At 41.6% G+C, this 121,896-nt stretch overlaps 3 protein-coding genes and 1 long non-coding RNA gene across 9 annotated transcripts in view; 3 read left to right on the top strand and 1 right to left on the bottom strand.

Moving 5' to 3' along the window:
* The first annotated feature begins 2,718 nt into the window (after window positions 1–2,718).
* On the top strand, window positions 2,719–4,842 carry LOC107377437 (myb/SANT-like DNA-binding domain-containing protein 7). The gene is made up of 3 exons (XM_015947004.3): window positions 2,719–3,199; window positions 3,333–3,455; window positions 3,541–4,842. The coding sequence occupies exons 1-3, from the start codon at window positions 2,830–2,832 to the stop codon at window positions 3,864–3,866; spliced, it is 819 nt and encodes a 272-aa protein (XP_015802490.3). The 5' UTR covers window positions 2,719–2,829; the 3' UTR covers window positions 3,867–4,842.
* Window positions 4,843–5,788: 946 nt separating this feature from the next.
* LOC107377438 (uncharacterized) lies at window positions 5,789–12,075 on the bottom strand. Its single transcript, XR_008564624.2, has 6 exons — window positions 11,989–12,075; window positions 10,571–10,705; window positions 7,780–7,863; window positions 7,530–7,614; window positions 6,254–6,358; window positions 5,789–6,128 (listed from the first exon to the last, which is right to left on the bottom strand). It is a non-coding gene; the product is annotated as an uncharacterized lncRNA (long non-coding RNA).
* dhx15 (DEAH (Asp-Glu-Ala-His) box helicase 15) lies at window positions 12,002–68,282 on the top strand. Its single transcript, XM_015947005.3, has 14 exons — window positions 12,002–12,177; window positions 18,284–18,596; window positions 20,591–20,784; window positions 20,983–21,142; window positions 22,089–22,307; window positions 30,537–30,704; window positions 47,226–47,312; window positions 47,659–47,808; window positions 51,312–51,420; window positions 63,263–63,454; window positions 65,244–65,366; window positions 65,449–65,639; window positions 66,297–66,466; window positions 67,795–68,282. Exons 1-14 carry the CDS (start codon window positions 12,173–12,175, stop codon window positions 67,910–67,912), a joined length of 2,199 nt encoding a protein of 732 aa, XP_015802491.1. The 5' UTR covers window positions 12,002–12,172; the 3' UTR covers window positions 67,913–68,282.
* A 10,124-nt stretch (window positions 68,283–78,406) lies between these two features.
* The window catches only part of ppargc1a (peroxisome proliferator-activated receptor gamma, coactivator 1 alpha), a 533,637-nt gene continuing 490,147 nt past the window's right edge, over window positions 78,407–121,896 (top strand). For all 6 annotated transcript variants that reach the window (XR_011517762.1, XR_011517756.1, XM_070547830.1 and 3 more), the window contains exon 1: window positions 78,407–78,703. Coding sequence is in view for 4 of the 6 variants with exons in the window: in XM_070547830.1 (XP_070403931.1) it covers window positions 78,623–78,703 (81 nt within the window). In the remaining 2 variants the exon portion in view is untranslated. The remainder of the gene's footprint in view (window positions 78,704–121,896) is intronic.

The raw sequence follows: 121,896 nt of genomic DNA, 5'->3' as shown, positions 1-121,896 counted from the left end.
AATAACTCTGTAAAGAGAAGGACAAAATTACTGCATGGTGATGGAGGTTATTTTTGTCTGACATTGAAATTTGTTTTTGATATGAAACATTTTAAACATTACTAAAAACACAAGAAAGTGGTAAAAAACATTTTTCTGTAGATACCAGACATTTTCTAGTATTTATAGAAGTAAATAGATGCACAAACCACCGCACTGCCTTGTGGCTGAAGTCCAAACCCCAGTGTGTATTAAAAATCAGTGATGAGGGTTAGTTTTCCTACATGCAGGTGACAGCTGGCCTCTCCAGGCAAACGCAGCATCAAAGCCAGAATGCATGAACTGCTTACTCTGCAGAAGGCTTCTTGCTATTTTCAATCCCTCACACAAAGCAGAAGAGAAGAAAAAAAGGAATTCAAGTTTTGGATCCATGGTGCATGCCCATTGTCGGCCCTGTGCCAGGCAGCTGATTTGGCAAATAGTCCCAAGCTTTTTATTTTGTTCCAAGTTTAAGTTTGTAAACCAGATGGAAGCCGAACTAATGAATTCGCAAGATGATAGCAGCTTGTCATTGTACTCGTTCTAAAGCTATTGGCCAGTTTTTGATTGTTTTCATGCATGTGAATAAAGAGGAAAAACTCGTTTGCATGTGGAAGATTATTTGGGAACTGCACTGTTATTGTGGATGGGAGCCCATAATTTGAGTCCTTGTAAGACAGACACGTTATTTGGTATGGAAAATACTTTTTTTGATCTGCTGTGCTTCTAAAAGTTTTAGAAATACAAAAGATTTCTTTTCTTTTTTTTTTTCAAAAATAAATGAGTGCTGAAAATCTATTTAGATAGATCACAAAACACTGCAGTCTGCTTCCAGCACATTTCCTGCATATTTTAGATCATTAACACAGCTGATTTGTTTAATTTAGTGATGAACCACTCCTGCAGAAATGAAAGAAGCCTGGGGAGACATTTCAGTTTGAACAAGGTGTTAAAAAGACGAACACACAGCGAGAAGATAAGTTTTGCTTTTGGTTCTACTAAACAAACACTAGGGTGTGCTAAAAGCAAGCAAAACAACCAAGTGTGCCTTTAAAACATCAAGATATAATGCAGCATTTCTGGGTCTGTACCAGGGTATCTTCTCAGTAGGGCATGCTGGGGAAACCTCCAATCAGAAGCACTTAACTTATTTTATCAAGGAGGAGTAGCTCTTTTCTGATGGAGCTCCAGTGTGTTTACATACGCTTCAGATAACCAAACTTTTGTCTTAAATTGAGTGAAGTTGGTTTTCTGAAATGCGTTAGTCTAGTAGCTGATGGCAAACTGGTTTTAATTGGATTGAAGCGCGCAGATAATGCATTAGGAATCCAACTTCATTCCCCATGTAAGTGCGTCATTTGAGCTGACACAGGTTGGAACATAGACATGAAAACACCCTATCGGGCGCTGGAGAGGGTAACAGTATCGCCGTCATATTGGATGGGTTCCTCACTCTCCAAAACTCAAGTGGAGTCTAAGCAGAGTGAGCAACTATAAGTGTGTTTCCATTGCCGGAACTTCTGGGTAAATTCTGGGAGGGGGAAATTGAACAGGAGATACAATGTCCTGATCCTCTCAGCTGTTGTGTCTCCATTCAAATTCAGCCCTTCAGGACTTTGCACAGACATCAGCAAATCGCAACTGCTTTTGCAGTGAGTGATGTCATTGATAAGTGCCAAAAAGCATCCACAGTAACATTAATGACATCAAAAGCATTTGTTGTGTCGAGGCATATCATATTTTAATCCATTCAGAGGACGAGAGCAGCTGTGTGATGTAAAATATGGTGTTCAGTGACAAGAAGAAGCTCAGTTTTTTACGGCACTCTGTGAGACAACTCAGTTCACCTCGTGGGGGAATTTTTCCGTATTTTTAGGAGTTTAAAAAAACAGCTGTGGGGGAATTCTGCCATGTTTTTTAGTGTCTGAGTTCAATTTTAAGTGCCATCGGTGCCTACTGTCTTTCCCTTCCATTCTGCTTCACCATCAAGTCTTCTAATTTTCTAATGCTGGTTGTTTTGGACACCGTCTCATGTCATTTCCTACTGAGTTATAACCAATCAGCGTGAGTTAACCAATGTTCCACTCAGCTACTCCTCCGTGTCATTTTGAGTATCTACCCCCGATCAGCTACTCAGACGTTTCCTGAAAATGGCCTGGAGAACAGCCATTTGCCTGGCCCAGTCAAGTGAAGACCTGCCCATGTTGGGAAGTTCACAAAAAATTTACCGTGAAGTTCTGATCATGGAAACGCACCTGATGCCTGTTTGTACAGCCTATGGTTGCAACAGCCGGTGCACTGTTGTAAACAAATCACGTGTGACTTTTCTGGGACATTTCTAGGCTACCTGTTTGGATTAAGTATTAGAATTTTCTTTTTATTATTTTATGTAATTATATTTATATTTTAACTATGTCATAACATGTATCTGATTTAGTAAAAAAATTAAATTAAATAAAATAAATAAAAAACTGATCAAATATGTTTTTGTAGTTTGGTAAATCTCTGTTTGGATTAAGTATTAGAATTTTCTTTTTGTTATTTTATGTAATTATATTTTAACTATGTCATAACATGTATCTGATTTAGTTAAAAAATAAATTAATTAAATAAAATAAATAAAAAACTGATCAAATATGTTTTTGTAGTTGGGTAAATCGAGACCCATCCAAGATGGCGGCCCGTCACTACGATAACTTCTTGGGACTGGGCGTCTGGTTGGGTTAAACCAATGCTCCCCCTCCGGAAGTGACGAAGATGCTCATGCGATCGCGGAAGCGGGATTACAAACAAACAAGTCAGTAGAGGAAGATGGCTGGAAAAACTAGTGCTCGATCTCAACATTTTTGGACCGACGAGGAAACCGAATTCATGCTTAATCAACTCAAGGAGTTGAACATATTTAAATTCATGGATGGGAGAAAAACCCGCAATGGCGAACTTTTTAAAACAGTGCAGGAACAGATGGCCAGCGCCGGCTACACGAGGACACCAGAGCAAATTCGCGTCCGCTGGAAGCACGTGAAACACGCGTTTTTAAATGCAAGAAAAAACAATAGTACGAGTGTTCATGCACCTGTGACATCATCTTTTTCTGCTGCGCTGGAGGAGCTACTTGAACACCGGTCTATGACACAAGCCGGCGAACACGGGGTGGACGTTGGGTTTGCTCCAGTCTCAGGTGAGTTGCACCAGATTTATGATAATCTGTGGAGATGAGCAGCATGCTACGTAAACATTTAAGTAAACTGTGAGTGTAAGCACACAGTGACGTGCACCCACACCAAGCTTACACGTTTTGTGCTATTTTGAAGAGAGTACGTCTGAGAGAGACCTCGTTGACGGAACAATGGAGGAAGCCACACCATCCAGCTCAGGCTCTTCGGAGCAAAAAAGGCCGACCAGCCCCGCTTTACAGCACCGCACTAGCACTCCTGGTGAGTCTCCCATTGTTCTTATTTTTATTCATTTGACTGTTGCACACATGCACCTGATTTATAATTATTCACAATGTCTATGTAGCAAGGAGGAGTGGGAGGAGGGGCCAAAGGCGTGTTGCACCAGAAGTGGGAGAGTTTCTGGATCGACTTGAAGACATGCAGAAGGGTTGGATGGAGGCCATCAGAGAAAGCCAGGATCGAGAGGAGCGTCTGGTGAACAGCATAATTGAGAGCAATGCTGCGGTTGTGGCCTCACTAATGGAAGGAATACGCAGCTTCAGGTGTTACACCAAATCCGCCAACCCTTCACATTTTGTGACTCCAGGGGCCAGTGTTGAGCCCTCTTGCGTCTGTACACCCCAAACTGGCATAAAAGAAGAAGAAGAGGATGATACGTTAAAACCGTAAGCTACGTATGCTGACTTTGAGGAAGCTGTGCGGCTTGGGCCGTGGGTATTAAGTAAAATAGTAAATGACTTGTATTTGTTGGCGCCTTGTTGTTCTACAACCTACCAAGGCGTTTCCCAACACCATAACTTAGTCATCTACCCATTCATGCACACACTGGTGATAAGCTACAATGTAGCCACAGCTGCCCTGGGGCGCACTGACAGAGACTGCCCAACCTCTGAGCCACTGGTCCCTCCCGCTGTGACCTGCAGGCAAGGCGGGTTAGGTGGCTTGCCCAAGGACACAACAGCAGCATTCTCTGGCGAGAGCCAGGATCAAACCTACAAACTTCTGGTAACTGAAGAACCCGCTCTACCTCCTGAGCTACTGCTGTAACAAAGTGTTTATTATATATTGCAGACAAACGTGACATTAAATGCAGCGATAATCAGGGCTTTGATGAGAAATGTTTGCTAATGAACAAAGTGACTTTACAACATGTCTGCAGGTAAAATGTTTAGAACTTCCTTTTACTGAGATATCTACTGGTAGGAGCCGCATCTTCAGTTTAATGAAGCCACCATGAAAGATGATCTCGTTTTACTACGTATTTTTTCTGTTATTCTCAATGCCACTCGTATGTACTGGTGGAGATAATAGTGAAATAAAAGGAAAAGACAAAGCATCGTTTATTGCCTTTTGTAAAAATAAAACATTATTCAATTTTCTTTTTTCATGAAATAAACTTTAATTCTACAGTTATATGCTAGCACAAGTAGCATTAGCAGGTAGCTGTAGCACTTTCTGTGCAGCCATTTCCAGCAAACACTTCATAATACTTCAGCTGTAATAAATGTGTAATGTCAAATTGACGGTGGCACAAAGAAAGATTTTGCATGAACTGCAGTAAATTTTGAGATTAGAGTTTGGCTCATCGACATATAAACTGGACAATTTGTTTCCATAGGCTCCAATTATAAGTTTTTGTGCCAAAATGGGAGGTTCCCAACACCGCCATTGTGACCGTGTCAAAGGTTCTGTAAAGCCCAGACAATTCCATAAAAGGGAAAAGAGGTGGAGCTGAGGGTGGGGCTGTAAGGCTGGGATCAATTGATGACACCCGTCGAACTGAAGGGATGTAGCTACAAGCTAACCCAAAGCTAACATGGAGGTGGGAGCTAATCTAACGGAGGTCGCTACCTAGCTACAACCGGAGCTAACTGCACAACACCGGAGCTTCTGAGTCAGAGATGCGCCAGGATGACCGCTGGGGAGAACCGGGTGGAACACAGAGGTCTCCCAAGAGCTCCACATGCCGGCGGCAGCCCTCGCAGCAGACAGGTGCCGCTGCAGTCAGAGATGTGCCGAGCTGCCGCTGAGGGGAGGGAGGCCATACCGATAGTCAGAACCCAGCTCCACCAACATGTCACATTTTAAAAAATTCAGCGTTATGTTAAATGCACTCGGTTTTACCCTATTACATTTAAATTTCATGGTCAAACAGTACATGTTAAAATCTAAGCTCAGCTAGTGCAAGAGCGGCAGTTACCTAAAATCATCGACATAAATATAATTTTACTTACCGAAAAAGATGAAGTGGAGACTCCTTGGACGCTCTATTAGTGCAATTAATACCACAGCAAGTCATTTTGTCCAACAGTTTCACAAATAATATCCAAAAAGAATACACAAACTGCACAACTAATGGTCTAAGTTGAGAGACTGAAAATCTCGGAACAGTCTTCAGGCGAGGCCGAGGCTGAGGCCTTTCCCCGGAGCTAGCTCTGCTGTCACGTGGGTCTGATGCTCATTAATTATACAGAATTTTAGGGCACTAAATACACTTAAACAGAGGAGTGACAAAAAACATCCCCCCCCCCCCCCCCCCCCCAGAGTTGTCATGAGTATAAACTAGATCTATTAAACCTAAAACATGTTTATTTCTGCTGTGAAATTGGTATTTTCTGTCATGGCTTGTGGAAGGCGTTTAACCCAAGACATGCAGAATCAGCTCAGGAGTCAGGAGGTAAGAAATTAAAGTCTTTATTTAAACAAACGGGAACTGAAGTAGCACTGAAATCCAGTGAATGATGCCGAGGGCGATTGCTCAGAGTTCTTAGCTCAGCGAGCTGCGGGGTGCCAAGGAGACGAGTGTAGTAAACCAGCCGTACGGGAGGTGAGGAAGCAGAGAGGAGAAATGCAGGAGCGGTGGAGGAGGATGAGACGTGAATGAGGATCCGTGGTTCCTAGCAGAATTTGGTGAAGGTTGGGGTGGTAATCCTAGGAGGGCAAACAAACGGAGCTTCAGGAGCAAGTTCAAAGCCGTAATCCAATAAACAGTCCAAGGTCAAAATCCAAGTAATCCAAACATGCGAGGTCAAACAAGTACGAGTGGCAGGCGTTACCAATACTGGAGTAATCATCCGGCTTCGAGTAGTGTCTCCATCCTCCTTTTAAACCCGAGCTCCAAATGAGTAACTCAGAACAGCTGGTACTTCTCCGCTCCTCACCTGTGGAACACAGAACCCCAAAGATTGTTAGTTGAGGAGGAGGACTCACCTAGACCCGAGAACGATGACATTTTTAACATGGGAGTCAATGAGGATTTGCTCACTTCTGACACCAACCCCTAGCGGATGAGGGTGAACAGCAAATTTTGTCACTTCCTGTTTTGCTTCATATCCAGACCCGAATGATGGGGGCTTGGTTAGCACGCATGACTCTCACCTGGGAGTCTGAGGATCAAATCCCGCCCGGTCCCTCGTTTCTCCACCTTGCCACACAGTTATGAAAAACTGGACCGCACTGGGACCTGACGTGATCCACGCCTACTGGCTTAAGAAGTTCACTGCACTCCATGAGCCCCTGGCAGTACAAATGAAACAGCTGCTAAAGGATGGGACTCACCCTGAAGGGCACATAATCCTGATCCCGAAGGACCGCTCAAAGCTTACAGTCCCATCCAACTATCGGCCAATTACCTGTCTCTCCACAACATGGAAGTTCATGTCAGGCATCATAGCAGCTAAGCTGCTCCAAAAGGTTGTTGTCCTTCACAGTCCCCGTGAACTGTCTGGTGATCTGTTCTTCAGCTCTAATGGCCAGAAGCTTCCGCATCTCTGCATCACTCCGGTGTGCGAAAAGCGAAACTGACTGCCCGTGTATCCTTGCGTTTTCAAAAACTTAGCTGGTCGAGGCTTGGCGGACATTACACAAATGACTGTAATAACACCTTCTCATGTGCGAAGGTGTGTTCTTCATTCACAAGTCTGGTGTTGCAATTATATTACTATCAAGATGGAATACTTGAATGCAGCAATGTTCCCGCTTCGCCATGCCACAACTGCACTTTCATAAGACACACCATGTCAGATGTCTTCAACCTTAGATACAGTTTCAACGTATCCCAGGCTGGAGTGGTTAAAGTCACCGTCTGGCCACAGATAAATGCTCAACACCTCTAATAAGTCTGAACAAGAGATCAGGGAGCTGATGGATATAAGAGTTTGACATCCCATCATATATTGACTCCTCTTGAGGTTTGGAAGAAGGCATTGGTGTGTTGTAATTTCCAAGCCAACCACTTAGCAAGGTTAATTACTGCACCAACCAGGTGCTCCCTACTTGTAGTGATCAACGCCTTGCATGCTCCACTCACTCACCTTACTTTATCACGCTTACCTGAGTTTTATGTCATGTAGCACCTCTGGGACATCTAGAGTCATGAAGCTTTGCCCTCTCTGCTCTGCTGCTGACAAAATATTACCTGAAATAGACAGAAGAAGATGTCTACTTCCTTATTCTTACGTGTTTCTTGCAGTTTTTTACATAGGCAACAATGTGTAAAGTGATAGACATTTTTTGCCTCATTAGCTAGCAAACTGCTTACAATCACAGCATTCCTCATTTGGGAAATTAACTGCCCACCTACCAAGGGTTTAGCATGAACTCTCTGCTCCCTTCTGTTCTCTCTTCCCTGCAGTTTACTTCTTATTTCTGCATTTCCTCATCCCTGCTGTGAAGCAAGGGAGACAAATTCACACAACATTGGTCAAGCAAGGGGTTGGGGCTAACTGATAGTCAGAACAACCACACTAGGGGTCAGCATGCATAGCCACACCATACAGTCAGATCTCAATTAAGATTGGAGATGGTGGGTCAGTGTGATAAGAGCTGACAAGACGTGTCAATGTGATATCAGTGAGGGGGCAGGAGCTAAACATGCTACAACCTCCCAGCTAGCTGAGAAAACTTGGTTGGCCTGGACTGGTTTTGGATGTTTGGAAAAGAAGGGAGTTCCTAATTGTGATGCCAGAAACGTAGAGGTATGGGAACTTTTATGACATTTAAGCATCACTCCACACAGACTTACATAGATTTCCTTTCAGTAAGAGGTTCAACTGTTCTCAAGGTTTAAACTTTGAAGTGCTATTTCAGATGTGTTTTTCGTGGCAAGGTTATGAATCTATTTCTAAATTGCTTGTTGTAGATAGCTTTTGAAAGCCCTTTGTTTGCAACAGGGAAGCCTCAACTTCCTTCTCTTCAGCTACTCCTGTCACCTTCCATGGTGGGATTCCAAGGCCGTCCCAGACATAAAATCCCTCCAGCATGTCCTGCATGGGGTATCCTTCTGGAAGGACATGCCTTAAGCATCAGCGGCATTCTGACCACACATCTGAAACTCACTAATCTGGTTCGTTTTGACACAGAGGACCAGCGGTCCTTTAGAGTCCTTCTTGGATGTCGAGCTGCTCAACTCATCAAAGGCTAATAATGGAAGTTGTAATCCAAAAGGGTTCAAATGAAGGCAACTGGACTTCTTTGGTTACTTGTAGATGTTTTGCTTCTCATCCGAGGAGCTTTGTCATTTCTAACTGGAACTAACATTATAGGTAATGGAAAGGTGCAGCTTTGAATCTCATTCTTAAGCAGTTTCAGTAGGTCACACCTTCCTGCATCTAATCAACACAACAACTCCCTCTCAATAGAGGCCAACAACTTGTCAGGGGGTAGAGAAGCGGGGTACCCAGAGTAGTTTCTGCTCGTTAAATAACAACAGACAGTCACAGCTTATAAACTTGACTCTCCCATGTTTCAGTCAGAATTGACAAAGCTCCTCGAATGAGAAACAAAACGTCTTCAAGAAACCGAAGAAGTCCATTTGCCTTCATTTGAACCTTTTGGATTACCATGACCTGGATGACTGAGAATGTTCAACAGCATAATGGAAGTTGTAATTGCTTATTAAAGAGTGTTTGCATGAACAGGTATGGCATTTTTGAGATTGGCGTTATCTTAAAGCATCAGTGATTTCATCTTGGTTGACTTTGTGTGACTAGCTGGAAGTTCTTCAACCCCTTCAGAATGAAGCTATTTCTTTCAATTGGGGTGATCCAAAAAGCTGCCCACACCAAATAGCATAGTGGTTCATAAACTTTCTATAAAACCACTTAATTTCAATTTCTAATGTGTAAAAATAAAAATTTTACCAGCATCCAAATTAACCAATAACGTTTGAAGGTAGGGATGTTCAATGGCTTTTTTATCTACATTCAGTGCACGCATGTAGTCTAACTCTTATTTTCTGATATTGATACCAATATATGCTAGGTCCCCCTGTATTAGATGCCCTCTATCATGCATTAAGCATTATCTGCAAAATATGATTCAATACCAGTTGTGCCAAACTTCATCAGGTAAAACAGTTCATTATTGTCCAACAATCTGACAATCTTTCTGCCAGGAAAATAAATCCCTCAAGACATCACTTTTTCCAAATACTTCAATTATCACACTATATTAAACCATAGATCAAGTGAAAGGTACACATTTGAACTTTTCAGTGTTCCCTGGAGCACAACTGTGGAACTGAAGTTTGAAGCATCCTAACTCTTGAGTCTGCTGTCAGGGCCCAGCATGCCAAAGGAGAGAAAAATGGGACTCTTGAGTAAAAGAAATAAGACACCCTGCTCCACGGTTATCATAACTTTTGAAAAACTGTGTATGGACTCAGATCAAAGCATTCTCTTTAGAACCGCTGTTCTAAATGTTTTTATCCATTTTGTAAAAAAAACTTTAAAAGTATCCAAAAAGACAAAAAGCATTTAAAATGAATCACCTCCAGTCCACGTTTGATGTTTAAACGCATCAAAACATTTGTAAATGAAACTCATGTTCTTTGCATCTTTGTATTGAATTTCTCTATTTATTTTGCCAGCCTGAGTCATTTTGTCACTTTCCTGTGGCTCAGCCTTTGCATTTGGATGAAATGTTACCACTGTATATCTGATGCAATGGAAAATGTCAACAGAAACAAATATTAGATTGTACGAGCTGGCTCGGAAGAAAAATCACATCCCTGCCTGAACTCTGTGACTTCTCATCAAGAAATGTTAACATTTCTCTAAATTGTTCCAATCTAGAGGCCTCATGACCAGCTGAACCCTTCGCTGGAGCGCCCGTTTATCCGTCTGCTCTTTCAATATTTCATGAAATTAGTCTGTTATAGGGGCATCCCCTCCGTGTTATAGTTTCTGCTTTGGATGGGTGTGAGGTGTAAGGCATCTCTCCATTGTAGCAACAGCTGAGAACAAACAGTTGATAATGGAAAATCTGGGGGATGCCATGGACAAGTCATCAGTCCACCACAGGGACGCACAGAGACAACCAGACACACACTCACTCACAGTTAGGGACAGTTTAGGGTTGCCATTTATACTTACTTGAATGTTTTTGGTCTGTGGGAGGAAACCGAAGAATTCAAACACAGTTCCACACATGCCGTGGGAGAACCTAACCCCGCACAGAAAGGCTGCAGCTGGTTTTGGTGTTAAAAATGGTCTTACCAAGACCCCTGGCTGACCAGAACAGGGAGAGACAGAAACAATCACACTGAGTAGACAGTTTGCTCTAACTCCATTATTCACATGGGGTGTAGCAAGCCTTTCAAAATTGTGGGGGATGTTGACATTATATACACACACACACACACACACACACACACACACACACACACACACACACACACACACACACACACACACACACACACACACACACAATTGTCAAAATGTTTTCATTACTAATTACTACTTTCGGTTTAAATACGATTTCTTATCTCATTGATTTAACCAAATCTTTTATTTATTTATGTTTTTATTATTTTATTTTTTGTTGCTTGTCTTGCATGAAGCTGGAGTTGCTTCCCTATTTTTGTGTCTAATTCGAACAGAAATGTTCATACAAATTTTTCCACTCCCTGAGCATCTTTGAACTGCTATAATGATAAAACGGAACACGTTTCAGTTGTAAACAAATATGTTGATAACATGATAATATAAACTCACAATAGAAAAGTGGAGAAAGTAGCCTTTTTTAACTTTCACTAATCAACTAAATGTTTCACAAATTAACTCCTGTCTTTCAGAGTTTGAAGAGTAATCATTCATGAGCTAGGATAACAACAGTATTGGGAATAATTAGATTTTTTTTATCGTATCTGATGAAAGCCAAACGTATTCTGAAATTCTTCCAATCCTACCCTGTGAAGATTCCTCAAGAAAAATCATTAGAACTGGCAAGAATTTTTTGTTGTAAATATTATGATAAAAAAATTATTGGATATGTGATTTAAAGAGTTACTGGTATAATTGGGCAGTGTAAATAATTTAATTCAGTTTAAATTTAAGTTTCAGTTCTAAATTATCACAAAGGCAGTTATCACTCTCTTTTGTTACAACTGTGCCCTTATATATTTTTTCATTATGAATAATTTCCACTTTATTTTCTTTTATTTCTTGAGACGTTTTATAAAATACTCATTCATTACTTTTATTTATGACCTTTGTGATCTGTGACCAAATCTGTCAATATTTTTATGTGCAGTTACAAAGGGGAGCAGAACTAACCCCTGTATTTGTGTGTGTGAGTGTGTGTGCGTGCGCGCGCGCGTGTGTGTTCTTGCATTTAGTACATAATGAGGACCATCATGAGGTCATTTTTCAATGTGAGGACTTTGACTAGAAGGCATAATACAGTCACAAAAATGAATGGAAGTCAATAGATGGTCCTCACTAAGATAGAAAAAGACGTGTTTGTGTGTGTGTGTGTGTGTGTGTGTGTGTGTGTGCGCGCGTGCTACCATCATCCAGTCTCCAACGTGACCTCCTGCATCAGCATCCTCCTCCTCATCCCAGAACTACTGCGTTGCATCTCCACTCTCATACTCTACATTCATGGACAACGTCGCTTGTAGGAAGAATTAAACTCCACGGACGAATCTCAGTATAAATAACGACTTTCGAGTATTTTCCCTAAAGATAACGATGAGGTAAGGAGCTTCTGGTGGTCATTTTCCCGTTGTTTTGATTTAAGATTTTTTTCACTGCTGTTTAGAAGAACCTCTTTATCAAAATGCGTCCAAGCGACAGTTTAGATTAAGAAGATGATTGTTTATTTAATAAAACGACATCACCTGATGGATGTGTGGCATTAGCTCCACCACAATGTGTGGCTAGCCATGCTAACATGTAGCCGGTATGTTAGAGCTAGCTTGAATAAACACATTTAGTATTTGTTATGTCCCGAATCCGTCTATATTTGCTACTATTAGAGATGCACAGTTATATTTTCCAGCAGGTTAGCCGAAAATCACATGCAAATCATTATTATACATTGATGTGTGCTAAACCTGGCTATAACCTTACAAGCTAATTGGTGCTAGGCTAGCTGAAGATCACGAAAGGTTATCCTCATCACAGACTGTACATGTCCGAATAACGTTATAAAAATAAGGTCGTTGTATTTAAAGGTAACCTGGCGAATGTGTGCGTCTTCTATTAGTCCCAGCGTAGGTTATTTTACGTGCTTGTGAAAGTATCAGTAAATGCAGGGTTATTTCTCTGCCTAGTTATTAACTTTCACTACTTGAGATGCAGAGGAACGCAGGTCACGTGATCATTTTAGGACAGTGCAGGAGATGCATACATGCGTCCTAAAATGCAGATTTTAAACTGGATAAAGTGCACAGTTCACAACGAGGCATTATTTTCTATCATATTCTCTGTTAATGTGCATCTGTAGGAATATCTCATAATAATAATAACACAGATAACACTACTGCCATTGGGAGCCTAAAAAAGTCTTCTCCCATTCCAGTCGACTCATGGGTCCCCTGAACAAAAAAAAAAAAGAAAAAAAAAGAAAAAGAAAGAAAAAAGAATGTGAATGGAGCTATTAAAGTAATTTTCTGGTCTACTTCGCCTTACACCTTGACTCACACATGTATTAAGTTTTCAAAATAACTGAAAAATAATTATGTGTGTTTTAACTATGTTTGTCGCGTAATTAGAGATTTGTCAGCTTATAAACAATTGTAATAAAAAATATCTTGTAAATTTCAAAATAAAAGACAAATTCAGACTTGCAAATCCTTAAAAAGCAGGTTCACTAAGAAACAATGAAGGTGAAAATAGTTTTATACCCCTATCTTTTGTAATATCTTCTGATAGAAAATAAACAGTGAAACTCTAGGATTTGTGAATACTGAGATATCTATGTCACAATAGCTATGTTTAGAATGAATGCCCTATCAGCAGCGTGCAATTTAGTGGGGGGGATGTTTTATTTATTTATTTATATTTATGTTTCTTTATATAGGAGGCCCTTTTGTGACATCCAGTTCATCTGTACCAGGACTTTTTCCAGGTTATGATGAGTATCGGTAGTTTTTCCGGTCATTTATTGGTTGAAATCTCTGAGATTTCAAAAAAAAAAAAAAAAAACATCTGCCCATCTCCAAGTAAATACCAGCCATCCACGGTCCCCCCAGCGCGCTGTCCTGCCCCTCCTGAACAGGCCCATTTTGTGCATTATAAAGCTACGGTGGGGTCATACAAACAAACACTTCACACCAACAGATTGTCTCCGAACTCTTTATTCAGTCCCTCGGACGCTCCTCGATCCACAGGTCCAGCCTAATTCATGTGGAAAAAGACACCTCCTCTGTGCCTGTTACCTGATTATGTTAGAAGGGGAGGACGTCTGATTATTGATGCGCTTCACCTGCTGTTGCACTCCTGCTGACACTTCTGCTCTCTGCTACCTGGCAGACACGCTCCTCCCGGGGCAGCACCACAGACGCGTTCTCTCTGCACAAAAAGTGCACAGCACTGCTGTGATGCATGCCGCACATACACACCGTCAGTTCAGACAAGAGGAAAGAATAAAAAGAGACAAAGCAAATCGGACTGACGTTTTCCGTCATCCCAGAGCTCATACGGGCTTTAATAAATTGAATTTTTTCTCCAATAAGTTTCTTTCTAAACCCCCTCCTGTCTTTGGATGATAAAGTGATTATATATCTGGGATTTTGTATGTAAACTTTCTTAGAAGTGTACTCTTGATAGCAGGCCGTATTGGGTCTGTTTTCGCCACCCAGCCACTCATGCATGCACACAAAGATGAAAGGATGTCAACATATCTCACCTTTTTTGTTTTTTTCTCCCCTCAGGTTCATAAGGGGACACCCATGTACAAAATACCCTGCAATCAACATACAAAAGCATGTTGTAATTTTCATAGATAAAAAGTGAAAAAATATCCCTTCCTTTTCACAAATCGCACACTGCCTATCAGATCAAAAAATCTTCATGTAAACATGTTAATCGGAATATTCTGATCTGATACGGCCCGATCTGAATGAAATTCCATTCCGATTGAGAGAGGTGGTTTTGTCCAATCATCTTTCAGATTAACATCCATGTACACACTCATTTGGATTGTAGGAGTAAAATAATGCCCACTGCGCACGTGTGCAACTTCTGCGTGACGTCTTTGCGCCTTTGCAGCTGAGGATAAGTTGAGAAAATGGCGGAAGGTAAACGGAAGTTATCCTGCTTTCCTCTCCTGTGGTAGGGGAGCAGAAGCATTATGTAATGCAGAGCCTGTAGCTTAGTTAAAGCGATCAGTGAAAACCAAAAGAATACAGGTAAAAATGAGAAGAAGGGCCATAACGACGGAAAAAAAAGTAAGTCAACAGATAAAGCTAGAGAATAAGAAAATATAACGCGAGGGGAAAGATGTCCGGACAAGATGATGTTTGTTTACAATTTTCTTTTCTGGGAAAGACAACTCTGCACACGCTGATGTAACGTGATGAACCTATTTAGTCTGACTGAATGCTTGGTGCATGTATACTCACGGCATGATCCGATCATTTCAGTTAGTGTCCATTTAAACAGTGATTTAGGATTTCCAATCAACCAAGATTTGAATCGGATTAGGGAAGTTTGGTGCATGTAAACATAGCTATTGTCACTAAACATTCATGGACTTACCCAGCTTGACTCATGATGGGGCTGTTGTTGTTGTAGTGTCCAGGAAACAGTAGAGAACATCTCGACTAGTAGAAGCTAATCATTAGCATTAGCAACTCCACCACACAGCAGAACTCCTCCAGGCTTGTGTTTAGAGATGGACAATATATCAACATCAAAATCAGTATTGGCCGATGTTAGTAATTTTTTAACATCTCAGGGTTTCCCTTACATAGGCGTAGCCGTGGCGGCCCGCCACGGCAGAAATCCCACCGCCACGCCTACAACATCCCAAGTTTTATTGATGTTTTTTTTTTTGCGCCGTTTCCCGAAGAAGCAGCAGGAACTACTGTGTTGTTGCTTGTGATCAAAGCCGGCAGGTAGCAAGGAGGAGGAGGCAGGGCAGGGTGGAGCTATGAGCGTACGGATAAAGCATTTTTGACAAATACGAGCATGAAACGAGTGTAAAACTCGTAAATAACTGTAATCGTGCTGAATGAAATCCTCATTGGGTAACTGACTGTCTTCACGCTCTGTGATTGGCCAGTCAGATAGAGCGCCCGCCCCTCCCTACACACAAAACTGCAGCCGGGAGCTCCGTCAGCTCGGCCCAGGCATCAACGCACACACACAGACAGTAAAGCCGGGCAGACACTGTGTGACTTTTTCACTTTTTTGAGCAGATTTTCCACTCGTGTGAGAATCCACAAGATCGGGGCGAGTTTTGCGCTGAGCGTCGTGTAGTGTACGGGGGTTGCGAGAGGCGATTAACACCACGTGACCAGCTACCGATCAGCAATCATGAGCTCGGACGGACTTCTGGAGTGTTTGATATTTATCTCGTTCCTCATGAGGGTTGAAGCGGCGCAGCAAGCGGCTGCGACCCAAAAAGTACCAGAACCGCTCACGGCGCATTCGCAATCCTGCATCAACTCCGCTCACCCGCTATTTACCTAATAACACACGTTGTTCGTTTTTATTTCTACACGTTTTTTTACTCACAATGATTGTCAAGAAATTGTGTTTGTCGTGTTCATGTCAAATTAAACTGATCACAAAACACAGATTTACTTTCTTTATTTCGTTTTCCTCATCCAACCCCCATAAATCCCTGTGTGTCCTCCTGCAGCACTCCCGAAGGACACCAGGCAAAACAAGACAAAAAAGTCTGACGTGTTGTGTAAAAACTGCTATTTTTAGCATATTTTAGGTCCGACGTGTTGCTACCAGACGTACAGTGAGCACATGACTCGTGAGATCTGCCCTGCGCTGAAGTCGTACAGTTTGAGCTGAAGCTGTGTTACGAGTGAAAAAGTCGCAGTGTCCGCCCAGCTTATTATAATGTTCACTGTAATGCATCTTGATGTTCTTAACAAATAAATTAAATAAAAAATATTGGTCAGTAATGCCAAATATGTAAATTTGTGTTTCAGTCATTTTTATACTGGCTTAAAAATACTTCATTAAGTCTACTAAGCAGGGGTGTAGAACGTTTTTATTAGGGCCAGCCCAGTAATGATCTTGGACCAAAATAAAGGGGGCAGAAAGTCAAACAAAGGGGGAAAAAGAAGATGTTTTTCCAGACGCCAAGAAAAATTAAATGCCAAATCCACCCTGCAAAGTGTGTCTCTGAGAGTTTAAAACAGAAATTATTCTTGTGCAAATATTGGTGTACTCACCTTTAATACTAGTTATTACAATGCAGCAGTCGCTGGATTGGTGCAGTTCAAAGTGGAGTGCATCAAATAAAACAATATTAACATAAAGGTGAGACGTGTCATTCCCCCCCGCCAACACCACCTCCACCACAGCTGGAAAAATTCCTAGGGGAAACACTGCATCTCGATATCGGTTAATAGATAAAACCGAGCCGATGTTAACAACGAATATTTTTTCCATCTCGCCACCATTTGTTTGCCTATTTCAGAGGGTGAGGGGGGCGATGTGTATCTGTCTATTCATGTGAACAGTGAGTGAAATCGTCTCAGAACCGTAAATGTGTGTGTTGTCTGTACATAATAACGTAAATTCAGCTTTAATAATTCTCATTCCATACAAAATCTGCTGATTTTAGAAGCATTATTTTCAGTATATCGGTATCGGCAAATATCGGTTATCGGTCATTACAGTGATCTTAATATCGGTATCGGCCCAGAAAATTTCATATCGGTGCATTACTACCTGTGTTATTTGTAGAGATAAAACATAAACTTTTCAGAGCTAACACAGTCAGGGGTAGAGTCATATTGCTGTTATCCAATCAGAGGTGAGATGTCCAAATATCAGGAAATAAGACTCCAAATCCTGCCGTCTGGAGCAACTTTCTTCTCCAGCCCTTCCAACAGGTTTCATCTGAGCTTTGTTTTCATTTATAGGGAACAACTTACAAGGCATTCATTTCTACTGGAGAACACTGCAGGATTTTATGACATCACACTTCCTTTTTACAAAGACAACACTCAAAAGGAAAAGGCATGGGCCAAAATAACACAACATGCAGAAACAAAAAGTTCACAAAAAGCCTAAAACATCATCTTGTGAGTCTAACCACACAGAGGGTGGCACAACCACGTCGCGTCTACCACGCTTACAGAGGGGATTGACGCATGATGGAGGTCATGACGTAACCGCATTGCTGTGGTAATGCACTGAGTGTAAATTAGAGTTAATACGTCGACTTTGTGATATTTTAAATAGTCATCAATTAAACAGTCTGTAATCAGGCAGCATTAACATTAGTTTTTGGTTGCAGTGCATATCATTTTAAATTTAATGCTAAATAAATTATTTCACTAATGTGAGAATATAAATAGGCCACATTATGGTGTGAAACCGATAAATTCATCTTTCTGTGAAGGGAAATAAAATACAACAAGCATTTAGTTTATTCTTGACCTTTGCCGGCCGTACTCGATTAGGCTGCCGTTTGCTACGGTGGAAACGAATGTGCTGTTACCTTTTAATGGGATTTCTGGAAAAGACCTTGACGTGGGTAAACATTTGTGCCTTCTGTTCCTTCTCCATATTTATGTTGCATTGTTGGCCTAATATAAAACTAGTGTATTTGTTGATCTTGCAGTGCTTTACGACATTATAACTTCGTCAATCCCTCTCTCCAAGGCGGGATAGGGACCGCAATCAGAACAGGGACCGGGACCGGGATCGAGATCGTTACCGGGATCGAAACAAGGACAAGGATGTGAAGTCCTTTGAGGGGCCAGCTGCTGCCAGTATGAGCTTCCTCAGTCGCGCCCCCATCCAGCAGCAGATAAACGCCTTCACTGGCCTGCCCCACACGCCGCGCTACCACGGGATCCTGAAGAAACGGCTGCAGCTGCCTGTCTGGGAGTACAGAGAGACCTTCTCTGACATCCTGATGAGGAACCAGTCTTTTGTCCTTGTGGGAGAAACGGGCTCTGGAAAGACCACGCAGGTGCAAAATCCTTTTTTTTATTGCAATTGCACCAAGAAACATTTTAGAGAAATCACAGCTTCAACTTCAGTGTTTAAATTGATTTAATGTTATCATTAGAAGAAACACGGGGTGGGATGAAGGTTTCATGTATTTTAAATGGGCTGTTTGGGGAGCTCCCTCACTGTAAGAGAAACTGAGCTGTTTATGATAAGTTCTGGAAGAAGTACGCTTGTCTGGGTTTTAAATTTGCAACAGAAGATTAGAGTAAATGACCAGCTGAGTTTGCCTCCTCCTGAGGCGATACGAACCCTCCAAACACTTCAACAAGCAAAGGAGTCAAAACATGTCAGTGCTTTAAAAACTAGTTTTTATTAGTAGTTTTTGCTTTTATAGTGGCAGTGTGCAGTTTCCTAGTGATATAGGGGGCAGTACATTTTCAGGGTAGTTTTACACCATATCACCGTGACTCAGTGACGTCTCTGGCATGGTGAGTTAGGTGGGGTACAACAACTCAATAGCACGCACAAATGTGTGCGTGTGTGTGTGTGTGTGTGTGTGTGTTAAATGAGCCACATAAAATAGCAAAAGCCAGTAAACACTACATTACAAATAAAGTCACTCACCAGTGTTGTTCAGTTCTTCAATGTTTATCTTTCCTCTTGAGGAATATTTCAATAACTCCTCAGTCTAATCCAACGATCCCCAACTGGTGTAATCCTTCCAGCAAAGCAACCACCCATCTGCCGGTGCTCCCCTCACCTCTCAGCCACCCCGGTCCAACCGCGACAGCCTCCTCTCTCTATTTTCAGTGCCAACGTTTCACTTTGATAATATTCATTAAAGTCCTCTGGTTTAATCTCTAACTTTTCTTCAAGTGGCAAAGTTCTCTTCAGTATTTCTGTTGTTAGGTAATAGCTAGCATAAGCAACATGGCTGCTGCTGTTCCACGGAACAGAAACATAAGCTCATGTGGGCTTTTCTTATCTATTGATTGGATGATCTGAGCTTTATGACGGAGTCTCTGGGCCCTACGGATTTCCACTGAGAATCGGTTTAGCTTTCGCACTGTGATGTCAGATCATCCTCGTTTAAAATGGACGCTGACGGGCCAGCACAAAAATGGCTCCTTCTCGGGTTTTCCGAGATGATTTAATCCACTGAGCTTGATAGTATCCTGGTCAAATCTTAGATTTAAACACACACGTTTTTAAGAGAATCTTCTTGGTGACAGAATGGGTCTTTACACAGTATTGCTCTAAAACAAACCATTCTGTTCCACTGAATATTTTAAGCATAGAGCTCTACAGCGCCATCTGGTGGGGCCCGGCCCCACTGGCCCCTAATGCAGAGACGTCACTGCCGTGACTGTCGCTAGTTTATAAAAAGGCGTTCCCTAGCCAGCCGAGAGATATTGTCCCTTCAGCGTGTCCTGGGTCTTCCTTTAGGGCTTCTCCTGGTTGGATGTGCCCGGAAAACCTCACCAGTTTAGGATGCCTCGTCCAGGAGGCATCCTAATCAGATGCCTGAGCCACCTCAACTGGCTCCTCTCGATGTGGAGGAGCAGCAGGTCTACTCCGAGCCCCTTACAGATGACCAAGCTTCTCACCCTGTTTCTAAGGGAGGGCCTAGATACCCTGCAGAGAAAATTAATTTCAGCCACTTGTATCCGCGATCTTGTTCTTTTGGTCACTACTCAAAGCTCATACCCATAGGTGAGGGTTAGAAATGTTTTGCTAAGAGACAGGTTGACTCTGAGTGTGTGATGGGGAGTGCGTTGATTCGTTATTGTACTTAAGTTTTGCTCAGTATCTCTGTGTCTGAGTTATAGCCATTTTCTGTATGCTATCAGTCACCACCATTGTGAATTGGACTGACTAAGAGTTAATCAGCTCTAAATACAATGATTAGTTTGAGTTCCATCAAAGTCCATTCTAATTTTGAACAGCCCTTACTACATTTCAGACTTTTGCTTTTGAAGTAAAGAAGAAACAAACTTGCCTTCTTCCTCCCAGATCCCTCAGTGGTGCGTCGACATGGTGCGATCGATGCCAGGACCTAAGAGGGCGGTGGCCTGCACCCAGCCCAGGAGGGTAGCTGCCATGAGCGTCGCCCAGAGGGTGGCAGATGAGATGGATGTCATGCTGGGCCAAGAGGTGGGATACTCCATCAGATTTGAGGACTGCAGCTCTGCCAAGACTGTTCTCAAGTGAGAAGCATATGTTTGGTATCGTAAAAGTTCCCTACCTGTTAAAGGTTAATGGTATGTTAGACCTATCAGTTTATGTGTTTCCTGGAATAAACGCTTTATAGTGCTTCATAGTGGAGTTGGAGAATACAGTCACACATGGTGACGAAGCCTTGATGTGTTGTGTAATCAGTGTTGGCTGCATCTCTTTGTGTCTAGGTATATGACAGATGGAATGCTGCTTCGGGAGGCTATGAACGACCCCCTGCTGGAGCGTTATGGCGTCATCATTCTGGATGAGGCTCACGAACGCACTTTAGCAACAGACATCCTCATGGGCGTTCTCAAGGAGGTAGTCCGCCAAAGGCCTGATCTTAAGGTAGAAAACTGCTCTTAGAAATCTCCAGTTCCTTCAGGTTTTGAGGAAACAATTTTAGAACCAGATTTCTTAGGTATGGCTAGGGTTAGGGTTGATGCACCAGTATGAAAATTTGAGCAATGATGTGTTAAAACATCGACGATACTAAAGTCTGACTGGGTCCCTTTGTTTGTATTGTTGTTCAACCAATAAACACACGTTTCTTGTGTAAATCCATCAGCCGGGAGGGACAACAGCAACCGCTGGTGTCGACGGGCTGACGGTAAAAGCTGGCAGGAGTTTTAGAGGCCAGAGTGTGCCAGATATAACTTTCATAAAACAGATGGATAATGACTAGTTGTTTGTCAGCGTGGACTCAAAGGTTAGATTGTTGTTCGCTGTTTAATGAGGTTGAGGTTATTGGGAAATGATCCTCCACCCACCCACACCGCTTTATCTCCTTCATCCCTATCGCCTACCAAATTTGAAAGTTTAATTTGCCTTGATTAAGAGCAATTATGATGCCTCGTAGAGCGTAAAGCGAAATGCAGAGATGCTGGCCCCAGAAAATATCAGAGATAGAAAAATGTGAGATGCGTTTCCCACCAGAATCCTAATGCCCATCGTCTAATGGCTCTGTGAGAGAACACAGTGTACCCAGCATCAGGAACGAGGACTGTCATAGATCTTTGTAGGTCACTTTCTTGGATTGCAACGCCAGCTTTTGCATTATAGACAGCAAGCTTTGATTTGTGCCGACATTTTCACCCTAAATAGTAATTCTTAAAGCTGTTTAGTCTCATGGATTAATTTATCAAGTGTTTATTTCCACCCTTGATGTTTGTCCTTATCAGTAATAATCTCTAAAATGTAAAATGTAATCAGATTTCTCCTCCTTGAGGGCTCACATCCAGATTTACTGCAGTGCATCTTTTTAGATGAGTTTAGTTTACCCTTTCCCATTCAGGTCATCGTCATGAGCGCCACGCTCGATGCGGGAAAGTTCCAAGTGTATTTTGACAACTGCCCGCTGCTAACCATCCCCGGACGCACACACCCCGTGGAGATTTTCTACACACCAGAACCGGAGCGAGACTACCTGGAAGCAGCTATCCGCACTGTGATCCAGATCCACATGTGTGAGGGAGATGAGGGGGACATTCTGCTCTTTCTCACGGGACAAGAGGTATGACTCATACATGTAATGCTAACAGCAGAACATTGCTAGGCCAACCTCCTGCTAGTGTACTTGTTGGATGACAGAAAAAGAAACAAAAAGAGGAGATGGTGATACGCCAACCCCTTATGGAGCCAAGCACCCTTCTTTGTCTTCATCATGAGGTTGTGCTTGGCCATTAATCAGGACTCCGAGGTCATTGTAAGCTTCAACAAAGTTTCGTATGCTCTAGAGAAGCTCAAAGAACAGTTTACAATAGTAACCCCTCCTACACAGTGGAGGCATCAGCCGCGCGGAAAGGTTTACTCGCTAGTTATGTCAGTATACACGGGGAGAACCTCAGATGCTCAGCAGCTTCACCGCGCTCCTCGCTGGAATTGCGAGATCGCAAAAGCTCTAGAGACTTCAAAGTTCATGTTTTTGTAATATCACCTTCCATTAAACATTCATGTTTAATTCATGACCTACCAAGCTCTACCAGAACAAGGGCGTTCTTGTCGATTTTCAAGAAACTCCTGAAGACTCAGCTCTGCAGAGAGCATCTTCTAAACTAGGACCCTCCCTGCCCCCGTCCCCCACTCTACTGCCCACTCCTTGTTCACTTCCCTTTATGATTGATTATGCCACCTTACTTCCACCTAGGATTGACTGATTGGTGTTTTTGTTAGCCTCATGGGCAACCTGATGACTTCATTATCACTTGTAAGTTGCTTTGGACAAAAGCGTAAGAAAGAAGGAAATCATGTTTGAAATTGCTGCCTCCTCCTTCCTCTCCACGATACTGGGTAAATAGGCTGTTAGGTCACTTGTATAGACGTAACCTACATAGATGTGAAATAGCATCGCTGCAATAGTCTTTTATTTAGAAAATTACTAGGGACTTTACACTGTGTGTTTTCCAGTCTAGCCCTGTGTTAACTGTTGAAAGCGTCTTGTGGCAAAAATAGAACCCGATCCTCTCTTTAGCTAGCCTGACCTGGGTCTAGGAACTCTCCTATTCAAATAACCACCCCATGAGAATTCAAACCAAGCCAATCAGCGTTGAGCAGCATACATCACACACCACGATGTTGAGTTTCTCATAAACATGGCGACCGAAGCGGAGTTCGCTACAGCTCTTTCCACCGTTTCTAAATGACTTGGACATGTCTTTAAAACCGCAAGAAGAAGCGCTAAAAGCCTTCCTCCTAAATAAAGACGTATGCGCTGTCGCCAGACACCATGTTAGACTACAGCTAAAATAATTACAGCGTCACGTGGTACAGTCGGCATTTCCTCCTTTTTTCTGACGTGATATTTTTGAGCTGGCTAGTCCCGCCCCTCATGCGTCTCTCTGCCTGTGAGTAACCAGACTAGTTCTCTGTGTTGAACAAGAGGACGAGTTTGGCAGGCTAGGCTAATCTTTAGCGGTGCGACATGCAGCTTCTGGGACACGCCTGAAATTTCCACTTCGCAGCTGGTTTGAATCACCTCCACAGGCTATAATGGATTCTATTTGGTGCAGTGACGTTCTGTGCCGCTGATGCTTTCAGTGTGAAGCGGGGTTAGAGAAATATGTTCTAGGTCCCCTATAACAAGTGTGAAACCAGAGCTAGCTTAGCAGCAGCCCTTTTTGTTGCTAATCTTTTGTCTCTAATTCAGATGAAAACTCCTATCTCAGCACCAACTCTCTATTGGGTCAGAGAACAGAACTGCTTTCTTTAGGAGCTGGAGACAGACCTAAATGTTTAGTGTTGGAAAAAGTTGTTCAAGGAGGGAATGTTTTTTATTTATTTTTTAAAAGCAATTCAAAGGACCTACCCCTTTTCCTAAGTTTCCCCCCAAGGGTTACAGAATCTGATGGTCACAGAAAATGTCAGAACACCAGAAGCAAAATATACTGTCAACCATTAAAACATGACTTCACCCTGTTGTTGGAACTTTTTCTGCCATAATTCCTTAAATTACTCACCTACATAATCGTATAACAGTTGAGTATGCTAACATAGATAAACTGTCTCTCTGCACTGCGATGATTTCCATAAACTCAAAACGCAGCAGCAGGAGGAGCTTACGGGTAAAAAGACAAGTTAAGATGTCATAAATGGGAGTTTTTATCTGTTTCCTGTCACAAGACAAACTTGTGCATCATGGCAGATAGGAGCTTGATGTTTGGTGGTAAAATTGTTTTAATTCTATCATGATAGAATAAAACATGAGTATTTTAATGGGTTATTTCAGGAGTCTGTTCTCAGTAGTGATCCTTCGAAGTTCTTGAAGAAGCAGCGTTGTCTGGTTTTTAAATTTGCAAAAGAAGATGAGAGTAAATCACTGGCTGAGTACGCCTCCTCCTGGGGTGAATTTAAACTATCCTCCAGTGAGCACGCTAGCAGGGAAGTCTAAAGTCATCAGTGCTCCGAGCTGTTCTGATTCCAGAAAACATGTTTTTCCTGTTAGTGAAGTCAGCAGGAGAAGCAGGAGAAGCCTTGTACATCAGCTGTAAGCTATTAGTGTTTCTGGTTTAAAACACTTTCCTCCACTTTCACAGAGTTATCAGAAATCTTGACTTAAGTCACTATTTGATGAGCATATGTCTCTAAAGCCACAACATGGAAATAATGAATGTGCTTCCTGATTTAGCTGTGTAAAATTAGCTGCAACCTTATGCAATTGAATAATTAAAATAAACCCAAACGAGCAGTAATTAAATTTCACGTGTTGCCAGAAGGTAAAGAGTGGGCGATAATATTTTTGCACATCTCCAAGTAAGTAAAGTTTATTTGTTCAGCCCCTTTCACAGATTAAAATTAATAAGTGTTTCACAAAACACAAGATCAGAGATTATAACATGTTGAAGAGATAACATTTTTTTTTGATAATTAAAACCAAGCTGCTTTTTTTTTAAAGAGTCCAGATGGTCGATTCAGGTGCAACAGACGTAAAAAAAAGCGATCCTCTCGAGTTTTGTATCCGGTTTTTAGAACTTATTAGATGGTTTCCTGAGGGCGTTATGTGTATTTGCAAAATACATCTTAATCCACTTGGATGGATTTTAATGAAACTCTCAGGAAGTAATTATTGTATAATTGCTTGCAAATGAATACTTTTTGGAGTCAGTCCAATTCAAGATGGCCACCACAGCTAATTGACATAATCAAACACAGAAATGGTCGTAACTCAGGTTTATAGATGCTGAGGTAAAATTAGATATGTTTGTAGCTGAGAGACATACCCACCTTTTGGGAGTCATGTAGTAATTCATTGTCTGATAAATTGTTTATATTTGCCAATTAATACGTGTGTCATTCTCAACAGTTTAAGCCACGTTTTTGCTCTGAGCAGAAACTGATCTGTGTTTCAGACTCTGCCATTAGAGTCACGTCAACCCTGTTAGTCCTTTAATAAAATATTCCATGAACTACAAGGTGGGTTTTAATGACAAGTAACCATTGGATGTGCATCCTCAACTGATAATCTATTGGAGTCAGTCAGCCCAAACATCCAGTGGCGGTTTTACCATTAGGCATAGGTTGGCAGCCGCCTGGGGCCCCCAACATAAGGGGGCCCCCTCGCCCTGACTGTCGGCACCCCTCTGTTAATCCCACAATGGACTATTCCTTTAAGACACCGATGCACAAACGTGAAGCGACTGGTAGTCATTCCACTCCAGTCCAGTTGGTGGCAGTAATGCACCAAATTGTTGTTTGCCAAGTGCCATAAGACCACAAAAAAAAAATAAGAAGAAGAAGAAGAAAAAGCAGAAGAAGAAGAAAAGAGGCAGGAGCGTTTGTAACAAACTCGAAGCGGTAGTCAAAACATTAAGCATGACATGGAGTTATCCTAGTGGCTCCAATAAGAGAAAGAAGCAGCTTGCTTCAAAAAAGCTTTTATCTTCACTTCTAAAAGTGACGTCGTTTTTCAATGTAAACATCAAAAGGAAGCAGAAAGGAAAGACAAAGGAAAATGTTTAAAGGGAGGAAAACATAGGCCAAAATGGAAAATAGAAAAAAAAGAAAGGCAAAAGCACAGGAGCCCTGACAGAAAGAAGAAAGCACTCAAAGGAAGGGAAAGACAGGAAAAAAGAGGAGGGCTAATAAATGGGGAAAATAACTCATGTCAGAAGAGGGTAGAGCTTCGCAAATCCAGTCAAAGGTAAGATTGTCGAAAATTTAGTGTAAGGGGGCCCCATGTCTGTGTTCGCCTTGGGCCCCCAAATTGCTAAATCCGCCACTGGAAACATCGTCGCCACAGCTAATCAACCTTGGAATACAGAAAAATGGCCACAAGTCAGTTTTTCAAGATACTGATAGTGTTAGTGACTTACCCTGGATTTCCAACCGATACATGTCTGTGCAATACGTTGCTAATAATTGCCGTAGTGGTCGATGGGTGTGTTTTCACCGGCTGCAAAGCGGTGTCTTGTGCACATCTCAGAAGCACAGTGTCACGTCGCTTTGTTAAATTTGCATTTCGAGTCAAACCGTGTCAAATTCAGCAGTTCTGAATGAGTCAGACCCAAAATCAAACACTGGAGCGACGTGCAAATTTCCAGTTGCCTAATTAGAAAAACATTCGTCATTACCTGTGACACCTTCATGGTCGAGGTAAATAGGAAATAAAATAAACCACAGAACAATTTTGAATACATGCTGTCGTTTTCCTCTTTGCTTGTGAACTGTCGAAATCACGCGTGATCTTGAAATTCTCCGGTGACCAGCAGTGTGGAATGCTTTTGCTGCTGATTCACAACTAAAATGCTTCTGGCTGGAAGGGACGCGCCGCTGAGGTCGCGGGGAACCTCTTAACTTTGGGAACGTTACAAATTTGCTTATACATCCTTTGGAAATCTGGGATTACAAACTTTCAGTCATTCTGCAATTGTGCTTAAGAAGACGTATTTTCCTGATTTGCCCTCTGAATTGAATCGCCACCATTTTACAACTTAGAATGATGTTACTTTAAAACTCTGAAAGGTGGCAGACATAGAGCATTTTTTTAAACTACGGATGACCTTTAATAATCTGTAAATTATTAGCTGATTCTGTCATCTATTTGGGATTATTTGTGTGAATGGAGAAAAAATGACAAGTGACCCAGATTCTGCAATTTCTACAAATCTGTAAAATTAAGTAATTACCCCTCACCCCTGCACCTGCATCCACTGATGTGCGATGGAGGGTGGAGTCCATGCCCAAAGTGATGAATATGGTCACAGCTGAGTGGACGGACACACACACACACACACACACACACACACACACACACACACACACACACACACACACACACACACACACACACACACACGCTTGGTAAAGCACCAACAAATGTCTCAATCTCCTGATCAGCAGAGAGTAGTCATCTGTTAGATCCAGCAGCGGGTGCACCGCCGTGATTAGTGTCCCAGCTCTTTGACAAAATGATATTGGCGACCATTTGATCACCACCGGTTGTGTAGAAAAGTGTCACGAGTGAAGGTAGAATTGACACGTTTGGCTTCATTTTGCCATTCAAGACTGTCCTCCTTGTTTATTACCCGTGATTATTTAGCATTTGTCACCAGTTGTAAAACATCCACCGCGTCAGTTTAATTTGTCAAAGCAGCATCGATTTGCAGCTTGTTGCAAACAGGATGAAGTCACCGAGCGGCTTGGTGCTTGAAGAGGTCTCCTTTGAGGATCGCTAATTGATTTTAGAATAAGTGGTGTCCCAGCTGTTGGGAAGGCCAGAAAACATCGATCGCCGCCTCCCACAACCGTCTAGAAACATCTGAGATATTCGCAGGCGGCGTGTTTAAGATATTTCTGCAGTTAGATGTAATTTGTTGATTTATATTCCACCGCCCCATGCTGTGTCAAGCTAAGGCATCACTGAGAGCACTCCCACGGTGGGTTCATTATCACCCCCTCCTAATTGGGTTAAAGAAGTTAAAGTGTTGTAGCTCTGGCAGAGATGGCTGTTCAAAGGGTGCAGCAGCGTGCCCCTCAAGCGCTTCTTAACCTCTTCAGTCTCCCAGCAAACTTTGATGTAGACTAATGATTCGCAGGCAAAGCCACAGCTTCGTTTTATCTGACTGTTTAGTTTTCATCAGAGGAAAAGCAACTGCTCAGGACCACGTTGCTCTTCTCCAAGAGATATTTGGCTTCAACAAACAAACAGAACCCAAGCTACGAATGAGAAAGTTGGAAGTTATCACAGCTGTCGAGCAAAGATAAGTCCTAATATTTAAGCTTGCCCCTCAGCTGCTAACATCAAAACAGGAGGGTTGGTGGGGGAGGGGCTGTTTGTTAGTCAAGTGTTTTATCTGGACTAGTTAGGTTTTTGCTCCTGGGGTCACAGGCAGGGTTGGTGGACCGATTCCCAACACTGGACGAATGCCCTTCTACATTCACACGTGTACACACATGCATTTACGCACACACACTTTGTCCCCGTGTCCCCTGGGGGCAGACAGCCAGCTTGCTTCCAACGCTTTGGCAAAGAGGGGTTTTCATTTTTGTGTTTTGTTTTTTTGTGGCAGCTGCTGCCTCCAGAAGCTTGATGGGCTATTAATAATTGGGCTAATTTTACCAATCCATTCAGATTTACCGTTTTCCACTTGTCAGCTTGCTGATTAAGAGGCACATGGCCATCAGAGAGGCTCGACTTAATGCGATGAACATGAGGACAAACCAGTCTAATGACCTATTTGCAGGCCAGACGGAGAACAGGAAGCCTCACAGCAGTGCTTTCTCACGTCTCACTTATTTTGATTCTAACGTTTCAGAGAAAAAAGGGGAAAAATTAGATGATTTCTGGGTCAAAATTAGTCAAAAACACAATGTATATGTACATAGGAAGGGATGAGATAATGCTGAAATTAGCCTGCTTGTATTTAGGTGCTTTTATTGTGATGTTCTGGGACAGTTTCTGCATTGCCGCCTTGGGCCTGCAGGTGGTGCAACAGCACAGGCAGTAGAGGGACTTTTATAGGAGCTGCAGCTTCCTGAAGATTGAATGTTTTGTGTTTGGAACATAATAAAATCGGTTCTAAAAGTGAGAGCTGCTTAGAAAACAAAACTGTTTAGGTTCCGTGTAAAACTTGTAGTTTTTGTGAAGGAAAAGGAAAAGGTTTAAAACAAGTAACGACAAACAGGAAGCCTACAGTTCAGTCTAGTGCTTCTCACTGGGGTGGTACCCTCAACGATACTGTTCTCTTCCCCTCAGCTGTGGGTACTTGATAGTACCCTTGTAGTTTTAGGGCTCAGTCTTGTACCTGTGGTGGCTTCCTGTCCCTGGACCTCACATTACCAGAACAAATAGGGACAACTTCTAAGAGAATGACCAAGAAAGTGATTGGTATTGTCTTAAAATGTAAATGAAATTATCCTGGTTCCCAACATCTGACACGTTACTCCAGATGACACAATGTCAGTCAGGGTGTACTGAGGTTATCCAGACAGGGATTTGAACCCTTTACCTTCCAGTCCGAAGGCAAGTGATTCCATCTGTATTTCCTCCTTTCTTCACTTCCTTACTTCTCTTGTCAAACACAGATCGTCTTTCAAAGCCTCAAAAAGGAACACAGTTATCTTGACGTGTGGTGTTTAACCTGATAGGTCACAAACGTCCAAATGGTACCCCGAGGGTATACAGGTGTTCTCCTGTACCCTTATTTTGACTGTGTAGCTGATACTTAGCTGGTGTTTTCCTTATTTTATTACAGCAGAAATGTGGAGATTAGGTTCCGATCTCGTGTTTAGGATCATGCCTTCTCATTCCTGGCGCGACTCTCGGCTTCTCTCTGCCAACCCACCGGCTCCAGAACGTTCAGCTTCACTAAACTGATATGCCATGATTTGCCGCTGGTTATGCATCAATGCTGCAGCGCCCCTCCCCCACCCACACCCAATACAGCACTGTGGAATAATGAACCCCGTTTGAGCGAGCCTGGCTCCGCGTGCCTCTGCCTTGCGTTTGTGTTCTCCGTGTTTGCTGCATTTGACAACAGAGCCACGGGGAGCTCAGCAAAGCATACTGCAGTCCAAGTTTAATTTCCTCCATCAGATGGAACGATAGTTAGAACAAATGTTGTGTAGCGGGGAACCACTGTTTCCCCGGCTGCTGCCTTTCTCCCCCCCCCCCCCCACTCCCTTCCCCTCCTCCCTCCCCCATCACCTCAATCCATTGTTTATCCAGGTGTTGCTCAGAACTTGTTTGATTTGGGTGTTTGCATACACCAGCGACTCAGGGATTAATTGCCGCGCTTTCATCTTTCAGGAAATTGACGAAGCCTGCAAGCGAATCAAGCGGGAGGTCGACGACCTGGGGCCTCAAGTCGGTGATATGAAAACTATCCCCCTGTACTCCACTCTGCCTCCACAGCAGCAGCAGAGGATCTTCGAGCCGCCCCCACCCAATAAACCAAACGGCGCCATCGGAAGGAAGGTAAAGTCGACGCATTGGCATGAAACGAGAGCGGAAAGGCCAGATGGGGAGTTGGGTGAATAAAGTAAAAGAGCTGGAAGGTGGAAACTTTTCCGCTTTGTTTCAGCTTTAGCTCAGAACTGACTCACACAGAATATGCTGCTTTTGTCAGCACGTGATTCCCTGCTCTAAATTTATAACCGGAGTATTGCTCACAGCCTGTGAGCTGGAAAAGGGCGCCGCATTCTTGGTCATTTACACTTAGACCCCACTCTTTACTGATACTATAGAGTTTCTGTCTTTTTTTGAGAGAGTTTCCACTCAGGCTGGCTCGTCACCAGCATCATAGTATCAGCTCCAACTGCTCCGTCACTGTGTTGGCTCGGGATCTGAGAGAGCACCAGAGCGCCGTCGCTGCCAGCGCATGAGCAAACGTTCACCCCCAACAGCTGATAGAAGACGGTGTTGATGAATGACTCATTGCTACAACCCAGCTAATTGTGTCAGATCAGGCTGACACAAGCAGCGAAGGCATTTATGGGCTGTCACAGGCTAGCCCATTGTGCTAAATCAGAAACACCCAGCTCTACCTGGATTTTAGGAGTCATTCTGCTCATAACAAATTAGGCATTCAGCAGATAATTAACTTTGAAGCTTCAGGCAGGCGTGTCGTCGAGTTTGCTTCTTTTGAGTTTTGAAAAAGAAAGTTTTTACTCATAAATTTGAATAGAGATGGATGTTTTTTCTGCTGTACTGTTGTACGTGTTTCCTCGACAGAATAATGCAGTGTAATCTGGTGATATATGTCACAATAAAGGTGAGATGATACAATATTTGCAATACTAAAACCCAAACGAGAGTTGCTATTTATGAGAGTGAATTAAATTAGAAAACTCAGGCCAAACACTTTCTAGACACATCCAGCTTTATCGCCGTTCCTTCAGAATAAAGTCGGTAAAAACTGCTGCCAACTAGAGGGCGGAGTTTGAATTGCACCGCACAAAAGAAAAAAGTAAGTTTTTGTTGTTAAACTCTTAAAAAAAATTGATACATTGTTTTGAAATATTGATTCAGTATAAGAACAACAAATACAGCATTATTGTTTTTAAAAGTACGTGACTTTTCAATGTGTCAGTATTTTCTTACATCCCATTGTGTTAGTAATTTCAGTGTTTTGGCTGCAGCTAATTTGGATGAACTATTAGTAAGAATTGCTTTAACACATCCATCCATCCATTTTCATCCGCTTATCCGGAGTTCGGTTGCGGGAGCAGTAGCCTAATTCGAGAGGCCCAGACTTCCCTCTCCCCAGCCACTTGGGCCAGCTCCTCCGGGGGAATTCCAAGGTGTTCCCTGGCCAGGTGAGAGACATAGTCCCTCCACCATGTCCTGGGTCTACCTTTAGGTCTCCTCCCAGTTGGACGTGCCCGGAAAACCTCACCAGGGAGGCGTCCAAGAGGCATCCTGACCAGATGCCTGAGCCACCTCAACTGGCTCCTCTTGAGGTGGAGGAGCAGCGGGTCTACTCCGAGCCCCTCCCGGATGACTGAGCTTCTCATCCTATCTCTAAGGGAGTGCCCAGCCACTCTTCGAAGAAAACTCATTTCGGCCGCTTGTATCCACAATCTCCAAAGCTCATGACCATAGGTGAGGGTAGGAACGTAGATCGACTGGTAAATCGAGAGCTTCGCCTTCTGACTCAGCTCTCTCTTCACCACGACAGACCGGTACAACGCCCTCATCACCGCAGATGCAGCACCAATCCGCCTATCGATCTCACGCTCCAGCTTTCCCTCACTCATGAACAAGACCCCGAGATACTTAAACTCCTCCACTTGGGGCAGGACCTCGTCCCTGACCTGGAGAAGGCATTCCACCCTTTTCCGTATCAAGACCATGCTGCTTTGGCCTCCAGCTGAATTCTCTGTGCTGAAACAGGAGCACCAGAGCTTTTTCCCCCCTGAGTACAAATTACGTTTGAAATACTGAAATATTGCTTTTTTAAAAAATAATATGTTTAAGTGTAACCATATTTTCTTGCATCCCTATATGATTGTGTTTTCAGTATTTTGGCTGCAGCTAATTTGGTATAACTAGAAGTAGGGCTGGTCGATACGGCCTAAAAATAAAATCTCCGATTATATTTTTTTATTTGATTTACGATATTTTTCCTATTCTCGCTCCCCCTCAATTATTAAGAATAGCAATAAGTCCAAATGGAAAACACCTTAAATCCAATTTTGTTTTTTATTTAATCACAAGCAAGACAAATGTAACACCCCCATTTCTGAGATGATAATGAATAATGAATAAATGAACACCCTCTTGGAATAAAAGTGCCACACTCCACGTCCGTCACAGCAAACCCTAACCAGCTCCATAGAGCGGAGGATTTAAGTCCTTTGTTAGGAACAAACTTCCCACTCACACTGGTGGCCATGGAGTCGCTTGCTGTTGCTGTTTTGTGTGCGTGCTGTGACGTTATTGTCGTGGTTATGTGAAACTAACGCTACGGACGCTCTGGGGGGCCAAAAAGGTTCTATTACATAAAAAGTAGATTTTTCTTTAAATCAACAAAAAATTCTAATTAATGAATTAAATCGATTTATCGCCCAGGCCTAACTAGAAGGAATTGCTGTAACACAAAAAACTAATGATTTTTGTCCATGACTGAAAACCACTCTTGGAGTACCAGGAACCACTAGAGCATTTTTTTTAGTTGATTGTCACAGAAATCTGGTCATTTTGTCAAGAAAATAAAAGACATTTCTAATGGTAACATGCTAAGTTGATGAGTAGCAGAATAATACAGCAACAGAGGTCATTTTGAAGTGAGAACCCTCTATTCACCAAAGATCCAGATATGAGGGAAAAGATGGTGAGTTTTGTGAAAAAAGCAGATAACGAAACAAGCCTAACGAGGAATAAAGGCTGAAGGACAGCGAGTCGTTACAAAAAAAAAATTAAAACGGAACCAGACTTAACTGGATAAGTATCTCTTTTTTCCAGCTAACAAGATTTTAGTTGAAATGTCACCCAGCTGCAAAGACCGTAGTAAAGTAAGGTTTTTGGCTGATAAATTAAGAAAAGGACATAAATAATTAAAGAACAAAACTCAAAGGACAATTTGCATTTGTTCTCCCTTTTTCATCATATTTTAATGCATCAAGTGAAGTATGAAGTATGGCATCGGCACTCGGTATTACCAGATACCCGTAAAATACTTGCAGTCTGACTTGGGAGCAAAATAAAATGTGATTTGGACACCCCTAATAATAATAATAATTTATCACCAATAATAATACGTTTAGACAGCAGGATTAATTAATAAGGCTCCACTGTTTATGCTATAAATTTAGGTTGTAGAAATATTTTCCCATTTTCAATACATTTTTCGCACACCAATATAATATCGATAACCGTGATACATTTTTCCACAATAATCACCATACAACGTTTTATATCACTACTTCCTGTGTTTATGCAGAGAATACAGCGAAACACCACAAATAAAGTCTGGACTGTATACCAAGCAAGCACTTTGAGCTTCACAAAGGCTCAGTTTATGTTCCTCGTTCCTCCTCCCAACATCAATTTGTCAAGTTCTCGTTGAATTGGCGAGGTGGCATCTAAAGTTGCCGTCCTTGAAGTAAATGTGCTTCTCTTCAGTGACTGACTGAGCAACTCATCAAGTGAAAAATGTAGAGATGTCATCCGTGCCAGCCCAAGAGGAAGTAGTGAAAAAGAATTAAGGTTTGCCACATCTGCTGCCACGCATGCTAACGACTGCATTAGGCAACCCTCAATTAACATAAAGTACCGGCTCGTCATCGCTCTATTTCTCTGGGAAAGCTACCCATCTTCCATTTTTGAACAGTTTAATCGTTTAACACCGAGGCAGGAATTGACTAATTGCGAGCAAAGACTGTTCAGGAGTGTGTTCTCTAATAAATCAGCTGATGCTGGTGTAAATATTTTTCACACTGTCGCATTTTAAATGCTTCCCTAGATGTCACTTAAGATTGCAGCAGGTATCATTTAGAATGAGCTTTCAGTGTGAGTGCATCAGCGCTGCTGTGGGCACGTTGTTCCCCTCTCTAGTCGGTGGAAGGCTTTATTTGTCAACAAGGCTGTGCTTTCCCAGCAGGGGAACGTGAAAGATGGCCCTTTTTAGCTCTAGTGCTCACTCTCCTGCAGGTAATAACCCAGAAATAACATGCAGAGATGATGCTGTAATGATATTACTGATGAAGAAGCCAGGTTTATCCGGCACAGCAACAGACTGGAAGGAGCCGGGCTTGCGTTTGGCGTAATGGTCCTAGTCTGGATAATCCTTCAGAATCAATGCAGTCAATGAGGCCACCCGTATGATCATGAAATGTGAGGGGGTGTCACGCGCCACATCTGCTGAAGCGCCGACTGTGACCCGGTATGCAAGTCGGAGGCAGCCGCCCCAAGTCCATTTTTTTAACCTGACTTTGAAGCATTCTGTGCTCTGGTTTCATTGCTGGTATGTAGCATCATTCTCAAGTCTGATCTATACTGCTGTCAGGTTATTTGTTAAATATCCCATTTGCAAGAGGCAAATGCTGTTGGAAGGCCTTAACTAAATCACACGAAGGGAATAAACAAAAAGGAGTTGCAGTCATTTTCCTGGTGATGTGATGAGTTATTGAGCTGTTTGAGGGCTCAGTTTACAGCCTCTGAGTTTACGTTTAAGGAGCATGTTTGTGGCGAAAAAGCAACTAGACAGAATTACACCAATAGGAATGTGTCTGTGAAAGTTGGCTGGAGATTCCAGATGTGTTTTGTGAATCTGGGGAAGACTGTGTACCTTGAGGCTCTCTTTAAAACCAAAGCAAGAGCTTCATCCACATCCTAAACACAACATGAAGCTTCTTCCCAGTGCAAGATTTTCTTCTAGGCATGTATTTTGGGGCGACAGTGGCACAGGAGTTAAATGATCGCCCCGTAATCGGAAGGTTGCAGATTCGAGCCCCGCACAGTCTATCGCTGTCGTTATGTCCCTGGGCAAGACACTTAACCCACGTTGCCTGCTGGTAGTGGTCGGAGGTACTGGTGGCGCCAGTGCTCGGCAGCCTCGCCTCTGTCAGTGCGCCCCAGGGCAGCTGTGGCTACATCGTAGCTCATCCCCACCAGTGTGTGAATGTGTGTGTGAATGGGTGAATGACTGATTGTGTTATAAAGCGCCTTGAGTGGTTCCAGGACTCTAGAAGGCGCTATATCAAATACAGGCCATTTACCATTTCCAATGTTGGAGAAAAATCACATGGTATTTTTTCAAACCCTGTAATAGATATTGCAATATTAAAAACGATACAGGAATTTTCAAAAGATGACTTGAATGGCACTTTTAGATATGCAGTTAACTCGTTGGCCTTTTGCATAATGTGGGAGGTAAATTTTATTCTTCCTTATCATCATTACTCATCAGAAATCATAACGGTACACTACAGTAGACGCTTTTGTTGAAACTCAGACATGTAAAATAATGTCTAGCTCACTCTTCAAAGCCTAATATCACTGACAGAATAGAGCCATCACAAACAAAAATGGTCTTTTTATGTCCACAAGTGTCCGTTTAATGTACTTCAATAAAATAGTCTTACTTCTCCAAACCAACATAACATACAGCTAAAACTTTTGACATGTATCTTTCTAACAGTTTTCCCCTTGACCTACGTTCATATTCTTATATTAGCTTCAAACTTTAGATCGACATTGTACCTGATCCACTAAGGGAAAGTTTACACCCCTCTCCTACTATAAGCTAGAAGTACCTCCCCCATTTCTCAGGTGTGTAAATCAAACTAATGGCAGCTCAATGTATTGTTGATTGGTGCATCAAAAAGCCAATAAAATTCATAAAATAACAAAATCTCACGTGTTTCATTTCACAACACAACCCTTCATCGTCTGCTTCTGTAAAACAAGTAAGGAATATAATGATTGGTGGATTGCTGCATGCAGTGGGCTTCTAGAAGAGAACATGCGATTTGTCTATTATGAATGTGATCAGTGCAGTGTCAATGCTCAAATGTTATATCGCCTTCAGCCTTGCTTTCCAATCTTGTTTGTAGTATTCCAGGACAGGATCTAAAGGCATAGATAAAAGGTGAAGAGCTCCATCATCTGGGGGTTTCTCAGACTCCACTAATGTTGTAGCTCGGGCATCTCATTGGGATGTCTTGGCCACCTCGTATTTGAGGATTTCCTGGAGCTTCCCACTGGGATGAGACCCCAGGGAAGACCCACAACTCACTAGAGCTTGGGAATGCTTTGGGATCCCACTGGCAGCGCTAATTATTCTTCCCTGGGGGAGAGGTGATTGGGTTCTTCTCTTGGATCTGTTGCCTCCAACAACCAAACTATCATGCTGAGGGTTGGAGAAGGAGGAGTAGGACCCAAAATGCACATACCCAGAATGACTCAGAGCAGGAGAGGATGTAAAATTAGACATCTTTATTAAGATGATGAGTCCAAGAAAACCAAATGGGGCACAAAGCCAAAAATTCCTCAAAGGGCAGAGCCAACAAAAACCTGGTAGGGCAGAAGCCAAAAATCCTAGCGACCTAAGAGGGGGGAGGACAAAACAACGCTGACACGAAACAATGGACCAACACCATACTGAGACGCAGACAGGGTTTTATACACTGGGGCAGGATGATTGGGGAATGAGCTGCAGGTGCGTGGGGAGAGAAACCTGGTGAAATCAATTAAACAATGGGGAGAGGAAACTAAGCTGAGAGGGACAAATAGAACATGACCTATGAATAACAAAGCCTAAGGACTAGAAAGACAAATAACTAAAGATCTAAGGAGAAAAGGAGAACTAATAAACCAGAGAGAAGGACCAAGGAGGAACCTAGAAGAAAAAACCTGAACCTAAGAAAACTACAGAGAAAGACAAGCTAGATGATACAAGGAATAACAAGAATAAGTAAACCTGGCAAACCTGGTGGGAGCTGGAGGCCAGAAGGGGCACAGGAAGCTGGGTACACGTGAGGGGGGATTCTAGAGAGACACCTGAAGGGGTTGGAGAACTAAAGGGGCCAGAACCTGGGGGGATACCTAGATGGAGAACATAGAAGAGGCTGCAGACAAGGAGACACATGAGGACACAAAGAGGCACATAAGGGAAACCTAGAGAAGGACGGAGAACACAGGGAGACACGTGAGGGAGACGCAGGACGCAGACCATGACACAAACTTTTATTAGCAGCAAAAAAAACAAAAAAAAAAAACAGGATGGATGAAAGTTGGCTTCTGAACCTTATAGCTGGTGCTTTTATTCAGTAGCTAGTTTTATTCTCCCAGTTAACAGACTTTACTGTTTCGTGATGAAAAGTAGTCGCAGCTTTTCCAGAACTATAAAAGCCAGACCATTTTTCCTGTCTGATAAGTTTCTTACTAGCAGTCATTTCCATCTCTTCATTCCTCAGCCTGAATACTAAATGGGGACGTTCCTGTCGACAGGTGAATTACTGGAGGTCAGAGGCAGAATGAGGGGAGGAAAGGCCCGCTCTGGCATTAATAACTAAACAGTCAGGCATTCTCAGGCAGCAGAGAAATCCTCACTTAAAAGGTAGGATTTAAAAGTCTCAGAGACACGCTGCTTGAAGACAGCTGAAGGGGCACGGCAACAAAGGAAGTATGTCAAGTGTTCAGGATTGGTCCTGTGGACGTCTGTCTTCAAGGACCACAAGTTGCTATTTGGTTTTTGTGTTCGCCATTTCATCATGAATATGTGGAGTCAGACCTTGAATGAGCACTTAGGTCAGCTTGTTTCCACCGTGAGCAAATAGAGTCTTATCCCAGTTCTTGTATTAAAGTCCAACATCAGCGCTGCACATTTCATTAAGTTTTTACATGACTTCTCTCCTAAGTCTGAGGCATCTTGAAGAGTTTTTTTTTTAATTATTTCTAGTGTTATTTAAGGAGAACTTTGCCTCACAGCAGTGTGTGTGTGTGTGTGTGTGTGTGTGTGTGTGTGTGTGTGTGTGTGTGTGTGTGTGTGTGAGAGAGCAACTGAAATCCTCGTCTCTTCCTTCCTCCATCTTTATGCGCATGCTGACAGCAAATCTTCTCCGGCAAATGTGACTCATTAGATAATTTAGCTTTGATTCATCTGCCATTGCTCGTAGACATCTTTGCTGTAAGGGATGATGCTGGATCTGAGGCTGCAGCATTGGTGCAGGTTCACTTTTTCCCTCACTGGTCCACAAAACCAAGCAGCTTTTCACTCACCTTGTTTTTCTTTCCTGCTTTCTTTTGCCTTCTCACATTTTTTTCTCTCCACAAAGACAGCTTGGGGATATTGATTGAGCACAGCACACCACTCAGGACCACTAGTTTGACTAAATAATATGTGAAAAGGTTTTGTATATAGATCATCTAATCTAAGATAAATAGCATTTTCTGTTCCCAATTCACACAATCTACAGTTAATTAACATCAACAAACATAAAATTTGCCATAAAGTCACTCAGTTTTACAGCTAATTGGGTTTGATGGGTTAGTAGCTGAGTGTGACCTCCAACACTTCAAGGGCTGGGAATTTAGAAAGTATTGATACACCTTGTTATTGTACTAAAACAATATTAATCTGTGTGTCAATATACATTTTACATGCAAACATTTCTGGCCTGAGTTTTTCTATAAAATTCAGTCTAAAAATGCAAATATCATCTGGTTTAGAGTATTCCAATATAACATACCATTTCCCCTGTATTCTGATAAATATCGCATTGCCAGATTTTTGCCAATAAACACACACCTATCAAACACCAACAAATCATGCAAGATCTTTGAGTAAATCTTTGAATTAACTGTTGGAGTAAGCCCTGTTTTGCTATTAGCAAAATATCTAATGAATTACTGGATGGAGTTTAAAGAGCCGTTTCACTGAAAAACCATTTTTACTTATAATTTTTGAAAATAATTAGTCGCCCTCAGTTTAACACGCAGAACATGAAAATTGTCTTCTATACCTATCTTCTGCATTAGCTTCTATTAGAAAATAGTCTGAAAAATGCTCAGTTCAGAAAAGCCTGATAGATCTACGTCACACTGTCACTTAACAATTATGGACTCACCTATCTTGGCTTGCGACAGGGAAAGCTGTTGTCCAGAAAACAGTGGAAAATGTCTAGGCTATTAGAAGCTAGCCATTAGCATTAGCAACTTCACTAGATGGCAGATAAAACATCAACTTTGCAGAGCAAACTGAGTCAGTGGCAAAATAGCTTTGCTCTTAGCCAATCAGAGGAGAGATGTCCAAATATCAGGAAATAAGACCAGATCTTGTCATACGAAGTTACTTTCTCTTTGGTTGGCTTCTATGTTCACCACTCCCCCCCCCCCCCCCCCCCCCCCCCGAGAACGCAAGGCATTCATTCCTATTAGACACCTTTAAAAATGTATTAAAAATATGAGTAAAGTTTACCTTTAATGACGATTTCATGGAAGAATCATTGGTTGTACATCTACAACAGGTCAACCAAATTCAAAATGTCCACTACCACGAACTGACCTTAGAAAACACAAAAAGTGGCTACGACTGAGTTAGTATAGAGTTTTGGAGCTAAACTTTTTATATGGCAGTCATCTCCAGCATGTATGAGAAGTGCTAACAGATTGAGAAGATCTAATATTGTGCGGATTGAGCGTAACAGTATTGTAAAGATTTAATAGTCATCTTAAGCGCCTTGTGATTTTTATCTTGAGAGGCGCTATAGAAATGATATTTTCTTCTTTTTCTTCTTCTTAACCAAATTGCTACGACTTCATCATTATAGTCTAACACTTAGGCATGAAAGGTAGTGGGGTGATGCACATTACTTTAAGAAATGCAAGGTCTTTAATTCTTCATGTTGAACTTAGGGAAATATGTCTGAATTATAGAGGTAGTCGTGGTGTTGGTGTCAGGTTTCCTGCTCATTGGCCTTGGAGACTACCTGGCTTACCGGAAAATTAACGAGCTGTCGAGGAATATTGGCCTGATCCCGGAGCTCAGAGATGTTTGCACCACGCTGTGAATTCACAGACTCAAATAGTTGTCGAGATGAATCATAAGCTTGCGACTTTGGCAGAGATTCATTCTTTGGCACAAAAGATGGATGCCATCAAGGAAAGAGTGGACAAATCAGCGCGGAGTGGGATAGATTAACGTCCATTATTGGGATTTTGAGAGGTTGAGGACCAACAAACTGTAAGACAGAGAGGAAATTATCTCTGTCTGGCCCCAAAACAATTTCTAAACGGAATCGGGCGTCCCTGAGCCTGCAAGGCTCCAACGAAAACTCCCCCCTCAGAAGAAATGTGGAATGTGCCGTTGCTTTGGCAGCTCAGCTCTGTCTCCTTTCCCAGCCTGGGCGGGACTGCGGGAAGACCGCTGAAGCGTCCAGAGTCACTGCAACCCTCCAACCCTCAATGCTCCTCCCCCATCCACACTGAGGTGACATGCGCTGCTTCATCGTGGCTGCAGGAACTGAAGTGAGGATAGTCCCAACCCACCACCCCACCTAGTGGACACATGTTGTGTTGTCTGAAGTCTGTTGCATACCTGTCTGGGGTGTTTTTTTGCAGAGCAAAGCTGCCCTCCTGGTGGGAGGGTATCTCTGAAGTGCCTTTTTTGTCATGTTTGGGGGAAGGAGCCTAACCCAAGACATGCAGAACACAGCACAGACCAAGGATGGGGGGTAAAAAATAAAATAGTTTATTTACAAAATAAGAAACTGAAGATGCACTGAAGTGACAGTGGCTGGTGCAGATAACGGGAGCTCTGCGTCTGGAGGAGGGAGAACACTAGTGAGCATGTATTTAGTTCCTGAGGTCCATTTATGTCAGAGGTTACAGTGTTTCCCCTAGGAATTTTTCAAGCTGTGGTGGTGGGTGGGGGGGGTGACACGTCTCACCTTTATGTTAATATTGTTTTATTTGATGCACTCCACTTTGAACTGCACCAATCCAGCGACTGCTGCATTGTAATAACTAGTATTAAAGGTGAGTACACCAATATTTGCACAAGAATAATTTCTGTTTTAAACTCTCAGTGACACACTTTGCAGGGTGGATTTGGCATTAAATTTTTCTTGGCATCTGGAAAAACATCTTCTTTTTCCCCCTTTATTTGACTCTCTGCCCCCTTTATTTTGATCCAAGATCATTACTGGGCTGGCCTTATTAAAAACGTTCTACACCCCTGCTTAGTAGACTTAATGAAGTATTTTTAAGCCAGTATAAAAATGACTGAAACACAAATTTACATATTTGGCTTTACTGACCAATATTTTTTATTTAATTTATTTGTTAAGAACATCAAGATGCATTACAGTGAACATTATAATAAGCTGGGCGGACACTGCGACTTTTTCACTCATAACACAGCTTCAGCTCAAACTGTACGACTTCAGCGCAGGGTAGATCTCAGGAGTCATGTGCTCACTGTACGTCTGGTAGCAACACGTCGGACCTAAAAATATGTTAAAAATAGCAGTTTTTACTCAACACGTCAGACTTTTTTGTCTTGTTTTGCCTGTTGTTCTTCAGGAGTGCTGCAGAAGGACACACAGGGATTTATGGGGGTTGGATGAGGAAAACGAAATAAAGAAAGTAAATCTGTGTTTTGTGATCAGTTTAATTTGACATGAACATGACAAACACGCTTTCTTGACAATCATTGTGAGTAAAAAAAACGCGTAGAAATAAAAACGAACAACGTGTGTTATATGGGAAATAGCGGGTGAGCGGAGTTGATGCAGGATGGCGAATGCGCCGTGAGCGGTTCTGGTACTTTTTGGGTCGCAGCCGCTTGCTGCGCCGCTTCAACCCTCATGAGGAACGAGATAAATATCAAACACTCCAGAAGTCCGTGCGAGCTCACGTTTGCTGATCGGTAGCTGGTCACGTGGTGTTAATCGCCTCTCGTAACCCCCGTACACTACACGACGCTCAGCGCAAAACTCGCCCCGATCTTTTGGATTCTCGCACGAGTGGAAAATCGGCTCAAAAAAGTGAAAAAGTCGCACAGTGTACACCTGGCTTTACTGTCTGTGTGTGTGCGTTGATGCCTGGGCCGAGCTGACGGAGCTCCCGGCTGCAGTTTTGTGTGTAGGGAGGGGCGGGCGCTCTATCTGACTGGCCAATCACAGAGCGTGAAGATAGTCAGTTACCCAATGAGGATTTCATTCAGCACGATTACAGATATTTACGACTTTTACACTCGTTTCATGCTCGTATTCGTCAAAAATGCTTTATCCGTACGCTCATAGCTGTAACCACCCTGCCCTGCCTCCTCCTCCTTGCTACCTGCCGGCTGTGATCGCAAGCAACAACACAGTAGTTCCCGCTGCTTCTTCGGGAAACGGCGCAAAAAAAAAAACATCAATAAAACTTGGGATGTTGTAGGCGTGGCGGTGGGATTTCAGCCGTGGCGGGCTGGTGGATGGGTGACACTGAGCCAAAATGTCGGGAGAGTAGTTATGGAGAGCGATGAAAGGGTCCTGGAGGTTCTGAGTTTCCAAACCCAGGAGTCCTGAGGTAAGTATCCAAAGCTCAGCGACCAGAGAACAAACACAGGAATCCTGAAGGGGAGAATAAATCCTGAGTCAGCTCCTGGAGGTAGTAAAATTCTATAGTTCAAAAATACCTAGAGCAAAAACACTACTAGCAAAAGTAATCCTAGAGATCCTAGAGAAAACACGAGTGGCTGGGTACTACCAAGCTGAGGTAATCTTCCGGTCTTGAATTGTGTCCTCCATCCACCTTAAGTAGGAAACACCCCTCTGATTGCTGATCAGGAGAAGCTGGGCACTCCCTCTCCTAGCAAGAGACTCAAAGATGTCAAGGTGAATGAGGAGTACTCACCCTGGCTCATGACATTTTTTTCCCTCCACCTGAACCAATCCTCATGTAACCCCTCTTATCTCTATTAAGGTAGCGCGACTCAGGGTTGCGAATGACCACAGTCATCAGTTCTTGTCATGTGTCTTGCCCATGTATGTCTGATCTCTGAATTGTGTGTACTGAAACTCTAATTTCCCTCTGGGATTAATAAAGTATCTTTGATTTGATTGATTGATTGATTGATTGATTTGAGACTTAGTTGTGATGAAGTTATTCATCCATCCATCCATTTTCTGAACCCGCTTGTCCACGCAGGGTCGCGCTGGGGTGGGGTGGGGGGTGGGGGGTGGGGGGGGGGGGGGGGTGGGGGGGGTGGGAGAACCCACGCATGCACAGGGAGGACATGCAAACTCCATGCAGAAAGATCCCAGGCCAGGAAGCGAACCCAGGACCTTCTTGCTGCAAGGCAACAGCTCTAACCACTGCGCAGCCATGAAGTTATTCAATTTAGCTTATTTATTTATTAACGTAAGGCTGACCAAAACTGTAAATAATGTCAATTTTCTAAAAAAAATGAGCCACTGACTCGTCATTGGCTTAAAGTGGCAGTGTGCAGTTTCCTGGCACTAGGGGGCAGTACATACATACATTTCAGGGTAGTTTTACACCATATCGCTGTGACTGTCGCTAGTTTAAAAAACATTATGGTAAATGTTGTTACCTGTGAGCGTGCAACCTCAACATGACTGCTCAGACTTTGATTCCATCGAGAGAATGCAATATCGATTGTAGTTTTTTGGCGCAGGAGTTTCCAGATCTGCTCGGGGTCCTGCGCCTGCCGACGACATCATCATACTATGGCAAAATGGTTGGGCCTTAATATGTTGCATCTTGTCACTGATTCTGTTCTTACACATGTTTTGGAAAGAGTTTAGCAGTTTTGTTATTGAATTTGTGTTTCTTACATCCTAAATGTTTTCGAAAGTGGTAACGCATGGTCCGTAAGTCCAGCCAATCATCTAGTGTGACATCATCGACAAGCGCAGGCCCACTAGAAGGAAACATGGCGTCTAGTATAGCGTTCCCCAAAGAAGCTAGACTTGCGCCCTATGTATTTTAGACCCAATTTTTATGGTTACCGTAAATCCTCCAATACAGGCCGGTATTCAATTAAAGGACGGGTCTCCAATTTTGGCCGGTGTCGGAGTCAGTGGAGGTAAATTAAGGCCGGTCTCTTATTGTGGCCGGATGGAATGTGGTAACAAGCAAGTACAAGCGTCCCAGCGGCAGGGTTATAGTCCCCAAATCAACCAGCAGGGGGCAGTAGGGGTTCGCGCAGACCTTTATTAGGCTTTGTCTTAAACGCTTTGTAACGCTACAGTCACGATCCTCTATCACGCTCCTACCACACAGAGTCACGGTGTCAGTTAACCATGCTAATTCAACCCGCTCCACAGAACACACATCACCTTCCCTGTGGCTTACATAACACTCACACAACACGCAAATCAGCACATAGGAACTAGCAGAACGATAGGAAACACATATAACACAATACCCAGAATGCACCTGGCTTACAACCCCAGCCAGGTCATTACACTATCAAGTTCAAAGAGAACGTGCTGATTATGCTGCAGAACACTCTGGAGAGCAGCAGTAGGGGGTGTATGAACTACAGTAATCCCTCGTTTATCGCGGTAGATGCGTTCCAGACCTGGCCGCGATAGGTGAAAATCCGCGAAGTAGGGACTCCCAGCATGCCCCTCGCGGGGATTCCCTCCACGGCGCACCTACGTCACAAACCGCAGCTATAAACGGAAGTCGCCTTTCCAGCTCAGTCATCGTTTCTTCAGATTCATGATCAGAGTTTCCAACCTACCGATCAATCCAACGAACTATCAGCTCATAGTAGGTTATCTTACTTACTTCTGGAAAGCCCGGCATTTCCGTGTCACTTCGTTGACGCTCGAACGCTCGGGGGTTTCCTAGAGCAGCCGGCGTTTCACCGACGCTATCACTTCCGCGTCTGTGAAACCACGCTCCCTATTGAATTATCGTATGATCACATTCTCTGTGACCAGCAACGCGCTGTGCCAGACCGTAGGTACTGACACGCGATCGTTCATGTCGGTTCATTTCCTTTAATGTTTTCTGTCTTTTATTTGCGCCTGATGTGTATCGCTGCTGTGGAGCGGGGCGCATCAACTTGTCCTCTGACGCACAGATCACTGATGCGACCGGTGTTCTGATAAAGTAGGGTAGGACGGTTTACGGGGTAGGAGAAATTCCCGGAACACCGGCAAGCAGGGAGCGCTCAGCTGTTTTCGCGGTCGGTAGATCTGCCTCCTGAGCACGGCCACAGTAACAATCAGGTGTCGCCACCTCAAAAACTAATTTAACATGCGATCGTTCATGTCAGTTCATTTCTTTTAATGTTTTCTGTCTTTTATTTGCGCCTGATGCGTTTCGCTGCATGCTGTGGAGCGGGGCGCTGCGGGCATCACCTTGTCCTCCAACGCACTGATCACTGATACGGCCGCCAAACAGCAAGCGCTCCCCTGTTTTAGCGGTCGGTAGATCTTTTAGAACTGCAGTTCAAAGGTAACTCATAAGGTGAATATATATGAACCCAGGTAGCAGTTTCTCTTTAGGATTGAGAGGAGATGCAGGAAGATAATAAACAGGCAGGACAGAAAAATAGTCAAATAAAAACAAGTTAGTTTTTGTACCTGCTGTTGGAACAAACAGACACCATTGAAGGTAATCAGAAGTGAGGAACAGAAAAATGAAATAATTATTTTAATGTTTAGAGCAGCAGGAACTTTGAGAGGCTGCAGGCGCATCAGTGAGTTTGCAGCCGTTGCGCAGGGGGAGGGGGGGGAGGGCTGAAGCAGGAACTACCGTTGTTAAAAGAAATGTGTTTAACTTTGAAAATGTGGGCGCAAATTTAATTGTCAAAAACTCCAGCGAACCGTTAGTTCATTTTGCTCAAATAGAAATAGAGGCCTGCCTCTAATACTGGCCCTCCTTCCAATAAAGGCCTGGAGCTTGATGAGCTTGAGTCAAATACAGGCCCGGGCCTGTATTAGAGGATTTACGGTATATAGTAAAAAGCTGCCAACATTATGACTGGACATCATTTTATTCATTTTCAACATTTCGATGGATATTTTCAGATATTAATGGTAAAAACTACTGATAGTCTCTTTAAGGAGGGAGCAGTGCACATTAGGCTTAAGTTTTACGAACAATCTAATATAAAAATAATGATTGATTTATCAATAATACACTACTTTAAAAAAAAGAAAATAAAGTAAATTTCTATTTTAAGTTCAGCACAAACCTTTGCCTTTGCTTGTGTTTGAGGCAGACTGTAGTCGTAGTTTAACATGAGTAGCATGCAGTGTTGTGTTTCATCTGCTTAAGAAGCTGGCCACCAAACTGGAGCCAGTGATGGAGTACTCTCTGGTATGAAAAGAAAACTCAGTTCAGTATGAAGGAATGTTTTTGTTAATCATCAGATTTCTTTATTCAGATTAAAACACAACTCCGTCCTGATTAACCTGCGAACATACACAACATTGATTAGAAGTATCTCAATGTGAGGTCGAGCTCCAAAGCCTTGCCGGTCCCTCCGAGTGGATCACTCTGAGTCACGTGCCTTCTCGTCCGCAGGTCGTCGTGTCAACAAACATTGCCGAGACGTCCCTGACCATCGACGGAGTGGTGTTTGTAATTGATCCTGGATTTGCCAAGCAAAAGGTTAGCTTCCCCTCCCCCCCACAAGTCTTTATCTGCCACGATCATCTGCGTCTGTTGCCTGAGAATCCCCAGATAAACAGCAGTTCACAGCTGACAGCAGGCGAAGATGGAAAAGCCTGTTACTCATTCCTCTGACATTTCACTAGCCTGGAGCCAAGTCATACACACGGCACAAAAAGGGATTATAAATGCACTACGGTGGATCGGCTGTGCGTGCCACTCTGCAGCTTGTAGATTGGAGCATGTTGATATTAGCTTAACTTCATTTTTTTTTTAAATCTCTATATTTTATTTCCTTTTAGCTTCTCTAAAGTGTAACTGAGCTTTGTCTTTCTCTTCCTCTCAGGTGTATAATCCACGCATCAGAGTGGAATCGCTCTTAGTCACAGCCATCAGCAAAGCCTCCGCTCAGCAGAGAGCAGGTCGCGCTGGACGAACACGCCCAGGAAAATGTTTCCGCCTTTACACAGAGAAAGCGTACAAAACAGAAATGCAGGTAAAAAAAAAGGAGTAGTTTGAAAACTGCTGGAATTATTTAAAACGTAAACTCATAATTGATTTTTTTTTAAAGAATCACATTCTGCAGAGCCTAAAGCATCTTGTATTTGCCTCCAAGCAGCCTTCTAGCTAGTCTCTACGGTCTTGCAGAATTTACTCCTATGACGCTTTAGATTTTAGACCCTTGTGAAAACTCTTTCCTGCTCTTCCTCTTAAGGGAAATCTTTTTTCCTGAAATTTGTTTCTGTGTAAATGTTTAAATAGTTACCAGCTTACGAACTGATGAGCTAACGAATAGTCTGAGTGCAGCCAAAACCAAAGGGGATCAGGGAGTTCAGCTTTCTACGTTAACAGGCTCAGTGTTTCCCCTAGGAATTTTTCCAGGTGTGTATTAAAGGTGAATACACCAATATTTGCACAAGAATAATTTTTGTTTTAAACTCTCAGTGACACACTTTGCAGGGGGGGGGGGTTGGCATTTAATTTTTCTTGGCATCTGGAAAAACATCTCCTTCTGCCCCCTTTATTTGACTTTCTAACCCCTTTATTTTGGTCCAAGATCATTACTGGGCTGGCCCTATTAAAAACATTCTACACCCCTGTTTAGTAGACTTAAGCCGGGCGTACACTGTGCGACTTTTTCACTTTTTTGAGCCGATTTTCCAGTCGTGCGAGAATCCACGACATCGGGGTGAGTTTTGCGCCGAGCGGTCGTGTAGTGTACAGGGGGTTACGAGAGGCGATTAACACCACGTGACCAGCTGCCGATCAGCAGTCGTGAGGTCGCACGGACTTCTGGCGTTTTTAATATTTCGCTCGTCCCTCGTGAGGGTATCGCACTGTTGAAGCGGCGCTGCGAGCAGCTGCGACCCAAAAAGTATCAGAACCGCTCACGGCGCATGCGCGATCCTGCATCAACGCCGCTCGGTCGCTATTTCCCTAATAACACACGTTGTTCGTTTTAATTTCTACACGTTTTTTACTCACAAAGATTGTCAAGAAAGCGTGTTTGTCGTGTTCATGTCAAATTAAACTGATCACAAAACACAGATTTACTTTCTTTATTTCGTTTTCGTAATCCAAACCCCATAAATCGCTGCGTGTCCTCCTGCAGCACTCCCGAAGGACAACAGGCAAAACAAGACCAAAAAGTGTTGCGTAAAAACTGCTATTTTTAGCATATTTTTAGGGCCGACGTGTTGCTACCAGACGTAAAGTGTGAGCAGTCAGGCAACATCCGAGAACTGGGTCGTACAGTGTGAGCGCCTGGCTCGTGAGATCTGCTCTGCGAGGAAGTCGTACAGTTTGAGCTGAATCTGAGTGCTACGAGTGAAAAAGTCGCACAGTGTACGCCCGGCTTTAATGAAGTATTTTTAAGCCAGTATAAAAATGACTGAAACACAAATTTACATATTCGGCATTATTGACCAATATCTTTGATTTAATTTATTGTTAAGAACATCAAGATGCATTACAGTGAACTTTATAATAAAGTACATTTTTCTAGTGCAGAGAGGAGACAACCCATAGAAGCATTGATTTGATCTCATTTCAGAGAAAAATAGAACAGGTCAGATGCATCTAATAAATCAAATTACTAACATAAACTCAGGAATCTGTTTTTTAGCTTCATTGTTCTGGTGCTGAAAATATCACTAATGCAGATCAAAGGAGATACACAGATGAATGCACCTCTTATTTATTATTTGGAAATGAGTGGGTGTGGTTTACATCAATACATAATTTTAAATCTGAAATTAATATGGATTGATCAGAAGTTGCTATGTGCATTGTTTATTTGAAAACTATTTACAGAGCAGCCTCAGAACTGAGATTAAATATTTTTGATCACAATAGTAAAGGAACTATTACAGAACAAGTTTTTCAATAAATTCAGAACATTAATATTTAAGTGCCTGAATTAATGCATCTGAACTCATGCAGTAGGAACTAGGAAATATGAAATACTAAAAACATTTTATTTTAATTTGATTAAACAGATTTTTTCCTAACATTGTTGGCATTTTTCCCACACACAGTTAAACAAAACACTGTTGATTAAGGTGTGTGTGAGAGAGAGATAGAGAGGGAGAGAGTTAAAATAATTTTAAAAAACCCGACCGGAGCGGAGGCAGTGACCGACGCATGCACGAGCCGTTTTTAGCTGTCTTGTCAAATGCACCACGTACGTTACGAAAAAAGTAACTTTAAATATTCAACCGAAAAAGAGGCGAGCTGAAGAAAACGTAGGGAGTTCTGAAGAAATGTGAGAGACAGTGAAGAGCTCCGTTACTGCCTGTGTGTGCGCGTGGATGCCTGGGCCGAACTGACTGAGCTCCCGAGTGTAGAGTTTTGTGTGTAGAGAGGGGCGGGCGCTCTATGTGACTGGCCAATCACAGAGCGTGAAGACAGTCAGTTACCCAGTGAGGATTTTCCTTCAGCACAATTACAGATATTTACGAGTTTTACTCGTTTCATGCTCGTATTCGTCAAAAATGCTTTATCCGTACGCTCATACCTAGCTGTAACCACCCTGCCCTGCCTCCTCCTCCTTGCTGCCTGCCGGCTGTGATCACAAGCAACAATACAGTAGTTCCCGCTGCTTCTTCGGGAAATGGCGCAAAAAAACAAAACAAAAAAAAAAAACAATCAATAAAACTTGGGATCTTGTTGGCGTGGCGGTGGGATTTCAGCCGTGGCGGGCCGCCACGGCTACGCCTATGTAAGGGAAGCACTGAGGCTAAAGCCTAGCTTTTACTTCTCCATCAGCGGGGCTGCAGAGACAGGCTATGCTTTCATCCGTTGATGCAAGCGGGCATGAGGAGGGTGATGGAGACATGTTTAATTTTTAGATGTCCATCAAAAGCTACAGAGAACACAAGCCTGTGATTGGTCAGCACATTACTTCCTTTAAATTCAGCAACAGCAACAGTAAAATAAAAGAGTACTGAAGGCATCTGGCAGCAGACATGGAGCAGGTTGTAAAACGTCTTGCAGGAAAAAGTTTGACGATATCAAGACTTATACAACCCTTCGCTGAAGGAGTATGTGCAGCACCCTTAATTTGTTGAAGGAAATTACCCGATTTTATAGTCTCTGAAATATATAAACACAATATAAATACACAATAGGAAACTACGCTGAACAGAGACATGTCTGCATTGATGGTTTAACCCCCCCACCCCCACCCCCACACCCCACGCTCAAGGCACCACGCTCCCTGTTGTCACGGTGGGTGGTGGGTACTCGCTGTGCAACACTCCCCAGACAACGGAGAAGTTTGAAAAAAAAACATCTCGACGATGTGTGCTTGTGTCCTCCACACCTCCTGACTGAGATGTATAAACTAGGCTTAATTCTTCCACACCACTCTTAGTTTTAGATTTTTTAAACTCCTTCAAATGCCTTAGACTTCCTGTTTTTGATCCAGCTTACAGATGAGTGGTTCAGGACTAGATCATGAGCATTGTGACTGATTCATTTTCATTTGCAATGACACAGGACAACACATATCCAGAAATCCTGAGGTCTAATCTTGGCTCTGTGGTACTGCAGCTGAAGAAACTGGGTATTGATGACCTGGTACACTTTGACTTCATGGATCCACCAGGTTAGTTTCAACTCAACCCTCTGTTGTTATGGTTTTAATGGTTAAAATAGAGTATTGCTTTTTTATTTCTCTTCTCTTTCAACCAAAATCTGATACAAGCATTCCTTTTGGTTTTCGAGGGCACCAACAGCTCTTCCAGTAAATCTTTAATCCTCCTTGTCTTGTATTCTGTGTTTCTGTTGAGGATCACAAAGCAACAGGTCATAGTTTGTCTCCAGCAAACCAACTTGTTTTATAAATGCTGTTTTAAACAACAGTCAGTGTTTGTGAATGCTCTTTATTAACCTCCATGTCAGTCTCTGTTGCCAGTGGGAGTTACACAATGTTTCAAGCAGGATTTATAAACATCAGCTGGTCATATGAGCCATCAATATTTGTAAATGATGTTTCAAACAGTGTTTATAAATTCTGCAGAAAACAGAGGTGTGAAGACGGCTCTGTTTTGTTGGGATCTGCTTTAACTACTTGGCCGGTGATTAAGTAAACACACAAACCGCAGGGCAAGGAGAGACACTGAGCTCATGTCATTCCAAAGTTACTTACTTAATTTTCCAAGTGATAAAGTGACATCCTTTTTCTTAAACTAAGCAGAGTGAACGTGAAAGCAACTTAAAGACTTTACATCTGGTGATCACATCGTTATTATTTGTTGGTCTTTTTGGACCCGCTTCCTGCTGCTGATAAATTCAGCGTTTTCCTTTGGTTCAACAATGACTTGGTACTGAAAAAGCAACAGTTTTTTCACTTTTTAGTGCCATTTAACCCTGGAACCTGTTGGGTTTATTTAAAAATAAATGCATGTGATACACTGTCACAAGCAGAGTTTACCAAAAACAATATGAGACCTGCAGGAAATGAGTCAGTAACAAAAGTATCTCATTTGAGATTAAGTAGGGTTATTTGGATTTAAAAAAGAAAGAAAGATAGCTTCAATAATGTCATCAATAGCTGTGTTTTTAAAATGGTAAATGGCCTGTATTTGATATAGAGCCTTCTACAGTCTTGGAACCCCCCAAGGAGCTTTACAACACAATCAGTCATTCACCCGTTCACACACATTCACACCCTGGTGGTGATGAGTTACATTGTAGCCACAGCTGCCCTGGGACACACTGACAGAGGCAAGTCTGCCGTACACCGGCGCCACCGGTCCCTCCGATCACCACCAGCTGGCAAGGTGGGTTAAGTGTCTTGCTCAAGGAAACAACAGCAGTGACAGACTGAGCGGGGCTCGAACCTGCAACCATCCGATTACGGGGCGAGCACTTAACTCCTGTACCGCCATCGCCCATTTATTCAAATAAAAATATAGAATTCTTGCTTGCAAAAAAATGTGTGAATACAATGCAAGTATTTTTTATTTCTGAGAAAACAAACACTGCTAGCCTGCCAACAGAGCTAAAACACATAGTTGTACAATTATTATTCTCATGTTATGTTTATATATATATATATATATATATATATATATATATATATATATACATGTATATATGTATATATATATATATATATATATATATATATATATATACAGGTGCTGGCCAGTAAATTAGAATATCATCAAAAGGTTGAAAATATTTCAGTAATTCCATTCAAAACGTGAAACTTGTACATTATATTCATGCAATGCACACAGACCAATGTATTTCCAATGTTCATTACATTTAAATTTGATATTCATAAGTGACAACTAATGAAAACTCCAAATTTGGTATCTCAAAAAATTAGAATATTCTGAAAAGGCTGAATATAGAAGACACCTGCTGCCACTCTAATCAGCTGATTTACTCAAAACACCTGCAAAGGCCTTTAAAAGGTCCCTCAGTCTTGTTTTGAAGGCACCACAATCATGGGGAAGACTTCTGACTTAACAGCTGTCCAAAAGACAATCATTGACACCTTGCACAAGGAGGGCAAGACACAAAAGGTGATTGCTAAAGAAGCTGGCTGTTCGCAGAGCTCTGTGTCCAAGCACATTAACAGACAGGCGAAGGGACGGAAAAAATGTGGTAGAAAAAAGTGTACAAGCTCTAGGGATAACCGCACCCTGCAGAGAATTGTGACGACAAACCCATTCAAAAATGTGGGGGAGATCCACAAAGAGTGGACTGCAGCTGGAGTCAGCGCTTCAAGAACCACCACGAGGAGACTCATGAAAGACATGGGATTCAGGTGTCGCATTCCGTGTGTCAAGCCACTCTTGAACAAGAAACAGCGCAAGAAGCGTCTCGCCTGGGCCAAGGACAAAAAGGACTGGACTGATGCTGAGTGGTCCAAAGTTATGTTTTCTGATGAAAGCAAGTTCTGCATTTCCTTTGGAAATCAAGGACCCAGAGTCTGGAGGAAGAGCGGAGAAGCACAGAATCCACGTTGCATGAGGTCCAGTGTAAAGTTTCCACCGTCAGTGATGGTGTGGGGTGCCATGTCATCTGCCGGTGTTGGCCCACTCTGTTTCCTGAGGTCCAGGGTCAATGCAGCCGTCTACCAGGAAGTTTTAGAGCACTTCATGCTTCCTGCTGCTGACCAACTTTATGGGGATGCAGACTTCACCTTTCAACAGGACTTGGCACCTGCACACAGTGCCAAAACCACCAGCACCTGGTTCAAGGACCATGGTATCCCTGTCCTTGATTGGCCAGCAAACTCGCCTGACCTTAACCCCATAGAAAATCTATGGGGTATTGTGAAGCGGAGGATGCAATACGCTAGACCCAACAATGCAGAGGAGCTGAAGACGACTATCAGAGCAACCTGGGCTCTCATAACACCTGAGCAGTGCCACAGACTGATCGAGTCCATGCCACGCCGCATTACTGCAGTTATTGAGGCAAAAGGAGCCCCGACTAAGTATTGAGTGCTATACATGCACATTCTTTTCATGTTCATTCTTTTCAGTTGGCCAACATTAGAGAAACAAACATTTTTTCATTGGCCTTTAGAATATTCTAATTTTCTGAGATACCAGATTTGATGTTTTCATTGGTTGTCACCTATAAATATCAAAATTAAACGTAATAAACATCGGAAATACATTGGTCTGTGTGCATTGCATGAATATAATGTACAAGTTTCACGTTTTGAATGGAATTACTGAAATATTTTCAACCTTTTGATGATATTCTAATTTACTGGCCAGCACCTGTATATATATATATACACACACACACACATATATATATAATTTCTTTTTAAATTCAGATATTTTCAAGACGTACTTGTTTGTGAGAAAGGTTGCCAACCCTGCATCTGTCTTAGTACATCCTCAAACACACGTGCACGCTCTATGATTAACGTCTGTACATAAGCGGATGTCTAACACTATTGACTAATGCTGAACAGCACTCAATTAAAATTGCAGGGGGGGCTTTACAGGACGAGGGACGGAACTTGGCAACAAACAAAAATATATATTGCCTACATTATAGAACAGTACAGGGTTACAACTTCTACAAGTTTCTATAAAAATCATACATAACATAACACAACTCCTGAAAGGGGGAAAACTCCAGATCGTATCTCGAGGGAACAGCTCCATTCAACGACTAACAGCAAAGTACCCAAACAAACTTTTGGATAGAGATTGTCAGTAAGATTGTCCCATGAGGACAGGGTATCTATTGTTTGTGCACCCAGTAGCTAAATGAGTGAGAATCAGCAGGAAGCTCTGCTAAGCCAAGTTGTCCTTCCATGCATGCACTGAGCACGCTCCATCTGAGCCGGACCTTTAGATGTCTGTGAGCAGGCTCAGACGTTTCTTCCACCTGTTATTTTCTATCTGATTTAAGCTTTGTATTGAAATCCTAGAATTGATAGTGAACAAGCGCTACACTTGAAAACCTAACTTCATATCGGTGGTGGCTGTTTGGATGCCTGTTAGAATCTAGGTTGGCTGGGCCACCTGGGAGCTTAGATAAAAGGCAAAACAAAGAGTGAATCAGACAATTGATTAATAAAACATCAAAAGTCGGCAGATTTAAAACATGTCCTCAAACAGACATTGAAGGATTATTGCATCGTTTTTGTCAGCAGTTCACTTGAAGTTTACACAGCTGCTTTTCAGCGTGAGGCATGTTGAAAGTTACACCCACTACAAACAATTTGGTTCATGTTTTATCTAAAACACAAAATGGGTCTAATTGAGACACCAGTTTGTGACACTTACTCAGAAAGTGGGCTTTTTAAACCTCCATGAAGAAACCACCCCTCTTTCTCCAACCTCCTTCCCTTCTTCCTCCTCCTTTTTTCTCACCATAATATAGTTTTCATCTCACCTCTGAGATTAAACCCATCTCTCCCCGTCCACTGTGGCAAACGCCATTTGGAGAATGAAATTGGTTACATCAATAGCAGCACTATCACCTCAGCAATTGCCTTCCCTTTATATTCCTTCAGTGGAACGTGACTGACCTCCAACACCACCATCACATCTCTCACAAAACGCAACAGGATACATCAACATACGGGATTGGCCTTGTCTGCAGAGTCTTAGCTGGGAATACTGGGGTGAAGGAAACGGGGAGGATCGTCTTTTTAGTTATTTGATCCTCTCGTAGCAGGTGGTTTTCACCGACAATGCTTCTGCTCAGGCTGGAAGCTGAAGCTTGTTGGAGGCAACAAATGAAGTGTGCTGGAGTTGAGGCGGGGGTTACTAGACGGGGTGTATAATGTGTCTACAGTGGATCACTTTTTATGTGGTGCGTCAAAGGCTGCCCCTAGAGAAAGCAGTCACATTGGCGGCTTTAAAAAGAAGTCATAATAATAATAATAATAATAATAATAATAATAATAATAATAATAATAAAATATTCACTTCTCGTGATTTTCTGGTAATAATTTTAGTATGAATTTGAAAATGGATATGCAAATTCTCCAAAAAACTATCGTTATCACCATATCAAAATAAAGCAACATTCAATCATCAGAAAAATCACTAGATTTTTTTTACAGAGCTTTCTACAGAAACAATGTTAGCTAAGATGTGGTTAGATTTCCACCACATATTTTGGTGTTGGCAGTTCAGAAACAGCACCACTCTGCTTCACCATCTACTCTTCCAATTTTAAAATGCTGGTTGTTTGGCGACATCTGCCAATATAATTTCCTACTGAGCTACGACCAGTCAGCATGAGTTAACCACAAGTCCCACCCAGCGACTCTATTGGGTAACGTCTGAGTACATACCCCAGTTCAGGTACTCTGGTGTTCTCTGAAATGGTCTTTTTGGGACGGCCTGCTGAAATGGAGACACTTGCATGCCACAAAGGTCCGGTAAAATGACTCAAATATTCCGATAGTGAAAATAGGTCAAATAAAGAAAGTTTTTAAACCAACAGCAGCAAAGCAAAAACTACAATGAACAGAAGTTGAGTCCCAACAGATTATCTGTGTGTATTTTTAGTTTTTAATCAAGGACTTATATATATATATATATATATATATATATATATATATATATATATATATATATATATATATATATATATATACTACAGCCTGCCGCTAGAGATCATTTCTTAAAAGCTGTTGATTTTAAAGAAACATTTCTTATTAAAGGGTATTACTATCTTAATGATCTAAATATATATACTATATTAATATATTATACTATCTTAATGATTTTAATGGTTTACTATCATCATGAACAGCCTCTGTTCAGAGAAATATAGTTTAAGTCCTACAGGACTGATGAGCTAACAGGTAGCCTGCTGCTCCTTTCTTTAAAAAAATAGTTATTCCCAAAGTTTCCTATTTATCTGAAGATGGCCAGATCTAAACATAACGGTCGTCCATCTTAAACTGGGCATACACTGTGTGACTTTCTCACTCGTAGCATTCAGCTCCATCTCAAACGGTACGACTTCCTCGCGGACCAAAGCTAACAAGTCACATTCTCATCCCTGTACGATGCTGTGCTCGAATACGACCTGACTTCTCACACTATACGTGATTTCTGCACTATAATATGCTAAACAAACCATAGATTTGCTCAACAGGTATTCATTATGATGCCATTTATGTGTAGTTCTGTAGTGATTTAGATGATGCAGATACATGAGCACTTCCTGTTGCATCCAGGAGATAGGTTAGTAGGAATTCTTCAATATATCTGTCAAAATAACTGTAATACCAAATAAACAGCAGGATAAAATCTCATAAAACATTGATGCAAGCAACACTTTTTAATTTAGAAGTTTGGAGCAATTTTAGGATGACGCCTGCATGCTTTGGTTTTGGAGGTGTCTTTCAAATAGAAGCAGTTCAGGTTGGTGTCTACAGATAAGATAGCAGACATCTCAGATAGCTGAAACAGCCCATTAAGTCTTTGAGCGTTTCTATAAAAACTTTTGTTTTCTCCCAATGTTTCCATGAAATTGCCTGATATTTCTAGTGTATTTACTTGTTTACACAAGCAGCATTTTGGTACTACAGTTCCCGCACTTTAAGAGTCCCTTGAGGTGTGAATGGGTTAACGTTTAAACACAGAGGCTGAGTTGAATGACTGAGTGAACAACCAAATGAAAAGCCCAGAAGAATCCACAAACATTTGGCTGGGTGGTATTCATTTTCCCCGTGACATTTCCAAGAAGTACCCTTTCAACGCTAAAGTACCTTTAGCCTTTTGCCTCATTGATTCGTCTCAGGGTTAATATATCGGATTTTGTATGTTGAGGCAGTCGATACTTACTTTCTGATGATTCGCGTCAGGTATAGATTGAATTGCCACCCTGGTTCATCATGCTAGCTGTAGTTGGAAATCAGATTTTCACCTTTTGTTCAGCTCTCACACAAGCCATTGGAGGGGTAAGTAATCTAAGCTGCCGTTCAGCGCGTGGAAGAAAAAAGTAAAACTTAGCTTTGATGCCCCAAATCAATATTTGTTAATCATAAAAAAAATTCAATTTCAAACAGCAGGGAGGCATTTTTTAAGTACTTGAAATGAAAGCAAGCGCATACCAAAGCTGCTGCTTGAAGCTAATTTTCAGTTAACATGCAACTGGTCATTAGGCTCCAGCTCTGTGGAGCCAAAGGTCAATAATTGCATCTGGAGGAAAAATCTTTTAACCAAACGGTGGAAGCCTTTTGTGTTGAGGCATTAAGTAGAAAGTTTCCCCGTAATTACATTAGTTGTTTAGGATTGCCCGAGTCTGGGATGAAAAATGAGCTCTGCCATGATTGCTTCTCCGCCACGTCCCTGTCCAGCGTTAACTCTGGCCTTCACACACCAAGAGCCATCTCATTTTGATTCACCTCATGCTTCCTTCCTCCAAACCTGCCAACTGCTTCCATTTGAGTGTCTGTGTCGTTCCTTAACAAGCATTTGTCTTCTATTAAAGCTCGGCGAGAAGCAGGTGATGGAAGTGCTTCCATGCTTTTTTTTGTTGCTTGTTTTTCTTGGGCTTTTATTTTTTAATTCTCAGTTGGTCAATCATTCTGTTCACTGAAACAACATCCTGCTGAAGACAACACAAGCAGGATGAAGCATAATGTGCTATTAATGCTAATAGGGGAGCCTTGTCTTTGAATGTCTTGTTCATGGGGAGATTGTTGAGTTTATCTCTACACCAGCAGCCCTGGCATGTTTGTTTTTGTTTAGGCTTAGAGCTAAAGCACAATTTGGCATTTCTGACAGCTAAAAAAACACAGTATGTCAAAAATGATATATATTTCAAGGATATATTGTGAAAAAACAACTTCGCGATCATGATTAATCGTTAATAACTTAAGAGGTGAATTGCATTTCCAGGTAACACTTTTCGAAGACTTTTACTTAATTTGGATGTTTCTTACATCTTGCACTTCTTTTTTCACCTTTACATCCCCTCCAAACCAACACAATGTGTGTTACTCTTGCTGTTTGGGCTACGCTGCCTCTGTGAGAGCCGTGGATGAATATATGATGCGTGTGCATTACTTGATCAGAATCAACCTTGTGTATTGTTCAGCAGTGCAGTTGCACCACTTAAGTGTGACTGGTGTAGTGAATTGGCCTTTTTGATAATGGGCGAGTTTTATATTTAAAACACGTCTTGTGTTTGTTAGGTCCTGAGAACAGAACTGACAAGCTCTAGGCTCAAGGACGGGCAGTGACCTGTGTTCAAATTTCATTTGGCCTGCGAGACTGCATTTTAAACATTCAGTGACAGGAAAAAAGTCTCACTCTTTATTATTGGAAACAGACTAAAATTTGGTCATCACCAATTAGGGCCAACGTTTAATTTTGTCCTCTTTAGTGGACAGCATTAGCCTAGTGAACTAGACCAAATTCTTGCTTTGCAAAGTTTGGTCTAGGCATGCTCCATTGGAACCTCAGCAGCTCCTACCAGGACTCTGGCTAGCCAATCACAGCTCTCTAGAGGGGTTTCAAACACACAAAGAGCTGTGATTGGCCCATAATGGTGGGCCAATCATAGTGCTCTATCTGCTTAGTGAACAAATCACAGAGCTTTATCCGCTTTGTGGGCCTATCAGGGCACTCTATATGCCTGGTGGGTGGGATGATGCAACAGAGTGAAACAAGAGTATGTCACATTCATTGTCCAGTGGAATGCGGAGATCATTTGAAAGACAACGGTAGAACCCGCCCCACAACCGAGAGCCGTCAATGGAGCGTGGCCAGACTAAATAATACATTTATTTGGTCTGGCTTGCCAGGCTAGGACAGCATGGCTTCTGAATATGAAATGTTAGCTTAACACACTAGGGTCCAATCGGGGGCTCAAATGCAACAAACAGCTGTGCTTAATAGGGACGTCTCGATACAACTTTGTCACTTGCGATACGATACTGATATTGCAGCCTTCAGTGTTGACCGATACTGATATCAATCCGATACGATATCAGCACAAATCATACATACTTCTACCTATTTTGTAGTGTGGATCGTATGATAGGCTTGATCAAGTGATACTATTCAATTGTAGAACAATTTAATCAACTTCCCTCTGGGATTAATAAAGTCTTTTTGAATTTGAATTGAATTGAAGAGCCAATAACAGTAAGTGTGGAAAAAAAATACATTTTTTTTTTTTTTTTTTTTTTTTTTTACCTTTGGTTGCAAAAATGTGAACCTTAATGGACTGCTTATATCGGCGATTGTTGATGCAGTTCGAAATAATCCGATACACTGTTTTTGGGCTGATATTGAACTACTTCCGTCATCAATATCGGAACGGGACATCCCTAGTGCCTAATAGCAAGAAAACAATTTTGAGTAGCTGTCCACTGTAGTGACTATTATGCATGAAATTACTTAAGTACCTCTGTCTGCTCTTGACTCAAAGAAAAGCCCCAAACCGATGCCGTTTCAAACAAGCCAACGCCATCTTGGTTTTGCTCAGTCGCAGTAACATCCTATCCACCAGAGTGCTGGGATTTGACTGCAAAGGATGTTATTCAGCGGGGCAGTCCGCCATACACTGTCGAACAAGATGCAGCACCCCGACCACCAGAGGATTGTGACTGGACCAGAGCCAGACTGTCTGGGGCTGCGGAAGTTTTATTGGAGCGTGGCTAGACTGACGGTCTAGATGCTAGGCTAGCTCTTTTACCCATCTGAGCAACTATTTATCATGGCAAATTAATTAAACCTTCACATAGGATTCTAACAGGTGTTTTTTTTAAAGTTTTGTGAACATAATTGGATTTTTAAGAGCACTTTAAGCTCTAACTTCAGTTGACTTTCTGACAATAGCATTTACTTTTATTGGACAAGGAAGTGACATCTTCCTGTTGAGCATAAAGCACGTCAAAATCTTACTTTGAACTACTTAGAGCTAAAGAACATCTGCTTTTTGTGTGTTTTCTTCTACGTATTCTGATTTTTAAGTAAAATATTTATGAAATGTTCTGTGACAATAGTTTGATGCATAAAAACATAAAATATTTTCTTTTTTCTGTAAATATTGTCTGAGATGGTCCTCAGTCTGAAGCAAGTTTGTGTTTTTGATGCTCTGTAATCTGGAGTTGACACCCGTGTTCTAGATCAGTGGTTCTCAAACGTTTTATCTTTAAACACACTAAATCATACTCATTAAGTGTTGCTGGATCCTTATGAGGAATCCCCAAAAGCTAAAAAAATACAACTAAACCACAAACTGCTTTAACTCATGAAATATGCAATCATGACCTTTTGGTATTTTACATTAATTATTACGAAATCATTCTTCTGTGCTGATAGTTTTAGGGCCTCACTCACAATTAGAGTCCGCATTGCTGATTGCTAACTTCTGATGGAAGTGGGTGTGTATTAGGGCTGGGCGATATGACGATTTTAGACCGTTTTACGATCTACACATCTGACGGTCTTTCATTTTTGAGAGACCTTTTTATCACGATTCACAGCTCTGCTGATGAATTTCTGCCTCTGAATGAAAAGGGAACTTACCCCAGGCGAATGGCACGCCTTTGTTTGACCCTTAACCAATCAGAGTGAGTCATAGTAATATATTAGCGCCCCGCTTGTTTTCATTTGTGTGTGAACAAACATGGCTTCGCCGCGGCTGAGCGACAACGAGGTTTTCGTTCCGAAGAGGAACGCAGGGTTTCCTTAGCGCGCGGCGCTAACAACTTAGCGACGTGACATGTCTCGGAGAAAGCGTAAAAACACGTTGGACGCTTCTTCTGAAGCAGGAAAATAACACCGCTTCTTAAGCAGAGCACGACGCCGCCTCGGCTCGTCCACCCTCTGCCGAGCCGGTGTCGGTACCGGACTGAGCTCGGTCACTGGGTCGTTTGAGCTGCCCCGTGACTGCCTGATGGAAAACCAGCGGGTTTCATCAGACTCGTAGTTTCTTGTTTTTGCTGGGACCCCCTTTATTTTACCGCTCCCTCCTGCAGTCTTCCCCTATTAACATTTAAAATGATTCTGTAAACTCCGTGTATCAATAGAAACAATCTCTGCCTCTGCCAGCTGCAGTAAATGTAGTTTCCAAATAATAAGAGGTGCACTCATCTGTGTATCTCCTTTGATCCGCATTAGTGATATTTTCAGCACCAGAACAGTGAAGCAAAGAAAGATTCCTGAGTTTGTTAGTAATTTTATTTATTAGGTGCATCTAACCTGTTCTATTTTTCTCTGAAATGAGATCAAATCAGTGCTTCTATGGGTTGTCTCCAATCTGCACTGGAAATTTTTACTTTATTTAGAGACTTGTTGCAGAAAATATTCAGAATGCGCAGTTTTTTGCTACCACAAGCGATCTCTGGTCCAGCCGCACATCAGAGCCGTATTTGAGCTTAACTATCCACTACATGAGCAACTGGGAGCTACATAGTATTTTGAACAAGTTAATGTTTGCACAATACGTTTGCAATTGACATGTTTGCACTTTAAATATGTTTACGATTTTAATTTATGTTAAGTTACTTGAAAAACGAGAAAAACTGATTTTTGTAATTGTTTCTCTCAGGGCTTTTATCATCTCTGGTGTTAGTTTAAAATATAAGTGTGTTAGCACTGTGCTGATTATCCCTAATATGAATAAATGTTTATTTATTCAATGTTTCTCTTCTTTAGTACGCAATTGAAGTTATGCTATTCATGGATAAAAAAATTGTGATAAAATCGAAATCGTGATAAAATATTGGAAAAATCGTGATATTCTATTTTTGCCATATCGCCCAGCCCTAGTGTGTATTGCTCGTAAGCGTTCTATATTTACATTTTAATCAGATCTGACATACGTTTGTGTGAAATAATTCCAAATCCTTCCTCTCGAGTGATGCTGCAAAGAAAAGAATGACAGTTAGCAAATTGTCTTGCTCTACCATGTGTGTGTGTGTGTGTGTTTTAGAAGACTTTTAACAGCCCGTCGCTCCCATTCTGTCCTCCCTCCTGCAGCCCCAGAGACCCTGATGCGAGCCCTGGAGCTGCTGAACTACCTGGCAGCGCTCAACAACGATGGCGACCTGACCCAACTGGGCTCCATGATGGCAGAGTTCCCCCTGGACCCCCAGCTTGCCAAGATGGTCATCGCCAGCTGCGATTTCAACTGTTCCAACGAAGTCCTCTCCATCACTGCCATGTTGTCAGGTAATGCCCAGGGCTGGCCCGCTGTGTGTGTGCCTGAGTTGCTGCTCCAGTTCCTCGTTACCAGACAGCTTGTTCCATATCTCCCAACCACACATGCGTCCATTTTTTTGTTAGCCGTTTCAGAGTAGAAATCTAAAAGAGCTGTTTTTGAGTTGATCTACATTGTAGTAGTAGAGTGTTGCTTTTTGTCTCAAATGCTTCAGATCAGAAAACACATTTAAATGTCAACGATAACCTGAGAATATACAAAAGAAAGTTCTCAGATGATGATTTAATTTATTTATTAAAAAAAAGCTGTCCAAACCAGCATGGCCCTCCCTCATAAATTAACTGATTAATCACAATATTTGGAAACCTGAGTTCATTTTCCCTAAATGGAACCTGTCTGAAAACATAAAGTAGGCTTAAATACTTCAAAAAGCAACAGATCATGCTCCATTTTTAAGAAATTAAAGCTCAAAAGAACCCAGAACAACATTTAAATCACTGCAAGCCTCACATGTGTAAAGTTAAGGTGAGAAATCAGTAAGGATGAGATGATCTGGGGTCGGGTCACGGAGGCAGCAGCCTAAGCAGAGAGGCCCAGACTTCCCTTTCCCCAGCCACTTGGGCCAACTCCTCCGGGGGACCCTAAAACGCTCCCGGGCCATCGGAGAAACAGTGCCTCTAGCGTGTCCCTGGTCTTTCTTTAGGTCTCTTCCTGGTTGGACGCGTCTGGAAAACCTCACCAGGGAGGTGTCCAAGAGACATCCTAACTAGATGCCACCTCAACTAGCTCCTCTTGATGTGGAGGAGCAGCGGGTCTACTCCGAACCCCTCCCAGATGACCACGCCTCTCACCCTATCTCTAACAGAGAGCCGGGCCTGCAGAGTAAATTTCCTACTGCTATAGTTGGTCTAGATGTCTGGGCCTGTGGCTGAATAAAAACATTATTATAAAGAAGGGTGGGACACTCTGATGACAGACCTACTTACCATTATTGTTATCACAAACACTTTATTATAGTTGGTACCAAATATATTACAATTAGTTGTTGGGTTAAGAGGGCATTACTTGTTCACTAGTTGGCTAGTGAATCAATAAATAAAATCATCACTGGAAAACTGCATTTTGAATATTTTCCCACAACACTACATGTTTATTTCTATTTAGAATACATGGCTGCAGAAATTAACTACAAGGCAAGTAGAGTATAAAGTCAGTGGAGTCAGCTGTTAGTGAGGAAGGGAAGGGAAAAAAATACATGTCAGTACAAAATGTATAGGTGTAGCTGGAGCAGGAGCAGCATGCTACGGCAGTAATTGCACTTTGGGCTTGCCAAAGCAGAATGCTGCTCATTGAGATGAATCTTGACGCCTTTGAAGGGAGTGTGAGGGTCTTTGAGAGCGGGTGGAAATGGATTTAACTAGCTGCCTGGACGTGGCGCGCACTTAAAGCAGGCGTTTCAGCATGGAAGGTTTTCGCTGAGTTTATTAAAGTAAGCAGCCGGAGCGCACCTGAGAACGGCGCCGCCGCAGCAACCGGCCACGAGGCTCGATAAACACAGCTTTTATCCATTAAAGGCACAATCAGCCGTGCCATTCGTTAAGCAACTCGGAGCGAGCAGGACCAGAGAGTGGGTGGATTTTTACTGTTTCCTCCCTTCCCTTCTCACAGACCCTCCTCTCCTTTTTCCTCTCCATCAACACTCTGTGCCTCTCTTGAGCTGAGGCCTTGTTTCTCTCTGTGGGATTTGTTTAACTTATCCCTGTGGGCGGCTGCGTTGGGGCCCATACCAACCTTGTCTAGTCCCACAGTGCTTCGTTCGACCCACGGAGGCCAAGAAGTTGGCGGATGAGGCCAAGACGCGCTTTGCCCATGTCGACGGGGATCACCTGACACTGCTCAATGTCTACCACGCCTTTAAACAAAGTGAGCCACCCTTTCACTCGTCGTTTGACTGAAATTTTTATCTGCTACCTTTAACCTTTAATTGTCCTCATCTCTCGCACAGACCACGATTCCACCCAGTGGTGCTACGATAACTTTGTCAACCATCGCTCGCTGATGTCGGCGGACAATGTACGGCAGCAGTTGTCGAGGATCATGGACCGCTTCAACCTGCCGAGAAGGAGCACTGATTTCAACAGCAGAGACTATTACATCAACATCCGTCGAGCGCTGGTCACTGGATTCTTCATGCAGGTGACTGACCTGTCTCTCTGGAGGGTTAGGGTTAGACCTAAGGCATGGTATACATGCTGAAAATCTCTTTATTATTGGTCTTCTGTTATTTTTCATATTAGAGTTATTGCATCAGCATTAGTCTACTCACTTGAGACGTAAAAACAGTGTCTTTAAAGCCCACATAGGGCTTTTTGTTTAAACACATAGGGAGGAATCAGATTGATTTGTCTCTCGCTCAGGGAAACAAATGGTAGTTTGGTAAAAAGCCATTTTCAGGGCCACCTGAAACAAGCAACCTGACAAGTTGAATTACGGTGTTAATATTGAAATATTTGTCAACATTAACCTTTATCTCGAAGACAAATTTGCAGCCCGTGTTCAAGCATTTCACAGTGTTTGGTATCACGTCTTTGTTTGGAAAGTCCTTTATTGAGACTGATTGCCTTGTTTAATCACGAGAACCGCTGCAGCTCGGCCCCGTGTCTGCAGACGGAAGGGAAGACAATCAATCTGACGCGACTTAAACATCTGTCTGGATGACTACTTCTCATCAGAATATTAATTAATTCTTAGATTTTTCTAATAAAATATTAACTAAATTCAGTCATGCGCCATCATTGGGCGTGTTTTACTTATCCCAAGCTGTGTTTTTTTATTCTCATTCTCTGAGAGCAGGTCGCTCATCTGGAGCGGACAGGCCATTACCTGACGGTAAAGGACAACCAAGTCGTCCAGCTGCACCCGTCCACCGTGCTGGACCGCAAACCTGAGTGGGTGCTCTACAACGAGTTTGTGCTCACCTCCAAGAATTACATCCGCACATGTATAGACGTCAAACCAGAGTGGTACGTTGAGATCGCCACGTTACTGTCAGCGGGATTCTGATTACAGCTCTCTCTTTCGAGTTAAGCCAGGTGTAAATTGTGCAACTTTTTCAGTTTTTGTATTCGACTTCATCTCAAACTGTACGACTTTATCGCAGGGCACAGCTCACATTCTCACACTGTACTCACACTCACACTGTGTCTCTGCACTCTACTCAGTGGTAGGATGTGACCCCAGACCCCCCTAGAGTACTTTAATACTCTTTTTTACCTCAGAGAAATCTCAACACCCACACTTTTAAACACTGTATGTGAACGGGTTATTCCAAATTGTTCAGAAACAAGAACATTGACCTTAAAACCAATCAAAACCCAAATAGTGGCAGCGTGTAAATAATGTGAGCCCCCCCCCCCCCCCCCCCCAAAAAAAATTTTCAGTTAGATGAGAGGTCTATTGCCATAGAAGTGCAGATAAAGTCCTGCTACTTTTCTACCAGGACCCTTTTTATTTGATCTACTGGTATTTCCATTTATCCCACAGCAGAATGTTCTGAAACACATTTATAGATATGGACAAAACCTCTGTGCAAATTCAAAATCCTAAATTGTTGCTAGTTTTGGCCCTACATAGTTCTTTTTACCTTTTTTCATCATCAGTGTAAGGTGCTTGGAAAGTGTTTTGGTAAAGCTTTGAGATCCTGCCCTTTCTATTTTCTAATTCTTTATATAAATATGTATAACATTTACAGTGAAATGTGGAGACGAATCTTTATTGTGATGAAAATGACTTGGTCCTATTACACATCATTAGTTTCGCAGTTGAGGCCAGAATTATCATATCCTAGCAGGAAGTGCTAAAGCTAGCTGTTGCTAATTTCAACTACAAATAGTCTTAAACTTATATATAAACAATTATTTGCTCTGAAGATGACAGCAGGGTGAAGCTATATATAATATTTGCATAAACTGCTGTGTAAGAGTGCAGTAATCTAGTTTGGTTTGGGCCCTGCTCCGACTAGCTGTTAGCTCATCAATCTGGGAACAGGTTTTTCAGAGATTTACCTATTACAGGTAAGGTGGTTATTTCTCCTCAAATGCCTGCAGAAACCTACTTCAGAGGATCTGAACTCTCTACCCCGCCACACTGGTGGAGTTTAGGAGTGTTGAACGCAATCATCCTAACTGGAACAAACCTTGTTCCTCTCTTCTCCCGGTGACCTCGTACACTTATGTACCAAATTTGTTGTGCTTGCTCCTGCAGTCACCCCGTGAATATGGAAGAGCAGCGTTCTCTCACAAGTAAACACTGAAGACAGTTTTGTGACTTTTTACTTGTTTGTCTTTTCTAGGCTGGTGAAAATTGCCCCGCAGTACTACGAGATGAGTAACTTCCCCCAGTGTGAAGCAAAGCGACAGTTGGAGCGTATTATTGCAAAACTCTCATCCAAGGACTATACTCAGTACTGAGAAGGTCTGCGAGTGCCGCAGCGGCATCCTCATACACGTAGAAAGTGAACTCTCAACCCTTTTTTCATGTTGTCTCACTGCATGAAATGCATTTTTTACCTTTTACATTGTGCAGCTGTTTTTTAACACTAGCAATGGAAGGACAATACACTTCTGGTTTATCAATAACGTTTTGTGTCTGACTTCATGTAAATTTGAACATTCCCTTGTTTAACTGCCTCTCAAATCATGTTAATCTCCAGAGATTTGCTTCTGATCAGATGTAATTTGTACAGGATTTTTGACGCAGGTACTATGTGTCACGGAGAAGCTGAGATTGTCACATTACCCGTCAACTGTTCAGCTTAATAAAAACTGACTTTGTAATAAACGTTTTTCCTTCTGTCAGCATTTAAATTAAAAGTAATATCTGCACACAAACTTCTCACTCAACCCTCACACGCCAGCCGTGTTCACACCCCGACCTCAGAAATCTGGCTCGTTTTCCCGGCTCTTCAGGGAGGTTAAATCTTCTTACTGGGATATTGATAGCTTGAGAAACAAGTTTGGGTTTGGGAGTAAGAAGGGGTGGGGGTGGATGTTAATTACAAATGTTTCAGAACAAGATGAGTGTGTGAAATCCCTGCTGTGCCAGATCCTGTTCTGGCTGTGCTACTCAGTAGGAGTGTGTTTCTAATGTGGAAGCACGAGTTCTTCAGCGATGTCTAGGACTAAATAAATAACCAGAATAAAATGTGAGAGGGTAAACTTCAATGTTTGAAGTCAGATGCTGTATGGTTTACTATCACTCTGTAACACACCCCAACATGCTGTCAATCAACTATTGGTCCAGCGTCTGAATGGTGGTAGCCCATTCTTGCATGATCTATGCCTGGCGTTTGTCAAAATTGGAGGGGTTTTGTTATTCCACCTTCCTTTTAATGATTGACCACAAGTCTCGAAGGTATTAAGGTACAGAAAGTTTCTTTGACATGGGCCCTAAATTAACGCCCTTTTCCACAAGCATCTACTCATCTTAGCTGTACTCTACATGGTTAGGGTAGTTATTCATTAAAACTGAGTCATAGCGGTGTGGACCACAGTCTTCTAAAAGTAGTGCACGGTACCAAATGTACTCAGCACAAAAGTATTGTGAGGTGGCACACAAACGCTTCAGTGCAACAATGGAGGACAGCAACTAAGTTGAGCATTCTGCTGAGTGTGGCTTTTTGTCAAACTAAAATAAAAAAGACACCCAAAAAAAAATAGCAAAGTTAAACACTCGGAGCAAACACTGACTCCACCTCCTACCCAATCAGTGGCCAACAACCATTTGACGTTGCGTTTACGGCCAGGCTCAGTAGGCTTGAAACCACATCAAAGCTGTTGTTCAATAAGGGCAGACAAATTGGTAACCGTCACTTGTGGAAAAGCCTTGGAACTGAGTCATGCAGCCCTGAATAGGTACTTTGGAGAAGGCTCATTGTATCTTTAGTTCTTTTGGTCAGTTATGTCTTTTGCCTTATGGCACAGTGCTCCACCACACTGGAGAAAACATTGTGGAAATGGGCGGTGCTAAATGGCACTTTGGGGTTGCTAAAGCAATGGCAAGATACGGCTTAGCTTAACTGTTGAAACAACCCCGCCACCCCTCTCGTGCCACATACCCCTTACACACGCTAAACATCTGTGAAGCAGGGAAATACTCCTGGCGATTCACATTTTTTTAATCACCAAAATGTTGGATGGTCAGAGGAGTTCCACTGGGAAGATGTTTAGGTACCATTTTTTATTCATGGCAGTTAAGTGATTCCACTCCCTTAGCTGAGAAGCACACTCACACAGGAATGGTCTCAGCTGATACTTTACACTAACTGGACAGATGGAAATGCTCACTTTTTCTTCTCCGGACAATTCTTTATCCCCATTTTCTAAACCAAAAAGGGAATCATTAAATACAAGAATTACTCCAATCCTCAGTAGACCCATCCCTGTACTCCTTTCAAAGCATTTGTCGGTTTCTGGTGATTTTCTTGGAGAGAAGTGGCTTCTTTACTGCCCTTATTCACAACAACTGAACCAGTCCCTTTAAGAACGATCTGTTAAATGGTAGATTTAGGGGCTGGAAACCACGGCTAGCATGCAACTCGAAGACATCCTGAACTTCAGTCAAACTGCCATCCAAACATGGAGCTGCACATCTTGTGACAGTCACTGTGATTTGCCAAACATAAAGGTGTGACTAAAACCAGTCACATGCAAAGATGTTTTGGTATATTTTGATGTAGATTAATTACACTTTCAGTCTGCTTTTGAGTTATGAACAATACAAAAACATCTGTAATGCCTGGATTTCTAAGCCACTGTCTCTGGTTGAACAGCTTGGTCAACTAAGTTGTCTAATAAATTGACAGCACAATGAGAAATGCAGCAAGAGCATTATTTATATGTGCACTTTCAGAAATGTTATTTATCTTACAAATGCAGCTGGAACCATATGAAATATGTTCTCTGCTATTAGAACTTTGCATCAGTTGAAAGGGAACGTACCCAACACTGAACTAAGTTTAGAGGCAGGAATGAACATGTAAGCATTTTCACCATCTCTGTAGTGTCTGGATGTAGGCTGGAAGAGATACCAGACCTGCTAAGGGACTTTTATATTAAGCCTGCAGATTCTGTAATATGCTACGTCAGGAAATAACCAAGTGCGTCTCAATATGTTTGGACTGTTGGGAGACGAGTTCGTAAGTGGTTGGCCCTTTTTGCTCTGGAGATCAATGTAGAACCACAAAACGGTGGTGGATAGGAGGAGTCTTCCTCATGAACAAATAAAACTAAAAATCCAATAAAGAGGCCATTAGGTGGAGCTGATCTGGAAATTATAAGGGATTGATTCCGAGGTAAGAACAGATTGTTTATGCTCATTGTTTCCAGTTGATTCACATTGCCATAATTATGGAACACAATCATCTCCAAGTTGTTTTTTTGTGTTTACTGCAAGGAAATCCTCCTCTGTGTGCTCAGTCTACATAATTATGCATTCATGCTTACAAAGATAATAGAGGTTTGTAATTTGTATCATATGAGAGGCAGAATGATAAAAAAATAACCTCCAGAAAATCACATATTATGATTTTTAAAGCATGTTTTTGTTTAATGGTGCAGAAATTACAGTGGGACGCAAATGTTTGGTCAGCCTGGCAAATTTTCAGGATTTTCCTGTTTAAATTGTTGGTTGTTATGATAAAAGTTTCAGTTCAGGTGCATACATTTGGGCACTGTTGTCCTTTTATTGATTCCAAAACCTTTACAACTAATTGCTGGAAAAAAGAATTTAACTCAATATTTATTCGATCCTCCTTTTGCAGAAATAGGAAATCCAATGAGAGTCTGGATTCTGGTTGGAGGTATTTTGAAACATTCTTCTTTACAAATCATCTCTAGTTCATTCAAGTCTGATGGCTCCTGAACATGGAGTCCCACCACAGATTTTCAATAATATTCAGGTCTGGGGACTGAGAATGCCATTCCAGAACGTTCTACTTGTTCCTCTGCATGAACGCCTTAGTAGATGTTTAACAGTGTTTAGGGTCGTTGTCTTGTTGAAAGATCCAGCCCTGGTGCAGCTTCAGCTTTGTCACTGATTCCTGGACATTGGTCTCCAGAATCTGCTGATACTGAGAGGAATCCATGCGTCCCTCAACTTTAACAAGATTCCCAGTCCCTGCACTGGCCACACACCCCACAGCATGATGGAACCGCCACCATGTTTTAGCAGATATTTTTCTTGATTACTGTGTTCTTTTTCCTCCATGCATAATGCTCCTTGTTATGCCCAAATAACTCAAGTTCTAGTTTCATCAGTCCACAGCACCTTATTCCAACATGAAGCTGGCTTGTCCAAATGTGCTTTAGCATAACTCAAGCAGCTCTTTTTGTGCTGTGGGCGGAGGAAAAGCTTCCTCTGCATTATCCTCACGTGCAGCATCTCCTTGTGTAAAGTGGGCTGAATAGTTGAACGATGCACAGTGACTCCATCTGCAGCGAGATGATGTTGTAGGTCTTTGGTGCTGGTCTGGGGGTTGACTCTGACTGTTCTCACCAGTCTTCATTTCTGTTTATCTGAGATTTTTCTTGGTCTGCCATTTGGAGCCTTAACTTGAACTGTGCCTGTGGTCTTCCATCTCCTCAATATGTTCCTAACTATGGAAACCAACAGCTGAACTCTCTGAGACAGCTTTCTGTATCCTTTCTTCAAACCACGATGAACAATCTTTGTTGTTAGCTCATGTGAGAGTTATTCTGAGACCCCCATGTTGCTACTCTTCAGAGAATGTTCAAAGAGAAGGGAAACTTACAACTGGCCCCCTTAAGTACTCTCTCATAACTGGATTCACCTGTGTAGGGAGGTCAAGGGTCACTGAGATTACCAAACGAATTTTAAATTCCAATAATTGGTTCTAAAGGTTTTGGAATCAATAAAATGCCCAGATTTTTGCACCTGTCTAATTTTGTTTAAACAATTACTGCACAGTTTCTGTAAATCCTATAAACTTTGTTTCACTTCTCAAATAGCTAGCCTAATTCCATTTGTTGTAACTTCCTTGGTAGTAACTACCTACTTGCTTTAAGTAGCTAGCTCACACTTTTGTTATTAGCAAGCTTTGAGACAAAATGCCTGAAGATTGACTTTAATTGATTCAGTTATTCGACACTGGCTCATTCCTTGAGTTGTAGGTCCTTTCTTGTACGAATGATTCAGAAGTCAAAGATTGTAGCTTAAGAAACATTACTTCCAAAATGGACAAGTACCTTTTCGAAAACCTGAGAAAATATTTTTGAAGAACATTTTAAAAGATTACAAAAAAGTTTGCTCCTTGGAAGTAAAACACAAAGACAAACGGCTAACTCTTTGCCCAACACTGTGCGAAAAGCTGAAAAAGCTGTTTTGAACCAAGTTTGTGAAGCACTGATTACTCTGCATCTTTTACCCTGCAGCTTTTTTCCATCCACACATCCATTCTAGCCTGTAGATAGGCAACATTTTCCGTGAAATTTTGACAGTTACTCACCAAAAGTAGCAAACACAAACAAAAAGCCTGCAAGTATTGTTCAGCGCCGTTCCAAACAGTGTGAATCACCGGCTCGCTAAAGCTCAATCTCCTACCACCCACAGAGTCTTGGATGGCGCCTCATCATCATTTGAGACTGGGGGGTAGAGAAGTTTATTGCACAACACCTCAGCATTTCAGGAAATCCACCCACCCAGCCCATGTCCTCCTCCCATCCCACGCTGGTCCTCTTCCTCCTCCTCCTGCCTCCCCTTCGGCAGCAAGGAGACAGGTGTCTTATCTCCATCGCGCAGCACAAGCACAGCCAATCTTCCAGGAAAGATGGTGACTGGAATGTGACAAATCCATCTGTCCTGGTTTGAATTTGTATGCTAATTTGAAGTAATAGCCCCTTTGGTGACAGTGCAAGGGAACAATTCAATCACGCCATCTATGATAGTTGCGTCGCAGCCTGCTCTGTGATATGGGAGTATATGCACGTACCGCTGGGTTAGGCTTGATAGATTGCTTATGTAGGTGAGATGTGGCGTGTAGACTGCATGCTTAAAATGGGCTGCCAGTTTGCAATGAATCATGCAACTGGCGAAAACACCTGTGCAGGAAGGTGGGAGAAAGTGGGGGAAAACTGTTAGATTTGAGCCTATTTATTTATATAGGTTGGTCCTAAACTCTCCTGTGATGTGAGTGCAAATGGCGTCCAAAACCACAACAACAGCAAACATACCGCACTAAAAACAATTGCTACACTGTCGCACTGAATTATCCCCAATTCAATAAAAAGCTTTTAAGTGTTGCTGGGCGGAAGAAGAAGAGCCGAGCAGGAGCACGGAAGATCCAAGTAAAGGTAAAAGTATAGAACTCTATAATCTTTAAATTAATCTGCAGCGAAGAGGGAGATTATGTTTGATGTGACAGATAAAGCCAAAGAACAAGCCACTGGAACCACGATTTCTTTCCCCTCCTAAAACCCCCTACTTTTTCAAAAAGCCACTAAGTTGCTTTTATCGCTTTTCTCCCCCTTATAAAACATTTCATTATTTTATGACACGTAATAATCACCAAAACTGTCACCGAGTGATCCAAATCTCACTAAGCCCCTTCATTTTGAGCCTTTCAAATGCACAGAAAAAACATTTTATCACAATTTACACATCTGACACTGAGAGAGAGAGAGAGAGAGAGAGGGAGAGAGGGAGAGAGGGAGAGAGAGAGTGAGAGAGAGAGAGAGAGAGAGAGAGAGAGAGAGAGAGAGAGAGAGAGAGAGAGAGAGAGGATGAAATGTGTTCAGCTGGTCACAATGAAAAAAATTCCCTCTTTTCCTTTTCACACTCACCGCTCCGGGGAATTCTCCACCATCTCCGAGGGAAAAGGGGAATATACAGCACCACATCGACTGGCCGCACATCAAACGGGAGCAGATCATGCACGGCAAACACGTTTGATCAAACACGAAGGGCAGCGAGGAAGACTGACGCTCAGAGAAGGCCCATCTAACTTCACGGCTCATGCATCGAGATAAATAGGGCGGTAAAAGACAGCTTTCCAAATGAGGCCTGTTAGCAGCACTTGTGTTGAACGGTTTGTGGAAAATCAAAGAATCTCTGTGCTCAGCACTGCTGCGTGGAGATAAATCACCCAAAAATGTGTTTAGGGTTAATTCCCACAACAGACTGACTCTTGTTTCCAACACACAATACTTTGGCTTTTAGGAATTAAGTCAAAATGTTGAAAAATGAATCCTAATACATATCAATCACTTAAAATTATTATTTGCATCGCTGAGCAAAAACCCGGCTTTATTTACAATGTCTCAAAAATATTTCATGCACCTGTTTGAGGACGTCGAAGTCAGCTGCAGGAAAAAGTGGCAGAACACAGCAGGATTTAGAGGCTTATATTTGGACATCTCTCCTCTGATTGGCTAACAGCAACATGACACCATTGGCTTAGCAATGTTGATGTTTAATCTCCACAAATATTACACCCCCCATGCACCTCCATTTTTTAATGCTTCTGACGCCCTTGCTGTTAGCCAATCAGTGACAAGGTGTTTGCATATCATGAATATTAATGAGTAAAACTCCAAATCCCATCATTTGCTGCTGTGGGCCCCAGACTCTGGAACTCTCTCCCTCTGACCCTGAGATCAGTGGACTCAGTGGACTCCTTTAAAAAGCAACTGAAGACTCATCTGTTCAGGCTGGCTTTGGCGTGACCTTCATCACCCTCTCCTTGTTCTGCTCTTATTCCACCTTTCCCGGGGTCCACAGATTTCCCTATTTCCTATTCATTATTTCTCTACTTTTCCTTACATTTTTTAATCACACGTTTTATGTATTTCTCATTTTAAACATATTTTATTAATTTTTTAAACCTTTTTTACATTTTAATTAAAAATTGTTCTTTTTGAGAAGCACCTCGAGATTTTTATCCTGAGAGGTGCTGTATAAAAGATTGTTTTCTTTCTTTTTGTTTCTTTCACAGTTCCCTACTCCTCTGGCAAACTTCTACTTCCTGAAACAGGAGCAACAGAGCTTTTTTTTTTCAGAGAAAATGACTCGTAAAGCATTCATTTCTACTGGAGACCACTGTTGATTTGTATGATTCCTTTAAGAATACAATGTCAATCACTAGGTAGAGCAAACCTTAGAAGTTTGCTACATCTAGTATAGGAATAATTAACTGACTGTGTTTTCGTCCAATTGCCTTATTGTTTTATTCATAGACAATACTAATACAATTACAGAAAATGTTGTAGGCGGTATGGTCTGATAAAATGGTTTTCTACTTTAGAACTATCTCCTCTTTTAAGCAAATGCAAACGGAGAGAATGATTAAACTCCCTGGTAACATTTTAAGCGGTGGAAGATGTCCTATTCAAAAGGGTAAAACAGCTAAACAGGTGCCATTCAACTATCCTGAAAACATTGTGTTTGTTGTTTGGCAGGTTTGTAGGACTTTAAATAATTCAGTGATGTTTCTTCAACCTGGCTGCCCTCGTTAGACTTTATTTTTTCCTTAGTTAGTATTTTTTTGGCACACTCTTCGACGATTCTTATTGGACAGAAGTGTGTGGGCAGGTTTACTTGATGCTGCCTGTTTTACAGCCTGTAAGCAATTTGAACAGTGATCTTATGATAAAACTCACTAAAATATCTTCCCAAAACACCATTAAATGAAGTTAAACTAGAAAAATGGAAGAAAGCAAAGTGATCAGTAATTGGTAAATAAGTAAAAACAGGTTTTCCAGACTAGGCATTTATTTAATTAATGTTTTGGCTGCTTTTCAGACATTTCTTGTCCATTATTCATAAATGACTTTTGCAAAATGAGTAAAATGTCCAATTAAGTGGAAGACAAACTTACACATAGTGAGTCGTGGAGGATGGCTGCTTATACTGAGCCAGGATTCTCTGGAGGTTTCTTCCTGTTAAAAGGGAGTTTTCCTCTCCACTGTCACTAAATGCTTGCTTAGTATGAGGATTGATGTAAAGTCACTGACACTAGTCAGTGACTTGATGCAATTTGCTGGGTTCCTTATAGGAAACATTATTTCTGATTGGCTTAATGAACTGACCTGAACTGGAATGTTTATTATGTGAAGTGCCTTGAGATGACTCTTGTCGCGATTTGGCGCTATATAAATAAACTTGAATTGAATTGAATTGTCTCCCCTAACCCAAAATAGTATTAAGCCAAAATGCCAACCCCCAAAAAGTTTAAAAAATCTTTCAGGGATGAAATTAAAACTTTATTCCTAGAAATCAAACAAAATTTTGATAAAACAGTTGAAATACAAAGTGAAATATTTGAGAAAAACAAGAAAAAATTAGTTTGTGTTTTACCCCCACAACTATTTTTTTTACAAGTTTCAGATACTCTGAGGTACATGAATATGATTGAAACCCTTTGAGTTCTGGGTTTCTATATTTGATCAGTAAAGCCACACCCAGAATCCTTGATTAGAACAACAACAATAATATTATTTGCCCAGTTAAATTTTAATTATTTAATTATAATAATTAAAGAACTATAATTCTGTGCTTCACAAATAAAAACAAGAGATGCTAAAATATAAGCAGTTTTAAAAATAAAACTTTGAGTTCAGTCCACCCAATATTCCCAGTATAGAGGATGGGGATACTAAAGGTGGGACCAAGTTACAGTTTTTCAAGTTTAAAGTCATTACCATCAAGTCCAGAGTCAAGTCTCAAGTCAAGACAGACAAGTTTCAAGTCAAGTCCCAAGTCTGAAAGTTCAAATTTATCAAAGTAATTTTATGAAAGAATGTTGCAGTTTTCAGAGGAAAAAATAGTAAATGTGAACTAGTGTCTAACTCCAGCATTCAGCAGGTGAGGGGCGGTGCTATACCTGGACATGTCTTCTGTCCATCACACACAGAGACAACCATTCACACACTCACATCAAAGGGTTGGTACACACGCCTAGCAATATGCATGGCGCACGGCGACATGATGATCTCATCGCAAAACAAGGTCTGAGCAGTGACTGTAATGCATTGGGCACGAGTTTGTAATGAGCATGTGGGTAATCCTGTTCTCTGAGCATTTTCTTCTTCTGGTGGCATAACTATAGCCAATATGATTCATGTCTCACAACCAACCAGCACATATTGGACACCCCTGAATAAACTTTAATGCTCCATGCTCTCAACAGTTAAACAGTACTGAGGCTTGTTCCAGTCCTAAGTCACTGGCGTATGAGTCCAAGTCAAGGACTGCACTTGTATAGCATCGTCAGAGTCAGGGGACTCCAAAGCGCTTTACACTACATGCATCCATTCGCACTCTGGTTGTGATGAGCTACAATGTAGCCACAGCTGCCCTGGGGCACAGTGAGAGAGGCGAGGCCACTGGTCCCTCCGACCACCACAAGCAGGCACGATGTTAAGTGTCTTGCCCAAGGACACAACAGCAGAATTCTTTGTCTGGAGTCGGGATCGAACCTGCAACCTTCTTAAAGGACCCCCCCCCCCCCCACCCCCAATCTCATGCTGCCCCCAAGTTCAAGTCATATACACAAGTCCACACCTCTGGGGATCATCACTACTACTACTAGTACTACTACTACTCCTATTATTACTACTGCTACTATTACTACTACTACTTACAATGATAATTTATTCAGAAAAGTTTTTATGACTTTTTCCTTTAAAAAAGACTCAACACCGTTTTTTCTAAATAACTGAAAGTATGCTTTTATTTTGTAATAAACCTTTATATTACACACTGATTGAATTCTAGTTTTCACCCACGCGCAGACTGGAATAAGCAAAAACGGTTAGAAAAGCACACGTGCTGTTTGACTTGCTAAAGCTGTGTCAAGGACAAAAACTCCCGAGAAGGACAACACTTGGACATGTCCTCCTGTTGACCCCGAGCTAACACCTGAAGACTGTCTGTGCGTGCGCGAGCGCGTAGTTTTAGGGAGGTGATGGTCACGTGACCGAGACAGCAGCAGCAGCCTGCATACCACCGCTGTTCGCCTGAAAGCTTCCACGGCGCCGGACGGAGTGGGACAGAGTCGGGGGAAGACACACACTCGTCAGAGGACAGAAGAACAACACTAGAAGTCCTCCACGTTCTCCAGCAGCAGCAGCAGCAGCAGCAGCAGCAGCAGACAGGGGTGTCTCACCATGGACGGTTATGGCAGGACCGAAGATGAGCTGTTCTCCTCTTGCCTCCTTAACCTCACCTGGGAGACTTGCTACGAGCAGGTAGGGCGCGACTCCCTATGACATCCACCGGCTTAAACCGGACCCAGACAGCAGCAGGCGGCCACTTAAAATAGGTGCTGTCAAGTTGTGAGTGAGGACACAACTTCCCTAACATGATATTTGTTGATGCATTGTTTTAATTTCCCCCCTAAAGGCTGTCTCAGGTCTCAGACAAGCAAAAACAAAACAGAAACATGACGGAATTCATGAAAGGTGAATAAAAACGCAGTTTTTATTTGAGAGAGAGGTGCATTTCACAAGGACATCAAGCTCCATTTAGTCCTGAGACTTCTGGGTCATTACGCTATTGTATTATATTGTTTTGAACCTCTTGGTTAAACTGATGGTCCCAGATCAGTTTTCTCCAGACTCCCTGGAGGTGTGTCAAAGTTTTGCATTAGGATTAGCTGCTTTTCCACAGCTCTAACGACTCCGAATCAGTGGAAAATGCTAAAGGAATGAGACTGTAGCTCCAACAAGTTGATTCCCAAAGAGCTATTAGCTGAAAACTTGACATTAGATCACCTGGAGGATGCATCTTACAGTTGTTCTTTTTTCCCCCCTAAAAATAAATAATAGTAAACATATATTTTTGTATGTTCTTATTTAGACGTGTTTTCTCTAACAGGAGTCCCCAAACAGAACGCATACTGGCTTTGGATCATTTGATACCAAACACGAATTCATGAAAATCTTCTAGACACTTTTTTATTTTATTCTGGAAAATTACTAAATATTTATAATTTATTACCCTGGATAAGTAGTCTTTAGGGCTGCACGATATTAGGAAAACCTGCGATATTCGATAACAGTGCTTAATATTGCGATATCGATATTACTCACGATAAATGAACAAATACTAAAGTATGCAGTGTTGATGTCGTCTGGCGTGTGACGTCTGCTCTGGGTTCAAAGCAAACAAAAACGAATGCATGAGTTCCATTACAGCATACCATTTTTATTGAAAAAATATGCAGCGGCACCTGCTACTGTATTAGCAGCAAAACAACAAACTGCATGCATGCAGTTTCTCAGTGACTTTAAAACATCACCTCCACCATAAAACTTTTTCTGATGCTCCAAATACAGAAATACATCCCTTACCAGGGATTTTTGAATAAATAAAAAAAAATCAGAAAATAAGTTTAAATGTTAAATAATAGTTAACATCACTTAAACGCAACAGCAAATTCTCTCATTGCTACTGAGCATTTTCTCCACTTACGTGGTTATGATTGCTGGGCTAAACTAGGAGAAAATTTAGATTTTCTGAGGGAAAGAGAAAAACAATTGTCTACCTTTCAGAAGAGGAATTGGCAAAAAAAAAAAACCTACATGGAAAATATGTGAAAACGTTTGATTTTAACCCTAAATTGAACAAGTTTACCTAGATCTTAAAAAGCAGCTCAGATGATGCAACTATGATTCTGATAACAAGCTAACAAATTGAACTAGCTCCTCTTAAGATAACCGGCTAGCAGAGCTTCTGACTGACAGTTTATGTGCAGCAGCAAATCAACTATCCTGATTAACAAGGTTATAAAAGCTCATAAATGAATAATCACTTTGATGTGTGGGGGAACTTTTCCAGGCCCTCTTTAGCAGGGTGGGACTGGGAGGAGAGTGCTGTAGCCTTTTAGCTGGAAGCTAACCGGAGCCTAGGGCTAACATCACCACCCGGTGGAACACTAGCGACATGAAGGTGGGTTGGTTCACCGGCACGTGTCGGAGTCAGCCCGGTAAAAATGATTAACGACACCGAGCGGACTCACGTTCACATTTGAAAGCAGCGCTGATTCCAGAAACCTCAGCACAAAGTGCGTTTGTTGCTCTGAGTCAGCATGACGAACAAGGGAACGGCACCGCTAACTCAGTTCGGGTGTTGCTTTCCATCCCAAGGGTCTACGTAGGGGGCGGGCGTATTACGTGAACGGACCCATCTGATTGGCCGCATATCAGAAGGGCTACATTTGATTGGTCAAATAATACTTCAGCATAAAAAACAGAGCTGGTTTACAAAAAGTTGATGTATGACACGGATGGAAATGTTGAACCAAACATTTATCGCCGTTTTTGACGTGCTTTGCGATGGACCTATCGCACGTCCTGTTATCCCGATGACGATAATTTTTCGATATATTGTGCAGCCCTAGTAGTCTTGTACAAAACTGGTATCTGGATTACGGAGGTGAATCAAATTTAAGCAAAAGGTTTGTGCCATCTTCGACCTGCTTTCCTTTGCCTATTAGTAATGCCGTAATAGCCATGGAGAAATAGTTGGTTTTGAAGAAAGCTGGTTTAACACATATCTGGGTTAAATTAGCATGTCCGAACCCACCACAGACCAACGCTAGCCCGAGCTACCGCTAATGTTCTTGGATGAGAGGAAAACGACAAAGAAGAACATTGGAGCACACATTTAATGTCCCAATATGTAGCTTTCATCGGGGCAAGCCAGTCAATTACAGCTGCACAATACATTGCAAATGTATCATCATCGCGATATATCGGCATGCGTAATACGTATAGCGCAAAAAACTGAAATAAATCGCAATGAATGGTCAGCTCAAATGCTTGATGCACTTCATGCATTTCGTCAATCAAATGGAAGCATGGCATTTTTGACAAATGATATAGAGCTTTTCACCCATTTGGCCAATCGGGTGGGTTCATAAAAGTTTAGATGCCCGCCCCCTAGGTGGACGGCACTTAATTTGGATTGATAGCAAACACCTGAGTTAGCTTGTTCTGCTCTTTCTGCCGATTCTGTTTTCCCCAGGATCCACTGATTGCCTTTTCTTGTTGTTTTGATCACAATTTGTGCTTTTCTCATTTTGTATAATATATTTTAGTCATTTTTTTGGTTTTAATTTCTTTGTTTTAGATTTTTTTTAATTGTAAGTCTCATCATCATCGCAACACTAATCACTGTTATCGCATATCGCAAGTTTTCCTAATATCCTGCAGCCCTACAGTTAATCAACATTTAGCTCATTTAATATTCATATCCTGGCCAAGTGGGCTTGGCAAACCAGTCTTTCCGTTGTAGGGCTTTTTTATGGGCCTGTGTTTGGCCATGAATCAGTGCTCCTGGGTCATTGTGATCCCCAACAAAGTTTGGTCTAGACTCCCTTTTAACTCATTCACTGCCAGCCGTTTCCTGATCAGAAAAGCCCCTTACAGCCAGCATTTTTACTGTTTTTTGAAGAGTCACAGAACGTTATGCTTTATGATAATGTAAATGCCAAAACTACCAAACAAAGAGTAGACTCACTTCTTACATCAGGAAGAATCATCGTGTTTCTAACGTTGTCCATTCTTTCATAATCCGTTGTCGAATTGTGAGCTGCAGAAGCTTTTCCGGTTAGCTCATCGCATTTTTCACAGCAGCGTCCCAAAAAGGTTTGCTAATTCGTGGATTTTCTGCTTCCTGATCATGGGACATGTGACATACGCGGATGAAGTTCAGCTTTAGAGCTGTGATGTTTATTCTCGTGGTGCGGGGACTTGTTTCGATGCCCGCCCTGTAATAAGCAAGCGGTTGGATTTAAATTGCAACTTTTGTTTTCAATGGCAGTAAATAAGTTAATAAAGAAGTGCTGTTTGACGACTTATCCCAAACAGCAGTTTCCATAATGTTTTAAAACATTGCTTAAAGTCTTTCATTTCTACACAAGTCATGTTGCTGAAAATTTAAAGATCTTTTAACCCTCCCACTGTCCTAATGGGTGTGACTCTGCGAGGAAAGTTGACCATTGAGCAGGGTTGATGGTTTATCCGTTGGGTCCATGTGGCTGGGGTGAGGTGGTGCTCACTCCTTACCCCTGCCAGGTGGACCTTATGGGATAAACCATCAACCCTGCTCAATGGTCAACTTTCCTTGCAGGCTCACCCATAAAGACAGTGGGAGGGTTAAATAAAACGGACATAAATAAGAAACATTTGGTAATAATTTGGGAGGCAAATCTGTATGACTGCTTGCAATTTTATCACATGTCCAAAAGTGCAAAAAAAAAAAAAAATCAGAAACTAAATAATTCTTGGAAAACTTGCTAATTTTATGTGATTCTCTGAAAATTTGGTGATTTTTGTAACTTTTGTCTCCGGCTGATCTGCACGTGAGATCCTGGCATAAAATGAGTCGAGATTTAAATACAAACGTAGAACAGGTCGCTCGTAAATGATCAATCTCTTCAGTGAATAATTTTTTGAAAATATTAAAAAAGAAAAACCCACTTTTACGAACTGGCATTCAACTCATTTGAATTAGGTCAGTGGTTCCCGACCTTTTTTATGAGGACCCCCTTTCCTGTGTCCAAGATAAGCCGGGGCCCCCAACTCCTACCCTGGATTTTTTTATTTAAATTTATGAAGCACTTTCAAAGTGTTGAACAGCAATTAAACAAATGAATAAAAACGATATAAATAAAACAAGGCAGTTTTAAGTCAATAAGAACTCGTGCAAAGTCTAAGGAGAGTACTGCTCTCATAAGTTCTCACTCTTTTGTGTTTTTATTATTTTAAGAGTTTAATGGTAGTTGTGAGTTCTTTTAATTGCTCTTGGCTTTGCCCTTTTTTGGTGCACAGTTTGATGCATTTTTTGAGAACACGAGTTAAAAACTAGCCAAAGTCCAAAGTAAACCTTTAGAAGTCCTTCAGAGAACTTTTAGAATCATTGATCAAAACCACTTTAAAAGATTAAAAGTAAATCCAGGACCTTGAAAGGGAAACACCAAGAACTTAGAAGTGGTTCGTTGTGCAAACTTAAAATAAATTGAGCTTTTTTTTTATGATTGGGAACTCTGATCAGCTTGATGGTGATCGAGTGTGCGGCCCATGTTCACACAGGAGAGAACGTTGGGTTCTGTTTGGAGATAATTACCTAGTTCGTCCCCGAAGCGCCATCAGTGCTGCCTTTAAAAAACACACTTATTGTGCCGTATGAAATCCCTCTTGATTCTCACATTCTAATTTGTGAGCGAAGCATGAGCACGGCTCAAGTCATCTGCCACAAGAATACCAATGAAATCATTCTTTGAATGCTAAGAGGGCTTCCAGCTATTTAGCAATTTATGCTCGATGATTGATGCCAAAATATTTCTACTGCGATTTTTATGGTAATTTACTTGAATGCCACCACGAGAGCTCAGGATATACATACAGGATATTTATTTCTCTGTTATCAGAATGGAGGGTGCAAAACAGCGGAGGAGGACACTTAAACAATCAGTCTCCTGTGGTTTAGTGGGCTAACATTTGAATTACAAGTAATCACAAATTAAAGAGGATTAGGCTCTTGAAGCCAGAGCTCCCGATTTGCTGCTCCAAGAGCCATAATGTAGCAGTTATTTAGACGCAGCGGAAACAAGTCACACCAAACATGACTCAGAATTGCTAAGTCATTGGGAATGACATTTTTTAATATGCAGCGATTAGGCCTCGGCAATTTCTGCCTCACAATGGAGTCGGGGCGCATGTTTACAAATTAAAAGCACTTAAAAATCTGCATAATTTTGGGAAGTTTTGCACATAAGGTTTAAAGATTACCACTCTACGTGACTGTGGTTTAGTTTGACAATCAAGTGAATGCTGTTCAGCAGAAATGTGAAAAGATGTAATGCTTGCAGCAAATTTAAAACAGCCTAAAATAAAATAGGCTGTGAGACTGAAAAACTCTGAAAAGTTAGTTATTTTCTTTTCTTGCAAAATCTAAAATCTTTATTATGTGTTTTAACAAAGCCAGCTGTTAGGGAAGCGATCAACACGGTCTTGTTTTTCTACGTTTTGTGAAATGTGTGCAAATATCGATTCCTTAATTTCCTGGATGAAAAGCCACTCCTTCATTTTACAAGTTTAAACAATGGTGTGGCAAATGTATGGATTTTTACAGGCTTTTATGAGACTGGGTATCAAAGAAACACTTGACAACCAAAGAGAAAGTGAGGAAATGTGCGATGAAGTAACTCTGAGGCTGCTCAATTCCAAAACCGAAGACAACTTTATTAGTTTTCGTGTGCAGGAGGAAGATGAATATAACCATTAATGACTCTGTATTTAAAACATTTTTGACCAGCCTTCTTATTGACAATGTCCAGAATAAAGCATTCACTTTACTTATTTGTGTGTATCTCCATTACATATTTAATTAAAATTATAGACAGGCATAACTTATATTGTGCATAAGAATAAGTTTGTGGGTGTGGCTTTTGTTCAGTTGCACTCAACAGCCTTAATTTAAGGCCCCTTGAGATGTAGCATATCATTTTGAAGGGGGTCAATAAAACACAAGTTACAAAATAACAGAAGCAGGCAAATATGGGTAAGTTACACAAAAACCTTCTACAGTCTACGAATATTACTGATGCATCCATCGGATTTAGAGGTAGGTCTGTAAATCATTGTTGTAAAACATGTAAACGACTAAATATAGTTTTTAATGTTATATTTAGGTGTCACCAGAATACCATAAATATATATGTATATGTATATGTATATATATATATATATATATATATATATATATATATATAAAATATATATATATATGTATGTATGTTTGTATGTATGTATGTAGAACGATCCAGATAGCATTCACTGAGAAGTACTGCTGGGAGAATGAAAACGGAAGTGGTCACATCCTTGTCCCCCCCCCCCCCCCCACCCCACACCCCCACTGTAACAGGAGACGCATAGCAGTGAAACAGCCTTAATACCATAAAACACCATACACTGAATAATTTAAAGCAGTGAGTAGAAGTATTTATTGAGAATTTACAGGCAAACATTGACTGTATTTCAAACTCCAACTGCTAGGTGGCAGCAGGTTTTATCGTCATTATAATAATGGAACAAGGAGATCTCGTGATAACATGGATGAGTCTTGTAAGTGTCTGACCTGAGTTTTCCTTTTAAATTCAGTCTTAAAATGTGTAAATAACTGGCTATCAGTATCACTATAAATTGTATTGTCTCCCCTGTATAGTGATAGAAATAAATAAGAAATAAATAAGGCATCATATATCTGCCATTGCAAACATAATTTTTGGCTTTAAAAAAATTAAATTTGGTCAACTTGTTTCGGAAATGTTTCCTTTCAAATTTCCAAAAATATTCTAAAAAATCTGGATTTCAAATTTGAAAAATGAAACAAACCTTTTTGAAAGAGGCTGTCTGTTCTACCAGGATGCTGTTAGCCACACACAGATCTTCTCATACCGTCCTCTGGTCTTGTGGTGGGGAAGAAATAAATAAGGAACATGTTGACACGGCTCGTCCTTGTGGCCGGATTATCCACTCGTGATTGAGCGCTGGGTAGAGGCCCTACATTATTCACCCTAAGACAGAAAGGATGAGGAAAACCCTGGGAAAGCTGGGTCTAGCCTCAAGTGTCACTGTGTGTGTTTGTGTGTGTGTGAGGGTTTTAGGTTGAGCACTTCCATTTTCAAAAGAGCAGACATGGGATAGCTGCATTGTGAAGGTGTTTTAAGAGGATGCTGTCTTAATTATCAAAGAAACGCGTTGCTTTTTCCTCCACTCTACTGCTCTCTCACGCTCCTCCACTCATCCGTCTGTTCTCTTAAGGACCGCTGTCCATGGTGCTGAAAGTTTTATCACACATTTAGTGCTGACTTCCAGCCTCCAGTCCCAGTCCAGACTTCAGCGTCTGTCTTCAAACACAACTTATTCACGTTGTCTTGCCTAGCAGCGTGCCAGCACTTGGCCGTCCAGCTCCAGAGGGACAAGCTTCATCATTCAAGACGTTTGAGTCAAAAAAAGCTGCAGGTTGCACAGCGCGCACGCAAAAGAACTAATGTGTGTTTTCATGTGTCTTCTGCTCCTGCTGCCTACAGCAAAGCTCAAGTTACATTACTGCTCACTCAGTGGCTTGGCCAAACGAAAGCTCCTCTGTGTGCACTCTTATGTGCAATATTTGATCCATCTGAGTCACTTATTTTTCTGTGTAATGAGTCAACAGTCTGCACAGCTTGAGAGGAGGCTCATTTTACAGCCAGGGATGAGAAAGAAACATTTTAAGGGGATTTAAAAGCAGCATTTGATGATCACAGACTCAGCTGTTTAGTTCTTATATTTATCCCAGTTCATTATAATTAGCTTCGTGTTTATTGGCAGGAGAAACAACATGTTCAGATGCTTCAAAGGGCTTTGTTTCGTCAACTGCTCATGACTTCTGAGTAGAGATGCACTGATAACAATTTTTCTAGGATATTATTTATTTTCCTGAGCTCAGACCTGCTGGTTTTGGTCTTCACCAATTCCAGGGTTTTGCCAGTATTAGCATAGGATTAAAAAAAAAATTCTGGTTGGATAAAAGTTGAATTAAAGGAGGCATATTATGCAAAACCCATAAATTTAAGTTCAAAGACGTAGCATATTTTGTTTTGCAATTCAAAATGTTTGAGTTGTGGGAACTTTTTTGGTCTACAGTGTGGCAACTAAAATATTTTGAGTTGATTGGCTGAGCAATTTTAATTTAATAAACTTCAAATGTATGAGTAAAATTTATTAAGACATTTTATTTATGAAAACTTAAAATTTTCAGTATCAAAACTAAAAAAAATTGAGGCAATTGATTGCCTCAAAATTTTTGAGTTCTGGGAACTTATTCGGGTTTACAGTGCACCGTAACCCGCCTTTTTCATCTGCTTGGGATGTCATGTGGGTCTCTACTGCTTCTATAAACACTCCAAACATTAAAAAAAATCATTTAATCTTTTTTCTGTCAGTGTGTCATTTTAAGAATTATTTGTCCAACACAAAAAAAACCCCATTTGTGATGTCACAAGTGACAAAAATAGAATAGAACCTCTTACAGGTGCTGGCCAGTAAATTAGAATATCATCAAAAGGTTGAAAATATTTCAGTAATTCCATTCAAAACGTGAAACTTGTACATTATATTCATGCAATGCACACAGACCAATGTATTTCCGATGTTTATTACGTTTAATTTTGATATTTATAGGTGACAACCAATGAAAACATCAAATCTGGTATCTCAGAAAATTAGAATATTCTAAAGGCCAATGAAAAAATGTTTGTTTCTCTAATGTTGGCCAACTGAAAAGAATGAACATGAAAAGAATGTGCATGTATAGCACTCAATACTTAGTCGGGGCTCCTTTTGCCTCAATAACTGCAGTAATGCGGCGTGGCATGGACTCGATCAGTCTGTGGCACTGCTCAGGTGTTATGAGAGCCCAGGTTGCTCTGATAGTCGTCTTCAGCTCCTCTGCATTGTTGGGTCTAGCGTATTGCATCCTCCGCTTCACAATACCCCATAGATTTTCTATGGGGTTAAGGTCAGGCGAGTTTGCTGGCCAATCAAGGACAGGGATACCATGGTCCTTGAACCAGGTGCTGGTGGTTTTGGCACTGTGTGCAGGTGCCAAGTCCTGTTGAAAGGTGAAGTCTGCATCCCCATAAAGTTGGTCAGCAGCAGGAAGCATGAAGTGCTCTAAAACTTCCTGGTAGACGGCTGCATTGACCCTGGACCTCAGGAAACAGAGTGGGCCAACACCGGCAGATGACATGGCACCCCACACCATCACTGACGGTGGAAACTTTACACTGGACCTCATGCAACGTGGATTCTGTGCTTCTCCGCTCTTCCTCCAGACTCTGGGTCCTTGATTTCCAAAGGAAATGCAGAACTTGCTTTCATCAGAAAACATAACTTTGGACCACTCAGCATCAGTCCAGTCCTTTTTGTCCTTGGCCCAGGCGAGACGCTTCTTGCGCTGTTTCATGTTCAAGAGTGGCTTGACACACGGAATGCGACACCTGAATCCCATGTCTTTCATGAGTCTCCTCGTGGTGGTTCTTGAAGCGCTGACTCCAGCTGCAGTCCACTCTTTGTGGATCTCCCCCACATTTTTGAATGGGTTTGTCGTCACAATTCTCTGCAGGGTGCGGTTATCCCTAGAGCTTGTACACTTTTTTCTACCACATTTTTTCCGTCCCTTCGCCTGTCTGTTAATGTGCTTGGACACAGAGCTCTGCGAACAGCCAGCTTCTTTAGCAATCACCTTTTGTGTCTTGCCCTCCTTGTGCAAGGTGTCAATGATTGTCTTTTGGACAGCTGTTAAGTCAGAAGTCTTCCCCATGATTGTGGTGCCTTCAAAACAAGACTGAGGGACCTTTTAAAGGCCTTTGCAGGTGTTTTGAGTAAATCAGCTGATTAGAGTGGCAGCAGGTGTCTTCTATATTCAGCCTTTTCAGAATATTCTAATTTTTTGAGATACCAAATTTGGAGTTTTCATTAGTTGTCACTTATGAATATCAAATTTAAATGTAATGAACATTGGAAATACATTGGTCTGTGTGCATTGCATGAATATAATGTACAAGTTTCACGTTTTGAATGGAATTACTGAAATATTTTCAACCTATTGATGATATTCTAATTTACTGGCCAGCACCTGTATGTGCACAAGAGGAGCAGCAGCTCTACTCTAAGCCTCTCCCAGATATTAGAGCTTCTCAGCTTGTAGCAGCCTGGGTGTGGGATGGGTGGGCGTGACCAGCTACAGCTTGTTTTCTTAAGAGAGACAGGGTACTGAAACTGGGTTATGTGATGAGATTTTATGCAAAGAACTTCATAAACACGTTTTATATTGACCACAGAACTATTAGAACTTAAAAAACAAAGTCATAATGTGTCCCCTCTAACGCATGAAAAGCACCAAAAATCGGCTGATGATTGAAATTAGTTGATTTAATAAGTAATCGTTCAATCCAAAAATCAGAAGCCTGATTTTGTAAAGCAAGGCGTACACTCAGGGACCTCACACTGTATGATTTTGTTGCAGGGCACTGCTCACAAATTGTGTTCTCACACTGGACATGTGGTAGCAAGACGTCAAACTTAAAACAATGCTAAAAATAGTAGATTTTACATAACGTGTGGGACCTTTGATTTTGGAAGAGAGGAGACTGTTGTGTTATTGGCTTCTGTTGTTCTGAGGCTGGTTGTAGTTATAGTAGGACTTGAAGGGGTTTCTAGGGGTTGGTGGTAGAAGATTGAATGGCATGTAGGAACTGAACCGAGGTTTGGGGATCTATTTTTATTTTAAATAAACACAACAAACACACTTTCTTGATCATGCTTTACATTGCGTTTGGCCACGAAAATAACTGGGCAGCCGTGTTGACGCTGTGTGAGTGATTCTGGTACGTAAGTCACAGCGCTGCTTCAGTAGTGCAAAACATGTTAGATTTTCATGCGACCGCACGATAGGGTGTGACCTAGTCTCAAAACGGGCCATAAACTGCATAATTGCCAGGTAGCAATAAAACATTTTCGTCACAATTCTTGAGCTTCCATTTCTAATGGCTGAGTCACTGAATTATAGGTTCAATATGGAACACGGACACTCTAGCAAACTCTAGTGTTCAGAGGTGGTATCGCAATAACAGAAATTTTTTCCAGCCATTGGGATGTTGGTTCACCGCTGACACGTTAAGTGGCCAGCCAGCTCCATGTTCAGTGACAAATCGTACAGGGTAAGAACTAATTTCTGCTAATAAGTTTATTTACAACAGTATTTACTGCTAGAACATCTTCAGGGCTCAGAATCAGCTGCTTGACTCGCCAAGTCTGCCATTTTACGCAGTCCCAGCCTCGCCTTGCTGAGCAGCCTTTTTAGGGCAACGGTGCCCTCTAGTGGCGGGTAGAAGTAAACATAAACCCAGTGTCGTGTCTGTAAAAATAAAATTACGATTATTATTTATTTTTTAAATATAGCTTACAAAGGCAAAACAGTAAATTCATTCAGCATACTTCAAAATTCCCTGTGGAGGCGTTATTTAAAAAATAGCTTTTTAATAAACTGTTCTGAATTCCACCTTTTAAAATAAATTTTTTAAACCAAAATTAATCAGACTTCTATGTAAAAATCTGGTAAATAAAAAGAAGTTGACAAAAAGGTTTTAAAGCATTTATTCAGCAGATGTTATTCAGGTTAGAGCTGTTGCCTTGCAGCGAGAAGGTCCTGGGTTCACTTCCCGGTCTGGGATCTTTTTGCATGGAGTTTGCATGTTCTCCCTGTGCATGCGTGGGTTCTCTCCGGGTACTCCGGCTTCCTCCCACCGTGCAAAAACATGACTGTTAGGTTGATTGGTGCGTCTACATTGTCCTTAGGTGTGAGTGTGAGTGTGTGTGATTGTTTGTCCGGTGTGTCTCTGTGTTGCCCTGCGATGGACTGGCTCTCTGTCCGGGGTGTACCCCACCTGATTGCCCGTTGACCGCTGGAGATAGGCACCAGCCCCCCCGCGACCCTACATGGACAAAACGGGTTCAGACAATAGATGGATGGCTGGCTGGATGGATGGATGTTATTCAGGAACATAAATATACATTTAAAAAAAGATTTGGCTGTAGCACTGGGCAGCCCGCAGTTGTGCTCTCACGGAGGAGCGTTGCGGGACGGGGCGCGCACGCCTCCCCCGATGGCCGAAGCCGCCAGGCTTAACTCGTTTTCTGGGGGAAACCCTGAAACATGTCAGCCGATACCAAATGGTAAATAAATGGTAAATATCAGCCTGAAATATTGGCCAATGGGTATATCTTTCTGTCCAAAAACGTGATACATGGTTTAAAAAGTCAGACGACGTTACAGAACCAATTGCACATAAATTCCTTTCAGAAACATTTCACAATAAGAGACCTGGAAAATGTGTCACAAATAAAAGTACTGTCTCCTTTCCTGTTTTAAGGAATGCTGGGTAGATGCAAGTTTTCTTCCTGTTGGCTATAACATGTAGTAATAACAACCCAGTCATTCTTTTGGCTCCACTGCAATTTCACCTGTACATTCAGCACCTTTTCATCATAATTTTAAAACACCGTGACACCATTCTCACTGTTACACTCTGCTAATCATCGAGCTTTTCTGAAAACCAAACACCTTCACAATCTCTGCTCTTCTGAGGTTTTTACTCTGTCATAGGAATGATTTCACTTTATCACGTGACCATTTACTAGACAAGGATAATAATCACAAATCACCCCGACTGATTAGCTTCCATGCAAGGTCGTAACTTTTGATTCAGTAGAGTTTGGAAGGAATGCATCTCAGCTTTAAAAAATCAAGGTCAGCAGAACGTGTAATACTTAATGCGAATTGAATTAACCTCTGGTAGTTAAGGCTTACATCAATAAGTGCATTCAGGTGAGACTTAGCTGACTGAGGCTGACTTTATAGTCAACAACCGAGTAAGGGGTGGGGGGTGGAGTGAGAAAAGACAGCAGTCCAGTCTGAGCTGGTCCCAGAGGAGCACCAGCTAGTAGAACAGTCTTTTCTTTTATAAAGATCAACCTCAAATAACATTGGTAGGAAGGGGAAAGTGAGGTCATTCTTCTGTTCCAGTACCAGGGGATTAATCTTTGAACTTAACTGTTTTTAGAATTCTCTAATTAGAAATTTAAAGTTTAGTGGATTTGCTTCTTTTGTTAGAATAAAAGTTGCCTGAAAGAGAAGTTGGACACAGTATGCCCTCTTTGTTGTTGATAACCACTGAGTGGCCCTGTCTTTAGTTACAGCATCCTCTCCCCTCCAACAGTCACCTAGCATTCTAATTCTAACTAGTGCTGGGTTTTGCGGCCAATTTCCTAAATCCATTCAATTTTGATTCATAAGGCTCTGAATCGATTCATCACGATTCGATTCAATTGATTTGATTCAGTTCAGTCTGGTCTTAAATAAATAAAATGCTGAGGTGGAAAACAATGTTTCAATCGTTTACACAAGCTTAAGGGTGTCCGACTCAAATTCACTGGGACGAACTGAAAAACTGGGACAAAGTCGCAGGCCAAACTCTGTGTTATTGCAAAGTTATGGCAAATGTGCACGTTTTCCTTTACAGATATGTATTGTTGAACCTTTTTATTTGGAAACCCCTTATTTTTGCATAAACACTGAATCTGGAATAAACAAACAGGGTGTCCGCGGGGTTTTAAAAAGTATTAAAAAGTGATAAATAAAAATAATCAAATTTAAGGCCATTAAAAGTGTTAAATTTGGTCTCAGAGGTATTATATTTTCCAAATTAGGTATTATTTTTTTCAGACTATCAGATGTCGTATTCTGAACATCGACATAGAAGTATATTCCGAATGAAATGTTTTGAACGATTATAAAAACAAAACAAGCCGATTATTTGCTCCGCCCACTTGCGCTGCCCTGAGTTGCAAATGGAGCGCTCCTCCACAGTGTTGCCAACTTGGCGACTTTGACGCTATTTCTAACAGCTTCTCAGACCCCCTTCTTGACTTTTTAAATCTTAAAAGTACCTAACGAACACCTCAGAAACATATCTGGTAACCCTTAGGTACTTTCTGGATAACTGTCGTCGACATTTCCTGCAGGTTAGCTAAACACTCCGCCTGCGCTCCGGACCGTTCTTCAGGACATTAGGAAAGGGAATGATGTAGTGATGTATCAGTCGCTAAAGAAACAGCTCTCAGAGCCGGCTCCCTGTTGGAGTAACCAGAGTGAGTGACACACACACCGCACCTGCGGACTCCTGAGCCGCTAAAAACGGCTAAATGTGCGCGTGCGGCATGCTAAACACACGTGCAGCTTGCCCCTGATTGCTGTGAGACCGGGTTGGGGGGTGGGGGGTGCAGCTGTGGTTGGGACAATTATTACATTAACTGATGGACTTGTAAATAAATAGTTTATAAATAAGGTAGAAATAAGTTCCTCACGCTGATAAATAATAACTAATCTCTCTGAGGACATGGTGCTAGTGCACTCTCCTACAGCACCTTGACATGACTAAATAAATGTTATGCAAAATTTAGTGAACATCAATTTGCATTTATTTGTTATAAATGCCACTGTATAATTCTTGTTGTCAGTTTTTGCAAGATATTGGTATTTGGGTCTGTACTGGTTAGACTTAAATGAGTTAAACCAAGGTCTATAGGCCTTGGGTCATAGACTATGAGCTGTAAGTATATTGGTCTTTTTATACTGGGAATCAGGAGTTATTTTAGTGATCATCTTGTTTCTTGTTTATTTTTGCCCTGATTGTGTCCTGAGCAGTTTTATGACTGAATAAAAATAAAAAAATAAAAATCTACATAAATTGAAACATCGTCTTAAATAATCGAGATCTCAGTTTCAGTCACAATAATCGTGATTATTGTTTTTGCCATAATCGAGCAGCCCTACTTTAGCATATCCGGTCACATAATGATAACGTCATATTCAGTGGTCGTTCTGCATCATTTCAGGCCTCGTGGTCAACTGTCTGAACCGCTGAAAAGAAGTGCCTGGCTTATTTTCTAAGTAAAATAAATATGTGCAATACATTGTCAACATCAGTGAGTCTCTAAGTCTATTCTTTTTGTATGTTATATATGTTAAAATATGTGTAAATAGGTCGCTGATTAACACTTGCAATTTAGTGTTGTGATGGTTTTAAAAAAATTCTGAAGGTAGTAAAAAAAGTAGTAAAAAGTAGTAAATTTTACTTAAGGATTGCTGTATATACCCTGACAAATGACACACGAGCAAGTCAATTAGAAAAAAACAGAGATCAGTGGTATTGGTTACTTATGTAATTTTTTTATCTTTTGAATTTTAAGTGTTTCAATTCGATGTTCTTTAGTTGTTTACTCTATTATTATTAACATTGACTCTCCTTTATTGCTCCTGTAATGAATGTAATTGCTGCTGTGACAGCAAATTTCTCCATTGAGGGACAACAAATGGATTTTTAAAATTATATTTCTATTCTATTCTTTTATCTGTAGGCTTTCCAGTTCCTGTTTTACAGTCGGATAAATATTTTTTAATAGACCAACAAAGAAAAAAAAAAAAACAACAAAAAATTGTAATTCCCCTAAATGAAAATGCATTATCTCAGCTATTAACGTTCATGCTTTGGAGCAGAAAAAGTGCATAAAAACACAATAATTCAAGCTCAGTTTGCTCCACTCTCATGCTCACCTGTTCAGGCCAGACACCTGCATCTCTCTGTCTCTGAGCTGGGTGAGGCGTTCATCAGTGAGACACCTGTGGTGTTTTTTTTTATCTTCGTCAGCCAACAGTTGCTCTCAGAGGATTGTGCTGCTGAGCATGGAGAGCATTTGAGCAGCTTGAGCTGGGTCCGTGTGTCGGGAGGACAGATAGAAACAGCAGCAGCTACAAACTCTTGATACTTGAGCCTGTTATTTCACTGGAGTTCAATCCGTCTGGTGGTTCCTGCATGTCTATGTCCGCTGCGGCCTGCAAACACGTTACTGAGCTGTTGGAATCTCCATTTCTGGGCTTCAAAGTTGACAAAGTGACTTCAAACTAGATGAAATAGGTAAATCACCGAATGTGACCAAGCAGCTTGACAACATGCAGACGAGTAGTGCGAGTAAAGAACTCAAAACATGACAAACTTGCATTTTTGGAGGAGAGATGGTGCTGACAGGAATGGACTGTGACCTTGGCGATGAGTTCATAGAGAAGACGATCCACTGGTATGTTGGGAAATTCATGGAAAAAATAATAATATTAATAATAATGGAATGGATTTATGTAGCACTTTTCTAGGCACATAAAGTTTACCTTCACATTCACACACTGTTGGTGACGGTGAGCTACAGCTGCCCTGGGGCAGTCTAACAGAGGCAAGGCAGCCATTTTGTTCCATCGTCCTCTCTGACCACCACCAACACAGGCAAGTCAGGTGAAGTGTCTTGCCCAAGGACACAGCAGAATAACTGGAATCGGCCCTGCAATCCTCCCATCACTGGTCAACCCGCTCTACCTCTTGAGCTACTGCTGCCCTGTAAAAATGAGAAAAATATTTATATTTGATTTCACAAATTGTTACGCCCCCTCTCTGCAGGTCTAGGATGATGAGGGGACTAACACAAGAAAATAGGTGTAGGTGTGTAAAGGACGAGGAGGTTTAAGTAAAATAAAAAGCTTTATTAACAAAAGGTGTCCGCTGGTAAACGGCATAAATAAGGCTTACTAATAATAAACTAAAACATAAGCAGTCTCACTGCTTATGAATAAGGCTTTCTGCCAAAACGCAAGATATCCCCGGCTCAGAAGTCCTATGGGGATAAAAGAAAACTTCCACGAAGGTTTAACCCTCAACACGGCGTGTGAAAACACGCTCAGAAGGTACCCAGGCTAATCCTGGATCCTGGATCTCTATCAACAACCTTAACCCAACCTTAAACCCAGCAGGAACGGTGTAAACAGCCTTTAACCCGAGTGGTAACGGTAGCAAAGTGTCTGTGAGCTGAGGAGAATCTCTGGCTACTCCAGGATCTCCGCAATGACTGCTGCGTTCCTCCTTTTAAAGAGCTGGGAGCTGCTTGATCACTGATGAAGATCAGCTGCTGTCTCTGCTGGCGTGTCTCTCTCCGAGGTCCTGAAAGGGCGCTGGAGCGCTGGAGAGTGTGAGCTGGCCACTCCTGGCGCTGTCCCTGGTGCTGGATCCCGTGCAGCGGGGACAAAAGGCTCAGGCTAGGATGAGAGGACGGACCGAGGGGACGAGGGTCGTCACACAAATGTAACAAAAATATCTGCATAATGACCACGAGCTTACCTGTGGAACGCTGGTAATCACTAGGGGTTGCATGACTTAATTTTTTGAAAAGTCGACAGTCAAGTAAAGAAAATCGAGTCGACTTCGACTAGTCGTTGATGACGTCATACACCTGAAGCGCGGGGGGGGGGGGGGGGTCGGTTCGCTGGAGTTTTTGACAATTAAAATTAAAATTGCGCCCGCATTTTCAAAGTTAAACACATCTCTTTTAACAACGGTAGTTTCTGCATATATATATACTGTTCCTGCTTCAGCCCTCTCCCCCTACCCCTGCGCAGCGGCCGCAAACTCACTGATGCGCCTGCAGCCTCAGAGTTTCTGCTGCTCTAAACATTAAAATAATTATTTCATTTTCTGTTCCTCACTTCTGATTACCTTCAATGGTGTCTGTTTGTTGCAACCACCAGGTACAAAAACAAACTTGTTTTTATTTGACTATTTTTCTGTCCTGTCTCTGTTTATTATCTTCCTGCATCTCCTCTCAATCCTAAAGAAAAACTGCTACCTGGGTTCATATATATTCACCTCATGAGTTACCTTTGAACTGCAGTTCTAAAAGATCTACCGACCGCAAAAACAGCGGAGTGCGAGCTGCTCACCGGCCATAGTGCGTCACCGGAAGACAAAACAGATGATGCGCCCGCTCCACAGCAGCGGGGTGCATCAGGCAAAAATAAAAGACAGAAAACATAAAAGGAAATGAGCCGACATGAACGATCGCGTTACATTTGTTTTTGAGTGGTGACACCTGATTTGATAATGTTACTATGGCCGTGCTCAGGACGCAGATGTCTGGAGCGCGTCAACAATCAGAGCTTTGCATGCTCAAGCTGGTTAAGGTTAGGATGGGGGTGAGGGGAAGGTTAAATTGCAAGAGGGAAAAGGTCACAATTTGGTTAAATGTCCGTTTTACGGCGGGTGTCAGTACCGACGCTCTGGCACAGCGCGTTGCCTCCGCCTCGATCCACACGCGCAGGGGCTCATCACCTGCTGTCTTTTCCGAAGACTGCATCTTGTCATTATCACGTGACAGCGACTAGTCGATGACAGGCATAAAAAGTCACTACAGAGCAGTGAAGTCGACTAGTCGACTAGTTCATACAACCCCTAGTAATTACCTTTGGTAATGTTAAAAACCGGCACACTACGGTAAAATTCACTAATGTAAACATGCTTGTTTTCTAAGCTTTTACCAGAAGTAATATTTCCTTTTTTTGTTCGGGTTTCTTAATGTTTTAGTTATTCATTTACTTCTTTTCTGAATGTGCCATTTCGCTAAAAAGGTTGTTGATGTTTTTATTGAAACACGTTTGCTGCAGGAGACTATTTTATTTATATTTTATTTTTGTTTTAATTTTTAAGAAAGAATTTTCTTAAGAATATGACCGGTTAAGGGCTCAACCTATCACTAATGGACAATTAATTTGTTCTTATTCTAAAAATAATTTAAATAAATCATAAACTAATTTAGTTATAGGAATAATTTAAATCAACCTACCTAAATACATAAATCAAGCTGTGAACATTTTGGTTTCTTTTTCTGTAAAGTTTAATATTTCGAGATAAGGGCCATAACCCGTGAAAAATGTAGTCTTTTGCTACAAATATATTAGATGATACGTACTAAAATAAATGTTCTTGTAAAAATCACATTTTCCAATGAGTTCTTTGTGGGTAATATTCACGGCTTTCCCATCCTCTAGTGGTCACTGTATGGTATTGCAACTTAAGTCAACAGTAACTTCCCCAAATCCAAGTGGCGAAAACATAACTTTTTTACAAAACCAGAAATGCTGAGAAAATCAATATTAGCTGTAGTGTCGTATTAAACAAATATAATAGCCGAAACCAAATCTCAACTTGCTGCATAAACTAGCATTAGCATTGTAGCACAGCTAGTTGCTACAGGAAGTTATAAAAGTAACCGTTTAAAAATCCTTAGAACCGTGGTTTTAAAAGTAAAGCAATGACAGGTGGAGTTGTGTATGGCTCCTTTATTTATTTTTGAAATACATTTAGAACCAGCCCTTTCTTCAATGTCTTAACAATTTACATTTGAGTGCATCACTACTAAAGTAAATTTAACTTTCAATTATTCATCTACTGCTTTATAATTTCAGTTCCCAACCAGTTCTGCATATTTAGTCCATCACATCCAAAACACTCCCCCCCCCCCCCCACATCAGAGTTGGCACATAGCCTTTTTTCTCCTGTTTTTTAATCAACAAGTGTGGTTATGCTGAACATCTTGCTTTTGACAGCAAGACACAGATGCGGCGCTCGTCAGCGGTGTAATGAGAAGCGCGTTGTTCCTTTGCAGCGGCATATTGCTGAGATATGGATGGAGAATTATCTAATCAAGACTTTGTGGAAGAGGCGTCACTTAGTCACTGCTGACCTGCTCGCCATCGGTTGGGCTTTCTACTGTTCCAGCTGATCATGGAGGCTTGTTTTGTTACTTATAATGTGGAAATTTACACAAAATTTACAGTTTCTGTCCAGCTCTTCATTAATATTCCTGTACTGTGTAGAAGGAGCTAAGGCTGTGATCAAACGGTCCTGATAACAATACAAAACACAATATTGCAATCTGTAAATCCAGCGGATAGTTTTTGTATTCATTATATGGAAAGTGTCATTTCCTTTTTTTTTATACTAAAAAATCGAGACTGATTATTTTTTTGCCCTTTTATTTAGTAGTAAAAAGCGAAATAATGCCATTCATTGTTATTTATTGAAAAAAATTTTGGCAGAGCATCCGCACATCACACACAGCCTCAGTCTAAATTTATGTTTCTCTTCTTCTGTGTTTTTATGTTAGCCCACAGTGAGGCAATGTAACTTTCTCTTTGTTTTAATGAGACCTATCAGTCGTTGACATTTTCACGTTTCTCCTTGTTAGCTCACGCATAAGACTGGGTGACATGGAACAAAACTTCTATTTTGATTTTTTAGGCTTAAATCTGATTTACAAAATATATTTTATTTTCCTTTCTTTTTACAGAAAATCAGTAGAGGCAAAACTGCACGTCTTAAATGTCCCACAGGTACTTATTGTTAGGTAATTTTATCTCCCATCCAGGATTACCTTAGGGAAAGTTCAACACGCAGGGGTTATAATAACCAGCTGATCAAAAACCAATACCAATAATCAACCAACAAATGAATTTAGACTTTGCAAAGTGGAGAATGAAATACACACCACACAAGAGGTCCGACACTTCACTCTCGTCCGACAACATCCTCCAAGAGTATTTATTAAGCAGACACACAAAATGATAAACGCACACACATTTACACACATACATTCGAGGTTCTCCCAGACTCTCAGGCAGGAAGGCACTCCATGTGCAATTTCTAAAACAATAGCGCTGTCTGGACTTCTCAAGGGAGTTCTACTGATAAGGGGGACCAGCACCAGCACCAGATCTGCTACCGAGGGCAAGGTCAATCCTCCCTGTTAGAGCTTACAAAAGCCTGTCTGTTCCCAGAGAAATAGAAATAGATGAACCTTCGTTTAAAACCTCCAGATATTAAACCATTAAAGACAGTATTAACAGTAATATCAGTTTTTATCGAACACTTATGTATATGTATATGGTCATGAGGAAGAGGCTCACAGGAACATGGCCGTTCCTCCAAAATGAATAAAACCATGACGTTAAAAGCAAAGTTACCAGGAGAACATTAATCTGGAGATTTTTATTAACCTAGAAAACAACTTTAAGTTTTATCGGCACACAGTCAACCAATCCGTAAGAATACTTGTGATCACCGCTTGAGCCTCATTTATAAAACAATACCGCCAAAGAGCTGCAAAACTGAGGCGGCGTCAGGGAGCCTTAGGTAGTTTATAAGTATTCACAAAAGCAAAACACACTGCCTGTGTTTACTTTCATTTTCAATATAATTTCCAGCCAGAGCTCAGCAGTAACTCCCCCACGTGATCACTACACCACCCAGCGTTGCGCCAAGGCGTAATCTTCATTTTCAACTGAAGAAACTGGACGATTGTGTCTTTATGACTTTAGTTAGCCAGCTAAAGATTCAAAAGGTTACTTGATAAGTTGTTACATGTTGACTTAACACTGTCAAAGTTCTGTTCTTAAAATCTAAAAATATACTGGTCAAATCTTGGGACTGACAAGGACTGAAATAGCAGCCCACGCAGAAAAAAGTAACTAAAACAAACTTTGGTCAGCCTGAATAAATACTATTCTAGACTCCTTTAGACAGTTATGAAAATTATCTCAATGGCGGTAAAGTAAGAGGTGCAGTCAGAATTGCCTCTACAGAATTCACAGAGAGCAGGAGTTGTTATGAAATCTGTCTTATTCAAAAACTCGGTAGAAAAAATAAAGATGACAGGTTGACTTTTGGATGAGGAGGTTTAGTTAAAGGGCAGGGATAGTGGGATTAACTTTTTCATGGTAAAGCAAAGTAAGTCCAGAGTGGTACAGTAAACACATGATTTAGTGGACTATTTCAAGCATAAATTTACATTCAGCCTACTCAGTCTAAACTCCTAAGGGAGATGTGAACCACCAGAGGGAGCAACAAGCTCTGATTCCTCCAGGGATAATAAACCTTCTCATGCAGAATATCAAAAATATGCGGTAAAGAAATCAATTTTATTACAGGTTTGACAAATACTTGAAAAGCAGATAAAAAAAAAACTCCAATTCTGATCCTCTCTAGTTTAATCTAGTCTCTGTGAGAGGCTTGTTTCTCTGCTAAATGAAAGCAAAACGAGTTTCCAGACATTCTAATTGTGTATTTTAGCCTCCCTGCTCGGCTCTGCTCTGCTCTGTCTGGATCTATGTGTGAGCAGTGGGGGAGCGCGGGGACACCAGACGGCATTCTTTGATTATGTGTGGGAAAACGCTTTCCTCGCCATTGACAATCTGTTGATACCTTGCAAAATCGGAGATGAAAGGAAGTGCTGCTTAGACTGTGGCAAGAAGAAGGAAAAAGAGCCCTGCTTGCCTTCTCACCGGGAGGTAAAAGCACTCTCGCAAACATTGAATTGTACATCTGAAGTGTTATCAATTCCACCTGAAACGAAGGGCCCCGGTGGCGGAGCCGAATCCCGACGCTTTTGATCACACCAGCAGCGCCTGTAAACAAGTATTTCCCCCACTTTCTTCTCTCTTCCCTGCCTTTTGGTTTCTCTGCTTGCTCTTTTCTCCGCCTCAGCTGCTCCCCGCCCCACCGCGAGGCGTCTGGAGGGGGAGGTTCCTTTGATTATCTCTGCTGTCGATTAATTGCTTTTCTTAACCTCTGCACAGACGTGCTCCTACACCGCCCCGGAGCCTGCCGCATGCGCCCACATGGATCTCTGCCAGGAGCAAAAACAAACCTCACCGTGCATCCACCTCCTCACCTTCTCCCAATTACTGACCTTCATCCTTTCATTCCACCAAGGATGCTATCATCGACATTATCAGTGTATTTACTCGGTTTGTTTAGCTCGGCGCTCTGCAGCAGTCATGGTTAGACTTTAAAGTGTGGAAAGGGTGTGTTCATTTTTTTTTGTAGCTTTACAGCAAATAAAACGTCTTTTAAAAGGAGCATTTTCTTCTTTATTTGTGTTAATTGTGTGATTAAATAGATGTTATCTTCGACATGTGCTGGTCAAGCAGCTTCCATCTGACTTTGCCTTGGAGACGTCTCGTCTCTCAGATGGTCCCAGCCTCCAAATGCTGTCATCAAACAATGAACTACCTCCTTCAGACCTGGGATTGTTTCTCTTTTTCCTCTTTTTGACATCTTGAAAGCACATCCAATGTCTTGATGATTGATGTGCTACATCTCGTATGCAGACCATGCTGCAGTGCTTTTATAGTTGGGAGAACATTGGACAACAAAGTTCTTAAATGCTCTCAGGATGATTCGGTGGTTGGTTTCCACAAGTTGGTACAGGAATCTGTCAGAATGATAACCCTAATAAGTACTGTATTGACCCGAATTTAGGACGACTCGTTTATAAGTCGACCCCTCTTTCCAAGACTAATCTTCAGGAAAAGACAAGAAAATCACTTTTCTACTATTTTTTATAGAAGATTGTTAAATATAAGATTTTATAGAAGATTCGAGAACAAAGACTGAGCAAAAATACTATTTTTATGGAATCTCTCAGAACTTTGCTGACATGTGAAATCAAAAGTCAGATATTTCCTCATCAGGTTTACACAGTGATAGCTTGCTCTAGTTTTACTGTGTGTCTCCTTCTTTTTTTTGTTTGTTTTTCTCTTTCTGCAGGTCTAGAAGCAGACTCTTGTTCATCATTGATTGTTTATTGTTGTGGAAGTTTTAAGTATCAGGCGTGACATTAATGCAGACGCTTTGATGCTCCACCTGAGAGTAAATCTGTAAGGCTTGTCACCAGCATTCAGACATTTATTCTGTTTGCTTCACAGCCAGACAGGACACGGTAAAAAAAAAACGGTAAAAAAAAGTATACATATATATATATATATATATATATATATATATATATATATATATATATATATATATATATCACAGTATAACAAGGATTTCACACCGATAACGATAAGTGAACGATAGCTTCGTGTATGTGCAGAAACAAAAGTTGTCCACTGAATGGGGCTGTCACATGTATCATGTTGAGTCACGTGACGTGACTCAAGGTGGTTCAGCTTCTTAAAAGGACATGAACATTGCCAACCTACACACATACATTTTTATTTTTTTTTATTGAATTTATTGACATGATATCGGTGTGCTGGAACGAGCGCGTCCTTATATACAGGATGAGGTAGAGGAGATGCAAGTCTACAACGTGACAACGAGAGCTTGCAAATAAAACGGTTGAGTCATGAATGCAGGCTGGAAATAACGCTGCTGAGAAATGAACATTCTGCTGTGTTTTTTGTGACAGAGACAGCATTAGGTCAGGAGGTAGAGCGGGTTGTCCAGTAATCGGAATGTTGCAGGTTCGATCCCGGATTGTCCTTGGGCAAGACACTTCAAGCTGCTTTCCGGAGTTTTGCCCTTTCAGAAATGATGTATGATTTTTCAGAAATCCATAAAAGTCATTGTCTCATCATGTACTGTGATAAAATGTAAGTTATTACGTCTTTGTTTGTTTGTTTTTGCTAAGCATGTCCTCTGCCCCGCAGAGCTTCGTGTAATAGGAAACTGAGCGCCGACCAGAACTAACCAATAGCGTTAGACTACCGCTTAGATACCTCAAATTTAAGGAATACCCTGGCTGATGCAGAGTTGATGAACTTTTCATGGACAAGTAAGTCTCTAAAATATAAATATATGAGAACACAGCATGACATGAGAGTAATACTCATAAAACAACGTGTTTTACCCCTGTTTGTCGGCTACAGAAGCACATTTATGAACAGAAACGTGAAGTCGCTATCTTAAAAAAACAGAGCAACAGATTTTTTGTGTGATATGCTTGTCAGCCAGTAGATGGTGCCATCGGATAAGAGAAATGCTCCAGAATGAAGCTTTAACCTGCCTTGCCTGCTGGTGGTGGTCGGAGGGACTGCAGTATGGTAGCGCCAGTGCTCGGCAGCCTCGCCTCTATCAGTGCGCCCCAGGGCAATGAGTGAATGAATGATTGCGTCGTGAAGCACCTTGGGAGGTTGTAGAACCATAAGAAGGCGCTATACAAATACAGGCCATTTACCATTTGTGTGTGTGTGTGACCCAAATAGTAGCTGCATTTGCCAGAAACATTTATAATAATTCATCCATTCATCATCTGCAAAAAGCAGAGACCTGATCCTTAGGCCACCAAAACAGGTCCCTTCAACACTTTGGCTGCACCTAGAAAACCTGTCCATAAAAGTTATCAACAAAATTGGTGATAAAGGCCAGCCTTGGCGGAGTTCAACTCTCACTGGGAACGAGCCCGACTTACTGCCAGTGATGCAGACTGTGCTCTGACACCTTTCATATAGGGACCTAACAGCCCATATTAAAGGGCCTGGTACCCCATACTCCCAGAGCATTCCCCAGAGGGCCCCCAAGGGACGCGGTCGAACACCTTCTCCAAATCCACAAAACACTTGTCTATTGGTTGGGCGAACTCCGACACACTCTCCAAGATCCCCCTAAGGGTATAGAGCTGGTCCAGTGTTTTACAGCCAGGACAAAAACCACATTGTTACTCTTGAATCCAAGGTTCGACAGTCCGCCGAACCCTCCTCTTCAGAACCCCTGAATCGACCTTACCAGGGAGGCTCAGAAGTGTGATCCCCCTGTAGTTGGAACACACTCTGCGGTCCCCCTTTTTAAATAGGGGAACCACCACCCCGATCTGCCAGTCCAGTGGGACTGCCCCCTATGTCCACGCAATACTCCAAAGCTGTGTTAACCAACACAGCCCAACAATGTCCAGAGCCTTAAGGAACAACTGGCGGATCTCATCCACCCCCGGGGCCTTGCCACTGAGGAGTTTTTTGACCACATCAATGACCTCATCCCCAGAGATTGGAGAGTCTAACTCAAAGTCCCCAGACTCTGCTTCCTCACTGGAAGACGTGCTGGTGGGATTCAGGAGGTCTTCGAAGTATTCTGTCCACAATGTCCAGAGTAGACGTCAACAGCACACCATCACCACTGTAAACAGTGTTGGTAGGGGACTGCTTTCACCTCCTGAGACGCCAGATGGTTGACCAGAATCTCCTCAAAGCCATGGTCTCACCGAACTCCTCCCACGCCCGTGTTTTTGCCTCCGCGATCACCTGAGCCGCATTCCGCTTGGACTGCCGGTACCCATCAGCTTCCTCGAGTCCCACAGGCCAAAAAGACACGATAGGACTCCTTCTTCAGCTTGACAGCATCCCTAACCACCAGTGTCCACTAGCGGTTTCTGAGGTTGTCACCACAATAGGCACCGACAACCCTGCGGCCGCAGTTCCGGTCAGCCGCCTCAACAATAGAAGCACGGAATGTCCCATTCGGACTCAATGTCCCTCGCTTCCCTCGGGACATGTTTAAAGTTCTGTCGGGGGTGGGAATTGAAGTTCCTTCTGACTGGCTTCCTTCCCCACCATCGAAGCCAACTCACCACCAGGTAGTGGTCAGTTGACGGCTCCGCCCCTCTCTTCACTCAAGTGTCCAAGACATGCATATATAATGACTGTAAAAATATAAGCTGACCTTTTGCAGGTTACTTTTAGAACGAAAGCCCCGTGATAAACGAGGGACCACTGTATACCTCACAGTTTTGTAATTTTTTGACAGTTTGATTGAGAGAGGAAGTAGCTGCAGAGTTTTATGTAAATTATATAAACGGTATGTAGATGTTGTATCATTGAAAAAGTAAAAATGGATACCAATCATTTTGACATTACATTTTAATGCAAATGTTGGGGATGATATCCCTAATATGATAAATAAATAAGAAAAGGTTAAATGACCTGTATTTCTATAGTGCCTTCCAGGGTTCCACAGCACCCTAACACGTGCAGTCTTTTGCTTACACACACACACATTCACGTGCTGGTGGTGATAAGCTGCAACGTAGCCTCAGCTGCCCTGGGGCGCATTGACAGGAGGGAGGTTTCACCACAACACTGGCGCCACCAGCAGGCAAGCAGGGTGAAGTGTCGCCCAAGGCCACGACTGCAACAGACTGAGCGGGACTCGAACCTGCAACCCTCCAGCTATGGGGTGGACACCTGACTTGCCTATTATATATAAAAACTTTTGTTTAAAGTTCAATAAATCAGTCCAACGTAAACTGAAAACAGGAAGATGCTCATAAAACAGAATAAATAGCATTTTATTTATTTTTACCATTGCAAAGACATAGGCTGGTTTCAAGAGATTCCATAGTGTTCAACATTCATAATGCTAAAACCTTTAGATTTTTTGGTCATACCTTTTAATGAGTTGTCAGAAACAGGTTGGGGGGGTGTAGAACCACTCCCTCTACTCCACCTGCTGCTGTGAGACGTCAGTCACTTGGACAATCGTAAAATGCAGTATTTTTTTTTCCATAAAAATGACTAATTTAATGTCTTGTATGTTTTTCCGCAGTAACAATTAGCACAGTTTGTCAAGGCTTGTTCAAAAGGAGTAACACCTTATTTATTTATTTATTTTTTGCCAAAACAGTTTTAAAACAAACATTCACAATAACCTACAAGAGTTATTGTGTCTACGGGAGAAATAACCTCCTGAAAGCCCACTAGTGAGGCTAATAACCCAGCTAATCAACACTGCACACTTGTAAAGTGCAAGTGCACCATGGAGCACAGCAAAATCCAGCTACTGCATCTTGACGTCCACTTGGGCAGCCAATAAACACGAGAAACTGCCCTCACAAAGCAAAAGACTTTCAATCAGAACACCGTCACCAGAGATGCACCGAAAATATTAGCTGGTCATTGGAATTGGCTACATTGGCCAATTCTTTTGATTGCCAATGGTCATGCTGCATCAAAAACATATATATATATATATATATATACTAGTTTTCTTGGGTTGTGAACTCACGGTTGCTTAGCTTTAGGCACAGCTTTCATCTGCACTTTTGTGAGGTTTATGTTACAGAGAGCAGCTCAACAGTGAAATATGTTGTTTTCTGTGCAACAAAGTTGAAATGATCCATGCAATGAAATATAATGTGATATATTTTAAAACTTCCTGCTGGTTATGTGGTGATTACATTAAAATATCTTAAAATACCTTAAATATAAGTAAAAAAAATCTCCGTAGTTGATGACTAAAGGATTTAAACGAATATCAAAAAAAGGCTTAGTATCTGATGCTGGTTTTAAATAAGCTCAACGTTCTCCAAATGTGATGTCCATAAAATCTGCATATTTTTAACAATTTGATAAGGAATGTCTGATAGTAGTGGCCAATATTAGCATTAAAATGTGATTCTGGCAAATTTCGCTATCGTTTTTCAGACTTTAACACAACTTTTACATATCATGCACACGTTTAGTTTATGAGATATTTTTGTTTGTTTGGAACAAGTGACCTAACTTCAATTAAAGTGTCATATTTACACAAATAATGTTTAAAGTACGTATGATAGGAGACATGCAATGTAAGTTAGTTAAAGGGAGGCGGGGCCCCACATAATGTATTGATGTAGGTCTATTTCAGGAGAAGAGTTATACAATCATATATTGGTACAAACATCCCATATCTATCTATATCTATATCTATACATATATATATATATATATATATATATATATATATATATATATATATATATATATATATATATATATATATATATATACATACATACATACATACATACATACATACATACATATATTATTATTATCTATTTAGTTTTTAATCTAATGTTGGCAGAATAAACGTCTTATACAGCTAGAGTTTTTACTCTGCCTTTTTGTCTTGGTCTCCCTCCAGTTTCTCCCAGTTTCATAGTTTAATCTATTTTCTTTTATTGTATAAACTCCTCTTCTCACTCCTGTCTGACATGGCTGTTTATGACATTACAGTGAGTGGCTTTAGGGATTTTTATTTTCCGAGTGCAGCCTAATTGCTTCAGGTGTTTGATACAGAGAGCACTGTGGGGGCCCTGGTCTAAGAGGAGGCGAGAGACCCCCCCCCCCCCCCCACACACACACACACATACGCGTGCAAAATCTAAAGCACGAAGAGACACATAATGTACACCACTCATTCACTCACTAACAGGCTGGACTCCCAGGGCTCTATGGTACAGCGCAGCGTTAGATTTTTTTCCCCATCAGCAGAATGCAGGGATGAGCTGAGCTAATTGAGCTGGGAGGCCAGGCTGGGGGGATAGCCGGCTGTGGTAAGGGAGGGGGACACAGCCTCGTCACTTCCTTCTTTATCCATCCGCTGCTGTGTCTTGGGTCCCATATCTCCAGACCACTCTGCAGCCCAATAACAATGACTAATGCACAGGTCGGTGGTTCCAGAAGTAGATTCATGTGATTTATTATGGGATTTACTTGCACCACAGTACAAATACAGGCAGAAAAAATCTGGTGAATCTCTGCCTTTTCATATTCCAAACAGCAGCAGACTGGCTGACAACAAAAGCATTTCAACTGCTCCATTTGAGGAAAAATTAAAACATTACATGCTATCCGATGGGCCCAGCGAGGCCCATCGTAAAAGCCACAGCAGGCTGCTGAGACAGATACTCAGAGATGTTTCCATCCTTTAGCCGCACTTGGGGACTGATTATGGTCAGGCAAACTGCCCTTACCTGGAAAGTCACTTTCACTTTCTCGTCCACCATTTGTTAGTAGGGCTAATGTCTCATTAAGCCTCGCAGAGGGGAAATGATGCGCTCTTTGGGTGAAGGTTAGGCTCCCAGCTTATCACGAGACCAAGAAAAAAAAAGAGAGACTGATTATCATCTTTCACAGAAAAGTCCTATTTGTGTTACTGCCTGAGCTGCTTCATTACCCATAATCTATTAGCCCTCCCTCAAATAAAATTTAAAAAATTTAGGCATAAAGATGAATGCCTGATCACTTTTGCATGGCTCTCTGTGGAGAGGAGTGGACAGAAAGTAGATGTGGTGGGGGGAAAATTTTACATTATCAAGGAGATAATTACAAAGCAATCATAAGCTGTTTCCTGTAAAGTGGTAAACAAGCCAAGGGCTTCTGCTCTTTTCCCAAGAATAATTAAAAGTCGTTTTGCATTCTCTGCATCAGTGTCCTTTCCTCCACTCAGTGGCCACCTCTTGGCATAATAAAACTGCCTGGATCTTACAGTCTGGGAGGGGTCCTTCACTCAAGAGTGATTTGGCATTTTAGGGACCTTTTCCTAGCTTGTATTTTCTCATAAATCTGTGATAGAGAATTAAATTGAGAATTCTTAGTTTGACTATCTCTGCCTTTTCCTTTTGATATTCTCTCCTCTTTTCTTACAGGGTATTTCTGAAACAGCTGCAAACTGCTGTGTCACACAGCAGAAACATTTTCAGATATAGACTGAGTCCTCTTAGGCTTTACCTCCAATACCTCAACCTCAGTGAAAAATTCACCCAATGACTGGGCTGAAGTTTGTTGAATAATAAGAAGGTTTGAATTTTGTGTTGTAAACAGTAAGATGAAATACAATTTAATAAGAGTGGATATTGGCTAGAATCTCGTGGATTGATATATATCACAATACAGGGGAGACGATACGATAAATATTACAATACAGTGGAGACGATACGATATGTATCACAATACAGGGGAGATGATAAGATATGTATCACAGTACAGGGGAGACGATGCAATAAATATCACAATACAGGAAGAGACGATACGATATGTATCACAATACAGGGGAGGCGATACGATAAATATCTCTATACCGTGGAGACGAGACGATATGTATCACAATACAGGGGAGGCGATACAATAAATATCTCTATACCGTGGAGACGATATGATATGTATCACAATACAGGGGAGGCGATACGATAAATTTCTCTATACCGTGGAGACGAGACGATATGTATCACAATACAGGGAAGGCGATACGATGAATATCTCTATATCGTGGAGACGATACGATATGTATCACAATACAGGGAAGGCGATACGATAAATATCTCTATATCATGGAGACGATACGATATGTATCACAATACAGGGGAGATGATACGATACTTTGTGATACTAAACGCCAGATGATATTTGCAATTTTTAAGACTGAATTTAGGTGGAAAACCAGGTCATTCATTTCCAAGACACATTTTCACGAGACCTCGTTGTTCCATCAGAATGAAGGTGGTAAAAACTGCTGCCACCTAGCGGTTCAAGTCTGAATTGCACCACACAAAAGAAAATTCTCAAAAAAAAAGAGACTCATTGCTTTTAGGTATCAATTCAGTGTCATAACACGAAATATTGTGATATTTCAGAGTGTCAGTATTTTCTTACACCCTTACAAAAAAGGAATATATGTTAATTCAGTGTTTAGCTAGCAAGGCTGCACAAAACAAAAAACAAAAAATCACAGGATCAAAAAATTATCTAATATCACAATAATTGCAACTGACGAAAAAAAGAATAGGAAGCTCTTTTTAAAATGTTTGTTTAGATTATTCCTATAAAAACGTTTTGTTGTTTGTTGTCAACTATTTGCTTTGACCAGTTTGTGCTTGAAAACCTAAATTTACCAAAATATTGTTTTTAATCGTAAGGAAACATCTGATAATTTCAATAGAATATATTAAAACTTGTGAGTTTGATAACAATGTTTAATAAGTGTTGGTCATAATTTGTGTAGATTCCTAACATTCAATCTTAATTACCTGAAGATGTATTTATGGTAAATGATAAATGACCCTGTTGAGGCGAGCGGTGCTTTACTTTGTACTTGCGTGATGGAGAGAGACGTAGAGGCTTGAATGATCCTTTCCGGACACTGTTTTATTATATAGCAGAGTCATAACAGGATACAACTGATGGCTTCTCCATCTGTGACCATTGAGCTGAGCTCTCTCGTGTTCAGATGCAGCCGTTAAGTGAAACAGTAATGTAGAGAAGAAGAAAAAAAAACGTACACCGGGCTACCGTAATACAATGAGTAAGGGCGCACTTCAACATTTACACTTAACAGACCCACACTTGAATAGCGCCTTTCAGAGTCAGAGGACTCTAAAGTGCTTTACATTTATCTTTTGTTGCATCCAAATAATTCCATTAATATAAAAAATAACAGTTTCGCTTCAAAAAGTGGTTTTCCTAAAAAGATTTTAACACAAAACAACCCACTCCCCTCAAAAAGAAATATTTAAGTAAAGCGCTAAACCATACAGACTTTTTTCTGTTTAAGTCGCAGCAGAGATTTAGAGAATTTATATTTTGATGCCTGTTTTACTGAGTTTTGTTCTCCTCTAATGCTTGAAGACTTAATTTTAAAATAAACCTCTTTTATCAATCATAAACATTTATAGAGTGTGTGATGACATGTTCATCTTTTGAAAATAAAATTTTTAAATATGAAGTAACCTTATGATATCTTCAAATCTCACTTTAAAGTACCAGAGAACATTACTGATACTGATTTATTTTATATATCGTAATATATATTGATATCGTCCGATATGAAATTAATATCGCGATAGGATGTTTTTCCATATCACCCAGCCCTAGTAGAATGCAAGAGTTATGAACTCTCGTCTTTATTAAGTGTTGCCAGCCTCATTATTACCTGGGATGCCTGCAGGTTGTGTCACATCAACATGTTGACATGCAGTCGTTATTCCACCTCTAACAACTCCGAAATCAATCAATTATCCATGGAAACGATCGACATAACTCCACTGCCACTCATTTAAACGAGTCAGTTAATCTGCATGGATTGTGTTTGTTTCATATTCCATGTTTTATGCGTGTGTGTGTAGTAAAGTTTTGGATCTACCTGAGTGACAGCTCATTCCTTGATTTGCTGTGTATTCACCGTTTAGACTAAAGTAGATTTTTATTTAGGTTTCCATCATGTGTTTAGATGCATGTGTTGAGATTCCCAGATTGATCTGTTTGTGCTGGTCTTGTTTTAGTCCCTCAGTGTTAACATGTGTCAGCTGCAATGCTTTTCTAAATGAAGGAACTCATAATTTCAAACCCCACCTTGCATAAATAAGGACGCTTCAGTCTAAGGCAGGGCTGGGACGCTGCGTCCTCCATACCTGATGTTCAGTTCATCACGTGGAGCAGAGAGATGGTCACCTTACCCCGGGCCTCGCTGTGACAGCCAGCAACTCACTCTGGAGCACCATCGGAAATCAATAATCCCTCACTCCTTAATTGTTAAAAAAAATATTATCCCTGTGTACAGCATCTCATCATCAGTCAGGACAGCCTGACTTTCATTTACTTTTGTCTTTTCCTCTAAAAGTTTTTCCTCTCTGAGAGGCTCTGGCTTGCTCATTGCTGGATTACATAACAGGCTGGATTGGATTCTGAGGGACCCGCTAAATTTGCATGCAGAAGCTCTCGTTTACTGCAAACTGCTTAAAGCATTTGAGTGTCTTATCTCAGCGAATGTTTGCATCAGTTTTAACACTCCCACTTTTGTCTTGAACCAGCAGGAGACACGTGTTCCAGTACTTCACCGTGTTTAGTTTGGGATCACAGCAAATCACTTCTGTAGACACCGGTACCTTGTCTACATGCCTGAAGTAGAGTTTTGTGGAACTGATGTGAACAGTTTTAGACAGTGGCGGATTTAGCAATTTGGGGGCCCAAGGCGAACACAGACATGGGGCCCCTTACACTAAATTTTCAACAATCTTACCTTTAACTGGATTTGCGAAACTCTCCCCTCTTCTGACATGAGTTATTTTCCCTTTTCCTGTATTTCCCTCCTTTTGAGCGCTTTCAATATTTGCTCTGCTTTCTTTTTCCTGTCAGTGCTCCTGTACTTTAGCCTTAGTTATTTTTTTTTCTATTTTCCATTTTGGTCTATATTTTCCTCCCTTGAAACATTTTCCATTGTCTTTCCTTTCTGCTTCCTTTTGATGTTTACATCGAGAAACGACGTCACTTTCAGAAGTGAAAATAAAAGCTTTAATGACGCAAGCTGCTTCTTTCTCTTATTGGAGCCACTAGGATAACTCCATTTCATGCTTAATGTTTTGACTATCGCTTTGAGTTTGTAACGAACGCTGCCACCTCTCTTCTTCTTCTTATTTGTGGTCTTATGGCACTTGGCAAACAACCATTTGGTGCATTACCGCCACCAACTGGATTGGAGTGGAATGACTTCAATCACTTCCTGTTTGTGCATCGCCGTCCTAATAACCCTCTTATGACCATAATTATAACAGGGCCGCCTGGTATTTTTTTAATCTTATGGCTGTAAAATTGTAATACAAAGTGCAAAGTGTGTGTAACTCTTCTCCTTTTTTCAGATCAACCTCAGCTTTCAGTGTATGGTTTGTATTTAGAATTTTTTCTATTAAACCCTTTAAAAAATCAGCTTAAAAGTGAAAAAAGCAAAAAACGGATTTGAATTTTTTTTTTACATTTATTACTGAACAGGAACTTCAAAATGACTGGGCGAACAATTTGGAATGAACAATTTAAACCTTGATCTGTAATGCATCTATTCTTAAAAAAGTGTGAACCTTGGTATCTTTTTGCAGTTTTTAGAACCATTTTTTTTGTAAACTTTCAGACGTTTTTATTTGATGTGGTAGGCCTTGAAGCAGTTTCTCTCCAGCTGCAGGCAGAGTCCTACACACCTCACACTGCATGGTGTGCTTCTCTTTCACTGCTATACCAAAAACTTTTGTTTTAGCAAATGTAACTATTTATTGTAAAAAGATAAATAATGCTGGAATGAAGCTGAATCTTACAATTAGCAAATAGTTGAGGGTTGTTCAAATAAAAAAAATAAAATATAAAGACTGAACAAACATTCATGGTTCACTGGAGATCTGTCCTTCTTCGTGGTCACTGTCTTCAGATATAAGCCTTCTGGGACACCTAATAGATTGTGTTGATTTTCTTTAAGGCATTTCCATAATTTCATGCTGGTTTTTATGCTAATTTGCTTCCCCGTTCCGTTATTCACTTTCACTGCAGCGCTGCGCTCTGTTTCAATCAGGCTGTACAGCAGGATTGACCCTCGTAGTGATATTTTCCATAACTCTGATTGCTTCATGCTATAGATCGTTGGAAAGTTGCTTTCATGTACTTTTAGGAACCGTTGGAATTATTTGAATCTGATCAGCCATTCAAAAGTTATAAAACGGAGCATTTTGGATGACAAACAGCACGTCTCTGAATCTGTGTTGTGATTCGTTGCGCTCAAGACAGGGAATCCCGGTGGCTACCGTAATGTATTGTATATGCATGAAATGCCCCATTTTTAATCTTTTCAGCACTTTTGGAATTTTAATGATATCTTGAACGGTTCAGGAATTATGGTAATGAGAAGCATGTCCAATTCCGTCTGTGGCGACAGGTTGGTAATAAGAATATTGTGGCATTAACAGAAGGGTGCCGGCGGTCAGGGCTAGGAGGCCCCTCAACACAAGGGGGCCCCAGGGGGCCGCCTACCTATGCCTAATGGTAAAACCGCCTTTGGTTTTAGACAGCAAAGCTGCTTTTGCATATCTGGGTCCGGGTCACAGGAGCAGCAACCCAAGTAATGAAGCCCAAACCAGCCTTTACACCAAAGTGTAAATGGGCTATGCGTGGAAGAGCAGCGGGTCTACTCCAAGTTTCTCCCGTATGTCCTACCTCCTAACCATATCTTGAAGGCTTAACCCTTCAGTGTACAACCATTTCAGCCGCTTGTATTTCAGATCTTTGTCACAAGTAGGGATATCACGTCATTTATTTCACTTCTCAACACATCGTGCTCAACCAAAAGAGACAACCAAGACCAAACAGACATCATCGGACTGGAGTAATCAATCCCTGCACAATAGATTAATACAGCAACATACTAAAGGACCAAAAGGTGGTCCGTGGGCCCCTAAGCCTAACCCTAACACAATAATAGACCAAAAACGGCAAACATTTCTAGAGAGAAAGTTATGCATGTCTCAAAATGTTTGAACATCACTGGCTTGAGTAAAACCTGCATTCTAAGATGCCGTGGATCTAAATAAAGCAGGAATTTGCATGATAAGATATTTTGTTAACTCCACAGTGGAACTTTAGTGTCTTTGGTAAATTTATCAGTAGCAAACTTTCCAAAATCCTACAGATGTAACAGAGGTTAAAGAAGCTCGAAGCTAATTGTTAGCTTGTTTTCAGTTCTCCAGTTAACTGTGAAACCTGAAGAGTACCACAGCTCCCAAACTGTGATTAGGCCCTCTACGGCTAATTAACTGCTCAGGCCACATGTGGCCATTTGCATGGTTTTAATGGAGGGACGCTACTGCAGCTGTCCTTTGTCTGCCATTCATCCTACTGCTGCCCTTTATCCCACAAATTTGTACCATAAAAATGTATAAATAGCCAAAGCTGGCAGAGCTTTTATCACTTTCATTAAAGTGTCGGGGAATATTGTTTCATTTTCGTTCAAGCAGCACCGAAGGCGGCACTTTAATTACGAGACAGAGCAGGAAGTGGTGGGCTTTGTCCGAGCGGAAGGAAATTCCCGGTGATTCCTGGTGAGAATTCCTCATTATGACTCGAGCAGGTTCTGTTCGGTTTGATTATTCCTGTCTCCTCTCCTTTTGCTCACCTGCAATTCACAGCAACAGGCTGCTTAATTATTGATACCCATCCTCTTGGGCATGAAAACTGAAAGGACAGAAGAACAACAAAGGAAACAGAATTTTCCTTCTTAAGGGGATACTATGCAACTTTCAGATTTTTAAAATCATTTTCTTGACCCGGTATGTGCTACAACAACACTTTATAGGGTTAATGAAATGTTACTTAAGACTCCCACAGTCCTCTGTGGCCAGAATATCAGACTTGCAACTTCAGAGTTGCTGGTTTGGTCCCTGTTGGTGGGGGGTAGCCGTGGAGTGGAGCTGACATGGTGATACTGTAGTCTGCTTCCAGCACGTTTCCTGCATTTTTTAGATCACAGACACAGCTGCTTTGTTTAATTTAGTGATGAACCACTCCTGCAGAGACAAAGGAAGGCTGGGGAGACATTTCAGCGATGACGGTGTTAAAAAGACAAAAACGCTGCGAGGAGATAAGCTTCGCTTTCAGTTTAACCACAGTGAATTACTAATGAACACTAGGGGGTGCTAAAAGCAAGCAAAACTGCTAAGTGTGCCTTTAGTTTGTCTAAAATGTTCACAGCAGTGGTTTGATCACTCACAGTGTTGAATCCTGGGCTGATTTCTTGTAATTTTGTTTAACTTGCATGCACCTACATGATTTAAAAAAAAAGCTACTTTGACTGCCTTCCCCACTCTCCTCCAGTCGGCTGTGTTTGTTAGGTTGGGAGAGTATCTGTGCACTCTGCCCTCTTGCGTGCACAGAAACAGTTTAATCTCTTTATTTTTCTCCTTCCTAAGTAGTGCTGCTAGATTATTTTGAAACTGCTAGATTTCATTTCTACTTCAGGCCATATTTCACATTGCAGTAATGAAGTTAGGTTGTGTACAAGTGCAGTGATTTAATACAGACGGCGTGCTGTTTATTTATTTTTGTTGTTGTGATGGGTTTTGAGTGTCTTCTCTCTTTTCTCTCCCTCTCTGGATGTCGAGTCCAGCCTGCTCCCTTTTTCTGTTTTTTATTGTCCAGCCCTTCCCGAGGGAAAGTGGATAGCACATGCGAACGGATCACTTCTGATTAGTGGGGGAGCTTTGAAAAGATGCCCATAGTGTTTTCTGTTATTTTTTTTTTTATCCCAGAAACAAACAGTGGTGTGGTCTCCCCGGGGAAGACTGGCATTTTTTCAGCACAGCACAACCCCTGAGAGAAGTCCCGTTATCATTTAGTGAAAAGTGTGTGTGCTTTTTAATTTTTTCTGTTACATCACAAGATGACGTTAGCGTGCTGATTCGACTTGCCTGCGAATATTCTTTTTTAATTTTCAATGAGCCTCAACAGCATAAACTCTCCTTCCTTCAATTCTCTCTTGAAATTTACATTTAAAGTGTTCGATAAGCCTGTTTGTCTGCCGTCTTTCATTCCCTTTTCTTCTTTTTTTGTGTTGATGCATAAAGGCAGAAAGAGATTTGAGTTTGTTTGGAGTAAATTTGAATCCTGTGGCATTTTGCGTGAGAAGATGCAGCAAGCTGGGGAGATATTGGAGGTGGGTAAATAGCGCTGGAGGGTGGGGAGCAGAAGAAGGCGACTGATTTGTCTCCTTTCTGTCGGGAGGATTTACGGTGCAAGTGTGTTGAGCTATCAATCAATTGTGGCTCACTCCAAGGACAAGTTTGTCTCTTTATGCAATTTGTAAGGCTGTCCAGTCAAATTGATTCCTTAACCAGGAGACGTCCAGATCTCAGAGATGGCTAACGCCCCCCGCACCCCCCAGCGCCACCATCCCTCCACCCTGAAAAGCACATCAACCCGAATGTTTGCTGTAAACCAGACACCGTCAGCAGTCTATGAAAAAAAATCCAACTGCAAAATGAAGTGGGTGACAGGAAGACGAGATTAAATGTGATCGCCATACTGACTGATTAAATGTGATTAAAAGCAACCTCTAAGGATTAATGTTGCAGAATCAGTCTCTGATGAATGATTTTGAAATTATGAAGCACTCAGTTTTTTGTGGGTTGCATCTCCAAGGGAAAATAAAAGCAACAAAGTAAAATTTGTGACAAAGACCACACCTATGCCCTCCCGAATGCACCCTATTTAACAAAAGTACCGTTTTCTATAAACTAACATGTTCAAGTCTCACCCCTTTCTTCTCCCCTTCCACCTCCATTCTCTTGTCTTACACTAATACCAAGCAGGGTCAATCCTTATAACTCCAGCTGAACTTATTTTTTACTGTCTGCTACTATACTTGTACAGCTAGCTTAATGCTGCATACTGAAGTTAGCTCCTGCGAAGGTGCCAGAACTCAGGACTTGTGAGTGTGAACACTTGAGAAGGGTAATGGGTATATTTGAACTGCTGCTTAATCACATGCCGTGATTTCATAAAAGTGCAAAAAAAAAAAAAAAAAAAAAGTTTTACCTTGTTGTTGATTATAGGCAGCTTGCGGTGTCAGATGTTCCATACCAGTCGTCTCTAAACCTGCTATCCGTTGTAAAATGGTAATGTTGTGATGGTCACTGAGAAATGGTTGGGTCTGAAAAAAACTGGTATAAATGGATTTAGCTTAGATACCCCACCTAACTAACCAAAGTTAGTTAGCCTGAGCTACTGCTAATGCTAGCTTGAACTACTGCTAATGCTAACCTGAGGTACTGCTAACATCCTTGTTGGCCAAGGGCAAAACAACAAAAAGGAATGCCAGAGCTCACATGTAACATTCCGGGATGAACTGGGAAAATCCAGACTTGAAGTAATACCAGATTGATCGATCGCTTGAGTCATTCGGTTACTGAACACAGCTATACACAGAGTTTCCTACTTCGGGCAGCATCATAGAGCCATTGGGGTTAACTGATCAATCAACTTGCAGATCATTTATATTCATTTCCTAGCTGAGTGGGAGAGGTTAACCAGTCTTTCCATGGTAGGGCTTTACTATGGCCTTTTTGAGAACGGAGCAGGGGACTCCCACATGCCCACAGGGGACACACCTGGCGGGGTATAGAGCTTCGGACCCCACGTGACTCTCAGTTAGTAGACTCCATATTGGCATGCAAAAAAGGTAAACAAACATGAATCGTAAACATGAACATGAACAGGATCGGCTTGGATTTTACTTCGTTGGAGTTTACTTCACACTTTAAAACTGAAGAAATCGTTTTATATAGTCAGAAATGAAATAGACTAAACATCTCCGACCCTTACCGTGCCCCTGGGATACTTTTGAAAAACGCCAGAAGCTATCGGAGCAGACTTCTTACCGGACCTGGCCGGGGAACCCCTTGGGATTCCCCCGGAGGAGCTGGCTCAGGTGGCTGGGGAGAGGGAAGTCTAGGACTCTCGACGCTACTGCCCCCGCAACCCGAATGCAGATAAGCGGATGAAAATGGATGGATGGATGGACAAATAACAGATTTACACGTAAGTAGTTTAAATAGAGTGCTGTGCTGTTTGAATGTATAAATTGAACGCCAAGAGAAATCACTAGTCTGATTTTTTTCCCTGAAAAAAAAAAACTGTGTGTGTATATGTATGATATATATATATATATATGTCAGGCAGGAGTGTCTCAGGATCTGTCTGAGATCTGTCTCGGTGAGACAGATAATAGCAATCCAAAGTGCTTTTTATATGTGATCTGACAACTGATCAACCATTGCTTAAAAATTAAATACAGCTTAGCCGGTTAATTGCTGTGATCATAAAACACGTAAACGGCAGCACACAGAACTCACGAGGCAACGTTTTACGTGATGTTTACTTGTTGCTATGAGTAATAAGACAGAAAAAGCTACGCCAAAATAAGTTTAGGAAGCCCACTAAGAATCGTAATAAAAGCATTTAAAATAAATACCATACACAGTTGAGGAAACGTTGGTTTAAGTACCTGATATGAAGTGGTCGCTGCATAAGCGAAAACCTTTACTCTCGGGATCCCACAGTTTCATTTTAGCCCGGTCACTAGTGCGTTTTATTACAATGATCCAACGTTTGCGGCGCTCCGGATCTTGGGGAATCCTGTAGATGGCTCATTCCTTATGTCGTTCGCGTCTGTTCTGCATTCTGGGGCACAACAGGAATCTACCATATTTCCTGTCTGATTGAGTTTTCTGACAATAACAAATAGTCCAGCTGCGGGCTTCTGCATGCCAATATGGCGCCGTTTCGATTTGAACTGTTGCATGCCAGGAGAAGTGACGTCAACTCCTGGAGCTCTGTATGCTGTATTCCTGAGGGAATGAAAGATCATATGCCTCTCCCAGCTGTCCATTGAGGTTGTCGAAGACGTGTGGATATTTGGCCTGATGATCACTGGATTTGTCCCGATTGGAGTGGGAGGATATCTGGTTTTCTGGAAATTTGGGAAGACGGGAGCGATTGGAGGGCAACCCGCACCCACGGAAAGCACCGTCCGTGTGGAGACCTCACAGACTGGGACGTTACTCGAGGTGAATCGTAAGCTGGACAATGTTCTAGCTGCGATACCGGAATTAGTGCGCAAAATGGATGTCATCTCGGAGAGGGTCACCGGACGGTATGGACAAATTTAAAAACCCAAATTGGCTTCACTGAAGGACTGGAATGATCAGTTTAAAGATTAAAGGCAGAGAGGAAAATTATCTCAGCCTGACCCAAACAAGGTCTTGTTATCCGAATCTGACGCCATAGCAGCCTTGAGAGGCTAGCAACAAACGAAGGAATGCAGACAGATGCTGTGAAAACCCAACCTACCCCCCCCTCCCCCCCCGCCTTCAGATTGGTGGACTTCAGCCTGGCGAGGTCATCAACCTGCAGGAGTCAATGTGCTCTGCGCTTCTCCCAAGATCTCCCTCCCACCTGTGGCTACAGTGGTTGAGCACCGTAGATGGCTGCTCTCGCTGGGGGAAACAGGTTTGATTTTGCCTTTTATCAGGGATCCTTGGCCATTGTGAGCCCGAACAAAGTTTCATATGCTTTCTAGAGGCTCAAAGAACAGTTTCAAGCACTTCTTGAATATTGACTATTAAAACTAATTCATCAGTGAACTCCTGTATAGGCGTTGATTTAGAGTGTGCCATTGTTCTTTAGCCATTAAGACCCGCAGCTCATTCCAAGGTAACATAAATTCTCCATTTGTGTCACTTCTCCTGCTGTGTTCATCTTCAGTTTGTGCAGCAAGATCAGCCACTAAAGGATCACTAGTTTCACCATCCTGCTGCACTTCATAGACATGTTAGCTCCAGCACGTCTGCTGTTTCAGTTTCAGTTCTGGATCCATCGACACAACTGCATGTAGGCTTTAAAGCTTTTTAGCATGCTTCATTTCTGTTGGCAGTCCAGTGAGGGATTTAGCTGATGCTATTTTAAAAGGATTTAAAGTTCAGACTGTTTGGTGAATCATAGCACCTTAAGTGGCCCTAGAAATGGTGCAGGAGGAAGCCAAGTCTCATGATTTCTTGCCGAGCGAGCACTCGCTCCTCTTTCATGTCGACCGTGTGGTGATTTGGGACATTTAGCGGACAATAGGGGAGCAATTACAAAAACAGGCTGAAAACTTGAATAATTGATGCCAGAAATTGTAGCTCAGCTTTTCAGAATTCACAGTGATATCGACTTATCCATTATACACATGCACGCACGCACCCACACACACATACACATCTGATTGTATTACTGCCCAAAATGTTTCATAACCCAAAAATAACCCACTCCAAGCTGCCATTTTGTCCCAGCAAAGTGCTATATCTTTATGTTTATGTCCTCTGATGCACACTAAATGTACATTTTGTGTTATAAAAGACCATTCTGATCATCTGAATTGCTTTTAATTTGGGTTTAAAATCTCAGATTAGCGTTTCTTTCATTTTTCTGTCGTGGAAGCCAAATTCACTGGAACCTTTTCCTTCCTCTCTGCTCAGTGAAATGGCTGGGGACATAAATATAGAAACAAAATGAGTCAAAGATTATCTAATGGAGCGTGCGTCAGTGCGGTTTGTCACTAGCTTCAGAAGAGCGTCGCTCAATGGCCTCAGTTGTTTAACTATTGAAACCGTTTTGTTTTTCAAATAGCATCTCCTCAGAGCTGCCACAGCCAGCTTTATCATTCATTTACAACTCGAAAATTTTCAGCCGTTGGTGGAAGTTTGACAGCTGGGACGAGGCGAGCACATCACATCCGTGTGAAGAATGGCTCGGATTTGTGACATCAAATAGCAAGAAAATATGGTTCATTTCATTTTGATCAAGAGGAGAGAAGAAAAACAACTTTCCATCTGAGGGCTGTCTGACAAACAGGGCCATGATATGTCAGCAGCGATGCACATTTTGTGTGTGATAAGGAAAATCCAGAGGGAGGGAGAAGATTCAGTATTAACAACATTGGTTTTCTCTCAGAGATATTTTGGGCTTGTGACATTCCTGCCAGAGAGATGTGAGGAATCTGTCAATACAGGACTCTGTCTGC

This window comes from Nothobranchius furzeri, chromosome 2 (genome assembly GCF_043380555.1).
Source record: "Nothobranchius furzeri strain GRZ-AD chromosome 2, NfurGRZ-RIMD1, whole genome shotgun sequence".
In the NCBI taxonomy this organism is placed as follows: domain Eukaryota; kingdom Metazoa; phylum Chordata; class Actinopteri; order Cyprinodontiformes; family Nothobranchiidae; genus Nothobranchius; species Nothobranchius furzeri.
The sequence above is the reverse complement of the archived record's forward strand: the minus strand, read 5'-3'. Positions and strand labels throughout refer to the sequence as shown.

Excerpts from the sequence above, each read along its gene's own strand:
- LOC107377437 (XM_015947004.3), top strand. The coding sequence starts at position 2,830 with ATGGCTGGAAAAACTAGTGCTCGATCTCAACATTTTTGGACCGACGAG. Across the intron at positions 3,200-3,332 it reads TGGGTTTGCTCCAGTCTCAG|AGAGTACGTCTGAGAGAGAC; the intron begins GTGAGTTGCACC and ends GCTATTTTGAAG. Across the intron at positions 3,456-3,540 it reads GCACCGCACTAGCACTCCTG|CAAGGAGGAGTGGGAGGAGG; the intron begins GTGAGTCTCCCA and ends ATGTCTATGTAG.
- dhx15 (XM_015947005.3), top strand. Across the intron at positions 30,705-47,225 it reads ACGGCGCCATCGGAAGGAAG|GTCGTCGTGTCAACAAACAT; the intron begins GTAAAGTCGACG and ends TCTCGTCCGCAG. Across the intron at positions 65,640-66,296 it reads TCACTGGATTCTTCATGCAG|GTCGCTCATCTGGAGCGGAC; the intron begins GTGACTGACCTG and ends CTCTGAGAGCAG.